At 46.9% G+C, this 128,757-nt stretch overlaps 3 protein-coding genes and 1 long non-coding RNA gene across 12 annotated transcripts; 3 read left to right on the top strand and 1 right to left on the bottom strand.

The window, feature by feature from the left end:
* Nucleotides 1–4,001: 4,001 nt before the first annotated feature.
* XG (Xg glycoprotein (Xg blood group)) lies at nt 4,002–24,350 on the top strand. Of its 5 annotated transcripts, XM_060138180.1 has the most exons (7): nt 4,002–4,289; nt 4,671–4,885; nt 12,778–12,819; nt 15,394–15,417; nt 16,536–16,598; nt 19,552–19,614; nt 22,015–24,350. In XM_060138180.1, exons 2-7 carry the CDS (start codon nt 4,825–4,827, stop codon nt 22,113–22,115), a joined length of 354 nt encoding a protein of 117 aa, XP_059994163.1. In that variant the 5' UTR covers nt 4,002–4,289; nt 4,671–4,824; the 3' UTR covers nt 22,116–24,350. The 5 variants fall into 5 exon arrangements, with proteins under 5 accessions (XP_059994163.1, XP_059994159.1, XP_059994160.1 ...); XM_060138176.1 differs by having other exon boundaries at nt 4,002–4,885; XM_060138177.1 differs by lacking the exon at nt 22,015–24,350 and having other exon boundaries at nt 4,002–4,885; nt 16,536–16,638; nt 19,552–19,617.
* A 14,670-nt stretch (nt 24,351–39,020) lies between these two features.
* GYG2 (glycogenin 2) lies at nt 39,021–74,727 on the top strand. Of its 3 annotated transcripts, XM_060138492.1 has the most exons (11): nt 39,021–39,183; nt 42,570–42,695; nt 46,237–46,378; nt 52,013–52,187; nt 53,883–54,045; nt 56,189–56,315; nt 57,830–58,052; nt 60,678–60,872; nt 69,640–69,744; nt 70,893–71,000; nt 73,003–74,727. In XM_060138492.1, the coding sequence occupies exons 1-11, from the start codon at nt 39,021–39,023 to the stop codon at nt 73,156–73,158; spliced, it is 1,683 nt and encodes a 560-aa protein (XP_059994475.1). In that variant the 3' UTR covers nt 73,159–74,727. The 3 variants fall into 3 exon arrangements, with proteins under 3 accessions (XP_059994475.1, XP_059994474.1, XP_059994473.1); XM_060138490.1 differs by lacking the exons at nt 39,021–39,183; nt 42,570–42,695 and adding an exon at nt 44,076–44,292; XM_060138491.1 differs by lacking the exons at nt 39,021–39,183; nt 42,570–42,695; nt 70,893–71,000 and adding an exon at nt 44,074–44,292.
* A 5,686-nt stretch (nt 74,728–80,413) lies between these two features.
* LOC132513877 (uncharacterized) lies at nt 80,414–90,062 on the top strand. Of its 2 annotated transcripts, none has more exons than XR_009538561.1 (3): nt 80,414–82,242; nt 88,077–88,229; nt 89,486–90,062. It is a non-coding gene; the product is annotated as an uncharacterized LOC132513877 (long non-coding RNA). The 2 variants fall into 2 exon arrangements; XR_009538560.1 differs by having other exon boundaries at nt 88,074–88,229.
* On the bottom strand, nt 85,720–108,385 carry ARSL (arylsulfatase L). 2 transcript variants are annotated; one of them, XM_060138488.1, is made up of 11 exons: nt 107,893–108,385; nt 103,306–103,350; nt 102,570–102,731; nt 101,224–101,345; nt 98,318–98,440; nt 96,304–96,727; nt 94,673–94,809; nt 93,445–93,579; nt 92,908–93,070; nt 90,557–90,678; nt 85,720–86,154 (listed from the first exon to the last, which is right to left on the bottom strand). In XM_060138488.1, the coding sequence occupies exons 2-11, from the start codon at nt 103,326–103,328 to the stop codon at nt 85,796–85,798; spliced, it is 1,770 nt and encodes a 589-aa protein (XP_059994471.1). In that variant the 5' UTR covers nt 103,329–103,350; nt 107,893–108,385; the 3' UTR covers nt 85,720–85,795. The 2 variants fall into 2 exon arrangements, with proteins under 2 accessions (XP_059994471.1, XP_059994472.1); XM_060138489.1 differs by lacking the exon at nt 102,570–102,731.
* Between the last annotated feature and the right edge of the window lie 20,372 nt (nt 108,386–128,757).

Here is a 128,757-nt window from a genome sequence, read left to right as displayed (position 1 = left end):
ATGCTTGCTTTTATACAGAAGGGCTTTGCGTGGACTTTTGTGTTCATCTCGGGAAGTGCAGAAGCCCTGGTGTTGCAGACGGGCTGGACCCCACCCGTAGACTACCCTCCGCGGAAATATTAGTTTCCAGGGGCACAGGCTTGCCTCGTCTAAAGCTCTTAGGATAGTAACCCAGAGCAGTGGCGGTTTCCTGGGAAGACTTCCTCTTGTCACGGATGACGGTGTAAAGAACTGTTGTGTGTTTCACATCAGCCTCTCCAGGTTCAAAGGTATGACGTTAAGCACACCTGCGGGGGCTGCCTCCACAAATCACCTAACCTGGGAGAGGGCTGCCGTGAAGTATCAGTCATGAATGCTGGGTCTTTCTCCCTTCTGAAGCTCAGAAACTCTGCCAGTAGTTTGAGGGGTAGGCATCTGCGCCGCCCCCTGCTGTTGAGGACTCAACCCCCCTCCACGCCCGTATCCTTTCTGTGACCTCTCCTCCCTGCGTTATCTAAAAGCGTTTGGAGTTTCTTTCTCGAGGTATTGCTGGAGACCGTCGTCTGGCTCTTTAACTTGTTCTGTCTTTGACACTATGATAACTTTAGAGTATATGAAATGGTGTAAAAAAAAAAAAAAAAGGATTGGGTATTTATCATATCCATTCATTGCTGCGTTCAACAAATACCTATGACCTGGTGTGCACAGTGGTGAACATGACATGCAGGATTCTCCAGGATGGAACACAAATAAATGACATCCATCCATGGATGGGGTCGGCCAGTTGTCAAGAGCTGAGGGCCAGGTTGGTCAATATGCTTGGCTTCCCTCGCTAACTGGCTCAGAGCCCCTGGGTACAAAGGTAGAGAGCGTCCATGTTCTGCCCAGTGAGTCATCACGGGTTGCCTTTGAGGTCAAGATTGTGCACACTGACTTGCTTCATAATAAGAAAAAACGCATACAGTCTTTTTGTAACTCTGAATAACATTGGCATTTTTATAAGCATTGCAATCATACTCTAAGCATAAATGCCTCATTAAAGAAGAGAAGAGTGAAAGGATGGGTATTTCTTTAAGGATATGAAATTATGACTCATTCATAAATAAGTATACATTTAAGAAATATGTCAACTAGGCTTTTCTTACGGATGGTGGATGTACATTGTTGTAGACTCGGTTTAATTTCATGTTCACATTAAAATAAACATGATTTTATCAAAGTTCTGTCTTTTGAAAAGTTGAATTTAAATTATGTGGCTTGGATCATTAAATACTTGGCATAACGATTGCTTTTTAAAATCATTTTGGAGCTCCCATATGAAGAAATCACAGTCCAACAGATTTTGAAATCAACAGAAAGATTTTATTTAAGGGCCAAAGGGAGACACTACCAGTGGAGGATTTGTTATAAGTCTGGGTCATAATGGGTTTGATTAACCCACTTAAGCTGTGACCAAGTTTTTGCTGTCAAGATGCTGCAGTGAATATCTCTGTAAGCACATTTTTGTGGCTGTGTGCAAGTGTGTGTGTTGCATTAGTGCCTGAAGTTGGCTTTGTGAGGAAAAAAAGCATGTGTATATTTAATTTTTATGGACACTGCCCAGTCATCCCCCATAGAGGTGCAAATTCATGATACCCCTCAGTGATGTCAGATCTGTTTCCTCACTGCCGTGCAAACTTTCTGATTGGTGCCAATCTGTAAGTTGAAAATGATATCAAATCAACTGTGTTTACATTGCATTTCTCTTAACACAAGTGAGATTGAGAATCTGTGTAGGGGGGACCCATTTGCATTCCATTTCTGGGGGAAATGAATGCATTTTGCCTATGTTTATATGTGTTATCGGCCCTATCCTTATTGATTTGTAGGAACTCTTTACATATTAAAGCTATGACTGTGAAGTAAGTAGCAAATACTCTTTTTCACTTTATCCTTCACCTTTTAACTCTGAAGTGATATTTTCCCCCATTCATTTTTATTATTTTTGCACAGTGAAGTTAGTTAATGGTTTCTGGGCTTGCTGTCATACTTCTAACACTTCTGTGGGGTTTTTTTACATTAAAATATTTGATCCCCTAGGAATGCGTTTCTGTAAAGGGAATGAGGAAGAGATTCCTTGGTATTTAGTTTTTTAAAAACCGCCATGGGATAATCCCATTATTCCCAAACCATTTATGGAATAATCCATGTTTTCCCACTGATTTGAAATGCAGTTTACATCATCCACTAAATTTCTGGACCTCCCAGGGCAGGAAGTATTTCTTTATTTTTTTCTGTCCTATGGGATCCTTTACAGAAAAAGGTTGGTAACACCTGCTTGAATACATAAAATACCCGTACTTCAAACTGCGTCTTGCAGGGGTCAGGTGTGGTGGAGCAGGTAGTGGCCAGTTATAATATGAAAAAACAGCTATAATAAAAACAGTAGAGTTTTAATTATTTTGCTGCCATAACAAAATACCACAGACTGGGTGGTTTAAAGAAGAGACATATATTCTCTCCGAGTCCTGGAGGCTGGAATCTGAGATCCAGGTGTGGGCAGGGCTGGTCCCTCCTGAGGCCTCTCCTCTGGGCATGTAGACGGCCGTCTCCTCCCTGTGTCCTCACTTGGTGGAGAGTTGTCTGGTGTCTCTTCTTACAAGGACGCTAATCCCATCATGGGGGCCCCACCCTCGTGGCCTTATCTAACCCTAATCACTCCCCAAAGACACCACCGTCTAACACCATCCCATTGGGGTTTATGGCTTCCACAGATGACATGTTGGAGGGACACAAGCATTTGGTCCACACCACTGGGCGATGTGCTCAGCACCCCCTAGAGGTGGTCCCACAGAAGCCCTGGGTCCCCCCTTTCTACCATGTGCCTTTACCCCCACCCCTTCCTCAGCCTCCACTCCCCATCCCTCCCCTCCCCTTCCTACCCAGCCTTTAAATTCAGTGTGAGGTAGGACTTCCCTGGCTGTCCAGTGGTTAGGGCAGGAGGCGCAGGTTCAATCCCTGGTCTGGGAACTAAGATCCTGTATGCTGGTATAAAATAAGAGAAGAGAAGAGAAAATCAAATCAAATCAGTGTGAGGCTACAACCCTCCCCAGAAGCCTCTAGGACACAAGCTGGGTGCAGAACCTCCCAGGAGCCCCCCAGCCTTGGTGTGCTCCCCCATATTACCGAACATTACACTGCAACCCTCTCCTCCTCTTTGTAAACAACTCTTCTTTCTCTGTCTCCACACAGCCGGCATCTAGCCTGCCTCTCTGGCTCAAAACAGCTGTGTGTCAAATGTTTGTTGAATGAATGCACGAGTTCATCTGCTGTCCCACACTGTGGAGCTGGAAACTCTGGAATTTATAAATCTGGTGCTTCCACAGCTGCATAGCACAGGGACATCAGCTTGGGGCTTTGTGACCACCTAGAGGGGTGGGATAGGGAGGGTGGGAGGGAGATGCAAGAGGGAGGAGATATGAGGATATACGTATATGTATAGCTGATTCACTCTGTTACACAGCAAAAACTAACACCATTGTAAAGCAATTATACTCCAGTAAAGATGTAAAAAAATTAAAAAATAAAAGAACCTACTGTATAGCACAGGGAACTCTACTCAATACTCTGTAATGGTCTATATGGGAAAGGAATCTTAAAAAAAAAAGAGTGGATATATGTATATGTATAACAGATTCACTTTGCTGTACACCTGAAACTAACACAACATTGTAAGTCTACTATACTCCAGTAAAAGTTTAAAAAATAAAATAACTCTGGTGCTTCCAACCCGTTCTTTTTTTCTTTTTTAAAATTTTACTGAAGTATCATTGATTTACAATGTTGTGTTTAATTTCTGCTGTACAGGAAAGTGACTCGGTTATACATGTATACATTCTTTTTCATATTCTTTTCTGTGACAGTGTATCACAGGGTATTGACTATAGTTCCGTGTGCTGTACAGTAGGACCTTGTTGTTGAACCATTCTATATATAATAGTTTGCATCAGATTGTACTATAATATATATACTGAGATGTATGTAAAATGTATACATTTATATATAAATAATATATATATCGCATATAATATAATTTCTATCTGAAAGGTGTAACTCAGGTGTATGCAATTGGAAACAAAATGCTTCCCTCCACACAGAGGGGTTATTTTCTAGAAGCCTCTATCCAACCACTTCTTACACAGCTCAGGTGGAAAACGCGGAGAGAGGGCCAGGTGAAATTCGCTTCTCTGGCCCCAGCATCCCCAGCCAGACTGACTGTCCCGGCCACCTACAAAGAAACTGAGGTCCACGGATGCAGCGCGACTCTAAAGGTACAGGGTCTTCAAGTCGTAGAAGCAGAGATTAAACATGAGTCTATACTCTGATCGTTGCCTTGGCGCTCTGCTGGGTCTGGCGTTGGCGTCGCCCTGCAGGAGGCTTCTGGGGAAGGACCCGAGGCAGGGCGTGTCCTGCCTGCACCCAGGGTTGGCGCCTTTGATGCTGGTGCATCTCCCATGCCCGCGGGAAGCAGACCCAGGACACCCATTGGTGCGGGGCAGCCACCTGTTTCCCCAGCATCCTGAGGCTGGTTGGCAGCGTAGCGCAGGGAGGCGGGCTCCCCGGGACGCCCTTCAGCATATACGGGCACACGCCTCGCGGGCTCCGGGCCGTGCCGTTTGGGACGGAACGCCCAGCCCTTCGGCTTCCGGCAGAGGCACTCCAGTTTGGTTCATCCTTTCTGCTTGGAGACATTGCCTGTTTCCCTTGCAAACTGGGAAGCAGAAGTCAGCACATCCGTCCAGCGAGGGTGGGGTGGCCGGATCGCCCAGCGCGCGCCCGGAAGGTTCACCTGAACGGAAACCGAGGATGGAGCCCTGGTGGGGCCTCTTCCACCTCACGTTCCTGTGTTCTCTGATGCACGTCCGAGGTAAGGGAGGGTTGGCTCTGGGGAGAGCCGCGTGGGTGTGCATTTCTATCTGGCTGCTTTAAAAAGAAAAAAAAACCTCCGCCCCAAACCACTTCCACTCAGGAAATGGCTCGAAGATGCCAGATAGTAGAAAAACAAAAAAAAACAGACCAAGTATGATGGCTTTGAGGGGAGCAAAAGGGGCCGGGTACCAATTCGGGGTCTGGGAATTGGATGCAGAAGTGTAGGGTGTGGACTCAGTACTTAGACGCGCACTGTTTTTGTGGTCTGCTTTTTTTTTGTGTGTGTGGTCTGCTTTTGATCTCTGTGTGTCACACACGGAAAAAAGTGACCCGTGTTCCTGGGGCGTGTTGGGATTTTTCAATTCCTTGTTTTCGATTTAAAATAATCAGGGCTGCGTTTCTGGATGGGGACAATGGAACTGAGACCCAGCTTGGTTCTGTGGGACTGATCACCCAAGATTGGGTTTGCTGGAAGGGCAGTCTCCGTTCAGGTGTTTAGACATTTCTCACCAATGTCACTCCTCCTGTTGCCAAATGAAAAGCATCTGAATTGTTGACGCCCCAAACTTCAGTACAGGTTCTTCTGGTGCTGCCAGGATTTTGGTTTGTCGGGGAGCAGAGGTGGGGAGGGACCTAGTTTGGGAACTATAATTTACCCATGACATGGAGGATTTAACCACAATTGGATAAGCTCCTTTGGTCCTCATTTGAATTTTAGGAGGTGGAAGCCCAGGCAGGATTTAAGAGTGAGAAGTGTTGTAGGTTAGGCATTGAAAGGATTTCATTTGGATGGCAGTCTTGTGACATTTCCTGTTTATCCTGTTTGAGGATGGTTGTTTAGGGGCAGATGTGGTTTTGTGAGACATCCTGGCACCCAGAGCCCAGGATCTTCCCCGAGACCCTTCCAGGAATCCTTGCTGTCTGCACATCGTGCCCCCCGGCACGTGGGTCACGCAGAAACGCAGTCCAGGCGCTTCTGTTTGCAGGGAGTCGTTAGTCCCTGAACTGACACCAGGGCTGAGAAGAGCAAGAGAGCAGAGCTCTGATTCTACACAGACCCGCCCAGAAACCGAGACAGCAAAACCTGTCCGAGCGTTTATTCCTGCTGCTGTGCACACGGTAGGAATGTGTGCTGTGCACACGGGCTCAGGCAACTCAGCCTCCTCCCAGGCACGGTCGGGTTGCTCCTTTGGGGATAATGGGATGTCAGATTCCTTCAGCGCATCACGTATGTGCTGGGGAAACGTGTTGTGGATTTAACCGCTGTTCTTCAGAAGAGAAAACAATGCAGGAGCCGGCCCTGGCTGACGTTAGCTGAGTGCTCCCGAGGATGCCCAGGTTACGTTCTTTTGATGAGGGCGTGACTTGCGACAGGCTCTGCGGGTGTTAATCGAGTTCATTCTCACACGGCCTTGGGCTGGGGCTGCGAGGCGTGGTGCACTTTTTCTGTCTTTCTTTCTTTTTAAATATGTTTCCTTTTTTGATCTAACACGGAACTTTCCTTTTTCTTTTTGAAGATGATATTATTTTATTTTATTGTTGGCCATGCCGCACAGCATGTGGGATCTTAGTTCCCTGACCAGGGATTGAACCCGTGTCCCCTGCATCCCTGCATTGGAAGCGCAGAGTCTTAACCACTGGACTGCCAGGGGAGTCCCTTGATGCCCTTTTTTTTTGACGCCCTCTTATAGATGGGTACACGGAGGCACAGAGGTGTTCCATCATTTGTCTGAGGTCACATTGCTGGGAACATGCACAGGCAGGAGAGGTGTGAGGAGGGACGGGAAAGGTAGTGAGGTCTGGATCAGGGTGCGTCGGTGTGAAGACGTTGTGCAGCTGGCCTGAGTCCTGGGTAGTTTGTTAAATGCACGGACCACCCCCTCACACCCCAAACCACCAGCAGCTGTCGGCGTGAGCGAGTTCACGAGGTCCCCAAACACTTCCTGCAAGGCTGTCAAGCTGCTTGTTACCAAGGCTCCGGAAGAGCAGGCTATCGCTATGGTGACCGTCACTTAACCGTTCTTATAATGACTAAACTGTGTGTATAAAATAAAATAAGAATTTGATTACAGTCCTGAGGCAGAGGGGTTTACAATGCGGCGGTGTCAGATTTCCAGTGTGTTGAATTACCTTTTGCTATCAAACCTGGATGCACTTGAAGGACCAGGAGATCAAGACAGGTCTTCGAAAAACTGATAGAAGCAGAGATGGAAACTCCAGGGGCTGCTTGTCGTGTTTGGTTTGTTGAGAAAAAAATCTATCTATCTACCTTTCTATCCACCTACCTACCTATCGATCTACCTACCTATCTATCTTCTGTCTATGTATCTATCTATCAACTATCTAATATCTATCAACTATCTACCTACCTACCTACCTACCTATCATCTACCTATCAACTATCTAACATCTATCAACTATCTATCTACTATCATCTATCTATCAACCATCTAACATCTATCAACTATCTATCTATCATCTAGCTAGCTAGCTATAAACAGGTATAACTCTAGATTTTGTGTATATATATATATATACATATATATATATTTCCTTATATTCCCTTTTTTCCTGTATATCTATTGTATCCTGGGTATACATTACCATTTTCCTGTATCTATATTATACAGTGGCTCTGAAATCCCCTTCTACATGTATTGTATCTTCTTCTCTTATCAGACAAGACTAAACATATGTGTGTGCTTAAACAGAGCTCCTTTTCTACCTACAGAGTAAAAAAGTACCGGCATCCCTTGGTATTTGAGGGGGATTAGTTCCAGGACCCCCTGGGATGCCAAAATCCACGGAAGCTCAAGTCCCTTATATAAAATAATGTCATATTTGCATATAACCCACGCACTTCCTCCCGTAGACTTTATTATTTTTAATTTTTATAAATTTATTTTATTTATTTAGTTTTGGCTGCGTTGGGTCTTCGTTGCTGCGTGCGGGCTTTTCCCTAGTTGAGGCGAGTGGGGGCTGCTCTTCATTGCGGTGCACGGGCTTCTCATTGCGGTGGCTTCTCTTCCTGCAGAGCACGGGCTCTAGGCGCGCAGGCTTCAGTAGTTGTGGCTCGAGGGCCCTAGAGCACAGGCTCCGTAGTTTGCGGCACGCAGGCTCTAGTTGAGGCGTGCGGGCTCGGTAGTTGCAGCGCGTGGGCTTTGCTGCCTCGCGGCACCGGGATCTTAGTTGCCAGGCCAGGGATCGAACCCACGTCCCCTGCACTGGATGGTGGATTCTTTACCACTGGACCACCAGGGAAGTCCCCTGAAGTAGAGTATTTTTAAAGACAATTGAGCCAGAGTCAAAAGGGGCACCTTAAATTTGCCTGAAGGAAGTCGGGCTTTGTTCCCTGGGAGTCCTGCTTCAGCTGGGTGAAATCCCTCAAGGACAAGAACGTCCTACCCATTTACGGCGTGCAAAGTGGCTTAACCTGTGACCGCTGGTTCCGGAAGGACTGGCTTCAATTAACCCACGCTTCCGATGAAGCCTGTAAATTCCTATGTAAGGAATGGAAAGCAATTGTCTTGAAGGGCAGCCGTTGGACACTGGACGGAATAATAAAATCTAAGATCCTGCCTGCCTGTGAGGGGTGAGATTCTTATCCCCTGATGGACCCACTCAAAGGTAATTAAATTCAGCACCTATAAATGCTGCTGCTAACGGCTGTAATTGGTGACAGGGCTTTAGTTAGTAATCAGTTTTCCCCCCTCTTCTCAGAGCTAGCCTGGGGCTGGTTTTCTCCTTCAGAGGGAATAATTCAGGGGTTAGTTAGTGGGAACTGGGACATGTGCCTCTATCGTGGTCGCCTCCGCCGTGGAGGCGTGGTGGGTTTTTTCTAGTGCATGGTGTCCTCCTCAGCGCCGTGTCATGATTATTCCAACAGCTCTGCCCTTTGCAAAAATTCCCTTTGTCCTGTAGGCTTGTGGGTCTGAGAAGTTCAGGGAAGCAAACTCTGATACAAAGCATCTTAGAATCTTGCTGGGGTAGAATTTGACTGGGGAGGGAGGGGATGGGTTACTAGAGATAACGAGAGAATTCCTCCAAGTGCCACTCAAGTGGTTTCGTCTCAAAATCCCTCCTAAATAGCTTTGTTTTTGGAGGGTAGGGGTTCTTGGGTATGGCGCTAAGACCTCCCACCCGGCAGCATGAGTCCTTTTCAACGCCCATCTCCAGGACGTCAGCAATGGGTGACCAGCCTTATGATCGCAGACCCCACGCGGCTCCTTTCCCCTCGGTGTTTACAGAGCCCAGAACATGTGGGATCGATTAGCAATGGCCGAGCCAGCTAAACTAAGCACATCAGAAACACGTCTTACGTTCCCAGCCCCGTCTTAGGCTCCGATTGAAAAAAAAAAAAAGCTAGTGGAAGTAGCTGCCCTGGGGAGCTGCATCCCCCCTGCCCCCCAGCTCCACCCAGGTTGAACCTCTGAATCAGCAGCATCCTCCTGAGTGATGTCCCTGGCAGGGCTGCACCCGGTGGGGCTACGATTTGAAGCACGTGGGGAGGGTCTGGGCTGCAGCCCCTCTGGGGCTAAACCACTGGCCTGCGGGACTGGATCGTCGCCAAGCCCAGGGTAGGGGAGCGCCTCATACTGGGTGCGGTCCGCCGGCTCTGTGCATGAGTCACGCCCACGGGCCTCCCAGCAGCGCCACAGCTAGGGACAGCTTCCTCCACGACCTCTCCTCGTCAGAAGCATCTCCACACGGAAGGAGGCTGCTGGAAAGAGAAGGGGACACAGAATGGGGTTAGGGCAGGGCGGAGGGACTTGGCTGTTCTCAGAGCCCCAGACGGCGCTCCCTGGCTTCCGGCCGTGAGAAGGCCAGCCGGCAAGGCTTACCACATCCCCAGAGACGACCCAAGGCCCTTTTGGAAAACAGCTCCCGCCCAGCCCCGTTGGTTGTGCGATGGATTTGGGAGAGGCCGGGAGGAGACAGATAACAGAGGCTTTGATCATCTCAGGTTGGAGGACACTGTGTAGGTGCTTCTTCACGGGACGCCTGGAACTCCTGGGAAGAGCCAGGTGAGAGTTACCTGTAAACTGCCAACTGGCGATTAGAATGCAAACTCCGGAGCTGCCCTTGTAGCTGAGGGGCACTGGGGGCCCTGCACCGGTATCTGTCCTTTCAAACTGGAGGGAGGGTCAGCCACAGCCCCACTGGCAGCCCTGGAAGGGATGTGTCTTCAGAGTCCCCAAGGCTGACGCTGATTCCTGTCACCCGGCCCCTGCACAATGACCCAGAGCAGAGAGTGGCCAGCTTGTCCCCAAAAGAGGACCTGGCAGAAGCTGGAGGGACACAGACCCTGGCCAAAGAGAGGGGCGCTGAGGACAGATGCGGGACCTCCCTGTGTTAGAGACGGCTCTCCGGGGTTTGGCCTCTAAACGCACCGAGCCCCGGCCTCCAGTCCGGACTGTGAGGCTGCCGGCGGATGCCCTCTGACCTCAGCTCCTCTGCCGTCCAGTTTCAATTATATTGAATTGTATAATCCGTGGATTCTGTCTCAACAGAGCTCTTTTCAAAAGCTCTTTTTTATCAGCCAAAGATGAGATACAAGTTGGTCAGGAGCTCAGAGGTTTTCTGATTGGGCTTCCCTAGTTTTAGAGGCGGCGGCGAAAGTGATGGGTGGGATGTGTGTGGGAAGAAGCCCTTAAACTGGCAGGAAAGGAACACTCAGCTCGTTAAAAATGTTTTGTGTGTTTTTTGGAGATAAAATTCACACGCATCAGAGTCACCCTGTGAACGCTTTGAAAGTGAATAGTGCAGACAGTTTTGTTTAGCGTGTTCACAATGTTGTGCGACCATCACCACCATCGAATGCCAGAATGTTATCACCCCCATAAGGAACCCCGTACCCGTGAGCAGTCGGTACCAGTCCCCCCGACTCACTTGTTATCCACCCAAGTTTCTCCGAGTTGAGCTTGTAAGAAAACTGAAATCCAGCCTCCGCTTCTCTCCAGACCCTAGACTTCCTCATAGTATTTTCAGCAAGTCTGAAACTCGCACGCCAACAAAATATCTGGACCCCTGAACACTGGGAGGGAGCCGGGGTTGAAATGTTTGGGAAATGCTTGCGGGGGTGTCACGGAGAGGCGAGGGCAGCGCGATTCTGGGCCTCAGTCCAAGATGCATTGTGTCTTAGCCATAAAGGAAGATATCCACAGTTCCAGCCACAGAGCCGCCACCGAACCGCATTTCCCGAAGGCATCCCCTGAGGTGTAAACTGGGGTCAGAGTGTCTCCCGGTGCGTAAACCACTATCTTCCACACGGCTCACATGTCACCTCCTCCAGGCAGACCTCCAGGTCGGCTCACACAAGACGTGCAATTGCCCCCGCTGCCTTGTGGTCCCCGCTACACCCTGTCCCCACCTTTAGGGATATGCACGGGTCTCTCTCCCCTAAAGAACCAGGAAGCAGGGCTACTGTCATGGAAGGTCCCGTCCCCATTGGGTGACAGTGTGCCTCGATCAGAGTCGCAGTTCGTAAATGTTTGCAGAATGCACGGGTTCTTTGGCTTTCCAAGACTCTATGTGTTTTGCTCGAGGCAGCTGAGATCCCAGGAGCATCTCCCTCCTGTTTAAGACGGGGATACCAGGAACTTCCCTGGTGGTGCAGTGGTTAAGAATCCGCCTGCCAATGCAGGGGACACGGGTTCGAGCCCTGGTCCGGGAAGATTCCACATGCCGCGGAGCAACGAAGCCCGTGCGCCACAACTACTGAGCCTGCGCTCCAGAGCCCGCGAGCCACAACTACTGAGCCCACGTGCCACAACTACTGAGCCCGCGTGCCTAGAGCCCATGCTCCGCAACAAGAGAAGCCACTGCAATGAGAAGCCCACACACCGCAGCAAAGAGTAGCCCCCGCTCGCTGCAGCTAGAGAAAAGTCTGCACGCAACAACAAAGACCCGGCACAGCCAAAAAAATAATTTAAAAAAATTTTTTTTTCCTTTTTTTTTTTTGTGGTATGCGGGCCTCTCACTGTTGTGGCCTCTCACGTTGCAGAGCACAGGCTCTGGACACGCAGGCTCAGCGGCCATGGCTCACGGGCCCAGCCGCTCCGCGGCATGTGGGATCCTCCCGGACCGGGGCACGAACCCGTGTCCCCTGCATCGGCAGGCGGACTCTCAACCACTGCGCCACCAGGGAAGCCCCTAAAAAAAATATTTTTAATTAAAAAAAAAGATGGGGATGCCATTGGCAGCAACATGGATGGATCTAGAAATGATCATACTAAGTGAAATAAGTCAGACAGAGAAAGACAAATACCATACGGTATCACTTATACATGGATTGTAAAAAATAATACAAATGAACTTGTTTACACAACAGAAACAGACTCACAGACATAGCAAACAAACCTATGGTTACCAAAGGGGAAAGCGGTGGGGGGGGGGAGAATAAATTAGGAGTTTGGAATTAGCAGATGTCAACTATTGTATATAAAATAGATAATTAGCAAGGACCTACTGTACAGCACAGGGAACTGCATTCAATATCTTGTAATAACCTATAAGGGAAAAGAATCTGAAAAGATATATATATGTATAACTGAATCACTTTCGCGTACAGCAGAAACTAACACTATATTGTAGCTTAACTATACTTCAATAAAAAAAAAGACGGGGTGCCGTCATCTTCCTTCGGAGGCGTCTTTGGTGAGGGGCACAGCCTGCCAGGAGAGCCAAGATGTTGGCTTGACAAACACACCACAGGGGAAGTGGAGAGAGAGAGGGGGACTTTGGTCTTCCGCTGACCTCACGGTGGGTGCTGGGCTTGACCTTTGCACCAGGGGGGATGTCTGGGCAGGTGGGGCCAAGGGGGTGGAGACAGGTGTCAGGGGGCCCTGACGGTCCCATCGCGGTGTGACCTAGTGCCGTGTCTCCCCACAGGTCAAGGTGACTTTGATTTGGCCGACGCTCTCGATGACCCCGGTAAGTGCCCGTCTTCCTCTAGGAGATGCTGTGCTTCGCAGCCCGTGTCAGCTCTGTGGTGCCTCGGGGCTGGGGGTGGCGGGGATTCCGAATTCCAGGCAGTGAGAGCTCTGTTTTTCACCTAAGACACAAGCCCCGGGAGATGGACCTTCACATCCGGCCTTAGCTGTGGGGCTCGGTCTTATGTCTTGGTAGGTCTGGGCTCCCCAAGCCAGCGGTCCGCGCATACCCTGGAGGGTTTTCCTTCTCTTAACTGTGGTTCACCTCTACTTGCGGGGCATCTATGACTTGGAAGACCCCCCCTACACCCCACCTGTGTGTGGCCACTACCCTTGAGGTCAGCTGGACCTTCTTGCCAGCAGAAAGGCTGACTGTACATCTCCTGGGCCCGGGAGGAAGGTCTGGATTAAGGCGCACAGTCAAGCTGGGTGGCAGGAGCGTTCAGACCTGGGGGCTTGGGGAGGAAGGTGGGAAGAAACATCAGTGCTTGTCTACTCAGAAAGATCAGCTTCTCCTGTCATCAGGAGAACCCCCGGTCCCTCATCGCACATCAATTACGGTGGATTTTCCGAGAAGTGAAGAAGGGACGTGATCACCAGACCCACTCAACTTAAAAAAGGATGACAACCAGGGCTTCCCTGGTGGCGCAGTGGTTGAGAGTCCGTCTGCCGACGCAGGGGACGCAGGTTCGTGCCCCGGTCCGGGAAGATCCCACATGCCGCAGAGCGGCTGGGCCCGTGAGCCATGGCCGCTGAGCCTGCGCGTCCAGAGCCTGTGCTCCGCAACGGGAGAGGCCACAGCAGTGAGAGGCCCGCGTACCGCAAAAAAAAAAGAAGCTTGAGAACCAGGGGACAGGGTGGCCTCCAATAGCGGCCTGTCACCACTTCTCCACTTACGAGCCGGGGAGCGACACTCAGCACTTCTGTACTCTCAAAGGAGCTGCTTTTTAAAATGAAAACACACCTTAGGAATCATAGAATTTTAACAATATTTCTTCTGTAGAGAATGGCATTTTGAAAGATATTCATTATCTAAGTTTTTACATTTCTGATATGTTGGAATTTTTACTACCTATTATTTTGTAATCAGAAAACTTGCAGACATGTAAGAAATAGAAAGAACAAAATAATGGAGGCAAGACCTGCTCCCTCCGCAGTTTTCCCCGCTGACGGAGGCTTTTGCTAGTGGTAACCGTGACAGAGCAGATGTGAGATTATTGTCAGAGCACCAGACAAGCGTAGTTATGCAGGTCAAAGCTGACACGCTGCTTCCCCCGTCTGACTGCAATGGTGAAGGGCTCAGTCCTTCCCAGAGTGGACGGGCTGTGAGGTCAGGGTTATAGGAGGGCCAGTGGTTGCAGCCACACTGCGGGGCATTGGGAGGTACCACCCCACATTCAGCCTGGGTGGTTGGCACAGGGTCTGGGATGTATAAAGAAGGAGCACGCCCAGGGTAGGGCACACGCAGCTGAGGGCTGTGGTGCAGAATCATCAGAGGCGTTTTATCAATTAAAAAACGTCATCAACCTGTGAACTGGCAATTCCCCTCCTAGGAAGAAAGGGAAGGATTGAAAGGAGAGACTCAGAGGCATACGTGTTTACAGCGGCGTAACTCCTCATCGCCAAAAGGCAGAAGCCACCCAAATGTCCATGGACGGATGGATGGAGAAACAGCCTGGGGTCCATGCACACAGTGGAATGTGACTCAGCGATGAGAAGGAGTGAAGCTCTGACCCAGGCCACCACGTGGATGGACCTTGAACCCACGATGCTCAGTGAGAGAGGGCTTTCTGCAGAGAGGAAGGACCCTGTCCACTGTGCACCCGGCAGTTCCAACCTCCCTCCCCCTTGTCAGGGGCCACCCCTCCGAGCACCTTCTCCCAACCTCTTCCTCCTGCCCCTGTCTGCCCACCCACACTGCACCCCCCAGCCTCACTGAGCCTGGCAGACAGGTACGCTGCAGCTGATGCCCCGTCCATGAGTGCTGACCTCAGGGAACCGAAACCACCTGGGAAGCTGTGGACCACCGCGTTTACACACCCCCTGCAACAACAGGCACTCCGCAAACTTTTGTCGCGTGAAGAAACACGTGCAAGAAAGTGAGAGAAGCATCGTCCCGGAATCGGGGGAAGCTTCTCTCCAGATCTGCCTTCAGCTGCCCTACCTCTGCTCTGCAGGCGTGTAGTCACCTTGCACGTTTGTGGGGCACCAGCTCTGCGCCCCCTGCCCTGCATGCTCTTTGCTCAGTCGGTCCTCCTGCTGGCGTCCCAAATCTCGCTACCTCACCTCCTACAAGGCTCGGATGAAACTTACTTACTAAGGAGCTTAGCTGACCACCCCAGGAAAGCTTTGCTCCCCCAGCGGGACCTCTGCACAGCTCCCGTGGAGACTGGTGGGTGTGGGTTTTAAAAATGCTTTTGTTCTCCCCCCACCCCCGAATACAGAGTGGAATTTGTGTTCATATCATGTCTGTGTTAGCGAAATGCTCATTGTTTATTAGGGCATTAACGATTCTTTCTTGGAGCTGCACGTAAATCCTCGGAGCGTACTGAATGTATGTCCTCTCTCTCCACAGAGCCCACCAAGAAGCCGAGCTCAGGTGAGGGACTACCTGGCTGCACAGAAATGAGGCTGCGCCCCTGAGATGAGGTTTTTGAAGGTGTTTCTAGGGACGTGGAGTGTGTGAAAGAGGGGCAGGTGTTTAAAGCAAAGCCTAGTCCTGGGGGAACTGGAAATCAAAATCACAGTGAGACATCATTCCTACTAGGACTGCTAGAATCAAAATATGGGCGATACCAAGTGTCGCTGAGGGTGTTGGAGACATTGGAGCCTTCGTGCGTTGCTGGTGGGGATAGAAAACGGTGCAGCCTCAGCGGAAAACAGTCTGGCAGCTGCTCAGAAAGCTACGTATAGAATTTCCCTATGACGCAACAGTTCTACTCTTGGGTATAGACCCAAATGAACTGAAAACAAGGATTTCAACAGAAACACGCACACTTAGGTTGATCGTGTATAATTCCTACGTTAGTCCAGGAGAGAAAAATAAAGAATAAAGTTGATGAAAAGAAGGATAAAGTTGATTGAATGAAGAATAAACTTGATTAACTAAATAGAGAAAAATGAAGAATCAGCTTGATTAAATGAAGAATAAAATAAACTTGATTGAATGAAGAATAAAGCAAACGATTAACTAAGTAGAGGTCCAGAAATTTGAAAAAAGAAAAGAAAGGGAAAAAAATAAAATAGTAGGAATAACGTAACGTTAATTACTGTAGATGTAAAATGATTTAATGACTATGTTAAAAGACAGGGCTTAAAGCACTTTTAAGTCGGTTATGTGCTATTAAACAAAGTGAAAGTAAATGTTTGCGTAAAGAGTTGGAGGCAGATACCGGAGGGAAGTGGCATCACGTAGCAAATGTCGCACAAAATAATCTTCAAGGAATAAACAGTTTTGGGGGGGTTTTGTTGGTTTTTTTTTTTGCGTACAATGTAAAGGCTAAACAGTTACTTTTGTAACTGTGTGTACGCAGTCTTTTCTTTAAGTTCTACGTTCCGAGGTTTTCCTTCTAGCGGCTAAGTGATTTTTAGCGGCTCGATGGTGATCTGTGAGCAGCAACTGTGACTCAAATACAAGATCTAGTTCTTATTTTATAGGCTGCTACTGACGGAAGGACATTCTTCTCTTCTAAACATGCAGTGTTGTCTTCCCCACAGATACCTACCCAAAGCCGACGCCTCCCCACCAGCCACAGCCCGGAAATCCCAACAACAGTGGAAGTAAGAAAGTTCATTCATTTCAAAGCACGTTTGATGAAAGGTGCCTCTTTTTTTTTTTCCTTTTTAACTACGAGTTTTCATCTGACTGCTTCTGAAGTAAGAACCAAGTCAGCTTTGCGGGGGGAGCAGTTTGCATTATTTTATTTCCTCGTTGCTCAGACACTTGGAGAATACTGAGCATTTGGGGACGTTGTGCATTACTGTGCTGGAATTTTAATCAGGCTGGAGGACGAGTCTTCTTCTAGCTGTTTCCGTGGTTCCTAATAAGTTCCCTTGCACTGTGCGTTTCAGGTAATTTATCTTCAGTTTCTCCTTTGTTTTAAAAGCTTGGCAGACACTGCGCCTATAGATCACTTTAAAAAAAAAAGGGGGGGGGCGGGAGGGGGGTAATATTAGCCAATAGCCCATAAAGTCCTCAGCAATTCAAAAACCCTAAAGACCTAAAAGCTGACCAGGCAGAGGTGACCAGTGACACTGGCCAAGTTGAGAGCTTGCGGAAGCTTCCTGGAAGCTTGGTGTGGCCTTGGGATGGGTGGAAATTCATCTCCTCGGCGGTGGTGATGGCCATGGTGAGGGAGATGTCATGAAAAGTAAGACGTAAGGTTCTACGAAGGTGTTACCTAATTGCAAAGCAGCCCAGGCCACTAACTGCGTTCGTTAATGGACGCTTACGTCACTACTTTGTCATCCTTGATACCGAAACTTGGCTTCTGTACACCGGTGCCAAATTGAATCTCAGAGACAGAGTTTCAGGTGAAGTAGAAAAGAATAGCTTCGTTGCTTTGCCCGGCAAAGGGGGACACAGCGGGCTCCTGCCCTCGTAACTGTGTCCCTGGGCTTCCCTGGTGGCGCAGCGGTTGAGAGTCCGCCTGCCGATGCAGGGGACGCGGGTTCGTGCCCCGGTCCGGGAGGATCCCACGTGCCGCGGAGCGGCTGGGCCCGTGAGCCATGGCCGCTGAGCCTGCGCGTCCGGAGCCTGTGCTCCGCAACGGGAGAGGCCGCAACAGGGAGAGGCCCGCGTACCGCAAAAAAAATAAAAGTGTCCCTACCTGGGGTGGGATTCGGTGGGGAGTTTTATAGCAATGGTGCAGAGGGTGGGGCTGCTGAGAAGGACCAGGGTGCTTGCAGGGCCTGCACTCCTTCAGTCCAGCCGTCACCTGGGCCCAGGTGCTCTCCTGATGGGCTTCTGTGCTTCCCAGAGGTTACCAAACTGTGGCCTTCTCTTTGGAATGAAGAAGGCCTTCTCAACTAGTTAACATCGTCCATTTGTTGGGGTTTTCAGTATCTGACAAACAGTATTGTGTATCCCTTGAGGGGAAACCAGGACCTGCCCCCAGGCTGCACTATTGTGTCTTCACTGCTCCTCCCTGGTCTCTGCATCCCCTCCCTTCCCTGATTGGCAACTGCGTGAATCTGCCCGTTGGAATTCAGGGAAGGTCATGGGGGCTGAAGGAAGCCTATGTCCTGTAATCAAGAAACGGGGGACACAGGAAGGCTTTTGTGCCCAGGAGCTCCACAGGGCCCTGCTCGGTTTCATCCCCTTTAGTTTTCTTTTTCCCCTCCAATTTTAACATCCCAGCTCCATCGATTCCTTTCTTGTAAAAATCCCTCGCAGCCTTTTCAACAAACTATTGTCCAGTGGAGCGCAGTTGTTCTACAAGGTGCGGATGGAAATCCCTCCTGGGGAGCGTTTCTTGCTACAGGCTATTTGGGGATCTCGGGTTAAACGTATTCCCATGGGCTTCCCTCCTACGGGGTCCAGAGAACGTTGGATGCTGGCCATCCTGTAAGATGAGTCACCGGGACCAGGGTGACTCACCCACCCCAGGGCGTGGGTAGCAAGCCTCACGCTTGGGAGGGGTCCCTCTGTGACTCAGGGTTCCAGCAGGTGACACATTCCAAAAGAGAGGAAGGTTGCTTTCTGGCCTTTGTTTTCAAGCTCTGCTAAAACCCATTGGGGAGATGCCTTTGAAATGGTACCCCCAAATAATGAATTTATATTTGATACGTGTTATATGGCTTTTGGTATCAGCCTGACTGTCCCTTAGAAGCTAGTTCTGCTGATGGTTTATTGTGTATTGGGGAACACGTCTTGATTAAGGGGTTTTGGAACACTGATGAGACTCAGTGAGTATACTTTCTGCCTAACCCGTTTGGAACGATTCATAATGAAATGATAGAACGTGTAGAAACAGGGACGCAGCAAACTCAACACACACAGCAAACGAAGAGGGGAAAGAACTTGATTAGAATTTAAGTGTGGAAACAGCGACACAGGAGTAGAAGCTCTCCTTAAATTTCACGCTTGCCCTCTGGCTCACCCAGGTCCTGTGTGTGTCTCTTGAGAAGAAAGGTGAGTCATTGAAGGCAGTGGTGAGCAGTCCCTTGAATACAGGGTGTTCTGGAACATTCTGCTGTGCAAGAAAGGCTCTGCAGGTGGAATGGGAGATCCTGGCAGAGACAGCGTTTTGTGCCAAGGCTCTGGGGCAGGAAGCTTGGGCTAAGTTTGAAGGGCAGATTAAGGGCATTTGTGACAAAAGTTAAGATTAACTCCGGTGAGGGAACGTACACACGCACAGCAGGAAGGGTAACACGTCATCAAAAACGTGAGATGCTTCTGTCCTGGTATTGATGACGGGCTTTTGCAAACACCGTGACGTTTGCGATAACGCTAAACACTGGAACATTCACAGGGCGGCGTCTGCCAGATTCTTTTCAGGAATCCGTGAACTTCTTGCTTTCAGAACCAAAGGAGGAGGTTCTGGGCGCCAAGGTCAACACGGTGTTTAAAGCTTTGGAGATGCTGAGTACCAGAGGCTCTGTGAAGGCGATAAACAGCAAATATAAATAAGCCGGAATGTCATGTTGTATTTCGGCCTTCTGTATTGTGTGAACGGTTCATTGCGGGAAGATGTCATTCTTTTCCTAACATCACCTTGGTGTTTTCCAACAGATATCTATCCAAGGCCAAAGCCACTGCCACGTCCCCAGCCTGGCAGCTCTGACAACAGTGCAGGTGAGTCCTGAGTACTGAGACGCCTTCTGGAAGCATTGGGAGGGATGCAATGGACCATCTTGGAATTCTGTCCTCGGGTGCGTTTGAAATATGCAGAGGTTCTTTAACAAGGAGTCCACCTGCTGTTACCAATCTCTCTGTTGACGGAGGATGCATTTTGTTTTGTTTTGTTTGGGGCTGAAAGAATGCGACGCGCCCCAAAGACATCTCACGTCACTATGGAGGAAGGGGATTCTCTGTGTCCTTGCTTGCCCTGTTTTGGGTGTTCCGTTGAGTTTTGCTTCCCTTGTCAAGAGCCGTTTGGGGCCACGTGGCCTGAGTTCCCACCATAGATCGAGTGACGTGTTGGGAATCCATGCACCTGGGGGAGGACCACTCGGGAAGGGATGCTGGCTCATGGTGGTGGGAGAATCGCAAGAATTCCACGGCTTGGCCAGACACGTGTGCCGACAGGTGGGTGCTGGGCAAAGCTCAGCTCTACGGGTATCCTCGTTTCCAGCTGGTTGGGCGATGGGGAGTTCCCCTGTTTCCGATTCTCTTGAGATATTATTCGAACGTTGAATTCCTAGGGTGCAAAACACCGTTGCTTACGCCCAGCCAGACAGCCTTCAGAGAGATCCAAGCATCCTTTCTCCCCTGCAGGTTTCAGCTTGGGGGGGGGGGAGGGCATGTCTGTCTCCAAGACCTGACCTCTAGATCCTGAACTGTGATCCTTTCTCTGCATCCCTTTGCACTGCAGCAGGAGATCATGTTATACTTTGTAACATGCAATGCCATGCAATTGTGGTTAATTTATTTCCTTGAGTTAGAATGAGAAGTACACGCACACACACACACGCACGCACGCACGCACGCAGGGATTTTTGCCTTTCCTCCACCGATGCATCCCCAGAGCCAGAAGCCAGACGTGGCACACAGTAGGTCCTGTAAAGATCAGTTGCATGAGAAATGCCTTAGCTAACTTCGGCGACGGAGGGCTCACCCCTGAACCCCTTCATCAGGACACATATACCCTCCACTGTGTGGTTGACTTGAAACGTCTAACGGCCCCGCCTCCAAAAGGCTGTGCTCTTTGACGGACAGCGTCCAGCAAGATGTTCCTAAGGGGTTCTCTCAAAGCTGTTCTCTGTTCCAAGATGTTTCAGGAGACACCCTTTTATCATTATCATTATTATTGTTAATTATTATTGACCACGCGTCACGTGGGATCTCATGGAAAATTGTATCCGAGCCAGATTATTGGGTGATCACCCAGGTAGAGCATCTCAGAAAAGTCTGAGAGCTCTTCCGCCCCGTTTGGAAGTCAAGGCCCACTTCTGTAAGTTTTTTGAGACAGAGGGCTGGACCTCGCAGCATGTACTAGTGACAGGTTACACAATCTAAGCGTCACTGTGGCCCCTTACAAGATGGAGAAGGAAGGTTACCTTGTTAGGAGTCGTCTTGCTGGCGCTGGGAGAATGCGGCCGTTTACGGTTGAGCGGATATTCCTACCGATGGGGGAGGTCCGACCAATGCCTAAGGCAGGTACAGATGCACAGCGAGGGGTGGAGAGAGGAGGCCAAAGGGAAGAGAAAATTTCTTAGGTTTAAATGTGTCTTGCCCGGCCATAAAACCTGAATTTTATTTCACATAAAGGATATGATAAACGACACAGATGAACGGGCAGACGAAGAGACACAGGGCGAGGGGGTCCCAAGTTAGGAGCTTCTGGAGTTGGGGTACACTGCCTTCCACCATGTAGATAAATTCACAAATTCACTCACTCGGAAGCTCTCCAAACCCCGTCTCCTGGGCTTTTACAGAGGCTCTGTCACGTCCGCCTGATGAACTCGGCCACAGGACAGGGGTGAGGCTGAAAGTCCCCACCCTCCCATCGCTGGTTGGTTGCCCCGTTTCCAAAAGTCACCTCATGCACATAAACTCAGGTGTGGTTCTGAATAACAAAAGACACCTTCATCTCTTTTGTCACTTCACAAAAGACCCCTTTATCATTCCTATCATTTAGGAAATTCCAAGGGGCTCTGTGCTTGGATTAGGGAGGAAAACCAAATACGTATATTTCTGATGAAAATCACAGTGTCCTGTCTGCATTCTCTTTGTAAATCTTGCTTGAGGCTAGGGGTGGAAGTAGCAGGTTGGGGTCCAGGCCCGCCCGGTGAGAGCCACGGCCCTTCCACCTCCACTGGTCCCGCTCCCCCCCCCCAGCTGTAACGCCTGCATCTCCCCTTCCTAGCTCTGTCTGTCCCCACCTGCCCGCTGGGAGGCCAGCTCCGTGAGAGCAGAGGTTTGGTCTGCTCTGCTCGTGGCCGTGTCCCTATCAATTTCATGGCGCTGGCAGCAGAAGGCAGCCCGACCAGCTCTTCCGAATAAATGAATGACCGTGTGCTTGTCCCCTTCTAGGTGGAGACGGCTCCCCCTCGTACGGCAACCCACAAGGTAACACACAGGGGCGGGGCAGCCCACCTTTCCAGGAGCGAGCTCTCCACATCGCTGTGGGATGAAGTGGGGTAGACGTGTAATGATTTCAACCTGAGGGTGTTCAGGGAGCGCCTACTGTTCCCATGCTCGTCTGGAAGCTCCTGAACACACACGTCTGTCCTTCAAGGAGGGGTCCATCCTGTGGGGGTCAGAGAAGGAGGGCGAGGACGGTCCTCAGGCTGCAAGATGCCTCGGAGCTCTGAGAGCAGGGCTGGGGTTCGTGGACCTGCCACTGGGCCACCAATGGCGTCCCTTTCATTGACCACTACTGACCGGTGGCCAACATGGAGAGGAGAGGGGAAGTCATGGCATTCAGCCTTGGAGAGCCCCCAGAGGGCACTGCCAGCCCCATCACAGGTCCAGAAATGGGGGCTGTTGTTGTGTGTCCCTGGGAGAATGGGGTCCAGTCTCTTGGTCATCTGGCATTTGGGTGGAGGGTGACAGTGAATCTGCCCAGCTGACCCCAAGGCTTTGGGAAGAAGAAAGGTATTGAGGTGTCTCTCCAACCTTCAGACCCTATCCCCATGCGGAGTCAGTGCTGCTCTTTGCTGGGTGTAGGGACATTCTGGGGAAGTCCGTGGATGCGTCTCTCCTCGTGGGCAGGAGGTGGGGCAGGAGGGGTGCATCTCAGGGCAAGAATCCAGGTCTGACACGTGGTTTGACGGGGTCCACGGCAGGACAGAGGGACTCATCCTAGCCTGGGGCAGAATGGAGGTGGGTAAGGATGCTCCTTGAGGGGCCCATCTCCAAGGCCGGGTCTAAAGGATGGGTGGGAGGCAGCCAGGACAGGAGAGGTAGGTGCTGTGCTAGGTCGGGCTGGGTACACCCCCGGGAATAACTGTGGTGTATGGGGCCAGGGTGTGGAGTGTGATGGGCAGGGGGCAACACTTGGGACTGGCCAGGCGACCCCATGGGCATGTCTGCACTTTCTACATGCTCCATGGGAAAAAGCCTGCCCCTGTTTATACCTATGTGACACATGGGTCAGAGGGCCAGTGATGGTCAGGGAGATCAGTGTTAAGACCCACTTAGTTCCCAGACTACAGAGGATGTTGTAGAGACAGTGGACATGGGGGTAAGAGGTCAGCCTGGAGGACCATTTGGTAGTCACCATTGATATCACGTGGTTGATTTGTATGGGATGGCAGAGAGGAAAGAGGTGTATCAGTTAGCAGTGCTATGTAACAAAAGAGCCCCAAATATAGTGATTTTAAACAACCACCATTGATTATGATTATGTGAGTCGCAATTGGGCTAAAACCAGACCACATCCATCCAAGAGGCCAGGCCAGGCTGGGCCACAAGCCAGACACAGTACCAGAGAATAAAGAGGAGCACCACAGCTTCACGTCTGCCGGTTCTACTGGCTGAAGACCCAATTCTGAGGATGATGACCTGGACCCCCCCCACCTCCCATGCCCCCAAGTCACATGGTAGAGGGTGTGCATGGGGGGTGGGGAGGCCTGGAGAGCGGGGTCCAGCAGGGGACAGGGTGAGACAGCAGCACAAGGGAGGGATAGATCCCTGGGCGCCGTGGTAACGCTCTTCCCAGCATCACGGGAGCCACATCCACGGCATGGCCACTCATCTGTCCCCTACGACACGCCGGGCACTTGCCTGGATCTGATGTAGGACATGGGTGGTTATTTTAGATGGAAGCAACAATTTGTTCTTCTGGGGAAGTGTTGATTTTTGTCCCATCAAGCTTCCATACCTTGGATTTTGTGCAGGAATACCTAAGCTTCCCTTAAAGCATTGATGTTTGCTCTATGGTTGTGTTCAGAGCCCCAGCGTGATTTGAGGATCGGGCTATCAGGCACTTTTTGGTTAAAAAAATTTTTTTGCATGCGTGAACATTCTATGTCCCCAAAGCTACAGATTCATCCAAATTCACAAATACATGAAAAAACATATCAAGCCTATCTTCTGCACAAAACTGTTGGATGCCCCAGTCCGGTAAGACTGGTTGATAAGCTCTCCTGAAAGCAGAATCACTTCCTCGGGCTTCTTGTGTGAATTCCATCATCTGCCCATGAATAGGAGGGTGGGGAGGGCCGCGGATGTGATTGCAGAGTTATTTACAACCAGCGGAGTTCCGGCTGGCTGTGTTTTTCACAGACCATCTTCCTTTTCTGGGTTCCTGCAGGCAACACGATAGCAAAAATCGTGTCTCCTATCCTGTGCGGGGTGCTGGTGACCCTGGTGGGGGCAACGGCCCGCTATTTCCAGTACAACAGGAGGTGGAATTGTTGCAGGACGAATGGCAAGTTTCCCTCCCAATTTTATCTTCCCTAAGTGTAAAGCCTGATAAGTATATGAATAAATGTAACAAAACAGAAGCAGACTCACAGATACAGAGAACAAACTAGCGGGTCCCAGTGGGGAGAGGGAAGGGGGGAGGGGCAAGATGGGGCAAAGAGATTAAGAGATACAAACTGCTGTGTATAAAATAAATAAGCAACAAGGATACGTTGTACAGCATAGGGAATAGAGCCAATATTTTATAATAACTTTAATGGAATACAATCTATAAAAATGTTGAATCGCTCTGTTGCATGCATGAAACGAATATAATATTGTACCTCGACTATATTTCACTTAAAAAATTACTTTAATAAAATAACAACCAAAACAACTTAGGTCCAATAGACACACTGACACGTCTTCCCACGAATCATCTGTATCTAGGAAATTTGTTCTTAAGATGAAAAATGTTTCATTTTATTTAGAATTTATTACTTTTCAAAAAGTCCTTGAAGTAGTTTTGTTTTGTTTTTTTAATATAGGCCTTTAGAGCTGATTTGAAACCACACCTAAATGATGGCTTTTAAGATCTCTTCTTGTTATACATTTTTTTAATTGAAGTATATTTGCTGTACAATATTATATGTTACAGGTGTACAATATAGTGTTTCACAAGTTTTAAGAGTTATACTCCATTTACAGGCATTACGGAATATTGGCTATATTATGTTATAAAATTCTTTGACAGATATACGTTACTTAATTTATTTAACTTAGGTAATGAAAGGCTAAATCCTTTTGAATACAATCTATCAAAAAAGTTCATGCAAAATGCATACTTTGATTCGTGAGTAAAAGGTTTTGTGTCTGCTTTTGTTTAACAAGGCAATGTGTTTAAAAATATTGCAAATAGAGTTGAAAGCAGTCACCCGCGATGCACCTGTGTGAGCTGTGTTCAAGTGTCACACTCAATAAGTGGTAACATATTTTGAATTAAAAAATTCTTTCTGGGGTCCTTCGCTGGTAATGTTATTTCTGATACAGTCCAGTGTAGAACCCCTTGCATAATGAAGGGATGTTAAAGCTGGGCCTTTATTACGGACCCACGGGGGACTTGAGAGATGCTTTTGAAAAGGTTTTCTCATCTGTAAGATTTGGTTTCACTGCCACAGACCTTACGTAAGTAACTTGCTTTTGTTTTCAGTGAACTTTCAATCACAAGGGAGTCGGCAAAGATATTTGGGTGGAGTCTGCAGTGTTTGGACCCTTCTCCCAAAAGAAAACCAAAGAAGGACTAAATTGCAAACCTTTCTGTCGAAACGTGCACAGACCCCAGGGAAATGGGTTGGGGCCAGGGCTGGGGGCGTGCTGGGACTTTCTGCTTCACCTTTGGGTCCAGGCTTCCGGGTTTGAAGAATTACACGCCCAGGGACGGGTGGGTAGCCGTCCTTGGGAGCAGAGATCCTGTCTGCTGAATCATGAAAGCCCTAAAGACATCGCTAAAGGGAAGATGGGCGGGGGGTGGGTGGAGAGGGGAATGCTTTATTGCAGAAACAACAGCCCAGATGTTAACTCGGGGTCTCCCAAGGTTTGGTTCTGAGACCAACCATGTCTGAATCTGTCTGTGTTTTGCCAGGGGGCCTCCACCTCCAGGAAGGAAGGAAGCTATGAAACAAAAGCCTGTTCCAGGAGTATTTTTTTAAGGATTTGGGCGAATTCAAAATCCCAAAACCTACCCTTGGCCTCCCTCTGCTGGTGGGTGGGTGGTACTGCGCAACCCCCTGGCCGGGGCGAGCCTTGGTGTACGTAACCCCGGACACTGAAAGTTTGCGGGGCGGGTGGGGAAACAGATTATGAAGAACAACGTTACTTTCTGGGCAACATGCCTTATCATTACAGAGACACTGCATTAATTTCGCTTGCATCTTCGGCCAAACTCTGTAAGCACTTGTGACCCCGGGAGCTCAGGGCTGAAAATGGGTAAGGAAAGGGAGGCATCCTCTCAGGCGCAAACGTAAGGGGGTGGAGGGAGCCCCAACGAGCGAAGTCACCAAGATCAATACTATTTTAGTGCCATGTTTTTTTAAAAAAATAACAAAATGGCAAACTACAGCCTGCCGGCTTGCTGCCTGTTTATGTCAGTAAAGTTTTACTGCAGCGAGAGGCAAGAGAGGCAAGACTGGAGCCCACGTTTATTTCACGTTTTGATACTATGCTCACGGTGGGCTTTTCTGGGCTTTCATTATGATTTTTTTAAAAAAAAACACTGCATTCAAGTATTACGACGTATCCTGGGTTTTTTGGCATCTGCTACAACTTCGCGGCCACTCGCCTCCCCCTATTTGAATTTCTGCAGCAGGGGCAGCTTTTGTTCTTTCTGGTTCATACCCTTCCCGTCTATACGAGGCGGAGGCCCTTTCTGGTTAAAGCAGTGTCCTGTCTTGAAGCTCTCTCCTGCCTTTTTCGGGACTGGATAAAATACACGTCCAGCTGATTTACTTTGCTGTACAGTAGAGACTAATACAACATATTATAAAGCAACTACACTCCAAAAAAAAAAATTCTGTCTGCTTCCTCAATTATCGTTTAATGCTAACTTCACCAGGTCCACGAAGGGACCGAACTTGGCTGCGGTTCTGTGAAAGTTAGCGAGCTCAGAGAGTCAAGACATGCTGTGACATCATTCGGGCACCCCTCCCACAGTGTGCAGGACCGATCCCTGCTGGGTGCAAAACCCGTAAACCGTCTAAGAAATATGGCAGCTTGACCTTCCCTCTGTGGTCCGGTGTTGATGCCCACCATGTGGCCAGGGAATGCCCACTCTCTCCCGAAGGATGGCGGGCACGTACACTGGCCAGCTCTGCAGGGGTTAGGAGCAACGCACGACCTGTGCGTCTGTATGCAGCCCAGTCCTGGAGCTTGTGCGTGTTGCAGGGACAGTGATGGGGATGGGGGCCTCTCACATGGCGACAGAGGTCCATGCACTCAAGGGGACCGTGTGAGCCTCACACTTTGCCTTTATTTCGTCAGATGGACGTAATAGTAACTCCCCGTTTAGAGGTTATGAAGACTAATTCAGCCGCATCCCCCAAAGGGGTTTCTACAACTAGGAGTGGTCACCCAAAAGATAGAGTTACTCGATTCACTTAAAATGTTCTAAACCCTGAACAGATAGAAAGCAGCAGAAAAGATAGCAGGGCTTTGAGATCAATCCGGAGAGGTTTTTTTCTTTTTTTTCCTGGCTATGACATCTTGCATCCAATCTTTCCTTACAGAACCAGAAAACATCTGAGGCCTTCAAAATCCACCCTTTGCTTTGAGATAAAACTCCACCCAGACAAGAACCACCCTCATCACTCCCGTGCCATGTTCCTTTCCTTCTGGCTTAAGCAGCTGCCCTGAAGGGTTTTCCCTCCTGTTTGCCATAGACGTGCTACCTAACCAAGAATGCCTAATTCCTCAGACACATCGATCATCATAAGGTAGACAGCTGGACCTTGGGTTGTAAAATGACTGCTTGATCTGTTGGTCCCATGGTGAATCCGGACAGAGAGTCCAGCTCTGCAATGAACTCCGAAACTACCTCCTGGTGTGACCTCAGGCCATCGACATGGTCACAAAGCACAGGGGCAGCAGGATAGCACCGGGGTCTTGGGCGGGAATGCCATCGGCTTCTGAAAGATGCAGACAGACTGCTGTTTGGGTTTCCAACAAGCTGGGGTGAGAAGATTGACTGATGCTGTAAGTTCCTTAGTTATGTCAGGAATCCAGACCTGTTCACCACCGCCCGTGAATCGGGAATGAGTGATTCCCGACACTAACGGCAGAATTTGAACGTTATTTCAGCTCCCAAGAGTATTGTCACCTGCAGATGATGAGGCTGGATTTGGGAAATTTAAGTGCAAAATCGCTGATGTGGAAACCGTCTCGGGGAAGTGATCATGGGGTGCTTTTTTCCTGTGAAATAGTCCAGTTTCTACATTTTTTTGGAGAACGTGGGGTAGAAATAGAGATTTGCAGATGTTGTGGCTTTTCGTATTATTTTTGGTCTTTGATCCTCCGTGGGTACCAGTTCTTAAGGCGACGGCAGTGCCTTCCTTGGTTTATACTTTTCTTTTTACTGGACTAGATGATCTTCTATCCTCAAATATCTAAAACGCATACTAGCTGTTTGGTTCTATTTTAGTAATGCTTTAGGGGAGAGGGAAAAGGATGGTTTGGGCAGATTAGTGTAGTTTGATTCAACTGAGATTAATGCTGATAGAATTGTAGAGTTTAAATATTAGAACCAAAGAGGAAGCCAGCCCGCTAGAGTCTGGATCTCATAAAGAGGACACGTTAACATTCCAAATATTTATGCCTTGAGCTCACCCTTAAGGATTGAGAGCTGGGTCTGCAAAGAGAAGTTGGAAGCAGAAGGCGTTTGCAAGAGCTTCCCCAAAATGGAAAAGAACTTAAAACTAAAGGTCCTGATGAGACGGCTCAGAATTGCATGCCTTCCCGTCCTGGATTTCCAAAGATTTGAGCCATTTGAATACTGTATTTCCTATTTCACGATGAATGTCCTAGGACTCTTCCCAAATCTTGTTAAGCTTCCCCATAAGTGAGGATGCCCGCTAAACACGTCCCACATATTTGAGTTTCAGCGGGGAGTTTAATTTAACTCTTGTTCAAAAGTGTGTGTATGTACACACACAGATTTACACACAGATGTACATAAATGGAAGTTAAGCATTTTGAAAGGTAACTCCATCCCTTTTCTGTAACTGTCATGGGCAACTTTTCATCATTTAAAATACATGTAAGAGAAAAACAAAATCGGCCTTGTTGGTTGTGTTCTCTTTTCTATATTTTGCACGTATAACCATGAGACAGCGGTGAAAGGGTCAAAAAGTCATGAAGCTACGTAGCTTTGCACGTATCCAGGAAAGCCCTTTCTACTCCGTTGTGCATCCTTTGGGCGCATGGCCTTGGAGGCTTATGGCTGAGATGGTCGCCCCCCGCCCCCGCCCCGCCACCAGCTCCGACGGACCCAGCAGTTGTTTGAGAACCAGAGGGGCATCTGTCACCTTCCAAAGGAAGAAATGGTGTCCTCAGTACCCTGTGGAAGAAGATGGATTACGAACACATAAAGAAACATACAGTTGGAGAACAGCGGAATAAACGTCACCCCGATGACAAGAGGAAGATACGGTTAGTGTTCAATGTCGTTTAAATTAAAGTACGTGAATAATGCTCTCTCGGGAAGCCTCTCTTTAAGGCTTTAAGTTCTGGGGATCGAATGTCCAGCATGGTGACTCCAGTTAACAATACTGTATTCTATACGTGAAAGTTTTTAAGAGAGTAGAGTTTAAGTATTCTAACCACAAAAAGAAATGGTAATTATGTGACAGGATGGAGGTGTTAGCTAAGGCTGGGATGGAAATCCTATTGCAGTGTATACACAATGTACACCTTATTGTATATATATTGTATATATCACAATGTACACCTTAAACTTCCGCAGTGCTACGTGTCAATTATTATCTCAATGAAGCTGGGGGGGAAAAAAAGCTCTTTCTGACATTTTCTTCCGGAAGCGTTTTTTGCTTGGATTCCGTAGGCATCCAGCACTTCGCGTGCACAGATGATCATTTCAGTGGCCTTGGCAAGATTTTCTTCTTTCTTTCCATGGCACATTCACTATAAATTTGATATTCTGTGATAGTTCATTTTCTACACACATATATGTATCTGGGGGAGTGCAGCTCACTCAGTGACCATATGTTTCTACCGACGTCATAGAATCTGACTTTCAAATGATGTTTACTCCCGACGGCGGCGAAGCTTGTTCATTTCTGAGACCGTTTCATAGGATCTGCGTGTGCATCTGTTCTTTTATCTTCTTTCGGATAATTTAGTGTAGATTTGGTGGCTTTTCCTTGCAGACATTTGGACGACTCCTTTATCTGAGCTCATCCATCAGTTTCTTCGAAACTCCTTGTGGTTCGCGTTCGAGAAGGTCTCCAACGTCTCACGCATTTCAAATGCAAGGAGGCATCATCTGTAGTAGAATCATTTCTACCTTCAGCAAATGTTTTCTAACATTTTGTTTGTTTATTGAATTCACTCTTTCTTTGCACCCTCTGGTTTCTTACGAAAGCAGATTTACGCCCCCCCAAAGGTGGACACATTCATCCAAACCCTCTGTTACTTTTCTGGCTGTGTTAACCTGAGATAGTCATTCTTAAATCCCACCCATCTTCCTTTTCATTCATTGACAAGTGTCACGTTGAAATGTCTCGTGACGCAGGTGACAGATTTCGGATCCCCATCTGTAAAACCGTGAGCCTGGGGCAGGTGCAGATGAGTTCTGCTGGTTTTCAATAGCTTTTCAGAACGCAAGTTCTAATAGCAGTAACCAACCATGTAATTCTCTCCTCGAATTCCTGCTCTGAACCCATCAACCTTTTCAGGACACGTTAATCCATGTTCACAGGGGGCTTGAATTTTTTTTTTTTTCCAATTAAGCCCACTCAGATAGTGAGAACCATAGTAAAGCAAGTCATCAGAAGCTAGTCACCAGCCTTAAAAAACCGACGGTTCAGCCACCGTTTCTGAGAAAATGATTCCTCTTTTCACTCGTAAACTCACGAGGGGACATTAGTTCTGGAAAGCTGCCTGCTTTGGTAGAAAGAGCACAAAGCTGTCTTCTGATCCTGTTTCTTACGATGACGATGAGGCTGAAACCAGGCAGAGGAAAGCCCTTGTGGTTCCTGAAACCCACCATTCTGATGGGGCAAACTTTTCTTTGGAGAGCCACCTTCTATGTTAGCAATGTATTTCTTGAATCTTCACATTTTGGGGACACACCCTTGGCGTACATCACATCTCTAACCCTGGCAGCTTTCACCTTGGCCCCCAAAGCAGGTGGTACTGTTACCAGTTAGGGTTCTTGGCCTCCTTAAGCAATAGAAATTGATCAGAGGCCAGACAAGAAATTCACGCCAGGCTTTATTGGGGCCCCTGCTGCAGCGGGGGGTGGGGGGAGTGAGAACAAATAACAAGTTCCCTTGTTTGCTCGCTCCCTGGCGGGGGCAAGCTTGTTCCTTAAGTGGGCTGAGGGTACGGGTGGGTCCAGGGGTCGGGCTGGAGGGGAGGCTTAGGTGGGCTGCCCACCCCTTAGGTGGTGGTGTGTGCAGGGGCATGCGCAGGACCCTGCTTTCGCTCCGGGCTCTTCAGAAGTGGCAGGTGCGCTTTTTGGTCTCTTTGTATCTTATTGTTCATCATTTGCCCCAACTGCGCATGCACGCGGTTATTTTTAGTCCCGTACATTTTCTCTGTGTGTTGCTGCTCTAAGAGATCTCTGTCCGGGCACAAGCCCTGCAGCAAAGGGTCCCGGGTCCCAGCCTGTCTCAGTACTTTAAAAGTATTATTATCTCTGCAAATGACTTTTTAAGCACTTTGCGTGTTTTATTCCCAGGAAATGGTTTTTGTTGCTTCTTGGGGTCCTCCAAACTCCCGTGGTTAGGAATTCTGTGGAGGGACCATCCATGAATCCAGGTCCGGTTGTTGTCCGGAGATCTGTTCTCTGCCTGTTGTGTAGGTGACCCGACACGCCGACAGTGCATCTACTCAGAGCTCATGCAGAAATGGCCCCTTTCCCATCTCTTGGCCTCTTGGTTCAAAACACAGGGTGGGTAGTTACCCTGCAGACGGGTAAAGTGAGAGGTTCTGCAGCTTTGCGAGGATTTGGGTCTAGGTGATCATTGCTTTTTGAGCCCATCAGAGGCTGCTGTCTTCCGGCCCATGAGAGAATTACATTTCACATTTTGCCCGGGCGGCCCCCTGAAAGTGTTCAGGGCTTTGTTCTGTGCAGAAGGGATACTGTATGGTGCATGGATTTTATTCCATGTGATAACGTTTCCATGCAGACGGGACCTTGGACCCCAGGAGAAAAGAATTAATGAGATGCAGAATTCCATGTGTTGTCTTGTGATTCTAATGACTTTTCTGTAAAGGGAGAAGATGTGTATATGTATTCTGTAAAAATAGAAATACGTTTTACTTAAAGGGAGTTAAGCCTTAGAGCTGCAGAAATTTCTTTTTTTTTCCAATATATTATTCTTAGGTCTATAGTCTTAAAAATCTTTTAAAACAACCTGCACAACAATTTCAAAATTCCGTAAACAAAAGAGGAAGTATTGGATATTAGTTTTCACTCAATTTACTAATGAAAATTTCCCAAAACAGTGGCGGTCCTCCAATTCATATAGCCCCAAGAATCTTATAAAGTCTCCTGACACTGCGAAAGCCCATAGTCATTTTATATTAATTCAGTTAAACCGAGTTCCATTGTGTTTATTTTTACAAATAAACATTTTCTATGACACAGATGAACTTAACTATGAACCAGAAAGAGACTCACAGACATAGAGAACAGACTTGTGGTTGCCAAGGGGGAGGGGGGGTGGGGGAGGGAAGGATTGGGAGTTTGGGATGAGCAGATACAAACTGTTATATATAGAGAATGGATAAACAGCAAGGTCCTACTGCAGAGCACAGGGAACTATATTCAAAATCCTGTGATAAACCATCATGGAAAAAAGTATGAAAAAGAATATTAAAAAAAGAAGAAATGACACAAAAACCTTAATTATATACCATTTTAAAAAATAAATCAATTGAAAGAAATAAACATTTTCAATTTGGCAGACAGAGAACGATTTATTAGATCATCAAGCCAATGTTAAATCTATCAAAGAGTAGCAATCTAGAAAGTGAAAAAAATAACTGATGTTCTGATTAGAAACACCAAGTACCAGTTTGAGTAATAGTAACGTCAATGACATATACATATGTTCTATTTTAGTAGGAAGACATGAGAAAAAACCAGACTTTTAAGATACATTAAATATTTTACACATGTACACATACACATGGGTGTCGTTGACAGTAAATTGTTAGTAAAGGTATAACGAGTTCCAAGGTTGACGGGGCAGGTATAGTGTATTGTAGTCCCCACCATGCACCCTCCAGGGTCAAAGTAGTGACTATAGAATTCAGGAGATTTACAAAAGAAGTCTCCCCCAGAGTGCTCAATTACTTGTCGAGCCATTGTAAATTTGTGAAATGGCTTTAAAATTAGTTTAACACTTTTAAAAATCACGGTTAAAAAAAATGGGTAATCATCAATACCTGGCACATTGCTACAGCTCACGCACACTAGGGAATCAGAGACTCCCAGTGGATGTCCCATGGAAAAGGTCACCATCTGCTGTGGTGTTTTTAATGTAAATGTTAGTCTTGGTGGGGTTATTCCTGCCTATTCTGCTTTCTTTAGAAATCCAACGTCTTCTAACACAGCTTCTGTCTGAGCCTGTTGGTGAAAGGCTCGTGAGATTTCCTGGGAAAGAAAGAAAGAGGGTCAAGGCGTTCATGGGCCAGCCCCATCCTGTGAACCCTTATTTGCAGGTCAGACCCATAAGGGATTAGAATTAGCTCGTCTGGTTTCCCACCACGTACTCTTCTGGTTCCTGACACTAAAGGGCTTCGGTGATGTGGGTTGGCCTCTGCCCGAGTCCCATCTTCCTAATGGAGGCATGTCCCCCGCAGTTCCAAATATAAATGCAGTGCACATCTGTGCCTTGCAGCTATCTCCCTCCGCATCGTGGCCACCCCTTCTCACACTGGCATGCGTCCAACATAACTGCTCCTCTATGAATAGCTGGGGATGGATAAATGGTCTGTGGAAGCACAGACGACGTTCCAAACTCCCCTCAACTGAAAATAAAAACAGCACTTGGACCTGACGAACATGGAACATTTTGCCCCTGGGGTGGAGGGCTGGGGGCAAAAACTGACACGCTCACCTTTGGCCGTAGACCAAAGGGGAGTTAGTTAGCGAGATGGGGCCATTGCAGTCCCAGCCCTTTCCCCGACCCTGCGCATTCCCTCACCCACCTCCTCTGCCCAAACTTTTGTTCTCTAATCTTGTATCCACTGCCCACATCTTATGCACTATAACTTTTTATTGTTTATTGCCCGGTTTTTCCCCTCCCCCCTGCCCCCAGGAGGTACATCTATAAAAGCATGGGTGTGTCCATAACTACTAGAGCGGTGACTGGCATGCAGTAGGTGCTCAATAACTATTTATTCAATCAACACTTGGAAGAATGAATGAATCTGTCTCAGCTCAGGCTCCCATAATAGAACACCACAGACTGCGGGGATTCAACAACAGACGTTTGTTTTTCACGGTTCTGGAGGCTGGGAGTCTGAGATCGCCGGGTGGGCAGATTAGTTCCCGGTGAGGCTCTCTTCCAGATTTATAGACGGCTGCCTTCTTACTGTGTCCTCACATGGTGGAGAGAGAGCTCTGGTGCCTCTTTTGCTTCTTCTAAGGACGCTAATGCCATCATGGGGGCCCCACCCCCATGACTTCATTCAAACCTGCCAGGGGCCCATCTCCTAACACATCCCATTGGGGGTCAGGGCTTCAACATGTAGATTTTGGGGGACACACACATTCAGTCCATAGCAGTATTTCTTTTTTTAAAACAAAATTATTTATTTTATTTTTGGCTGCATTGGGTCTTCATTGCGGTATGTGGGCTTTCTCTGGTTGCGGCGAGCGAGGGCTGCTCTTCATTGAGGTGCGTGGGCTTCTCACTGCAGTGGCTTCTCCTGTTGCAGAGCCGGGGCTCTAGGCTCACGGGCTTCAGTAGTTGCAGCATGCAGACTCAGTGGTTGTGGCTCGCAGGCTCTAGAGCACAGGCTCAGTAGTTGTGACGCACGGGCTTCGTTGCTCCGTGGCATGGGGGATCTTCCCGGGCCAGGGCTCGAACCCGTGTCCCCTGCATTGGCAGGCGGATTCTCAACCACTGCGCCACCAGGGAAGTTCAGAATTTCTTATTTAGGCCACAGACTTCACATTACAGAGGAGGTGTTTCCTCTTGTTATTTTAGCTAAAGACCTTTATGTGATGAGATTAATAGAGATATGAACAAATGTGAGGTTTTAAAATATATATTATGAAATAAAATGTACCAACATTTGGAACACCTCCAGATGACCCATGCATGATATTGCAAGATCCTAAGTGGATAAAGGATCCGTCTGAAGTTCAAGATAAAGCTGTGGATTCTAACTTTATAGAGTACAGAATTCATTGATTGGTATCCAGATTCCATGCTGAAATCATGGAACCTTAAAGAAACTACCAATTATCAAGTTTTGGTGTGGCATCAAAGAAGAATGTCAATTGTGTGAAAACCCTATTAAAATATTCCCCTCTTTTCTAACTACCCATCTGGGGGAGGCCAGATTTTCTTTACCCATTTCAACCTAAACTATTATTGCAACAGAACAAATGTAGAAGTAAATATGAGAAATTAGTCATCTTCTATTAAGCGAGATATGAAAGAGATGTACAAGTGTGTAAATTAATGCTACTCTTTCCCTCTCCCCCAGTTTTTGTTTGGGAAAATAAATTTATTTTTCTGTAAAAATATGTTATTTATACAAAATGGAATGGGTTTATTATTATCTTTAAACTTATTAAATGAATAAATATCAAATTTTTTCAGTTTTAGGGGCTTCCCTGGTGGCGCAGTGGTTGAGAACCCGCCTGCCGATGCAGGGGACGCGGGTTCGTGCCCCGGTCCGGGAGGATCCCACATGCCGCGGAGCGGCTGGGCCCGTGAGCCATGGCCGCTGGGCCTGCGCTTCTGGAGCCTGTGCTCCGCAACGGGAGAGGCCACAGCAGTGAGAGGCCCACGTACCGCAAAAAAAATTTCAGTTTTAATTTCTAATACAGAAAATATGGATACTTTAAATATGTAAAATTTTCAGTTTTAAATTTGAATATAAAAAACATATTTATAGATAAATATCTAACATTTTCAGTTTTAATTTCTAATACAGAAAATATGTTTCTTTAAAACCTACATAAGCAAAAGTTCTTTGGGTTTCGCACTAGTCTTTCAGAGTGTCGGGAATCCAGTGACCAAACTGCTTGAGGATTTCTGCCATGTGGTATAAATTAGGATGCTTTTATGCTGAAGTAGCAGAAAGTCCATCTCAAAATAGCTAACACTATAAAGACAGTATCTTGTAAGGGGACTTACTGAGGTTTAGGGCGTCTGGACTGGGGATAATTTGAGGATTTAATGGTGTTCTCTCATGCTTCACCGGGTATTAACCAGTTTCACTCCTGGCAGAAAATGGCTCTGTAGCTCCAGCCATCACAGCCCCACCCACTAATATCTGCAGGCCCAATTAAGGCCATTTCCTCTTTTGAGAGTGAAGACCTCTTTCCAGAAGCCAGCAGCTAACCCCGCCTCCTTCCTCACTCACACACTGTGGGCCACACAGCCCCTCGCTGAAATTGGGACGCATATATCCTGGATTTATGCGTCCCAATCCAGTTCTGTTAAAAACAAATAACAGAAAAATGAATGGCGGTTGAGTGGTTACCAGTAGCACGTGACGTAAATGCTTTGCTTCCTGTTTTCTTGCGGTTGTGGTCTTTTATATCTTGCTAGGTTCATGTGTACAGATAAAATACAGATATATAAGGACTTCCCTGGCAGTCCAGTGGTTAAGACTGCGCCCTTCCAATACAGGGGCCGTGGGTTCCATCCCTGGCTCGGGAACTAAGATCCCACAGGCCGCGTGGCCAAAACATTAAAAAAGAAACACAAACGGATCTATCATTGCGGCTGGGACGCACGCATACATGGACGTATACATACTGCAGACATCTTTTCTCTCCTTCTCTCACTTATCTTTCAAGGTAATTCACAGGATCTTTGTCACAAAAACGTGGCAGGTGACGCAGTTGGCTGGCATCTTCTTCTGGCTCCTGGGCTTGAACTATGTCCGCCGCAGCGCCCTGTAACTTTCCAACAATGTTGCAACCGACGTACCAACGAAAGGCTCAATTTCTCTGAATGGCTCCCGGGGAGAAGGCAGGGTCACCTTCGCCGCGGGCAAACCTCCTTCGTGCGGCACCCTGAGAAGAGACCGCCTTCCGCTGACGGCGCCCACGGCTCACCAGGTGCCCACCCTCCTGGCTTCCTGGAGACCCTCCCCCTCCCCCAGAGGCACCGGCAGCGCCCACGGCAGGATGCCTGCTCTGGGTTTCAAAACGGACCTAACCTTTGCCCAGGGATCTGGGAGGACTGCCTGTGGCTGACGGCCCTCTGCCCTGCTTTCCGGCCTCCAAGGCAGAGCTGGAAGGACCGGGTGGGCGAGTGTGGGGGCAGGGGCTGGGGGCGCGTCTACGGAACTGGGTGCTGGGAGGCGAGGCAGCCTGCTCGGGCGTCCTGAGCCTTCTCTTTAAACATCTCTGCAGTTCCCCCCAGCTCCTGTCCGGGTGCAACTTCCTTCCCACCCTCTCTAGCCCCTCAGGCTGCCGCCGGTCCCTCCCCACAAAGCCCAAATGTCGGCAATCAGAACCGCGGTTGTCAACCTTGAGGGTGGATGGGGCGGGGAAGGGGGGGCTTGTTAACACAGGGTACGTATGAGAGACTCAGTTTCCTGATGTTCGGGAGACCTGAGAACGCGCATTTCTCAGAATTTCTCAGGGGATGCTGATACCGCTGCCGGTCCAGGGCTGACCCAGGGAAGCAAAAGATGGGTGGGGGGGAGAGCTCGGAGTGAAACACAGCCTGGGGGGGACCAGCTTGGGTGGGTGGGTGGGTGGGTGGGAGGCGCTGCTAACTTCTCCCAAGTGTACCAACTGCCTGGCGTTATTTCCCGTCCTCCTGGGGCTTGGGTAGATTTCGGAATTCCTAGGATTCTTCACCAGCGGGAAAGCATCATGAGATGGTGCGTTCAGGGATGGGGTTGAAGGAATCCGCCTGCGCAGTGTCTGGGTTTCAACTTGGCCTTGAAGGTGCTCATTTTCTCCCCAACCCGGCAAGGACGTGCCGTGATCCACGCCCCCTCCCCCAACCTGGACTGTAGCTTGTTAACCCTCTCTTCCCCTCTGGGCCAAAGAAATCCCCTCCTTCTCTCAGCGGGCGTCAAAACAGAGACACACTTGTCAAGCTGTCACAAGTGGGGAGGGGGTGCTCCTGGCACCTGGCGGGTGGAGACCTGGGATGCTGCTTCACGCCCCACAGGGCACAGGACGCCTCACATCAGAGTCACCCAGCCCCGAATGTCAGTAGTGCTGAGGTTGAGAAACGCTGACTTAGCATCAGAGATTCTATCTTCTATTTACCAATCAACCTCTCGCTCTCTCTCTTATCTATATATTATAATTGTAATTAACCTACCTATCATCTATCATCTGTGTATCTATCCTGTCAGTCTATCCACGTGTCAGTCATCGATCATCTTCCATCATCTCTCTTTCTCCCTCTCTCTCTGGCTGTAGTTCGCAACCAGAGACACTTGGCGATGCCCAGGGACGCTTTTACCATCACAGCTGGGACGAGCTACTGGTATCTGATGGGTGGAGAGCAGGGAGGCTGCTCCGCCCCCCACAGGCACAGGATGCGCCCATGACAGCGAAGACTTTGGTCTTTGCTATCTGTCTATCTATCTATCTTTGGAGCTATCATCTACCTATCTATTATCTATTATAATTCTATTATCATTTACCTGCTAGATCTGTCATCTATGTATCTCTATCTATGATTTATCTATCTGTCTGTCTATCATGATCTGTCTGCGACTGTAGTTTGAAACCCTGCATGGCTCTCTCCCCAGGGGCACAGTTGGTGATGTGTGGAGTCGCTTTGTGGGGTGTGGGTACCAGGGATGCTGCTCCCCAACCCCAGTGCACAGGACACCCCACATCCGAGAGTCACCCACTTCTGAACGTCCCTGGTCCTGAGGTGGAAATCCTGCTGGCAGGTAACTTCTAACCCAGGGCAGAGGGAAAATTTTAGAATCTCACCACCCCGCAATGTGGACTGAAGGACGCAGACGCTGTCTAGGACGTTTCGAAGGGGACCTCTTGTTGTCAGAACGCTCCGGCGGGTCCTTTTCCCCATATCCCCAGTGTCACACAGGAGCACTGCACCCCTGGGGCAGAAAGAGGCCAGAATGGGACCAAAGGGAATGACCCTGTGGCACGGGTGAGTGGGGACACTTGGCAAACACTGGAGACAACAGTCAGACAAGCACAGAGGCTGGGAAACCGTCCCCTTCCTCTGGAAGCCAGGGGGCCGCTGGGGGCTGAGGAGACCTCGGGGCTCAGAACGGACCCTTCCTGAGACTGTCCGGCTGCGTCAGAAGCACCTGAGCCTCTTTCAGGTTGGCTGGCAGGGGACAGAAACCCAGCACTGTCATATTAAGTAAGTCAGAGAAAGACAAATATCATTTGACGTCACTTACATGTGGAATCTACAAAAATGATACAAATGAACTCGTGTACAAGACAGAAACAGTCACAGATGTAGAAAACAGACTTAGGGTTACCAAAGGGGAAAGGGATGGGGGAGGGATAAATTAGGAGTACGGGATTAACAGGTACAAACTACTGTACACAGAACAGATAAACAAGGACCTGCTGTATAGCACAAGGAACTATGTTCAGTATCTTGTTAGAACAAGATGGGAAATAAATGGAAGTAGATTCTTTGTATTAATCTTTTATGAAAAAGCAATAGATTCTTTTCTATAATGGAAAAGAATTTTGAAAAGAATATACATGTAACTGAATCACTTTGCTGTATACTAGAAAGTAACACAACATTGTAAATTAACTATACTTCAATTTTAAAAAATGGTTAAGGAAAAAAACAAAACCAAACCCAAACCAGCACTGACTGCAGGAAGAGTCTTCCCCTGGTTGTTACTCATATCCTGATGCTTCCACCAATGGTTCAGAAGCTGCAGGGATTTCAGGGAGACTTCCAGAGGCTCAGTAAGTCCCGCAGACATCTTGCAGCACCCCGATAATAAGTACGTGCACATAGTGCCCAGGGGGCGGGCAGAGAGGTCCGTGCCCTTTTCCTGCTTAGCGACATCAGCCACACTTTCATCGCATACGAGATCTGCATTCTGCAGACGGCGTGATGAGGTGGGGTCCTGCCCTAGCGTTTTCCAGCCGGCCTGGCCCAGCTCTGTCAGCTGGACGCGATTTCTGAGATAGCTCTGAGCCCAGCAGGTGCTGAAAACACCTGCGGCATCTGTCCCTCGAGGCCGATGGCTATCCATCCACGGTGCTGTGTCTGTGGACAGATGCCCTGAGGCTCTGGGCTCTTGCCTCATCTGTCTCCCCACATGGCACGGGGAATCCCCTTCTTATTCCAAGGCAAGTGAGCCCCGATGGCTTTTACGCCTGCAAAGCCCCTTGTTCCCCATGGGGCATGAACTCCAGCAAAAAGCCCAGACAGAGATCCCAGTCTGCTGGGCGCTGGGTGACATCCACGCCTTACTGCGTCGATCGCTGACGAGGTTTAGCATCGGCTATGTCCTCTCTTAAGATTTTTTCTGTCACTTCTTGAGCTTAAATTGTACCGGTTCCCAAAGTGTGAAGTGTGGAACCCTGAGGGGGCGGGTTCCCCGAGATCAGGACATCCGCGTGGGAAGAACTCCTTTGCCTTTGTTAAAACTATGTGGACGTTTGCACAGACGGTGGAGAAGCAACACGGGGCGGGGGGGCGGGGGGTGAGGCCTGCTGGGGCTATAGTTGGTGTAGTGGAGAGATGACCCCCCTCCCGGGATGCCTTCCACCCCCCCCCAGGTGACATTTTCAGAGCAGGAAGCCCCGTTACTCAGGAATGTCCATTCCTTCTGTCGATCCGTGTTCCCTGGACCCTTGATCCCGCAGGACATGACAACGTGCTGGATGGGCAAGGTTCAGCAGGTGGGAGAATTCCTGAGATACCGCCTGGTTTCTCGGGCCCCTGGTGCTTACGCGCTCCTATGGCCCCAGCCAGTGGCTGCACCCTCCCTGAGGACAGCATCTGGCCCACTCCTCTCTCCTTCTCTACAACCCGCCGTGGCTCACAGGGTTCAGATGGCGACTCATCCACTCATGCGGGCATGCACTCACACGTGCATTCATTCATTCCATTCGTCCACTCCTGCATTCACACATTCATTAATTCACTCACTCATGCGTGCATTCATTCATAAATGTATTCCCTCGTTTATCTACTCCATTCATTCACTCATAATTCTCTCCCTCCCTGACGCACGTATTCAGCAGCCGAGGTGCCCATCACTCCATCACTCACTCATTGATTTTCAGTTACTCTCTCCTGCGTACACGCACCGTGCACGCTTGCATGCCCCTTTCCTTTGCTCACTGAGCGTTCGTTCAGTAAGATCACGTTTCCAGCGTGGCCTCTGCCCGGGCAGCGCGCCGGCCTTGGGCCCGGCCCGGGAGGCCACTGCAAACGTTTACTTTGGGGCTGGCCGGTTAAAGGTGAGATGTCCGAGCGGAGACGCCTCAGACTCCTGGATTGGGCGGGGAGGGGTCGGGGGGCCAGGGCGGGGCGAGGATGCCCGGCGGCCGCTGCCCCCTCCGGCTCTCCTTCCGGGGCGCCAGGGGCCGGGCACGAGGCGGCGCCGGCCTGGCGCGGGGCTGCGGCGGTCGCGCGGACCAGCGCCCGGGGCTGCAGAGCGGGGGCGGGGGCGGGCTTCCGGAGCGCAGCCCAGCAGGCCGGGCCGAGGCGCTGGGGCGCCGGGGACGCGTGGTGGGCGCAGGGCAGGGGCGCCGGCCCGGGCAGAGGCTGCCGGAGCGCCGCAGGTGCCGGGGCGCAGGGGCCGGGCGGCGCGGAGGCGGCCTGGGCGCGGCGGGGACTTGGCGCTGCAGCTGCCCGAGCGCGGGGGAGGAGCGGGGCGGGGCGCAGGGGTGCGGAAGGCCGGGGGGCGGGGGAGGCGCCGGCGCCAGGCGGAAGCTTCGGGGGCGCAGTGGAGGTGCTGGGCCTGGGGAGGGGCGCGGAGGCGGCCTGGGCGCTCGGGGGGCCTGGGGGCGCGCGAGCTGCCCGAGCGCTGAGGAAGGGCGCGGGTGGGGGGCGCAGTGGTGGTCGCGGGGCGAAGAGTATTCTGCGGGGCGAGGGGCGCCGGGCCAGCCTGGGACACAGGCTGCCCGGGGCGCGGCGAGGTCGCTGGGGACACCCGGGCGGGCAGGGGCCGGGGGACGACGGGGGTGTGGGCAGAGGCAGCCCCGGAGCGCAGAGGGAATATGGGGAGGCCGGGGTGGGGAGGGGCTGACCCGGGGGAGGGGCTGTAGGGCGGTGCTGCAGCCCCGGGGGTCTGTCTGGAATGCCGAGCTGTCTCCGCAGGCCCGGAGCTCCGCGCGGGTCGCCTGGAGACGACGCCTCCGCCAGGCCCGGCTCGAGGCCGCCCCCGCGCCCAGGCGCACTTGGCCGCCCGGTGCCCACGGCGCGCTGGGCCTCAGACCATGCCGGGTGAGTCGGGAAGACCCCTCGTGCTCAGCCTCCCTGCTCTCCTGGCGCGGCTCAGATTGGCCCGCGCTGGGGGCACCCCCCGCTTTGCGCGCGCAAGGTCGCCCCCAACCCCTCAGCTCCCACGGTGCGCCTTCCCAGTGACCCCCGGGGCTGGAGAGCTTGGTGTCCCTGGGGCAGGTGGAGATGGGGGTCTCAGCAGCTGGGAGGCGGGCGAGGTTTAGTATGGTCAGGGGGCGCTGAGATTTGGTAATTTTCCTTCTGTATAAAAGTAGCCCTTGGAGATTAAATGGGCTGGTTTGTTGGCCAGCGTGGAAACGCGTGGGCGTCTCACGGACGCGGAGACCCGTGGGAGTTCGTGCCCCTATGGCTCTGGGAAGACAGAGCCTGTGGTTCCCCTCCCCCAGCCTCGCCCCTCGAGGTCAGACTGGAGGCAGAACTGGTTATTCCGGTAGAGATCCAGGGTTAATCCCGCAGCGGGGCAGCAGGCCGACCGTGGCCAGATGCTGGGACTTCGGCGAGCCCTGGCCCCCCCAGGGCTGCAATTCGGTCCTGTCTGCCTTCTCTTGGGTCTGGAGTGGACAGTAGACTTCCAAAGCGTAGAAACGTGATGATGGAGAAGTTCCCTGGGGATCCAGTGGTTGGGACTCCGTGCTTCTAATGCAGGGGTCACGGGTTCCATACCTGGTGGGAGAACTAAGATCCCACATGCTGCGACATGGCCAAAAAAAAAAAAAAGCTCCCAAGAAATGTGGTGATGAAACATAACCTCCACCCATGGGAAAGATGCCCGTCCCGTTTTTATCATGAAGACATCCCGTGCTTGCACCAGTCCGGGCCTGAACATGCATGAGGGCATTTTTCAGAAAAAAAAAATCCGGTTACTTTTTATTCAGAGGAGCGATTTGGTAATTCAGGGAGCGGTTTCCATGCTTCTGTACCTCCTCTGTGCCTTAGAGAGGAGAATTGTTGGGGCAGAAAAGGCAGATATCCTGCCGTGGGCTGCGGTGTGCTGTCAGATTCTTCGCAGAGAAGCAGAAAAGTCTGTGTGTTCCAGGCGGCGGTTTGGAGCTCTGCAGAGTGAAAAACACATTTTCTGCCAACCCGCTGGGGTCAATATAATGGTAGCATTCAGGAGGGTCGTTCGGACACATCGGCCACGGAATGTGCTAGAAAGAGCCCATCTGGGTATTCAGCACTTTGCAGGGAACAAAAAACACCATTGAGTATAAGAGGAGGGGCAGAGGAGGAAGTCGGGATGTTATTTCGGGGGAGGGTCCGGGGGTGGGTTGTAAGGGGGGTGGGGTAGAGGAAGGCGAGGAAGAGAAGTAAACATTTCTCCCAGACCTGTTATAAAACTGTCAGCCACCGCCGTCTTCAGGATGAACTCGGTTTTGCGGCATTTTTTCCCCCCCCAACCTGGGGCTGGAGGACAGCCACCCGTTCTATTTCTGTTTTCCCACCCTGCACGCATGCCAAAAGTCCCCTCCCCAGCGCCCTGCCTGGTGGAAACAAAGCCTTTCGATGCAGGAGGCTTGGATAATTGTGGCGTGTTTTTTTGATGCCACGCCCAAACCTGACAGATGGGAGTTTCTTAAAGGTAAGGTGGTGTTGGAATCTGCAGACTTGTCCATGAAGTTTTCAGCCTTTGTGACGTTAACATCCACTGGTCTGCCTTTGCACTTGAGACGGAGATTTTATCCAGCCATGATTTTGCACCATCGTGCCCCGGCCCCTGGGGGCTGGCCTTTGGAGTCATGTGTCTTTGACCTAGAACGTGACGTTGAGTCTTGGGGTCGCTGGAGAAAGGGGGGTCTTCTCTCCACTGGGGCTGTCTTGTCATCCTGTTAGCAGAAGCCATAATCCCTCCCCCTAGCAAAGGGAGAGTCCAGCAGTTCCGTAAAACCTACCCTGCAGACCCAGCCCTGTCTGTCTCCTCCCCGAGAATCGGAAGCTCTGGACAGTTGCCCGTCGCTGCTGCCTGGTCCCACTGTAGCCCACCTGCCCCATGCCTCAGCCACCCCAGAGACCTCCCAGATGATGTGGCTCTGTCTATAGGTAGAGATAGGTGATGGATATAGAGAAATAGATAGGTGATAGGTGAATGATAAACAGCTGGATAGACAGACGTTAGATAATGATAGATGGGTAGAAAAGTGGCTGGACGGGTGGATAGCTAGACAGATATCTTTTGGGCTGCTGACTTGAGTTCTGAGGTCTGCTGTCCTTAATACTCAGCCCACAGTGGAAATGCCAGGAATTCGCATTCCCTCTTAATACAGGATGATGTGTGGGCAGGAGCTGTTGGAACAGGCACACGTGGGCGTTTACCCCAATGGAATGTCAAGGGTACGATACCAGCTGCAGGCAACCCGGCCCCAGAGGCTTGGGTCCTGGTGTTCTGTTTGGCGTGACGGTGCCTTTGGGCCGTGCTCTGGGCAGGGCACGGTGGCTGGAGGGGAAGACCGTCTGGTCTTTGAGAACTGAGCTCTGTGTGCTCCAGCCGTGGGCTGTGAATTTTAATTTCTGTCGACAGCAGGGGAGCCAAGGCCTGGATTTCTGGATCCCTTTGTTTTTATCCTGGCAACCAGCCCCTGGGGGTCCCAGAGTCACGTTGCTTCAAAGTCCCCGTTAAAGTCAATGTCACGAGTTCCCACTTAGATTCAAAACTGCCATGAATCGGATTGGCCGTCCGAGTTTCCTCCTCTGCTGTGGAGACATTAGGAAACTGAGGGCCTTTTGGTTAATGAGACAATATATTTTCCCTTCTCCCATCTCCTCGGCCTCATATATCCTTGAGTTGAAGTCTTTCCAACAAGTGGGTTGTGTGGAATTTAATTAATGGCTTTGGCCATTCCTTCTGAGAGCCCAGTTCTTTTGAGCTGGGTGGGAGTCCTCACGGTGACTCAGAAAATCCAAAGCTCTGTTTCCACCTGTTGCTTTGTGTTCGCCCAAGACCCACATATTTTTGGTGAGTTTCTGAGACTTGAATGCAAAATCACATAAGGGGTCTGAGCTGTGCCCATTTGCCGTGTGGCAGCACCAGGAAGGTTTTTTTTAAATTGAAGTCTGGACGATTTACAACGTTGTGTTGATTTCAGGTGTACAGCAAAGTGATTCAGTTATACGTATATATCTATATTATTTCGACTCGTTTCCCTGATAAGTTATTACAAGATAATGAATATGGTTCCCTGTGCAATACAAGTAGGACCTCATGTTTATTTTATATACAGTAGTTTGTGTCTGTTAATCTGAACCAGGGAATTTTAATGATGCTCCTCTTGGCTTTGTCTCACTCGTGTTTAGGGTTTCCTCTTTTCCTGTGTGTTTTTTTTCTTTTTCTTGTTTTGAAGAAGAATTGTTTTGCTTTATTTTGAAACAAAAGGATGCATGTGAAATATCCTTGATGCGTATCTTAGAACAGCGAACAGTTATTGAGTTAGAGTTGTGAAGCTTGAGAGAATCGGAGGTGACCCTCAGCCCCGCCGTCCCATGAGACCCGTCGAAAACATAACCCTGTTGTTTTTGTCTGCGTCCACAGTGTCTGACCAAGCGTTTGTCACGCTGGCTACCAATGACGTCTACTGCCAGGGGGCCCTGGTGCTGGGGCAATCATTGCGGGACCACAGGGCCACCAGGAGGCTGGTGGTGCTGGTCACCCCTCAGGTGTCCAACCTGCTCAGGTAAGACTCAGACACACACCTGGTCCTTCCTCCTGAAGACGCAGGTCCCAGCCATGGTTCGTGGGCCCGGACCACCGGCTGTCCTGGGGGGCCTCAGACACTTGCACATTGCCCTCTGGTCGTTATTAAAGGAGGAGGCTCTGCCAGGGGTGTGGCCAATTTCAGGATCCTTGTAGACAACACGCTGTGTGGGTACCGTGTCTTGTCTCAACTACGGAAATTCAGATGCCAGTTATTTTGGGGGGGAGAGGGCAACTTTGAGAAGCAACTGTCCTAAGCTAAGTTAAAGATTTTTTTTTTTACGTTTTTATTGAAATATAGTTGAATTACAATGTTGTATTATTTTCAGGTGTACAGGAAAGTGATTCAGTTATATGTACATACATATATATTCTTTTTCAGATTGTTTTCCCTTATAGGTTATCACAGGATATTGAGTAGAGTTCCCTGTGCTCTACAGTAGGTCCTTGTTGGTTATCTATTTTATATATAGTAGTGTGTATCTCTTAATCCCCAATTCCCAATTTATCCCTCCCCCCTTTCTTCTTTGGTAACCATAAGTTTGTTCTCCATGTCTGTGAGTCTGTTTCTGTTTTGTAAATAAGTTCATTTGTATCATATTTTAGATTCCACGTACAAATGCTATCGTATGTTATATGTCTTTCTCTGACGTACTTCACTTAGTGTGACCATCTCTAGGTCCATCCATGTTGCTGCAAATGGCATCCTTTCATCCTTTGTTATGGCTGAGTAATATTCCATTGTATACATGTACCACATCTTCTTTATCCATTCATCTGTCCACGGACATTTAGGTAGCTTCCATGTCTTGACTGCTGTGAGCAGTGCTGCTGTGAACATTGGGGGGTGCATGTTTCTTTTTGAATTAGAGTTTTTTCCGGATATATGCCCAGGAGTAGGATTGCTGGATGATAAGGTAGCTCTGTTTTTAGTTTTGTAAGGAACCTCCACACTGTTTTCCACAGTGGCTGGATGCGACTTAAATTTTAAACTTAAATACTACGTAGAACACTTTGCTGATAAAATTGAAAGTAGGAAATACTTGAGCCTTCTAGGGAAATTCAGATGGTCCACATGACACCAGAAGAAGTGAAGCCCTTCTGCTGACCAGTAACAGTGGGAGAAATGGAGGATGTTATCAAAGGCTTATCTGGGGGAAGGACCTGGGCCTGGGCAATTGTAAGGGATGTTCTGTAAAACTGGGCACAATAAATTAATTTCCATGCAAAAAGAACTATCTGAGAGCCTAGGGGGGAAAAAATCAATGTGTTCCTTTATTTTAAGACACTGTGCTAACCTTGATACGGAAACTTGATTTACAGATTTGATTGTGTTTCCATATAGATGAGAAAAGCCCCCCAGTACAGATTATCAACAAGGCAACTCTAGGCCTGGAGTAAAGAAATAAATGATGCTGGATAAACAATAGGGTCCTACTGTATAGAACAGGGAACTATATTCAGTATCCTGTGATGAACCGTCATGGAAAAGAATATGAAAAAGAATGTATACGTATGTATAACTGTGTCACTGCTATACAGCAGAAACTAACACAACATTGTAAATCAACTGTACTTCGATAAAATAAAGAAGACAAAAAAAGAAAGAAATGATGCTTGCTGTAAGAAAGCAAGGATAGTTCATTGTATAAAAATCTATCATTGGGCTTCCCTGGTGGCGCAGTGGTTGAGAGTCCGCCTGCCGATGCAGGGGACACGGGTTCGTGCCCCGGTCCGGGAAGATCCCACATGCCGCGGAGCGGCTGGGCCCGTGAGCCATGGCCGCTGAGCCTGCGCGTCCGGAGCCTGTGCTCCGCAGCGGGAGAGGCCACAGCAGTGAGAGGCCTGTGTACCGCAAAAAAAAAAAAAGAAAAAAAATCTATCATTGTAATTCATCACATCGCTGTATCAGAGAAAGGCAATGATGTGATCCTTTTATATAAAAGTTGAACACATACCCACATGATTTCCAGGTAGATTTTGAAGATAAAGGTAAAATTTAAAGTGTAGGAAAATCTTAGAAGTCGAGATCTTGGCATGACTGACATCTGGGGCTGGATGACCCTCGGATGCGGGGCGTCCTGTGCCCTGTGGGGTGTGTAGCAGCCTCCCTGGTCTCCACCCACCAGGTGCCAGGAGCACCGCCCCCCCCCGCGCCAACCCTCCTTGCCTTTGTGATAACGAAAAACGTCTCCAGATACTGACATAGTTGACTGCTTCACGTGTCTGCCATTTTTAATTACACAAAACAAAGGGTACCAGAACTGCTGTTTGTCAGATGTATTTGTGTAAACGTAAAAGGTAAAACAAGCCAATTAGGGAGCCCATTTACAAAATTTATAACGAGGAGAGGGTGTTGTCCATAGAATAATGAAAGAACTCTTCCAATTGATAAGCAGAGATGGATGGATGGATACAACCAGGGTAGACGGTATGACCAAGGGATACGTACTCTGTCTTCACAGACATTGAAGTCCTGTCACATCAAACAGCTCAGTGATACGTATGACGCGTCAGGCTGGCAAATGTGTTTTTAAACGTCGGTGTTTTGGGAGGGGGGGCGTGCACAGACCTTAGTCATTGACATTAAGTGTTGTCATTAGTCTTTAACCAAATTGGCCGTCACCCATTCTCCCAATAGTGTTTCAGATGAATGGATGCTCGAGGTGTATTTCTTCTTGTCTAAGATGATTCCTGCAGGCCCCAAAGAGAAAGAAAAGAGAAGAAAATACATTTGTGTGCAGCGGACGTTTCCCTGTGCCCGGGCCGCTGGGTCTTCAGAGTCAGACCAAGGGCTGCAGTGGAACCAGCGTTGGGAATGGTGACCCTGGGGGTAGCCACGCATCCTTGGGGGGACCTCTTTGTGGTCCCATCATCATCTCCTGAATCATGGTGTGCGTGGAACAGTTACGTAGAACTGATAAAGCCAAAAAAAAAACAGACATGTCTGTTCTCTGCTAGATTCCTATCTCCTCAGCTGTCCAAAGCTGTCAGCACGTTTTTTCAGTCTTTCAGTCTACTCATGATGAACTGTAAAATATTCAGGGACAGTGTCACAGAAAGACTGGGAAAGGCTCACTGAGGCAGACCTAGTTGCACTGTTGTAGAACCAGTTATGTATTTTGCGGTCGTTGGTAGGGTTGAGGAACGGTGCTCTGTGATGCAGTCAGGGCAGTAGGACATAAACAGTGACCTGTGACTCCAAATGACCAGGGGGCGGTGTTCAAGAGACTGCCATCCCTCCAGGCTGTGTGGTACATCCATGGCTGGGGGAGTCTTTCTGCAGGGAAGGGGACCCAGTAGCATGTGCTTGTAGGTTCACACAAATTGCATTCTTGAAACTTAATTCTCCCTCCAGGAATTTAAGTTAAGGAGGCAAGGAGAACTGAACAAAAGCCTATAAGGACATAGGTGCTACTTGTAGTAACGTCGAATGACATTTCTTGGCCCTCTACCTCCCTCTTTATACAATCTTGAGGATGCCATAAATGCCATAAATAACTGGGTAAAAAGCAGGAGGAAATTGGTGATGGCGTGGTATTTTCTTAGAGAGTTACTTTGAATACTGTGCAACGTGAAAGCACAAATGTAGAGTAGAAGTGGAAAAGCTACTAAGGAATAGACAAGATAGACTCAGAAGCTCCAGCATCTGTCAAGACTGGGAGTTTCAGAAAGGACAGGAGTGGAGAGAAGGGATTCAAGGAACTATTTCAGCTCTGAGGAAGGATTTTAGATTGTGGGTGTTCCCTGAGCACTGAGCAGAATGAATGAAGGAAACCCAAGTGTTGATGATACAGAAGGTACCATTTCGGAGCACGAAGAAAGCAGAAAAAGTACTAAAGGCATTTCAGGTCTCAGCCTGGTTGAGACAGCTGATGCCTCAAAGCTCTTAGACTACCTAATTTTGAAATGAAATGTCTGTATTCAGCTAAATGCAGTTTGAAAGCAAAATCAAGATGTTTCAAATATGCAGAAGCTCAGCCGTTTTACCCCTCAACGACCTTTGAGAAAAAATTACTTGAGGATATACTCAAGCACAATGAAATGTGAATCCAAGAAAGAAGAAATAGAATGTAAGAAGCTGTGCAAAACAAATAAACGAGTAATATTGAGAGTTAATTGGGAATGTATTGGTGAATAATTACGAAAACCTGGAATTAACAGTCCCCATGGGAGGTGGTTGGGGGTTAAAAGAGGAGGGAGACAGGTGAACGTACGCTAATATTCCTGTCTTGTCTGGGGCGAAGTTATAGATGATAACTGTTGTTACATTTGATAGGAAATAGTAAGGTTAAATAGATGCGTTGAGGGTTTAAGGGTGGCAACCACCAGAGGACTAGAAAGGGTATAAACAAAAAACACAAGGGAGAGAAAAAAATCGAAACCAAGCAATGAAAAGTAGGAAAGAATTACAAAGAAGAAAGTACCTTCTTCAGTGCGTGATATTGTGGAGTGTGTGATGTCTTGGTACTGGTGACATTAACCTTGGTCTCCTTTGGGGTATCTCTACTGTAAAATCATTATTTTTGTCTTTGTAATTGATAAATATCTTGGGAGAGGTACTTTTAGACTATGAAAACATGCTGTTTGTCCTCAAAACCTTTACTCATTGCTTTTAGGGTTCATCCGTGAATTTTGTCTGCAACACTTACCACTGTGATGTTCATCTAATGGTGATTTTTCTCTTTCCATCATTCCTTCTACATTTATTACTTGGAATTCTTCTGGGAGGAAGAGCTACCCCTTTTACCCCATTTACTTATGTATTCACTTGTGATATCAGAATGAATCCGTGAATATTCATTTTATACTTTAGGTTTTGTTGTTGTTGTTTTTGCGGTACGCGGGCCTGTCACTGTTGCAGCCTTTCCCGTTGCGGAGCACAGGCTCCGGATGCGCAGGCTCAGCGGCCATGGCTCTCGGGCCCAGCCGCTCCGTGGCATGTGGGATCTTCCCGGGCCGGGGCACGAACCCGTGTCCCCTTCATCGGCAGGCGGACTCTCAACCACTGCGCCACTAGGGAAGCCCTAGGTTTGTTTTTGTTTTCTTGCCCAAATTGCATCAGCTTTGGCTCCTGGGACCTCCTCCTGATTGACTTACTGTATCCTTTTGACATGCCCCTATCCTTTTTCTAGCACCTTCTTAATTTTCTGTCATCGCAAATATTCCAGGCAATGATGAAGTAGAATTCAAGCAAAAAAATTTTTTAATGCAACAGAGGCACATTTCATTTTGATGAAATGTACATTCTTTCAAAATTTGAGTCTCAAACTTGTATGCAACGAGCGATGTAGGTTTTGAATATGTAAAGTAAAAACAGATGGAGATCTTCTGTTGGTTTCTACCTACTCAGCCTTCCCTTCTCACTGCCCATGCACTTTGGAAAGAGAAAGTACCTTCCTAAGAGATGACCCGAATCAGTCTGTGTTAAGACAGTTTAATATGTCTTGCTTTTCACGTTTGCCTAAGTTTTAAGCATGAATGGAACGTGGGCAAAGCCACGAGACCCACATGGGGAAAATAAAGCCTGGTATGAAGACTGCAGCAGCAAGGGACAGCATGTCTCATGTTAGATGGTGGGCTGTTCTCCTGGGATTTGGCATGTCTTTTCCAGGGTGATCCTCTCGAGGGTGTTTGATGAGGTCATCGAGGTGAACCTGATAGACAGTGTAGACTATATCCACCTGGCCTTTCTGAAGAGACCTGAGCTCGGAGTCACCCTCACCAAGCTTCACTGTTGGACACTCACCCATTATAGCAAGTGCGTCTTCCTGGATGCAGATACCCTGGTGAGTACAAGGGAGGGCAAGGACCAGACCCTCCACCTGTTGAGGAACCCCCAACAAAGACCATGCTGCTCCCTCCTTAAGCAAGCTGCTAGCTCCTGCCAGTGGATCCCCACCAGGTAACGTCCATCACTATCACCAACATCGTTTAGTCGATCAACATCAGATAGAACACACCTACTGCAGTGAACCCTGCTGCGTACACTGGGATGCTTGAAGGCATGTTCCTTCCTGAGGAGGGGTTTGTAATCACATTATTTTATCTACACAAGGTAAAATATTAGAGAAGTATTCTTTCTTGATTGTAAATTAGAGAGTCCTGAAGGGACTGGTACACCTGGCTTCTGAAGCTGTGGGGTAGTTATTGTCATTTGGGGTAGTTGCCTTTGGTGTAGGAGCCCAGGATGGGCACGTTCGTGAACAGCCATTGGAAACTTGAAATGTAAAACGAGGTTGGAGTGTCAGAGATACATGCGAGCTTGTCTTGGTTGTGCAAAAGCAGCTCTGTAGGAAAACGGGGGTGGAGAGGAAAATAAGAAGTGCGTAATCAGAGTAATTTCTTTCCCAGACAGCACAATTCAGAAAGCCGGTAGGTGTTGGAGAAAACTGCTGTTGGTGGTCAAGCTCTCGAAGACAGTGGATTATATGATATTGACTTGCAGACCTCTCTGTTTATGGATTTCCGGTCTTGTAGGTCACAGTTGCTAGAGGAAAGAGAATATATACAATTAAGAGCATTCCATGGAGGATCTTAAGAACCTTGAGGGGATCATTGCATTTCAGTGACGGTGTTACTTCAAACCCTTGAAATAAACCAGGGAGCAATCTTACACACACACTCTTCTCTTTTGAATATAAGTCTAAAAGAAGAGAGTCAGGGGCTTCCCTGGTGGTGCAGTGGATGAGAGTCCGCCTGCCGATGCAGGGGACGCGGCTTCGTGCCCCGGTCTGGGAAGATCCCATGTGCCGCGGAGCGGCTGGGCCCGTGAGCCATGGCTGCTGAGCCTGCGCGTCCGGAGCCTGTGCTCCACAACGGGAGAGGCCACAACGGTGAGAGGCCCGCGTACTGCAAAAAAATAAAAAAAAATAAGAGAGTCAGTCAAAAAATTGGGTATAAGTTTCCCATCACTGAACGTTGTCTGGCCCATTGTGAAGTTCCTGTTGCATTTCTCACTTGTGCCCCAGAGGTTAAGAGAAGCGTCGCTGTTCCTGAGTCCAAGCTTGTACTGCTCACCACACGAGACAGGCCAGTAAATTGAGAGACGAGGTGTTGGAGCAAGGAATAATGACTTTATTCAGAAAGCCAGCAGACCGGGAAGATGGCGGACTCGTGTCCCAAAGACCCATCTTCCCTGAGTTAGAATTCAAGCTGCTTTTATACTAAAAGGGGAGGGGCTGATGTCCTGCTACTGGTCAGAATTTCTTCCTTCTTGCAGCCATTCACAGGTGGGCCTGATGAGGCTTTCCTGTGAGCGCAACAGAGGTATTTTAGCTTAACACTCATTGCACCGGAGGCAGGGTTCCCAGAGCTGGGCCATTATGTATTGTTTAAGCTTATGGGCAACATCCCTTTGGTGATTAACTTGCAGCAAAAGCAGTAGAATACAAAGGTTAAACTAAGAGAAACAGGTCTAATGTGGAGTCAGATTGGTTCTTCCCTGTGAGATCGTACGGGTCCCCCATGCTCTGTTGCTCCAGGTGCTGTCCAATATCGATGAGCTGTTCAGTAGGAGAGAGCTTTCTGCGGCCCCGGATCCCGGATGGCCGGATTGCTTCAATAGCGGGGTGTTTGTCTTCCAACCTTCCCTGGAGACGCATGGCCTCTTGCTGCGGCATGCCACGGACCACGGCAGCTTTGACGGTAGGTGAAGGGCAGCTGGACACTTGTGGGAGAGAATGGGGCCTGAACACATCCCTCTGCCCCACCGACAGCTATAGTCCCCACCACCCCGTATCTGTGAGCGGCAAGTTAAAGTTGGGGATTGAAGAACAAGTGCAGGAAGAGATGAAGATATAAGTAAGTACACAGTAGAGAGGACCGTTGAAAATATCTTCGATGGGTAGAAGGGAGAACTCCTCAGTCCTGATCACATAGGATGTGTGGACAACCTTTCTTTAAAGGGCCCGATAGGCGACTTCCCTGGCGGTCCAGTGGTTAGGACTCCGCACTTCCACTTCAGGGGGCACGGGTTCCATCCCTGGTTGGGGAACTACGATCCCGCAGACCTCGCGGCGCAGCCAAAATAAAATAAAAAAGGACCAGGTGATTAATGTTTTCAGCATCGTGGGGCGTCTCATCTCTGTGACAGATATTCATCCCTGTAGTTGTAGGGTGAAATCAGCCATTGACAGGACTTAAATGAGCGTGGATGTGTTCCAATAAAACTTTATTTACAAAAATGGGTGCAAGCCTTTGTTGGCCAACCCCGATATAGAATAAAGGGGAGAATGAACTGAAACTAGACAGTTGCCTGAACAGGCGTTAGTACATGGGAAAAATACTAGGATTTTTGTAACGTGGAAGAAAATGGTAGACTGTTGAAAAATTGGAATGTAGATTGGTGCAGCCACTGTGGAAAACAGGATGGAGTTTCCTCAAAAAAGTAAAACGAGAACTGCCGTATGATCTAGCAATTCCACTTCTGGGCATATATCCAAAAAAAACCCCAGAAACGCTAATTTGTAAAGACACGTGCACCCCGGTGTTCATAGCAACACTATTTACAGTAGTCAAGCTATTGAAGCAACATCAGTGTCCACAGATGAGTAGATAAAAGAGATGTGGCATATACACAATGGAATATTACTCAGCCATGAAAAAGAATGAAATATTGCCATTTGCAGCAGCATGGATGGACTTGGAGGGCATGATGCTAAATGAAACAAGTCAGACAGAGAAAGACAAATGCTGTATGCTGTATGGTATCACTTATATGTGGATCTAAAAAATACAACAAACTAGTGAATATAACAGAAAAGAAGCAGACTCATAAATACAGAGAACAAATGAGTGTTTATCAGTGGTGATGGGGGGCAGAATAGGGATAGGGGATTAAGAGGTACAAACTATTAGGTATAAAATAAGCTACAGGGACATATTGTACAACACTGGGAACAGAGCCAAGATTTTATAATGTCTATAAATGGAGTATAATGTCTAAAAGATTGTGCTCACTGTATTATACACCTGTAACTTACATACTATTGTACAGCAGCTATACCTCAATAAAGACATAATAATAAACATTGATAGAAAAAAGAAAAGAAAAATTCCTTCTAGGTAAGGACGAGGTAACAAAGTTGGCAAAATTGATGGGAACAGCGATTGTCAATACCAGATAGAATTCCCTGGGGAGGGGTGGAGAATTTTGGAGACCGTGTGCGATTTTATTATTAATTGTTTGCACCATCGGTGGAGAATTCTGGAGAGACTATGCACTTTTTATTTTTATTTCATTTTATTTTCTTTGTTTGGCTGCTTTGGGTCTTAGTTGTGGCACGCAGGATCTTTGGTTGAGCTGTGGATTCTTCTTTGTGGCATGCGGGCTTCTCTCCAGTTGTGGCGTTCGTGTTTTTTTTTTTTCCTGTCTCTAATTGTGGTGTGCGGGGTCCAGAGCACATGAGCTCTGTAGTTTGCAGCACGTGGGCTCTCTCGTTGAGGTGTGCGAGCTCAGTAGTTGTAGCACGTGGGCTTAGTTGCCCCGTGGCATGTGGGATCTTGGTTCCCGGACAGGGATCATACCTGCATCCCCTGCATTGGAAGGCAGATTCTTTACTGCTGGACCACCCGGGAAGTCCTGAGACTATGCACTTTTTAAATGAATGGTGTGGGTTATCCGTCACTTTTGACACAACGACCATGTTTTAGTGGGTTGAGAGAGGAAATGTAATTTGTGCGCTGGGATACCCGTGTCTTTCCATGATGTCTTCAAACATGTCTTGCATTCTCCTGGTGCACTGTACCATTCTTTATTAACTTCTTTGTCTGTTTGTTAACTCTCTAGGGGCAGACCAAGGCTTGTTGAACAGTTTCTTCAGTAACTGGTCCACAGCAGACATCCAGAAACACTTGCCATTCATTTATAACTTGAGTAGCAACACGGCCTACACCTACAGCCCTGCTTTCAAACAGTGAGTTTCATGCCAAGCCCAATTCTTCTAGACCTGGTCAACCATCCTCTCTCAGAATCTAAGATCACCTTTTGGCATTTTGAAGGAAAAAAAAAAAAAAAACAGATCATCCTTCTGCTTGCTTATTTATTGCTTTACATGATAGGTCATCAAGGCAGCTAGGCTTAAGGAGAGTGGTTCCCAAAGTGTTGCCCAGGGAACCCCCAGGGGTTCCCCGCCCCTCTCTCAAGGGTCTTTGAAGTCAAAGCGACTTTTAAAAAATTAATTTTAACATGTCATTTTCATCTTTTCACTCTTGTTTTCTCATAATTGGACAGTGGGATTTTACAGAAACGCCATGACATGATGTGATAAAAAAGCATTGTACTGAATGCAGGTGCAGATATGAGAAACCAACCGTCTCCTCGTAAAACAGGCAGTGTCACTCGTTTTACAAATTTTTAAAAATATGGTTATATAGAGAGTTATATTTTATGAAAAGATACGAAAGATGTGGCATTTTACGCATTTTAAAAAATATATATAGTTATAGTTTATGAAGAGAGATGAAAGATGTCACTTTTTACACATTTAAAAGGTATATAGTAATATATAGTTATAGTTACACTTTATGAAAAAATATAAAAGTTATGTTAACATATAATGGGCCCACGGTTTTTTAATGAGTTGGTACACGGGTTTTCTAATTTCTCAGTTTTAACTTCTGTTGCGGTGAATATGGACAGATGGAATCCACGTGAACAAGCATTTTTTGTTCCTCTGTGATTTGTAAGAATGTCAAGAGGTCCTAGAACCAAATATGTGAGATCCACTGCTCTAGGGGACATTGTTATAAGTGAAAATGGGAAATCTGAGAAGATTTTGAGCGTGCTTTTTTAATAGGGGCTGCACTGCCCCCAAGGAGGCAGACACTGGTTTGTGGGGTGTAAAGCCATCATATCCTTTTTAATGTAAAAAGCACGGCTGTACCTACAGAATGTAGGTATACAAGGCAAATATGATATTAAAATTTCATAGGAAAGCAATTAAGAAAAAATTGTTTAAAAAGTTTCGAGGTTGGTGAGAGTGGTGATAATGAAAAAAAAAAAAAAGGTCGAGAGGGTAAACTTCACCATCTTGTACAAGAAGCCAGTTTCCTGGTCTGCAGCTTGCGTTATCTACTATAAAATCAACTTTTTAAAGTTTTTATCATTTTCAGGATAAGGTGATTTGGGCTACGGTACTGCCCATCTTTCTAAAAGACTCCTGATTTCTTCTTCCTGTTTTGGGGAACATCCCAAGTGAGTTATGATCATGTTTCTTGGTCTGTGGAAAATGAAAGGCTGCACACGTGGATTGATGAAGCAGTTATTTTTACTGCAAGTCTAGGCGGTCGTTAATGACAGGATCGTCCATAAGTCGTTGAGATGCGTCTTTACGTCCCGCTGTCTGTGATGAGTCCTGTGGTTGTCACAGGCTCTCTGTGTGTGGTCACTTCCAAGAGGAAGGCCGGATGCTTTGTGTTTCCTCCTCAGATTCGGCTCGAGCGCGAAGGTGGTCCACTTTTTGGGGTCCACGAAGCCTTGGAACTACAAGTACAATCCCCAGACGGGCTCCGTCTTGGAGGAGGGCTCTGGGTCTGTCAGCCAGCATCAGACGTCCTTCCTTAACCTCTGGTGGGGGATTTACCACCGCAGCATTCTGCCTCTTTATGAAAATATCCTGCACGAGGACGAACAGACATCTCCAGGACACACAGTAAGCACACAATACCCTTGACATCCAAGAGTTCAGACCGGGGATAAACTCTCCGTGATCCACACCTGTGGGTTTTCTTCAAATACACGTTCCTCCCTCTTTTTTTGGAGTCTCTTCTCATTTTTTTTAATAAGTGATTTTATTCTTTTTTAAAAATTAATTAAGTTATTTATTTTTGGCTGCGTTGGGTCTTCGTTGCTACACGCGGGCTTTCTCGAGTTGCGGCGAGTGGGGGCTACTCTTCACTGTGGTGCACGAGCTTCTCATTGCGGTGGCTTCTCTTGTTGCGGTGCACGGGCTCTAGGTGTGCGGGTTAAGCAGTTGTGGCTCGCGGGCTCTAGAGCACAGGCTCAGTAGTTGTGACGCACGGGCTTAGTTGCTCCGTGGCATGTGGGCTCTTCCCGGACCAGGGGTCGAACCCGTGTCCCCTGCGTTAGCAGGTGGATTCTTAACCTCTGTACCCGCAGGGAAGTCCCTCTTCTCATTTTTTATGTTTTAGGAAAGACAGATTTAGGATATCTTAAGCAATTATCAAGTTATATTTTTATTTATTTATTTTTAAAATGTCACTTTTTATTCCAAATTCTTTTTTTCTGGCTTACAGGATCTTAGTTCCCTGACCAGGGATTGAACCCACCCCCTCAGCAGTGAAAGTGCAGAGTCGTAACCTCTGGACCGCCAGGGAATTCCTCACCAAGTTACATATTTTAAAAAAATCTGTCAAGGCCTACATTAATGAAAGAAATAAGGTTTTTAAAAAGTTCAACGTTTATAGACATGTTCATTAAAAAAGGATGGAATTAGAAGATAGTAAATAATGTTGATACACACCAGGAAGGGCTCAGGCAAGGAAAGATACGTCATTTCGTCGCAAGAAAGAAAGACCATAGTTGGAAGTTAATGGCCAGCCAAACTTTAGGTCTTGTGCTAGTTTTCCTTCTGCGTCTACATCCTATATCTAATGCAGGAGGATGCTGAAAGAGGCAGGCAACATTTTTTTTTTTTTTTGGTGTAAAACCGTAAATGTTTCATGAGCAGAATTGCTGCTGTGATTTAACAGGGCTGATGCATAAAAATAATTATTTATGTTATGTTTTTTTTTTAATTTTATTTTTTATTTTTTTTTTAAATAATTATTTAAATTAGCCGCCTTCATCAGAGAAAGAGCCACTCACAGATTACGTGGCTAAAGATGATTGATTACAAATGTCATTGGAGGCGGCATTTTCCACTTTCCCTCCTCGATTGAAGTAGCATTCGGAGGTGGTTTCTTTTTTTATTTAATTTAATTTATTTTTATTTTTGGCCGCGTTGGGTCTTCATTGCTGTGTGCAAGCTTTCTCTAGTGGTGGCGAGCAGGGGCTACTCTTCGTTGCGGTGCGCGGGCTTCTCATTGCGGTGGCTTCTCTGGCTGCGGAGCACGGGCTCTAGGCGCCCGGGCTTCAGTAGTTGTGGCTCGCGGGCTGTAGAGCGCAGGCTCAGTAGTTGTGGCGCACGGGCTTGGTTGCTCCGCGGCATGTGGGATCTTCCCGGACCAGGGCTCGAACCCATGTTCACTGCATTGGCAGGCGGATTCTTAACCACTGCGCCACCAGGGAAGCCCCATTTGATTTTTTATAACTGTAACCCTACATGCTGTCCATAGTAGAGTTTCTGTAGTGAATTTTTTTGTTTTGTTTTTTGGCTGCAACTGGTCTTAGTTGTGGCCTGTGGGATCTTTAGTTGTGGCACTCGGACTTCTTAGTTGTGGCATGCATGCAGGATCTAGTTCCCCGACCAGGGATCGAAGCCGGGCCCCCTTCGTTGTGAGCGCGGAATCTTACCCACTGGACCACCAGGGAAGTCCCTCTGCAGTGGACTTAACAGGGAGGCACCTGCCTTGCCAAAGACCTTTTATTTTTTATTTTAAAAATTTATTTATTTATTTATTTTTGGTATACGGGCCTCTCACTGTTGTGGCCTCTCCCGTTGCGGGGCACAGGCTCCGGACACGCAGGCTCAGCAGCCATGGCTCACGGGCCCAGCCGCTCTGCGGCATGTGGGATCTTCCCGGACCGGGGCACGAACCCGTGTCCCCTGCATCGGCAGGCGGACTCTCAACCACTGCGCCACCAGGGAAGCCCCAAAGACCTTTTAAAATAAGGTCCCAGGAAATTTTATTTCCTGGTCAGTTTTTGACTAGTGCATGTATCGGTACAACGGAGTGCAGTGTCCGCAGGTGCTTGCGTTGGGATCTTGAAACGAGTTCACATTTTAGCGTTTTTACTATGGTTTCTGTTTGGTGCACCTGGGTGCTGCTTTTCAAGAGAACTAAAGCTTTCTCTGACCATGCGACACGAGTGAGTAGGAGTTTATTCAGATTCTTGATAGGAAGTTGCTGTTCTTTTCTGCAAAGCAGTATGTGAGGTACTGGGTTGGCTAGGAAGGAAAATAAGACCAAGTAAGGTAGTTCTAAGAGTAAAACGTAGAGATCCTGTGCCTGGGGGTCCTTCTCACCTGGAGCAGTACTGTGAATGCGGATGTCGGCACTGGAGACCACTGGCCACACAGGGGAGGGGATGGGCAGCGGGAGATTGGCAAAGATGTCAGGAGGACCTTGCTAAATGTGAATACCTTTTCTTGCAGGCTCACCTCGGGGGCGCTGGGGTGCCTTGTTCAAGTTCAGCGCCCACTGCTGAGGGGTCGTGTGCAAATGCTGTGCCCCGCTCCGGGGAGCCCTGTACCAATTGGGCGGAGGGGCCCCGCCAGCCTTGGCCTGAGAGCACCATGGTGGTGGTGGAGGAGACCCCCGCTTCGCCTGACGCATGCCCTGTGGAAGATGTAAGTATGTGCTCTTCGCACCGGTGCGATGGGGACACAGACGCTGGTTCCCCCGCGAGGTGAAGAAGAGAGGATGCTCCCCGGGGTCGCGGGGAGGGGCTGGGGGGACAGGAGGAACCTGTCTTCAGTTTGCTCTGTGGTATTAGGGCCTCCTGAGTTTCTTTAGAGAAAATGGCAAAATTCCACGTCACAGTAAAGCCAATGACCGCTACATCTAATCCCTGGAAGCTGGAAATGCTGCCTTATATGGAAACGGGTTCTTTGCAGGCGGGATTGAGTTCAGGACCTTGACGTGGGCACGTGGTCCTGGATTATCCGGGGAGGACACAGTGTCGTCACGAGGGTTCTCCTAAGAGGGAGGCGAAAGGAAGCTTGATGAGATGGGAGAGAAGCAGGAGTGAGACGGGGAGCGATGGGAAGATGTGAGCTTCTGGCTTTGAAGGTGTACGGGAGCCACAGGTGCCTCTATGAGCTGGAAGAGGCGAAGAAATGGGCCATTGGCTAGAACCTCCAGAAGGAGCTCGGCCTTGCCAAGGACACCTGCCCAGTGAGACCCAGCGCGGACGTCGGACCTCCAGAACTGTGAACGTCATCAGTCTGCATTGGTGTTTTTTGTTTTGCTTTTCACACTTCCTGAAGGTTGATTCTTTGCCAGGTGCAGCCCTAAGCACTGTACGGTATGCTGTTCCTGTTCAACGGCACCAGAGCACAATTCTTGTGTCCATTTTTTAAAACTAATTTTTTTTAGTGTATAGTTGCTTTACAATGTTGCGTGAGTTTCTGCTGTACAGCTAAGTGAATCAACCTACGTATACATATATCCCCTCTTTTTGGACTCCCTTCCCATTTAGGTCACCACAGAGCATTGAGTAGAGTTCCCTGTGCTCTACAGTAGGTTCTCATTAGTGATCTATTTTATATATAGTAGTATATGTATGTCCATCCCAATCTCCCAATTCATCCCACCCCGCCTTCCCTCCCCCCCGGTAACCATAAGTTTGTTCTCTACATCTGTGTCTCTGTTTCTGCTTTGCAAATAAGTTCATCTGTATCATTTTTCTAGATTCCACATAGAAGCGATATTACACGATATTTGATTTTCTTTTTCTGACTTACTTCACTCTGTATGAGTCTCTAGGTCCATCCATGTCTCTGCAAATGGCACTATTTCATTCTTTTTTATGCCTGAGTAATATTCCATTGTGTATATGTGCCACGTCTTCTTTACCCATTCCTCTGTTGATGGACATTTAGGTTGCTTCCATGTCCTGGCTACTGTAAACAGTGCTGCAGTGAACATAGGGGTGCATGTGGCTTTTCTAATTATGGTTTGCTCTGGGTTTATGCCCAGGAGTGGGCTTGCTGGGTCATATGGTAGCTCTACTGTTAGTATTTTGAGGAACGTCCATCCTGTTCCCCACACTGGCTGCACCAGTTGACATTCCTACCAACAGTGCTGGAGGGTTCCCTTTTCTCCGCATGCTTGCCAGTATTTATTGTTTGTACATTTTTTGATGATGGCATTGTTGTAAGCCAACTAGTTTGTGTCTCTAAAAATGAGAAGGTCATTGCCCTTCTATAAGGAAGGGGTGCTTTTTTGCGGGGTGTGTGTGTATATTTCATTATTTTGCACTCCCAGGCCATCTTTGCAATTAATTATGCAGCATTGCTGCCACCTACCGGCCATCCATTGAATGATTCACTCTGGGTTCTTTATTTTGGGGATTTGGAACCAGTCCAAAAAACCAAAAAAACGATTATTTTCATAAATTCCTGTAACTGCGGAAGAGCTGGGTGTCTGGATCTGGGATCCTTATTCCAAGTAGCAGCCTTTGTATGTATAGTCATGGCAGTGTCGAGGAGTAGGTCTCCGTTTTCAAAAGTTGAATATCTCGGGCTTCCCTGGTGGCGCAGCGGTTGAGAGTCCACCTGCCGATGCAGGGGACGCGGGTTCGTGCCCCGGTCCGGGAAGATCCCACATGCCGCGGAGCGCCTGGGCCCGTGAGCCATGGCCGCTGAACCTGCGCGTCCGGAGCCTGTGCTCCGCGACGGGAGAGGCCGCAGCAGTGAGAGGCCCGCGTACCGCAAAAAAAAAAAAAAAAAAGAAAGAAAAAAGTTGAATATCTCATTTATTTCCCATATAAAGGCATGTATTAGATAAATATTTTTGCAGTTTCTTATCTTCTCAGCCAAGTGTCCTGTCCTATAGCCTCTTGGGTTGGGAAATGCAGTTAGTGGAAAGATTAGGGATGCCTTTCCTTGTTTTCTTGAAGTTGTTGGCTGTTTTTGCTGTGGTTAATTTCTAAATGGTATCCTTGGATGAGAAGAAGTACCTAGTTTAGACCAATTTGTTAATGTTTCCTATATGAGGAGTGGGTTTTGTTTACCTTTTAGGAAATCTGTCTCTAAATCGGGGTCATAAAGCTAATCATCTCTGACGTCTTATGGATTTTTTATTCTTTTTACATTAAAGTATATAATTGATCTGGAATTGATGTTAGGTGATGAATGAGTTTGGGGTCCACATACATCACTGTTATGTGTGGATCTGTAATGAACTCAGCATGGTTTGCAGTCAAAACTGTTACGTCTCCACTGCTTTGTCATGTCTCCTTGGCCATCAGTCAGATACTCCCACGTTACTAGGTGGATCTGTTTTTGGAGTCGCTAATCCTATGGGTTCCCCCCCCTCCTTGGGAAATGGTATATATGTATATTTTTAAAATTGAAGTATAGTTGATTTACAGTGTTGTGTTGGTTTCAGGTGTACAACAAGGTGATTCAGTCATATACATATATACATATATATATATATACTTTTTCAGATTCATTTCCATTATAGGTTATTATAAGATAATGAATATAGCTTCCTGTGCTAAACAGTAGGTCCTTGTTTATCTATTTTATATATAGTAATGTGTGTCTGCTAATCCCAAACTCTTAATTTATCCCCCCCCCTTACCCTCTGGTAACTGTACGTTTGTTTTCTATGTCTGTGAGTCTGTTTCTGTTTTGTAAATAGGTTCATTTGTACCGTTTTTTTAGATTCTGCATATAAGTGATATCATATCGTATTTGTCTTTCTCTGTCTGACTTACTTCACTCAGTATGACAATCTCTACTTGCATCCATGTTGCTGCAAATGGCGTTATTTCATTCCTTTTTTATGGCTGAGTAATATTCCATCGTATACATGTACCACGTCTCATATATGTACACGTCTTCTTTATCCATTCATCTGTCGGTGGACAGTTAGGCTGCTTCCACGTCTTGTGAATAGTGCTGCTGTGAACATGGGGGTGCATGTGTCTTTTCAAATTAGAGTTTTCATCTTTTCTGGATACATGCCCAGGAGTGGAATTGCTGGATCATATGGTAACTCTGTTTTTAGTTTCTTAAGGAATCTCCATCCTCTTCTCCGTAGTGTCTGCACCAATTTATATTCCCACCAAGGGTATGGAATTCTTACTTGGCAATTCCCTTACAGTGACACTTGGAAGACTTTTCAAAATCATCTGACTTCCATTATTTCTCCAAGAATTCATCTCCCAGTCTTATGTTTATACATTTGAAGGTCATATGTCTTTTTGGTCTGCTTTTAACATCTTTCTCTTAGGCTCCGGTTTTTATCATAATGACTTTTTATTATCATTTGAATTTACCCTATTTGGGTTTGCAGCACTTATTGAAACTGTATTCCTTCTGCCCATTCTTTCTCTGTCTGTGTCTCTCTCTTCTTCCCACTTCCCTATCCTTCTGTGATTCCAATGACATCTACAGTAGGAATTTCATCGCGTCCCATGTGTCTGTGACACACTTCTCCCATCTGTCTTCCCATGCTTCCGTCTACTGGCCTGTTTTCCAGTTAACCAGTCTTCTCTTTGGCTGTGTCTAATCAGCTGTTAAACCCACATCCTGCACACTTTATTTCAACTATCGTGTTTTTAGTCCACATAAACGCCAAATGTTTACGAGGGGGTTTCAGTACTCCCTTGAAACTCTCCAACTTGTCCCATCATTTGAAGTATTTTCCACGTTCAGTTACAGTCTGTGTGCCGTCCACCATACATCTGCGTCTCACGTGGATCTGGTTTTGTGCTTTGATTTCATTTTCTCTTGATTTTCACGCCTTTGGTCTTGTCTCGCTGTGTGCTGGTTGATTTCTGATTGACTGCAAGACATTGTGTATGGAAAAATGGCAGGGATCCTCTGAGGCTCTGAATCACAGGATCACCCAGAGAGCATTTCTTTTTTTTTTTTTTTTTTGCAGTACTGCCCAGCAGCTTTCAGGATCTTGGTTCCCCGGCCAGGGATCGTACCCGGAGCCCCTGCATTAACGGCAGAGTCTTTTTTTTTTTTTTTTTTTTTGCGGTACGCGGGCCTCTCACTGCTGTGGCCTCTCCCGTTGCGGAGCACAGGCTCCGGACGCGCAGGCTCAGCGGCCATGGCTCACGGGCCCAGGCGCTCCGCGGCATGTGGGATCTTCCCGGACCGGGGAACGGACCCGTGTCCCCTGCATTGGCAGGCAGACTCAGAGAGCATTTCTTATGTGTTGTTTTTCTTTTTTCAGCAGGAAGTTTTCATAGAGATGGTTTGCCCACATGCTATTAGAGGTTGAGTTGGAGTGAAACTGGGTTTTGGTGTTTGTGAAGGTTGGTCTTTTGCTGGTTCTCTTTTCAGTGGCGTCCTAAATGAAAGCTTGTGTTTAGAGTGTCCCTCTTGGATACCTCATTATTTATGGGCTCCTCAGGGCTATAGCCTTTCAGTTGCCTCGAGGGGAAATAAAAGATGTGTGTGTGTGTGTGTATGTATATATATATATATATATATATATATTTTTTTTTTTTTTTGGTCTAGAATTTTAAGTTGCTTTTGGCAGGAGGTTTACTGGGAAACAAGTAGCTTCACCCATTGATGAAAGTGGGAAAATCCCTCTTCGGTTCTCTAATAGATTTGTATATTTACACTTTTTAGTTTTCACCACCTCTTACAGTCATAACGTTCACAAGATGATAGCCCATGATGCAGAGGAGTGTGTCTTCATCATGTGTCCTAAACTTATCTGCTCGGGCTGTGTATGTGAGCACTCTGTGTCTATCTGTTGGCGGTCCATTCCCTACACAGTCTGGCTTTACGATGCTCTCTTTCTGCTTTCATCTTTCTGGGCTTAGAGTCACTGGCTTCTCAAGCTACTTTCCATCCTTCAGCTGCTCTGTCTTCTTTGACCTGAGAATCCTCTGAACTGTTTCCAATCTGAGAGTCTCTCTTTTCAAGGTGACCCAAGCTTGCAGCAGCTAGTTAGGGGTATGGATCAGTGAAATACTGATCATCTCAGGAGAAAAATAAATGCAGAAGTCACATTTTACGTAGGTGTGTTCATAAGCCTGCCAACCATTGGCTGAAAGGCTGGCATTGCACCATCATATTATCAAATCCTTGTCTTGGAATTCTCTCCTGGCTTTCTGCACATGTGAAGAAAGACGTCCCTGTTTGTGGCTAGGAAGAGTAAGGGGAATATTTACTATTACGGTTTCAGTTTATATTTTAGTTGTTAATATTCATTGTTTTTTTTTCCTCTTTCTTTTATTGAAGTATAGTTGATTTACAATGTTGTGTTAGTTTCAAGTGTACAGCAATTAAACATATATATGTACATATATTTTTTTCATATTCTTTTCCATTATAGCTTATTACAAGATATTGAATATAGTTCCCTGTGCTATACAGTAAATCCTTGTTGTTCACCTATTTTATATATAGTAGTTTGCATCTGTGTCTAGGGGTCTTGTTCAGAAGTTTGTATCTACGTCTAGGGGTCTTGTTCAGAAATGTTAGCATGAGTTGACATAACTTCTTTTCCTGTTTAAATTTGTAAGAGCCTAACACATCTGCAGAAGACAAGTGGAAAAGTTGTATTATTAGTTCATCCTTTCTTATCAAATAAATAACCCTGAGTTAAATCTCTTCCAAGGAAGGATAAAGTTTCATGATGGCCCACGTGGAATTTATTTATGTGTTCTTTCTTGAGAGAAATTAAGCTGATAAAATTGACATTTTCCCTAATCCGGTTCAACTAATCTTTCTGAGATTACTCACATCTGTTGGCAATTAACCGTTTGCCAGGCCAACTGCTTCGTTTGTCCGTTACATGGAGTGTCCGTGCTGTGTATGATTAAAGAACTTGAGTTTCAGAGACAGTAAGTAATTTATCCAGTTTCTTTTTTTCAATGGGTGTTAGGATTCAAACTAGAAAATTCCACCACCCAACCCTGATTGGATGAGGAAATTATTTATTTTTATGGTATTTATTATTTGTAGATAGTGCAATTATCTCATTCGTCATTTTTTTTTTCCCTAAAGGTTGTTTTGGTGTTTTGTACACCAGGGAGACTTAGGATGCATTAATGATGTGGATTGAATAGGGCTTGTAGAGGGCTTGGTAGTCAGAGAGGTGTGAATTCAAATCCCCCCTCTCTCACTTGCTACGTCTGGCATGTTTAACAAGTATCTCTGTCTGAAAGTTCAACTTTTCCTCAGTAAGAGAAGGGATCAGACTCTCTACGTCATGGGGTTGTTGTGAGATTAAAAGGAATAATGCGTAACAAGTTTACGAGTTTAATTTAGGAACCAGTGTTGAACACCTAATGAAAAGGAGCTGTTATTATCCTGGCCTTTCATGTTTTGGATAAAGTTATCATTTTATTTTCTACTGTAATTATTAGAACTTAATTTTATTTTTGGCTTTCACGTACATAATCAAGATCAGGAAGAATGAGCCCATATTTTTTGTTTTTTTTTTTAATATTTTATTGAATTATAGTCGATTTCCAGTGTTGTGTTAATTTCTTCTGTACGGCGAAGTGGTTGTTATACATGTATCTGTTCTTTTTCATATTCTTTTCCATGTTGGTTTATCACAAGATATTGAACATAGTTCCCTGTGCTCTACAGTAGGACCTTGTCATTTATCCATCCTATATATAATAGTGTGCATCTGCTAATCCCAAACTCCTGATCAATCCCTCCCCCGCAACCTTGGCAACCACCGGTCTGTTCTCTGTATCTGTGAGCCTGTTTCTGTTTTATAGATAAGTTCATGAGTGTCATATTGTAGATTCCACATGTAAGTGATATCATGCGATATTTGTCTTTCTCTGTCTGACTTACTTCACTGAGTATGATCATCTCTAGGTCCATCCATGTTGCTGCAAACGGCATGATTTTGTTCCTTTGTATGAGCCCGTATTTTAATTGGCACTTTCAAGTTGATGAGATAGAAAAAGCAAAATTTAAAAAGAGCAACTTTATGAACACAGTGTTCTCTTCTACATTAAAAATGTTTTTACTGAATTTCACCAAAAATGTACTTTTGCGCACTTTTTACTGCCAACTTACTTCAGTTTCCTGATGTCCTCCTTTACCTCTGCCCCAGGACATTTGCACGTGCGTGCTGTCCTGCTTTTCTCACCGTTGTCTCTTTCTCACCACGTCTCCTGCTCATCTTTCAAACTTTGTTCCAGATGTTACTGCTTCAGGAGTCCTTACCCCTCCTGGCAAGGTCGATCTGACCTTGATAAACCTGCCCTTGGTTCTCTGTCAGTTCCCTTTGCAGAATTTTACAGGATTGTCATCTTATAGTTGTTATTGGTGGAACATTCATCTCTCTCCTTAGACAGTAAGCTGCATGAGGGTGGCCCACTCTTTGGTCTTCCTGCTTCACTCTCTGTGAATATCCTTTGGACGTATACATAGGTGCCTCCGTTAATACAGGGATGACCTGCCCTTTCTCCGAAACGGGAAAGCCGGTACCAGAGATTTGGGAGCTGGGAGTACGAGTTGCCAGCCTCCGCGTCAGGTCAACTCACTCAGAATCTCTGGGGCAGTGGCTGGGGAATCTGCCTTCCCCGCATGGAGGAAGCTCTGTCTGACCGCCACAGTCGGGGTCAGCCCAGCCCACGACACGATTCCTGCCGTGTGTTTGCCGTGAGGATGGGCAGCTGTGTCCGCGTTCTCTTCTCTGTAGTTACATTGCTGGAGCCTTTGGACTTGAATGGGCTCCAGCCTGGGGCACGGCCTCGGCCCCCAACCCTGAATTCATCGGGGTGGGCTAGCTACTGTAAGAAATAGCCCCCCCAATACATACAAGTGTATGTCTGGTGCGTGTCACACTCAGCCCAGGCGGTAAAGCTGTGCTGTGGTCCATGCGGTCTTGCGGGGATCCAGGATTCCTCCCCTTGGCCTCTGCTCCATCACCATCCAAGGAAGCCCTTGTCCACGGCGGCTCCTTAAGAAAGGGTTAGGCTCCCTTGAGGAAGCCATCCACCGCCTGTAATGCATTAAGTCGTGTCCTGTGCATCTGGGATGATCTTTGCTACATACCACCCTTGGGAGAGCCGAGAAACTAGTCGCTCAATGGTTTTCCGTAGGGTTTCGTTTTCCTGTGGAATTCCGGCTGAAATTGGAAGAGGTTGTCTGCCAAGGGACATTGCTCTTCACCTGACCTGTGGGAACAGAGGGTAGGAAACGGGTCCCCCACCTCAGCACCCAGTCTGGGGCGGACTCAGATCACATCTCCTCAACGCCGTGGGTGAGAATTCATCGCGTGGTCCTGCTTAGATGCAAGGAGCCCAAGACGAAGCAGCAGACACAGGCGTTGGCGAGCTCCTCTGAGCCATATTTGCCGTATTTGGAGGCCGAAAAGCATCGATTGGGTGTTTGTATTTGCACGAAGCGTTGTCCTAACTTGGCGTTTGCTCTTTTTTTTTAGATGATAGGTTGGCCGGAAATGGAGACTTCCGCTGGAGTGATGTGTGACCCGTTGTCACCACCCTCCACCCAATTCGCAGACTTCACAGGGACCCAAACCAATTCGGTATAACTCACTTCTGTTTCTTTCTAATTCTTTTTTTTTTTTTTCGGTACCGCACAGCATATGGGATCCTAGTTCCCTGACTAGGGATCGAATCTGCGCCCCCTGCCTTGGAAGTTCAGGGTCTTAACCACTGGACCTCCTGGGAATTCCCTGCTTCTACTTCTTAAGCATGGCCATGTCTCTGCATGCCTGCCATCGACCACCAGAGGAGATGCCCCATGGGCTTCTTCACCATCCCGTGACCTTTCTAAATGGTTTTTCCATTGTGTTGTGATGAGTCTCTTTATTTTCGAGGTGGATAGGAGACCTGGTTGTCTATTCAGATTTTGTTTCCCTCCTCCATCACTGAGTTTTGTGTTGGTCCTTTGGTCATTCTCTTATATCTTGCTTTAGGAAGACTCAGAAAAGAAAAAGATACAACATCAAAATGGCCTATATGTCTTCCTTAATTTTTGTTAAGTTTTCGGGACAACTTTGCACCCGTGTTTCACGTCACTATTCAAGGATTATGGCTTTCCCGTTTTTTCCCCCGCTGAATTTACCCGCATGAATCTGGGCTTTTGTTCCCAGACATCCTCAGAAGATTAAATCCAGACAGACTCTTAATCTCGCTGACAGACCATCTTAATCAAGTGCTTCCGTAGACATTTGGTCTAAACTAATTGCCCCTCTCTGAAAAGTATTTTTGTTGCTGTTTTAAAATTTTTACTAGAGTTGATTTACAATGTTGTGTTCGTTTCAGCTGTACAGCAAAGCAAATCTGTTAGACATACACATAGATCCACTCTTTTTTAGATTCTTTTCCCATATAGGTCATTACAGAGTATTGAGTAGAGTTCCCTGTGCTCTACGGTAGGTCCTTATTCGTGATCTAGTTTATATATAGCAGTGTGTATGTGTCAATCCCAGTCTCCTGATTTGAAACGTTAACCTTTACATCGCATGACAAATGTCAGCATCTCATCCTGTGCAAGAGAAAGCTGGGGAGAAGTTTAGAGTGGCAGAGCACACTCAATGACTTATTTATTTAGCACAACCCATTCGTTTGGTCTTATTTTCCCAGGAAAAAGAGTTCTCTGTCATTTTGGTTAAGACCGCGGTCCTGTGACGCCCCCTACAGACTAACGATGGAACGGTTATGTTTCTAGCAGCCCGTGGAGAGCGCGGAAGGTGGCCCGCCTGAGGAAGCCTTGGAGCCACGCCGGGAGCCCCCTGTGGATGTCACCAGGGACCCCAGTCTCCAGGATGCTTTGGAGGTGGTGTCCTCATTGTCTGCCTTGTCCAGCTCTCCTGATGGACGCTGTGCGCTAACTCAGGGGCCGGCTGCGTACACGCACTGGCGTTACCCCCATTTCGAGCCTCGCCTGTGGAGAGAAGAGTCCGCCTGCTTCTCCTGCTGCCTGAGACCCGTTTGTCTTGCGTTTGCCCGCGGTGGTCGGTCCACCCTCTTTCCTGTCCTCTGCTCTGATAATCACGCCCGTTCTCTCTTCAAAAGCTGTTCTGCAGAAGTTAATCGAAGTTATGGGGCTGTGCTGTGTTTTCCCGCAAAGTGAGCTTGGAAGTTCATGCACACTGTCTAAAAAGACGAGCATAAAAGCTGGGAAATTTGGCGGTGGGGGAACATTTCAATGCAAATCGAGCATGCGTTGATTTCTTCTTGAAGAAGGAAGTGAAAGATGCTTTCTTCCTGACTCTCCGTCTTACAGATGCTCTGGTCTCAAACTTCAGGCTCTGCGATGATGCTTTTAATGATGATGAAATGCTTTCATTTCTCTCTAATCATGATCTAGTAATAATACCTTTTGGTCTTTTAGAGCAAATACAGCTCTAGAGCTGAGTGTTGGGTGTAGGGTGAAAATTCGTATTGATTTTTTGGATTGTGTTTTTGTCTGTTGAGGCTGCGGTAACAGAAACACCATAGTCTGGTGGCTTATGAATAAGAAGAAATGGATTTCTTGGTGTCTGGTGAGAGCCCACTTCCTGGCTCACAGAGGGTGTCTTGTTGCTGGTTCCTCACATGGAGGAAGGGGTGAGGGAGCTCTCTGGGGTCTCTCTTGTTTTGAATTTATTTTTTAATTGAGATATAGTTGAATGTGTCCCATTCTTTCCAGAAAGTGTTCATTCCCGGGAACTCACGGAGCCCCAGTCCAAGCGCTCTTAGCGGGGAAACGTGCTGAGTTATCCTGGAAAAGATCTCGTTTTCACTCTTGCAGTTTCTTTGAGCAACACGTTGGCAATGTTTCAATAAACTGTGCGGGGATGAGTGTAGAAAGCAGAACCTTATATGTAAAAACTCTTTGAAAGCATCGTGGCAGATAAACAGTGGAGAAAGTGTTGCATGCCTAGTGGATAGAAACAGTAGCATAACTGTCTGGTGTCCAGTACTGTCCACCCCCCACCCCCCCTTTTGCTGATCTATTTGCGTGCCAACCAAAAGTCAGGGGTGGGGTGTGTGTGTGTGTGTGTGTGTGTGTGTGTATGTGTACACATTTGCGTATTTATAATTTTCCTCATACGTATCCTTTAAGAAGATGGAAACCCTGCCATGGCAAGAAAAAAAAAACGATTTAAATTAGTATTGAAGTGGTCTTGCCAGGCTGTCCAAAATGTCACACACTTTATTTATACAATATGAACCTTTTCTTCATTTCACGTAGTTTGGTTACACACAGGGATACAGAACGTGTTTTTTTTTTTTTTTTTTTAACTTTTAATTTTATTTTGGAGTAGAGTTGATTAACGATGTTGTGATAGTTTCAGGTATACAGCACACTGATTCCATCATACATAGATCGGTATCTATTCTTTTTTCAAATTCTTTTCCCATTTAGGTTGTGATATAATATTGAGCAGAGTTCCCTGTGCTCTACAGGAGGTCCTTGTTGGTTATCCATTTTAATTATAGCAGATACAGAACCTTTTTTTGGTGGGTGGAAAGATTAAGATGATCATAGAAGCGTGTGTGAAGGGGTTTAGTGGCTAGACATTAAAACAAGTCTTAGGAACAAGTGGACACAAGTACAATGATAAAGTATAAAATTTCAAAAAAGTCGGACCAACTAAGCATCTTCTTGTCAGAAGGTTGTATTAAATTCAGCGTGTGGTTTGTTCAGGAGCAAAGTGTCAGCACCGTCTCCCTGAGACGTGGTGAGGTTTGTCCGTGGAACCGATTGCTCAGCCAGGTGGATGCCCGGACCGGCTTTCACTCGCTGACGATGGTTTTTCTAACACCATCTCCTGTGGGCTTGTCTTCCCTAGGTGGACCTGGCCATCTCCGTCTCCGAGATTTCCATCGAAGAAAAGGCACTGAGTCCCAATGAGGAGCGGAGGAAGTGGGAGGAGGGACGCATCGATTACCTGGGGAAGGATGCGTTTGTCCGGATTCAGGAGAAGCTGGACCGCTTCCTGCAGTGATGGCGCCATGGCGTTGGGTGGTCCTGTTCCATGAACATCTCGAGTCCTTTCCGAGGGAAAGACTCTTCCACGATGTGCCTCTCTTTATGGTTGACCAGCTTGAGTGCCTCATGTCAGTCACATGGTCCATCCAAAACCCAGCTCAAAGGCCTGTGTGACCCCAGCTACCCATGCCTCCTGGGGGTTCCCCAGGAGGTTGCATCTCCTTTACACGTTGTCGGCAAAAGGGAACAGGAATAACCTTCTGGTCAACCCTGGGTCTCTGGTCTTGCTTGAAGGAGCTCAGGATTCTGTCCTGGGCAGGTCCTGCCGTGTCCGTCCTACGTAGGGTTAGATGTCACTGCAGAGTTTCTGTCCCAGTGCCCGTAACACGAGGAGAGGTATTGAGTGCCCTGGGAGCCTTTATTCAGTGCCTTGGGACTTTGCAGAATGAAAAGTCCTTCCTGTGAAGACGCAGCAAACGTTCGGATGCCTTGAGCGTGACGCCAGTGTGGACGTTCCCAAGCATGGCTGAGAAACACCACAGCTGTGGTTCCTCTTCGGCAAAAATACCCAAGAGGACTTGCAAGTGCATTGACAGATGCCCCGTGGAGATGTGTCAGAGATATTTGGAAGGAAGATTCCAGCTGGCTTGGGAGAGGTGACCGCTTCCAAACTGGTTGACCTACTGGTGCAGAAGAACCCAGGGTTTACGCTGAGGGGTGTCTGGTGGCCGTGCGCTCACGGTAGCTGGATTTGGTCGAGGCTGTTTCGAGGCAAACCTGTATGCGGCCCCGGACACCAGGCTGCCCTGTGCTGGGTCACACTACCTCACTTCACAGTATGGAGTCACTGTGCTCTCCAAGCCATGCCAACTCGGTTCTTTCGGGACAGTTCTCCGTTTGATGACACTAGACGCTTTATCCCATGAGAAAGCCTCACCTCCAGAAGCATCCGGAAATGAATGCGGTATGTTGGAGCTTCTCCCAGGGTCGTTGTTGGTTGCCACCGTAGGATAATTAAAGCCGGATGTCAGTCGCTGTACTGAAGAGAAGGAAATGTAGTTTTTAAATGTTTGAATGGTTTATCACACGTGTTCCATCGAAAATCATGAGTTCATTAGACACAGGTGTGGAAGAAGCTTGAGAGGGCTGTGTTCAAATCCATCTGAGATCTGGGTGGACTTCTGGGGTTCGTTGTGGCATTCACGTGTGTGAGGTGTGAGCTATGGAGGGGTTGTTTCTTATTATCTGTGGCTGAATGATTGGTCGTCTTGGTTGGTTTCACACAGATGATGCTTCAGGGGCTACTTGGAAATAGCCATAGGGACATAGTCCTTGGGTGGGTTGCACGGGGTGATCACCAACCATTAGAGTTATCCTGTAACTTTGTGTTGGGGAAGGAACGTCTGTGCTCTGAGCCATAGTGTTGGACTAGAAGAAACGGGAGCCTGAGTCTGGCATCCGTGAGAGGAGGGTTCCAGGAGATGAACATCTGAGTCCGGTCCAGCGTCTCTGGAGAAGAGGATTCTCCAGTGCCTGTGGTCGATCGCTCATTGGCTTAAAGTGTACGCTTAAAATGGACTTCTGCTGTGCATCCTAGGGTCAGTCCTCACTTTGGACAAAGGCTAGCACACTGCAATTAAAATTTTAAGACAGCAGTGGGGTCTCCTTCGGATGTGTGTTGGGGTGTGTTCTGAGCCATCGGGATAACACAGGCATGGGACGCCTTCGTCCTGCCTTAAACTTAAATAACCAAATGGGTTTTTTCAGAATGGATGGTAGCAGTAAAATGAGTAGAACTGTTTACTTCTTACCCTCGGAAATCTCATAAGTTCTCTCCAGGCATGCTGCCTACTCTTCTAGCGTCCATTTCACCCATCCATCCATCCATCCACCTATCCGTCATCCCTCTATCCATCCATCATCTATCCATCCTTTCATCCATCCATCCATCCATCATCCCTCTATCCATCCATCGTCTATCCATCCTTTCATCCATCCATCCATCCATCATCCATCTATCCACCCATCACATGGTTTTTTGAGTTCTCTCCAAATGGCAGGCACTCTGACACGTGCTCAATCAATACATGAGAACGTACAAGAACCTGTAAGAACATTTTAACGACGTCTAAGTAATAGCCACCCAAGAGGTGTACTACGAGGTTATTTCCTGAAGAATGCCAGTGCCAGGATTCGGGCTGTGTAATGTCAGGACTGCAGAGTGAACATAAGTTGAATCCTTGAGAGATGTGATTTGACCTATACTATCACTAATATTTTGGTACATAGGTGTTTTTTAAAAAAAAACACATTTACTTGTTCTAGAAATATCCAGTTATTTTGGGGCAGGATGAAATGGCAGGTGAAGGAAAAGCATTTCCAGATGTATTGACCTGGCCAGCTGGATTAAGGTGTGTAGATTTACAGGAACACAGCAAGTATTTTTGTTATTCAAGGGCACTTGGTCAAATCCTGGCGCTGAATGCACAGGAGTTATCCTCATGCTGCTGAGTTTCTGTGTGGAAATGCGAACAGCTTGAACTAAAATAGGGTTTCTTTTAGCCACCACACCTGAATTAGGAAAAGTAGACCAGTTCTCCTTCCCGATTTCATAGATCTCTGCCCTTTAGAGTACCATGCCATTTTTACCGTAGTGTCTTAAGGTAATGTCTTATATACCACTACTGTCTTAGTATTTTTTGTTGTTCGGGTTTTTTTTTTTTTGAAATTTATTTATTTTATACAGCAGGTTCTTATTCGTTATCTGTTTTATACATATTAGTGTGTACATGTCAATCCCAATCTCCCAATTCATCCCACCACCACCACCCACCCCCTGCTTTCCCCCCTTGGTGTCCGTACATTTGTTCTCTACATCTGTGTCTCTCTTTCTGCCCTGCAAACCGGTTCATCTGTACCATTTTTCTAGGTTCCACATATATGTGTTAGCATACGATATTTGTTTTTCTCTGACTTACTTCACTCTGTATCACAGTCTGTAGACAGCACCGATTGTTAACCAAGATAATGAGCAGAGAGAATCAGCAAGTTACTATAATAATCAAATTGTATGATTTAAAAAAGGGGAAAAAATGGGAAGGAAATCGCAAAAAGAGGTGGCATATGTATACATATAACTGCTTCACTTTGTTGTACAGCAGAAACTGACACAACATTGTAAATCAACTATATGCCAATTAAATTTTTTTTAAAGTTAAAAAAAAAAACCTAGCACTGGACTGTCGCCAGAACAAACCGCTAATGGGGGAGAGAAAGATGGGACTTGATGTCACGTAGACACTCACACAGCTTGGGGATGGGGACAGACATTCAGAACACGGAACAGGATGGGCTAGTGCACAGCACGTGATGAAAGCTGACGATACTGTATTACGAACTCGGAAGTCGCTAGGAGAGTAGATCTTAAAAGTTCTCATCAAAAAGAAAGGGCAACTGTGTGACCTGGTGGAGGTGTGAGCTCATGCTTGGTGGTGACCGTTTGGCAAGATTTATAAACATGAAATCAGGGCTTCCCTGGTGGCGCAGTGGTTGAGAGTCCGCCTGCCGATGCAGAGGTCGTGGGTTCGTGCCCCGGTCCAGGAAGATCCCACATGCCGCGGAGCGGCTGGGCCCGTGAGCCATGGCCGCTGAGCCTGCGCGTCCGGAGCCTGTGCTCCGCAACGGGAGAGGCCACAACAGTGAGAGGCCACAACAGTGAGAGGCCTGCAAAAAACCCCCCATGAAATCAGGACTTCCCTGCTGGTCCAGTGGTGAAGACCCCGAGCTTCCAATGCAGGGGGCGCAGGTTGGATCCCTGGTCAGGGAACTAGGGTCCCACATGCCATGCAGTGTGGCCTAAAAATAAATAAATGGATCACAGAATTTCAAAAGTAAATAAATGTATGAAATCGTTATGTTGCAACCTTCAACTTACACCATGTTTGCATGTCAATGATAATAGAGCTGGGGAAGAAAGAAAAAACAAATCACACGCATTGGTCTCTGGTGGTCCCCCACCATGTTTGGGCTTGACACCCCCAGTCTGCGTGATACACGCACGGATTTCCTGGTGGGGTTAGTTAACTCTGCCGGCTTGTTGCTGCTTGTTATGCGAAATAACTTTTCTAGAAGGCCACTCCTTGGTATCAACAAAACGCACAAAAATATTTCTCTGGCCAAGTGCTTTGTAGGAAATGTTGAAAGACATGCCCTTTTAGAGCAGTTTCTCAAGGACTTTTTTTTACCCCCTGCCTTTTCCCGTAAGTTCTTGGAATGAGTCCTTTACTAAGTCATCCAAGAACTATTTTTCGATTATTTACTGTTCAAGGAACCAGGAACCTCTACAAGAGATTTGTAAAAATATAACCTTGGCAATTTGGGAAAAGACAGTAGGAAAACAAGTTGGGAAGAAGCCCTTATACTGCTTCCTTTTCAAAGCAATCTGCTCTGGTAGGTGTCCTTCTAAGAGACAGAAGAGGAGAGACACAGACACAGAGGAGAAGCCCCAGGAAGACAGAGGCAGAGACGGGAGGGATGCGGCCACAAGCCCAGGGACGCCTGGAGCCCCCAGAAGCTGGAAGAGGCGGGAAGGACCCTCCCCTGGAGCCTCTGGAGGGAGCGCGGCCCTGAGACACCTTGACCTCAGACGTCTGGTCTCCAGGATGGGGGAGGATGGACTTATAGTGTTTAAAGCCTCTGGTTTGTGGTCATTTATTACAACCACCCCAGGAAACTAATACACACACTCTCTGTCAGCCTGTCTAGATCTCAGCTCTTCATCAAGACTGTGTCCTCCTCCAGAAAAGCTTTTCTAGACCTTCCAGGTTTCAGTAGTGGGCCAAGACCAGTATAGAAAGCGCCCAGTATTGGGGACCAGATGTGTACCAAGCATTTGATGTCCCTGATTATTTCATCTTCCAATACCCTGGGCATGGGCACCTACTATTTCCCCTAAGGGTCTGACCAAGTGCAAAGGCAATGCCTTAGAGAAAGGATGGTCTTTTCAACAAATGATGCTGAGACCACTGGACATCCATAGGCCCAATGATACAGCTTGATAGAGGACTCTTAGAACGCTTGGGTGGGTCTTCTTGAGCTGCCATAACAAAGCACCCCAGACCGGGTCCCTCAAACAACAGACATTTATTTCCCCCTGTCCTGGAGGCTGGAAGTCCGAGATCCAGGCGTGGGTAGGGTTGGTTCCTCCTGAGGCGTCTCTGTTGGGCGTGTAGATGGCCGTCTTCTCCCTGTGTCCTCACAAGCAAAAGTGAGGACATCTGAGCAAGACGGATGGATGGCATCCATGCCCGCATTCTGGTTACCGTGGTTACTCTATTACTAGAGCTGTATGGTTGAGGGGAAACAGGTAAAGGGCACATAGAAGCTCTGGTGTTATTTTTATTTCCTACAACTGCATGTGAATCTATAATTATCTCAATGTAAGAAAGTTTATAGAAAGAAAATAGACAGCTGTATGCATCTCATGCTATAGTGGCATCAACTGAACTTGAGTTTCAGGGATGAACCCAAAGACATCATGATGAAGAAACAGAACAAGAAATTTGCACCCAAGACTGCTTGCTTCCAAACTCATATTTTTAACCACGCTGGGGGGGAAAAAAAAAAAAACCCAGTGGATGAGGGTTCTGATTTCTCCATATTCTCACCAACACTTGTCTTTTTTTTTTTTATTCTAACCATCCAAATGGGCATGAAGTGGTCTCTCACTCTGATTCTGATTTGTAGTTCTCTAATAAGTAACGATGTTGAGCATCTTTTCATGTGCGTATTGGCCATTCCTGTCATCTTTGGTAAAATATCTGTTGACATCTTTTGCCCATTTATTAGATCATTTGTCTTATTTTTTAAAAATTTTTATTGGACTAGAGTTGATTTACAATGTTGTGTTAGTTTCAGGTGTACAGCAAAGTGAATCAGTTGTACATATACATATATCCACTCTTTTTTTCTTTTTTTCGTTTGTCTTATTATTGAGTTGCATTCGTTTGCGAATATTTTCTCCCAGTCTGCAGTATTTTTCATTTTCTTAACGAGTGCTTTGAAATTTGATAAACTCTAATCCACCCCGACAGATCAGGCTTCTGCTACCTTATCTAGAAAATTCCTTCCTAACCTAAGAGGACAAAGATTCTCTCCTAAGTTTTCTTTGGCAAGTTTTGTCGATTTGTCTCTTCTGTGTGGGTCTCTGGTGCATTTTGAGCTCATTTCTGTGCACGGTGTGATAAGGAGCTAAATTTGTCCTTTCGCATATTTTGAAAGTCCAATTATGTCAACACCGTCTGCTGAATCCTCCACTGCGTGTTTTAACAGGCTGCCAAAGCTCTGTGAAATTTCCCTAGTTTGGACATTTGAGTGGGTTCCCCAGACCCTGCAGAGCATACTCACACTCCTGCAAAGCTTTCCTTTAGAGGTATTGATGGGGGAAAAAAAGCACAACCTAAAAGTTGAGAATTATGCTTTATTCAGTGGACTTTGTGAGGATGGAAGCCCTGGACACAAGTTCTCAGATCGCTCTGAAGGACTGTTCCCAAGAGGTCCGGGAGGAGCCTGGATAGATAGGAAATTAAAAATAATAATAATAATAATAATAATAATCCCAGATAGCTGACCATGAAAAGATGACTGCTAATTAAAGAAAAACAGACATCTCAAGTGCGTGAATGTAGCGCTTTTCTGTGTGTGGGGAGATGCAAGACTCTGGGCTCACGGAAACCATCCTTCTGATGTGCACCGTAAGTCTCAGGCCAGGGTCCTGTTGTTCTCCACCCTGAATCCCCACCGTCGGGGGCGCTACAGAGGCTGAGGGCTGCAACATCCTTTGTTTCCTGAGAAGGCAGGTGACATTCTTTGCCCCCAGAGGCGGAGGAGACGGGGCAGGAAGACAAACGTGAAAGCCGGCCAGTAACGGGGGGGTCAGAAACAGCCCGTGCACAAGCGCCCCACTGCCCTGCCCGTGGACAGGGCTCTGAGAGCGAGTGAGCTTTCCAAGGGGCTCAGGCAGACCCTTGCTCGGGCTTCCCTGGTGGCGCAGTGGTTGAGAGTCCGCCTGCCGATGCAGGGGACGCGGGTTCGTGCCCCGGTCCGGGAAGATCCCACATGCCACGGAGCGGCTGGGCCCGTGAGCCATGGCCGCTGAGCCTGCGCGTCCGGAGCCTGTGCTCCGCAACGGGAGAGGCCACAGCAGTGAAAGGCCCGCGTACTGCAAAAAAAAAAAAAAGGTAAGGCCCAGAGACGGGCGGGATGCATGAGTGATCACACAGCTACCCCGAAGCAGGGCAGGGGTGGCCAGAGAGCTGGGGGTCTCGGGGCTCCGTCTCCTGTCCGGACTCCTGTCCCCCTGACCATTTGCGGGCTATAGGGTCACGTCCAGCATCACCTCACTTCTAGGCAAGGAGGGAGAGCCTGTGTCGCTATCACAAATCCAAATTGAGTCACCAGGCTCTCAAACCCTACCCTCGCCTGCAGACGAAAGCGCGAAGTGTTTAACCACAGCCAAAGAGGATACCTGTGGACCCACGTCGCCACGGAATCCTCCAGCTGTGCTCCCTCCGTGAGGGGTGCCTCACTGTCTGATGATTTAGGACAAAGGTCAGCAATTGATGGACAAATCTGACCCTGGGTCTATTTTTGTTAGTCCCTCTGGAGCGAAGAATGGTTTTCACGTTTTTTTCAAGAGTTGGACAAGATAAACAGAACAAAAAGGAGGATATGTAAGGCGGACCTTATGTGGTCCACGCAGCCGACCAGAGTCCCGTGTGGTCCCTCACGAAAAAGCACTGCTGATCTCGACCCCTGGATTTGGAACAAAAAGGTCTTCCAGCGTGTTTGGTATGTATTTCTGACACATACCTGGTTGCCAGAAAGAATTAGATGGGACTGCCTTACAAGAGGAGAATGGCTTACGCCGGAAGGGTGAAGGATTTCATAGCAAATCACTGAGAGGTGAAGTTAAGGATGGTGTCCTGGGCGTGGCGTCCTCCTGCCTTGAAACCAAAGGTAGTTTCTCCAAACCAGGTGAGTTGTACACCTGTCACCTTATGAGCTTGTGTTGGCAGAATGCCTAGACAGGGTGTGCCCTGCTTGCAGACGGGCTGGTGGGGCTGGTGGTGGATGGAGGACCAAGCGAGTCAGTAGGTTGTGGAAGAATGCCAACACACCTAGTGGACAATGCTCTAGCCCCACAGCTGGACGAGGCATGCAGCAACGCCCATGGCCAGTGGCCTCAGTGTTTTCCTCAACGAATCAATGACTTAAATGAAGACAATCCCAGGACTTCCCTGGCGGTCCAGTGGCTAGGACTCTGCACTTTCACTGCAGGGGACACAGGTTCGATCCCTGGTCGGGGAACTAAGACCCCACAAGCTGCACTGTGCGGCCAAAAAAATACCAAAACAAATTAAGAGAACCTCCTTGCTGGCTACAGGGCGCCCCCCGGACCCTGCTCCCAATGTGCCTGCATTTGGGGTAGAAAGAGACAAACTACAGACATAAAATCACAGAGGCTGTTTCTACAGGTGGTGCTGGGCAGTCAGACCCAACATCTTGGCGGTTTTCAAGGTCAATCCAAACCCACTGGCCACAGAGGGGTCGACTTGGATCTAAATTGTTGCTTGCTTTGGTCAAAAGCTAGGAGATGATGTTCCAACGGAAGGGTTTCCTTGATGTAAAACAAGATATTGGGACCCTAGGACCAGCCATTGTACTCCTGCTTTCTACCCAAGAGACATGAAACAAGCTGTGTCCACACAAAGATTTGTACAGGAAGGTTCGTAGCAGCATTATTGCTCAGAGTGAAAAAGTGGAAAGAATCCAAATGATCCATCAGCGCAGGAATAGATTCCTCAGTGTGTCGTTCCCATAGCAACCAAGATCCCCAGTGCCAAGATCATGTGCCATTGTCAGTAGAATATTCGGTTTAAACGCATTCGCTGCTTTGAATTCTCAAGTCCTCAGAAGCAAACACACAGTGAGTAGAACCGCCAAAGAATCCCTGGACAGAAAAGAAAAAACAAAAAACGCAGAAATAAACGTCTCTCCCTTGGAATGAAAAGTCGGCCTTTCAAACCAGGTTGCTGGGAAGGTGTGTGTATTTTTCCACTACTTTAGGATTTAACAAAGGACGGCCTCCAGCTTTCGAATTCTTTGGTCCCAAAGACTGCCTAATCCCACGCGCCGCAGGAAAGTTGAACGCGCTAGCTTTTGGTTTTGAAGGCCCTGGTCGGCCCAGATTCGGTTTATTTCACTGAATGCATGCAGGTCTCCACCTTCCCATCGCTGTGTAAGTAAATTCTCACTGCAGGACGGGCGCGCCTTTCCCGCGTCTCCGCTGCGCTCCGGGGACGGGTCGCGGCCGGACAGCTGGAGAGGGGAGGGGGCGCCCAGGGGCGGACGGCGCGTATCCTGGAGGGTTTGGGGAACACCGCCACCCTTCCGGGGGAGGCGGGGGGGGCTGTCCCAGTGCAGGAGGGGGTGCATCTTCGTTTTGGGGTGGAGGGGACACGCCGGCGCTCGGGATGGATGTGGGGGGTCGTGGCAAGAGAATACAGGAAGGAGGATGTGGTCGCGCTGGGGGGCCGCCTGGAGGAGGGAGCCTAGTGGGTGGCGCCCTAGTGAGTGTGGGAGGGGACAAGGCCGCGCCGGGGGGGCGGGGACCTGGGGGTTGGACCGGAAGTGTATGGAGAGCGGGGGGAGGGGAGAGGACCTGGGGGTTGGACCGGAAGTGTATGGAGAGCAGGGGAGGGGAGGGGCGGGGACCTGGGTTTGGACCGGAAGTGTATGGAGAGCGGGGGAGGGGCGGGGCGGGGACCTGGGGGTTGGACCGGAAGTGTATGGAGAGCGGGGGGAGGGGAGGGGAGGGGAGGGGAGGGGAGGGGAGGGGAGGGGAGGGGAGGGGAGGGGAGGGGAGGGGAGGGGAGGGGAGGGGAGGGGAGGGGAGGGGAGGGGAGGGGAGGGGAGGGGAGAGGAGAGGCTGGGCCCGCTGTCTGCCGGGGCGTGGCTCGCCAGGTCCCCTTCCTCTTCGCGGCCCGCCCTCTTTTGTTCCTTTCCCTTCCGGTCTCCTCGCCACCCCCAGCCCCCCGTTTCGTGGGGCGAGCACTGCCCGCCTGTCCCCACGCGCTTTCGTCCCGCGGCTGTGCAGGCCAGAGAGCCGGCCTCCAGCTGCCTTTTGGTGACTCCCGTGCCCCCAGCCCCAGGATCCAGTAGGCACCGGGGCGCAGGGTCCCGCGCACCTAGCGGTGGGCGCGGCGCGTCCCGTGTGCTCCGTGGGTCCCCTGGCCGAGCGCAGCCTGGAGCGCAGGACTTGGCCGCGAGCGCTCCGTGTCCCGGGCCCGCCCACGAGATCCGGGGTGTGGCGTCCTCTCCCTCCCTAATCCGCTTAAAGTCCTGGGGCCTCCGGGGAATTGCTCTGGTAAACAGGTTTTCCTGGGTGGCTTTCTCGGGGCGGGCACTCCCAGGAGACTGGGGCCAGGAAGGAGCTGATTAATCCTGGCCGGGGCTGGGCACGGTGAGCACACCCCATCCCCCCGCAGGCTGGCCTCCTGCAGGCTGGCCACCAGGATGTGAATCCAGACTCACGAGGGTCCAGGATGCCAGACTTCTACTCTATGGCCAAGGGGAGAGGCGTTTAAATGTGTTAGCCTCGTTGGCCCCTCAGCCGACTTTCTGTGTGTGCGTCTGCGGGCCCGTGGGAGTTTGCCTGGTGGTCAGTGTTTACCAGATGGGCATTGGAATTCCGTGTTAACCAAAAGCCTGGGGCGTAACGGGGTGTTGGAATTTACAGAAATGGGGCTGGAGGTTCTGTTTGGAGCAGAGACCTTTGCCTTTTCACGGGTAGATTTAGTTGGCTTGTTTTTGACGGGGTGATGGCTTTAGCTGGATTCATTCTTGGCCGTTGTTTATTGCTTCACTCTTTGTCCTGGGTTATTGATGATTCTACGGGCGCTTTTATCAGTGGAGGACTTCTGGGGAAATACCACACAGATTGAGGCCTGGAGGGAGGGGCAGGAAGCCAGGAGCCCAGGAGTAGCTTTGCATAGAATTTGGCAAGGGTGGAGACCAGATTTGATCCGTTGAAGAAATTCTGCACTGGAGGCAGTCAAGATTCCCCAAAACTGTGCAGAACAGGAGCCCTGGGGACACTTGGGCCAAGTACCCAAACAAAATACAGGGTGTCCTGAGGGTTTTGGAATGGGAAAGAGGGATGGGGGCCAGGGAGCTGCTGCCCCGAGAAGTACTATTTGGGGGAGGTTGCATAAGCAGGTAAGAAGGAACCAGGCATGGCTTTGTTGACATAAGAGAAGCCATTTTTGGCTGAAGCCGTCTTGGGATCTAGGCCTGGCCGCCATGCTTGCCCTTGAACAGGGCTTGGTAATTAATGATCTTAAGGGAACCAAAGAGCCAGCTGTTATCAGGCAAGAGAAGGAACAGTAGCAAAGATCACAAACCAGCGGTGACGCCTCCCAGTTCCGCTTCAGTGGGGATTAGTCTGAAGCCTCAACCACCAGATCCACTGGGACCTAAAGGAGGAGGAGGATACTGACCTTTTCTGACCCTGTGACTTCAGTCAACTAAAGCTTAGACTCTGTGGACCTCGGCCCCAGTGCAATGCTGAATTCTCCCCTGCTCCAGCCCCTTCATGAATATGCATGTGCCACCCAAGCCCCTTCATGAATATGCATGTACCACCCAAGCGTTTTCCCCACCCCCGCCATGAATATGCATGTACCCTGAGATTAAAGCTTCCCCAGTTTTGCGGTTCGGGAAACACTGCTTTGGGAAAGGGCCGCTGTGTTCTCCCTACTTGCTGCAGATGATAAATCCTTCTCCTGATTGTGGCTTGGTTGTGTCTTTGGCTGCACACCCACCAAGAGGCGACCCCAGTTTTCGGGTAACGGTCCTGGGGTCTGGCCTTGATCTTATGGGTCTGAGTTCACTTTAAGGAATGCAAAGACTCTAGTGGCTTCAAAGTATCAGGGACAAGGGTGTGGATGGGTCTGGGAGGGAGGTGACAGAGCACAGCTCCTATTAAGTGGCATGTGGGATCTTCCCGGACCGGGGCGCACTGTGTCCCCCGCATCGGCGGGCGGAATCTCAACCACTGCGCCACCAGGGAAGCCCTGATTCTTTTTTAAAAGTAACTTTATTTTTAAATTGGAGTATAGTTAATTTACAATGTGTTAGTTTCAGGTGTACAGCAAAGTGAGTCAGTTATACATATACATATATCCACCCTTTTCCAGATTCTTTTCCCATAGAGGTTATTACAGCGTATTGAGTAGAGTTCCCTGTGCTCTACAGCAGGTCCTTATTAGTTATCTATTTTATATATAGTCATGTGTATATGTTGATCCCAATCTCCCCATTTATCCCTCCACCCCCTTTGCCCGCTCGTAACAATAAGATTGTTTTTTATGTCTGTGACTCTATTTCTGTTTTGTACATAAGTTCGTTTGTACCAGTTTAGTATTGTATTCCTGAGCGGTGAGAAGCTGAACCTGAATTCGGTCACACTTTGTCTTTAGAGTTGGTGAAAGGATTCAGCCCCACACAAGCAGACAGCTTGTCTTCAGGCCATTTTATTTTGACCCCAACGGAGATCTCTAGGGAGCGGGGACCTAGTTTTCCCGGGCGGTCGGCTACTGTGGGTCAGCTTCCCGATCGCACCAGCAGAGGGGGAACCGACCACAGCAGGGCTGGAGCCATGGCTTCCAGAGGTTGTCCGGCATGTCCAGCTGCAGTGGAACCGGGCTGAGCGTCCGGCGATGGTCCTCCACGGCCTTTGTGATTCTCTCCATCACCTCATGGAATGAGGACTCCGTGTCTGGCGTGAGGGCGTGGGCCTCGGAAGGGTCTCTCGAGAGGTCAAACAGCAACGGTGGGTCATGATGGGCTACTTTGTCCCCAAAGCATGGGCAGACCCCTCTCCCGTAGCAGGCACTGGCTCCGTCTGGGTGGAACACTGGGGTCACGTAGTGGACTTTCCACACTGCCCCTCCTGGAGGAAGGGCAAGAATTGGGGAGGGTTGGCATGGAGACACAGGACACATTGCTGGAGAGCTGGGTGATTCACAAGTGCCAGGGGCTGGAAGCAGCCCAGGTGTCCATCAAGTGATGGATGGATACACAGCATGGGGGCCATCCACACAGTGGAATATCACACAGCCATGAAAAGGAGTGAAGCTCTGACACAGGCTGCCACGTGGATGGACCTTAAACACACGTTGCTCAGAGAAAGAAGCCAGACACAGAAGGACACACAGTGTGTGATCCGTTTATAGGAAGCGTCCAGAACAGGCAAATCCACAGACACAGAAAGTGGGTTCATGGTTACCAGGGGCTGGGGGAGGGGGATTGGGGAGTGACTATTTAATGGGTTTGGAGTTTCATTTTGGAGGTGATGATGAAAATGTTACAGAGCTAGATGACGGTGAGGTTTGCACCCACTGTGAAGTGCTAAATGTCACTCAATTTTTACATTCGAAAAGGGTGAATTTTATGGTGACGTGAATATCATGGACTGAATGTTTGTGTGTCCTCCACCCCTTCAACCCCAGATTCATTGTGGAAGCCTTGAGCTCCAACGTGATGGGATTAAGAGATAGAGCCTGGGGAGGTGATTAGGGTGAGACGATGTTGTGAAGGTGGGGCCCCCGGGATGGGATTTGTGTCCTTGTAAGAAGAGAAAGAGGCCAGAGCTCTCTCTCCCCAACATGAGGACACAGGGAGAAGGTGGCCGAATCTGACCCAGAAGAGAGTCCTCCCTAGAACCAGACCGTGCTGCCACCTTGATCTCATACTTCCAGCCTCTAGAACTGTGAGAAATAAGTGTGCATTATTTTAAGCTCCCTGCTCTGTGGTCTTTTGTTATGGCAGCCGGAGCTAAGATGGTGAGGGAGAGCGCCACAGAGCTGTTTACAAAAAAGAATGAATTACTTGTCTGGACGGTGGTTACCTAAGTGAATTCTCAGTGATGTTTTTCCTGAGCTTCTCTCTAGCTGTGAAGGTTCCACCAAGAAAAGGAGGGAAGGAAGGAAGGAAGGAGGGAAGGGAGGAAGGAGGGGAGGAGGGGAGGAAGGAGGGAAGGAAGGAAGAGACTGAGGCTGTCCTCACACCAGCACTGCCGCCCGCCGTGGGTCAGACCCAGGACTGCACAGCCTGAGCCCCGCGGCTCCCTGCTGCGTGGGGAAGGAGGCCCGCACCCTCCCTCTGGCATCCCCCCGGCATCCTCGCAGGGCAGCAAGTCTGGGGAAGCCACGCGTGTAGCCAGAGGGCAGCGAGCGGGACTCTGGTGGCCGCGCCTCTTCCAGGACCAGGCGGGAGGGCTCCCTTGGATCCTGGCGTAGGAGGACCAGGGAGGGAGACGGGGCAGGGCGGGGGCTGCTCCTGGGACCTGGACAGGAGAGTGAGGATGAGGCCAGGGGTCCCCATGCAGCCAGCAAGTGTGGGCAACCAAGACCCGTGGTCAGACGGGCATTCCGTTCCCTTCATCCCCACAGCCACCAGATTTCCCTGCGCGAGCCCTGGTTCCCAGGCTAGCACCACTGTGGTTTGGTGTTTTTACGGGAACACTGGCTTCTGTTCCCTTCAAAGCATTTATGGCGACCTGCTGTCTTTTTTGGGTTTTTTTTTTTTATATTTATTTACTTATTTTGCTGCGCTGGGTCTTAGCTGTGGCACGTGGGGTCTAGTTCCCTGACCAGGGATGGAACTCCGGGCCCCCTGCGTTGGGAGCGCGGAGCCTTAACCAAAGGACCCCCAGGGAAGCCCTGCGACCTGTTGTCTTAACAAGTGTCAGTTTTCTCACCTGTGAACTGGGGACAGGAATTGTCCCCTGCTGGGGTTTTCAGAGTAAAATAAGTTCATCGGCATCGGACGGACACTCATTCAATGTCTGTGATTGTTCTCATCGTTCAGCAGATGAGTACAGAGAGAAGACAGACAGAGTCGTAGGGAGGGGACTCAGGCCAGAGAGCGGTAAATAGACACCAGAAATGAGAAGACTGCCAAGAGTGCCGGATGCCTGGAAGAAAATACAAGCGGTCCAGGTGATGGAAGGCGGACGTGTGCAAGGTGCGGGGTGGGGTCATAGTGGATGCGGGACGTGAAGGTCAAGAACGGAGAACGGTCAGCCTCCTGAGCATGTTCTCGATGGCAGGGACGGGTCGTGCAAAGGCCCTGAGGCATTAACTGCAGGTTCTGGAATCACAGGGTGCAGCTTGGTGACCGGGGGCTCCTAGGGTCCGAGCTCTTGCCCCAGAGAAGGGGAGGGGCTGGCTCATGTCACAGGGAGGAATCGGTATGGTGGATGGTCCTGGAAAGGTTTTCATGGAGGGCTAAGTGGACAATGGGAGTGGGATGAAGAGTGGACCTGGGGAGGCCGGTGAGGGGGCCGTCGAAGAGACATGGCAAGTAGGAACAGGGGACTTCCCTGGCGGTCCAGTGGTTAGGGCTCCACAGTCCCAATTCAGGGGGCGTGGGTTCGATCCCTGGTTGGGGAACTAAGATCCCACATGACGCGTGGCACGGCCGAAAAACGAAAAGTTAAAAAAAAAAAAGAAAGTAAGAACACACTCCCTACCTACCTTGAAAAAAAAAATTGAGATGTTTGCCCAATAACTGAGAGAAGAGAGGTTCGGTAATGGGGCAGCCACGGGGTAAAGGAAAAGAGGATGAACGTTGATCCCAGGTATCGGTGCCACTCACAGCAGTGCTTGGAGGTTGGGCTATGGAACTGAAGGAAAGTTTTACAAAACCCTTAAAAAGGGAAATCTATAATATGTGACTTTAAAAAATCAAAAGCGTAGCAATAGAAATCATCCCTAAGCATAAATGCTGGTAGACCGAACTGTGCAATTGAATGAAAGTTTTCTAAAAAATCGTAAAAGGGGAAATCTATAGTATGTAAGTTTAAAAAAGCAAAAATGTAGCAATAAAAATTATCCGTAAGCATAAATAGTTGTAGATTGTGCTAGGTAATTGAATGAAAGGTTTTGTTTTTGTTTTTTTGTCACGCCCCATGGTATGCAGGATCTGAGTTCCCCAACCAGGGATTGAACCCGTCCCCCTCTGCAGTGGAAGCACGGAGTCTTAACCACTGGACTTCCAGGGAAGTCCCTGAGTGAAAGTTTTTTTTTTTTTAATTTTAAAAGAGGAAATCTATGTTATGAAATTCTTAAAAACCCAAAAATGTAGCAATAAAAATCATCCCAGATGATGATACTACTGGAAAGGATGGACAGGAAAAGGAGGGAGATTTTTTAAAAATCTATTGGTAACTTCCTCAAGTAAGGGGGATTCCAAAAGGTATTCTTTTATTCTTGTTTCAGACAACTGGACATGTCCAGAGAATGGTTTTGAGGCATAAAGAAAAAAGAGTGAGTTGAATTGCAAGAGGGCTATAGGCCTTTCCAAACCCTGGAAGAAAACCAAGTCCTTAGGGCAAATCCACAAAAAAGGGAGAAAATGTCAGGGCAAAATGCAGAATAATAGAGAGGGAAACAGAAATGAAGAAAAGAGAAGAAACTCAAATAGCTGAAAGTCTGTTACCACAGACCAAGGCAGAGGCAGAACTCAAGCAGTTAGAAAATTTAAAAATACAGTTGTTTAGTAAATCCAAGAGCTGGATTTAAAAAGATTCATAGAAACAGAAAACCTCAAGCAACTCCAGTCAGACGATGATGGAGAATCCAGCTATAAATATGGAAGCAATTAAAATACAATGAAATGACTTGGTAAGGGAGTAAAGTGCTTGGTAAGACGAATAGCTTTTCAATAAGAAGTGCGGAGACATAACATGCCTCAGTTTGGGAACGCTTGATATTGTAAAGATACCACTTTCCCCCCCAAAATCATTTATACGTTGAAGACAATGGATATTGATATTCCTGTGGGATTAAAACAAAATAGTTGCAAATGATTTTACAATTCTTTTGAAAGGACTGTTGGGCCACAACAGCCCAGAAAAGTTTGAGATGCAAAAATTATTCACTAAACATGTTACTGCTTGTTTTACAAAGTTATCGTTAATCTAATAGGTATGAGATGGTGTCATGAAGTTAAGACACGTGGAAAGCAAATATAGATTAAGAGGACAGACTGGAAATGTTAGAATCAGGTTGGAACACCTGTGTGTGTACAAGTGTGTGTGTGTGTGTGTGTGTGTGTGATGATAAAAGTTGCACCTCACCTCATGGGTCTGGGGGACGGGAAAGCCATAGACCAGAGAATTCCCTTCCGATCACCACAGGATGATCGACAGTGAAAGGACGTTGCCGGCATCAGAAGAAAACTACCGCCAAGAAGGAAATAAAGGAGCTCGCGTGGACATGCAAAAGCCACAAAGAAGCAGAAAATGCGAAGGGAGGCCAAGACATGACTCCTTCAGGCAGGCTACTCACTGTTCCGTTGGTGCCACCGGGCTGCGTGCAGGAAGCTCTCGCAGTAATGCATCAAGAACTCGTGCTCCGAGTGCTGGGCTGTCCCCAGGAGCAAGGGCAGCAGGTCCCGGCCGTCAATCACCCTACAGGCAGGAGCACAGGGACTCAGGGCGGGGCTGCTGGAAGGTGGGCGTGGCCTTAACAAGCCCAGGGCCGCCCCGGGGCAGTCAGCACCCCAGCCGCCTGCACACAGCGCCTTCGGCTAAAAGATGCTGGAGGGTCCAGCTTGCTTGGCTGAAGTAATGGTCCCCCCAGCCTTATTCTGAAGGCACAAATAGCTGAACAAAATGGAAACACCTGCTTGGTTCTATATGGACTTGAGCTTTAAGTCGTTATAGAACATGCGGCATTCTTCAACAAGACCTGGAATCATTTCATAAATATATATAATAAAAGAAATCTATATGCATATGTAGTGTATATACGCAATATACATCATTATATAAAAAAGTATACATTATATACACAATATATATCATTATATACAAATAGACATATATATACTATATATGCAATATATAATATATACACAATATATGTATTATATATTCAGTATATACACTATATATTATATATACTGTATATACAATATCTATACATATACACATACCACATACATATACCATAGAGATGTGATATATATACCCACCATATATACATAAAATATATGCATACCGCATGGATACACCATATATATATGGTGTATATATATATACATATATATATACACCATGAATATACACAATATATATCATTTCATTTCCAAACGTGTGTTCATATACACATACACACACGTTTACATATGTGTGTGTATAAATATATATAAATGTATATATAAATAAAACCAAGCAACAGTATATGGCTGAATTTTATCTTCCAGCAAAATACATTTGTAATACACATGATGGACAAATTTTTATTTTTAAAACAAATGAGATATTATAAATTAATGTTAAAAATCAGCAGCCAATTAGGAGGGAAAAAAATCAACCAGAGACATGATATTCAATGTAAGAGAAGAGAAAAGAGGAGAATGTAATATTCAACATCTCTGCTGATAAAGCAGTGGAAATGATAACACACATATATGTATATGTGCATACACACATACTGTATGTGTCGTTTATATATATAATAAATAAATTACATGTATAAATTAAATTGATTTTAGTTCTATTATTTTAAAAACAGATGCTCTCACATACAGCCAGTAGCAATTCCTAGGGAACAATCTGACAAAATGTATCAAGAGATTTAGTAAATGGGCACACACTTTGACCCAGGAATTCAACTTCCAGGGATTTTTACTAAGAAGGTAATTATGACAGGCAGTAAAATGACAAAGCCAGATTTTTTTTCGAAATGAACACGGCTGAAGTCCACCTGTAAGAGGTTAATTGAAAGAATACTGTAAAGCCATTAAAATTTTTGTCCATGCATAAAGTGTCTAAATATATATAGACATGTACATATATCTCTCTCTATATATACTGAATATTTTATACAAATATATAAAATATAAATATATAATATATCTAAATATATATAGTATATAGGTATCATATAACTTAATTATGTATTCATCTCTACGTTGTCAAGTTTACGAAATAATTTTATTTTCTTTCTATTCCTCCCAAATTTTCTATAATTTTTAAAGGAAGAAAAACTGGAATCGGGCTTCCCTGGTGGTGCAGTGGTTAAGAATCCACCTGCCAGTGCAGGGGCCACGGGTTCGAGCCCTGGTCCAGGAAGATCCCACATGCCGTGGAGCAACTAAGCCCACGAGCCACAACTACTGAGCCCGCGAGCCACAACTGCTGAGCCCACGTGCCTAGAGCCCGTGCTCCGCGACAAGAGAAGCCACCGCAATGAGAAGTCCGCGCACCACAATGAAGAGTAGCCCCCGCCGGCCACAACTAGAGAAAGCCCGCGTGCAGCAACGAAGACCCAACACAGCCAAAAATAAATAAATAAAATAATAAATAAATAAAAAAAATAAGAAAAACTGGGATCATGAAAAGTCCCTGCCACACTACATCAAAAGGAATCTCTTGTGATGAATCGTTAGTAAATTCATTGATGCGTTTCAGTGACAATCGTCCTTATTATCAAATGGCTTCACTTAAGACTGAGAAGAGAAGGACATTTTGTGCATAAAGTGAAGCAGACGTTGGATCCCAGCAGAGAATGATGAGCGTTCTTCCAGATACTGATCTCACGGATGTTTTATGCCAAACAAAAGTGACAGTGATGTTTGACATACATGTTGTCTCTACACAAAACACAACTACCTTCTTTGGGCTGCTCTGTACCTGTCATGGGGCACCTGGCCACCCCCCAGCTGGACCACGGTGGGGAAGACATCCATCAGGCTGGTGGGTTCGTGGATCAGGCGGCCAGCGGGCAGCACCCCGGGCCACCGGAGTATCCCTGGGACCCGGATCCCACCTTCCCAGCCGCCCATGCCTTTGCCACCTGTGTTTAAACATGAACAGGAAAGAATGTGATTGAAAATCCAAAGTGGTTGCTTACCTGGGTGATTTAACCTTTCCATCTGTTTTAAATCTCTCTTTCTCTCCCTCCCTCTTTAATTACATGATGACATTTAGTTCCTCCCTGGCAGAGCATAGATTTTGTTTTATTTATTATTCTGGGTGTTGGTTTTCCACCACACGGGGGTCAGGACATGGATATCTTTGGGGACATTATTCTGTTGACCACAACGATCATTTGGGCTCCTTTGGTTTTTGTGACTTTGCTTTGTAAACTCCCATTCCAGAGAAAGCGTTGGGAATTATTGGGAAGAGATGAAGACAGTACACATGGATGTGGGAATGTCTCACCCTTACCTTTATATATCCCATTCCAGCCACCATATTGATGGTTTCCAAACTGAGCCTCTAAGGATCCCCCATGATCCGACGTAAAATAAACGAGGGTACTGTTGGTCAAACCTTCCGTGTCCAAGGTATCAAGGATCTGCCCTGCAAGAATAGATGGGTTTGTACCAGTCAAAATAGAAGAAACTCTTACACCGGATTTTTGGAACGCTTCCTTTAAATGAGTCTTTAGTGTTAAAGCTTAATGGGAGTCAGCAGTAATATAATTGTGCTAGTCTAAGCATCTTTGATCTAAGATTGACATATGTCTTTGTATGTGCCCCATCCTGTTTCCAAAAAGTTTCAGGAAAGCTACAAGTGTACCTGCTGCATAGGACAACGTCGTGAACCCTTACAAATGAGGCAAAAGAAGATTACAGAGAAAAATAGGGAACAGGATGGTCTAGGAAGGACGGTGACAAAGGCATCTGTACATGGATGAAGAATAGTTTTCAGTGGCAGTTCTAAGTTTCTTAGAGTCACATAAAAAAATATCTGTACCCCCATGTTCATAGCAGCAGTATTTACGATAGCCGATACGTGGAAGCAACCCGAGTGTCCATCGATGGAGGAATGAATAAAGAAAATGTGTTGTATACATTCAACGGACTATTATCCAGCCTTGAGAAAGGAGGAAATCCTGCCACTTGCAGCGACATGCATGGACCCTGAGGGCATTATGCTCAGTGCAGTATGTGAGACAGAGAAAGACAAATACCGTGTGATCTCACTTATATGTGGGATCCAAAAAGCCACACCTACAGAAAGAGAAAACAGATTGGTGGTTACTGCACGTGAGGGTGAGGGGTGGGAAAAAATGGGGGAAGGTGGTTGGTTAAAAGTTACAGATTTTAAAAAACGAGTGTATTTCTTTGGTGTTTGGGTGTTGCTTTTTTATACAGTCTGACCAGGTCTGCATTTTTTTTTTTTTTTTTTTTTCAGTACGCGGGCCTCTCACTGTTGCGGAGCACAGGCTCCGGACGCGCAGGCTCAGCGGCCATGGTTCACTGGCCCAGCCGCTCCGCGGCATGCGGGATCTTCCCGGACCGGGACACGAACCTGTGTCCCCTGCATCGGCAGGCGGACTCTCAACCACCGCGCCACCAGGGAAGCCCTGGTCCTCTCATTCTTTACATCCTTCCCTCCTGCAGTTTCTGGACAAGGAACCATCACTTTCTCATCTGGAAAAGGTACCTACCCACCATCCAATCCATCTCTTCTGTGTTGTCCCCGTACAGCCCATGGGGACTCCTCCCTCGGAAGTTCTCGGTAGTGATGAGAGGGGTGTGGACATGTAGAAAGGACACGAAGAGGAGGAAAGGTCCTTGCTTGTTTCTGAAAGTAGATACAATGTGATGGGAGTTATTTTTTGGTCAACCTGAGATTGAGCTCCCACAGATGCTAAATACGAATCTTCATTGTCATGTCCTTACTCAGATACATGACTGTGCTGCTCTACCCACCAGCAGCAACTGCGGAGATCTGTTCCACGGCGCGATGTTCCTGTGTCTGAGAATCTTCAGTGTGATGACTTTCTTCCTTCTAAAGTCTTTTGAAAAGTCCACATGAATTTTTAAATTTTTTGGCCGTGCCACGGCATGTGGGATCTCAGCTTCCCGACCAGGTATCGAACCCGTGCCCCCTGCAGTGGAAGCACAGAGTCCTAACCACTGGACCACCAGGGAAGTCCCTCCACACCGATTTTATACGTCTTTTTTCTTCCTGATTATCGTTTTCTAACTCTATGGACTTCGGACGAATGAAAGTAAAATAGAATACCAGGATGCCATCTGGTCTGACTTTTATTTTATTGTTATTTCGGTATATTTTTCGATTTCCAACTTAGCTGAAAGAATAAGTGATTTGCACATTCAGTTTTCTTTACAACTTCTCTTATGCAATGAAGTTTAGGGTGTGGAATAGTCATGAAAAAACCCACTTTCAAAATGATGTATATGGGGTTATTAATCTCAAGTTGATTCTCCCCAATCTAGACAATTCCTCACCTTCCCCTGTCTTCACCTGATCTTTATGGTCTAATCTACACCCTTAAAGGACAGAAGCAAAGGTGAAGCTCTTAGACCTAATAAGGACACATCAGGTTAGTTTGTTCTAATTTGAAAGCCAAGTATTCGCTTCACACCTGACCCAGATTTGACAATTCCATCAAGAGCTCTCTAAGAATATTCCGGAACATGATCACCACCCAGGTAAGTTGGGGTTTCATGGAGTCACCCACTTTACTGGAACCCCTTTGGGGAGCACAAAGTGGCCTCCGTTTGGTGTAGCTTTTCATTGTGTCCCTCCTGGTCTGGCCTGGTAAGTCTCTTTGTCACTGTCACTCACATTTACATCCAGGCTGAAGTTAGCCACAGGACCGCTTGGTCCTGATGGTAGAGCTTTAAAAATACTTAGAATTTATTGCAAAACCTACAGGTGATTCAGTTTCATATGTTCATTAAATACCACCCCTGTGGTAACCAGGGGTGCTCAAAGAATTGGACTGGCTCTTTTTTTTTAGCCATGCCACGTGGCTTGCAGACCAGGGATAGAACCCGTGCCCCCTGCGGTGCGAGCTCAGAGTCCTAACCACTGGACCCCCAGGGAATTCCCTGGTCTGGCTCTAAAATAAGAAGGAACAGCAGCAAATTTCAACTGACTGGTCAGTGGTTTCAACGGATCCAGTTGAGTTCCAGGGAACATCATTTATGCCCCATTTTACCAAAAAAATGTCTTTCTGAGCTGGGACCGTCTCACCACGCCAGTACCCATTCCAGAAGAAGCAGATTCCGAATTCATTTTCATCCTGAAGCCACCTTTGATACTCACCTTTTGACAAAGGATGAGACCTCCTTGAGCATAAGAGCCGTCGTCCTTTGAAGGGACATGGGCTGCTCGGTGATGGCGTGATTTCGCATCAGAAAGCAGTCGGCGTGAACAATCAGGGCACCCATGAAATAGGAGGTCGTGAGGCACAGTAGGGCCACAATGGCTGAGCAGATGACCAGAGTCCAGGAGCCCGCTACCAGGCGAGTGAGTTTCCCAGCGGTGAGTGTAAAGGCGGCCAGCGCCATGACATGCGAGCAGACGTTGAGTTTATGCTCCAAGCCTGCGCGCTTTTCAGACATTTCCCCGGGCTCACAGTCTCCCATCATGGAAAACGGCATTCCGTAGAAATGGTCAAAGCCATGGCTGAGCGGGTGGTGGCAGTAATCATCGGAGGATTCACAGTTGAGACCCAGATGCCATTTTCCTGAAAAGCAAGAAGTACGCACACGTGACAACGGTCCGACCATCCCTGGGGGCGCCGGTATGGTGTGCTTGCCAAGTTCTAGGCTCTCTGCTGGGTGGTGGGATGAGGTGGGGATGTAGAGGAGGTGGGGGTAGTGTTTGCTGTTGTTTGTACCACAGCCTGGCCAGGTCACATCAAGGGAATGAGGACCTTGTGTAGCAGCATTTCCTGTGCTGCTGGAACAAAGTACCATAACTTGGTGGCTTGAAACAACAGGAATTTATGCTCTCACAGTTCTGGAGGGCAAGTCCAAAATCAAGGCACGTGGGCAGGGCCGTGCTTCCTCCAGAGGCTCCAGGGGAGGGTCCTTCCCGCCTCTTCCAGCTTCTGGGGGCTCCAGGCGTCCCCAGGCTCGTGGCCGCATCCCTCCCATCTCTGCCTCAATGGTCTCACTCACTCCTCTTTGTAGTCAGATATGTGTCTGTCTCCCTCTTGAAAGGACCCTTGTCCTTGTATATAAGGAAATCTGGATAATCCAGGATCATCTCCTCATGTCAAGACCCTTCACTGAATCACATCTGCAAAGACCCTTTTTCCCTAGGTAAGGTTATATTTGCAGGTTCCAGCAGTTAGGACCTGCTATCTTTGGTGACCCTTATTCAGTCGACTCCACCTGACTTTGTGACTGTCTACAGGAGAGCAATAATCAAGGCACACAGTGGTCACACGGCTCCAGAAAACTCCATCTGATGTGACCAGCATGAGCAAAAGATTTCCTGACTTTAGAATTCTCCGTCCCTTTTGCTAATTCATTATCATCACAGTCAGGGTGGTGGTGGGTGAGAGGTTTTGCAGACCCCACCTGTCGTGTTCAGTCAGTGGAAGGTGATTAGCTCCCCTGCTGTCACTGCTGGAGTGTTGATACGCTCTGTGTACCTTCTAGCAGCCCAATGGTGTCCATCACCCAGAAGACCTCATGTGATTTCCCGAGCGATATATCCACGAATCTATTGGATTCTATATTCAAAGAGCTAAAGAGTTAGCTTTGCTCTTTCTGATCGACAAAGGAGACTGTTAGCAAAACTTATTACTATAACATGATAATGACTCCTTGGGCCCCTTTCAAGAAACCGCCGTCCCTAATTTTCATTCATTCCACACATGACGTACGTGGTTTGTTGACGTATAGAAAGATAAGCCTGCTCTTCACGGAAGCAGACAGGAAGGTTCTAAGCTGTGTGGTCACATTTCTAGACAGGAAATGGGGAAAAACAGCATGATGAAAATTTTTGGTAATTTGGTAAAATTAGAAAAGAAATGAGAAATCCCACTGTGTCCCAACTATTTCACTTCCAAACTTCTTACTTGACTATAACCTCCCTATAAAAGTAATGTGCTCCAGGGAGATCAGCTCAGTGCTTTGTGATCACCTAGAGGGGTGGGATAGGGAGGGTGGGAGGGAGACACAAGAGGGAGGAGATATGGGGATATATGTATAGCTGATTCACTTTGTTATAGAGCAGAAACTAACACACCATTGTAAGGCAATTATACTCTAATAAAGATGTGAAAAAAAAAGTAATGTGCTTAATACTTAGAAAATGTCCATACCTATGAGTCCAGTGGCATAGCCTTTATCTTTCAATATTTTTGCAAAAGTTGTTTCATTTGGTGGAAGTCCTCCAGATACGCCCGTCCACTGAAGAACACGGTAACCATTACTGGACACCATACCTTTGATCAATCGTTTTCAAAGAAATGTTACAATCAGACATCAATTTGTATCATCATTATTATCACTTTAACTTAGAACATTCGGTGGAAATCTCCATTATTCAAAATTCAGTTGAAAATTTACTTCCGACGTGGGTTGGTCTCATGGGTTTTATTTTTGTCAGCAAAGGAGATGATTCATTAATCGAAAATGTTAGCGAGAAGACTTACGGTCCTGCTGTGTCAAGGTTGTAAGCCGAAAGAGAATTAAATGAAAAGGAAAACAGAATTAAAAATGATTATATGATTTCACCAAACTCTTGATAGAATCCAGTACTTCTCAAACTGGTCTGCACATTGGAATCATGGGAGGGGTTTCCAGAATATTCTGACACCTGGTTATCATATCACCCCAGAGACTGTGATATTAGTTGGTCTGGGGTGGAATCTGGAATGGTTAAAAGGTCCCCCCAAATGATTCTCATGTGCTGAAAAGGTAGGGAGCCACGGACATAATTCATCCTGACCCTGATAGATCCAGGACGTCTACCCAATCATTTAAAAATGTAGGTTCAATATTTTTATAAAGCTCTGCAGTGTGCAGTTGAGAACCCACGATTTAGAAGATGCTCTTTGCCTCCTAGACCTTTTCGATGACTGCAGCTCAGTCTGATCAGAGAGGATCCACTTGGTTCAAAGAGCGAATGAAGTTCTCAGTGATCATGCTTTGGAAATGTGGAGAATTCTGAGATTTTCCAAAACCTCAAGAATGCGTCTGGTTCAATGAAGGCTAGTGAAAACCAAATAGTTCTAGGTCAGGACAAAGAAAGTTGGGGTGTTTCAGCTTATGTTGTCGAGGATTTATTCTTCCCTGAGCAGGTTGCAGAGAACTATATATAGGAGGGTCTCTGTGGGTCACTTTGATGGGTCAACTTGACCAGGCTACGGTCCCCAGCCATGCAAACACTAGTCCATGGGTCTAGGTGTTGCTGTGAAAGTCTTGTGTAGATTTGGTTAACATCTGCAATCAATCGACTTCAACTAAAGGAGGTGACCCCCGTGCAGGTGGGTGGCCTCATCCAGTCCGTTGGAGGTCTCCAGGACAAAAGCTGAGGTTTCCAGACACAGAAGGGATTCTGCTTCAAGACTGCAACACCAGATCCCACCTGCGTCTCCAGCCTGCTGTCCTGCCCTGAGGATTCTGGACTTGCCAACCACACAGTCACACTAGCCAGTTCCTTAAAATAAATCTCTTTACAGAGTAGGAGACAGAGATGGTAGATCCTAAATAAACAGCTGATAGATTGATAGATGGTAGATGGATAGATAGGTAGACAGATGATAGATAGATAGATAGATGATAGATGGATATATAGATAGATAGATGATAGATGGATAGAGAGATGATAGATGAATAGATACATTAGAGATAGATAGATGACAGATAAATGATAGACAATAGATAGATGATAGATGGAAAGATAGATGATAGATAGTAGATAGATAGATACATGATAGATAGATGATAGATGATGATAGATAGATAGATAGATGATAGATAGATCTTGTTGGCTCTGTTTCTCTGGAGAACTCTGGCTGATATAGGGTCTGAAGTCTGTCCCTACTCCCAGGAGTCAGCTTCAGGGTCAAAGGGCAGAAGGACATTATACAGACTTTCAAACTTTTAGTCTAGTTTCTACCCAAATCCCCAGGGAGATAGAAGATTGGGAGAAAAAAACCCTCCAAACCTCTCTGAAAAACAAACCAAAAAAACCCCCCAAACCAAAAAGCCCCAAACCCCCCAAAAACAAACAACAAAAGAAAACAAAAAAGCCAAAAAAACAAAGAAACAAAAGAAAACACACCAAAAACCTCTCAAAAAACAAAACCAAAACCAAAACCAAAACCAACCAAACAAAAACCCCAGAACTTTATAACAAAAGATCTGCATGACTTTTAATGCAAGAGAGGATGATTTTGGAGCCCCTGAGGTGGAAGGGGAGGAATATTTTGTGGACGTATTTCCCTCTTTAAAATCATTCCGAGGTCTCAGATCTTTTTCTTGGGGCCACAGAGAGCAAAAGAAATTCCTTTTCCACGCGGCGGGCAGAGATTTGAAAACAATCTTCGGAGACCCCTATCTCTTCTTCTTCAGAATAAACATATTTGGTTACTTAAACTTTTGCACAACCAGAGTCATGATAATGCCTGTTAGGTCCCTTAATATCCCTCGGGGTAGATTATTATGTATGTTACACTAAGGGTTGAAAAGCTATGCCCCCTGGGGCAAACGTTGCCTACCACCTGATTGCATAACCCCTGCAGGTGGAGAATGGTTTTGTACGTTTTATTTAATGGTTGGGGAAAAAAATAAGAAGTAGTATGTTTCATAACATATGAAACTATATGAGATTTAAATTTCAGTGTTCATAAATAAAGTTTTATCAGAACACAGCCATGCTCATTTATGTATGTAAGGTCTGTAGCTGCTCTCAAGCTACCACAGTAGAGCTGTGTAGCTGTATCACAGGCTACATGGCCCACAAAGATGAAAATATTTAATATCTCGCCCTTTAGAGAAAGAGTTTGCCAACGCCTGCCTTATATGGTTATCCACATCACAGGAGACCATCAAATGCACCGGGTTCTACCGGTGTCACCTCATTATCTATAGCTCTTACGGACTCCAATCTGATGGGGGACTTAGAGCGTTCTCTTCCCACTGTACTGGAGAATCCGCACGTGATTAGTCAAAAAGAGCATGTTCCTGCCCACTGCGTGGTTAGACGGAAGGAAGGACAAACCTGATCGGAGAGGGTATCTGCCTGTTAGGAAAGCGGCTCTGCTTGGCGTGCACACGGAAGCCGCGGCGATGTGCTGGGTGAGCATCACGCCATCCGCGGCAAGGCGGTCAACGTTCGGAGTCCTGCAGACGGAGACGTTAACTGCTTTACTCCTTAGCGCACAAACACAGAGGCTTTTCCCGTAAGCATAGTGACATCCTACTTAATAGAAAACTTTCCAGTCACCAATTAACACATGCGTGCGTTCTTAGGAACGAACAAAAGACAACGGCTTTGCAGAGCTGGGGATGGACCTAGAGGCTGTGATACAGAGTGAAGCAAGCCAGACGAGAAAAACGAATACCGTATAATATCTTTTCCATGTGGCGTCTAGAAAAATGGTACAGATGAACTTCTTTGCAAAGCAGGAATAGAGACACAGACGTTGAGAACGAACATATGGATACTGGGCGGGTGGGATGAATTAGGAGAATGGGATGGACATAGACACACTACTATATATAAAATAGGTAACTAATGAGAACCTACTGTGTAGCACAGGGAACTCTACTCAGTGCTCTGCGGTGACCTACATGGGAAGGGAATCTAAAAAAGAGTGGCTGTATGTATACGTCTAACTGATTCACTTTGTTATACTGCAGAAACTAACACAGCATTGTGAAGCAACTATAGTCCAACGACAATTAGTAATTTTTAAAAAGGCAGTGGAAAAACTTCAAATGTCTTCTGAAACCTCAAAGAAGTATCCACTGCGTTATTATTTACCAAGTTTCCACAATATACGACTGGTGCCGAGGCAGATACGATAAGAGATCCAGCATTGAGAGTCCAGAGTGACTTCTCACTGAGGACACAGTCTTCTTTTTCTCTTTACTTTTTATTTTATATTAGCGTGGGGTTGATGAGCCGTGTTGCGTTAGTTTCAGGGGTGCGGCACAGTGACTCAGCTATCCACAGACGTGTATCTATGCTGTTTCAGATTCTTTTCCCATTTAGGTCGTTACAGAGGATTGAGCAGAGCCCCCTGTGCTCTACAGAGGTCCTTGTTGGTTACGCACTGTCGGTGGTACGTGAGGGTGGGACTCAGATGCAGCGTCAGGGTAGTGCCTGTGCTACCAGAGACTGTGCTGATGGAGATCATACTTAAGAGTGAAGCGATTATTCACACACAGGATGCGTGTGAGCTGGCGTTCGTGCAGGTGTGGGAAGAAGGCGGGATTAAGGGCGTTCAGAGAAATGATGTGTGTACAATTCTGTTATAGTTTGAACTGCACAGACCGAGGGTCAGATGCGATATCAGTGGCCTCTGCACCGGGGTGTCAGATGAGCAATTCTCTGGTCCTTGCCTTATGGTGTCGTTGCCATAGCAGCCGACATCTCCAATGCCGAGATCGTCTGCCATCAGGAGAAGGATATTCGGACGGGAACCAGATAGACTGCGGCAAGCTGAGGGCTTCAAATCCAGAAGCACACTGACTGTCAGAGCCAGCCAGCTCCTGAAAAACAAGCTACCCAACAAGGCTTCATGCTGCTTATTGACACTACTTCTGTAAGTGGGAAGTTGGGTTCCCTCTTTTAGGGGACTTTGATATTATCATCCCATTTCAGAAGAGTTTGAATACACCTCTTAGGCATTTGAATTTTTTCTCTCTCTTTCTTGCTTTTTTTTTTTTAAAGTTAAAAACAACTCATCCTTTCACGGATGCCACCCTGGGCACGCAAATAAACAGCAGGACAATGGTGTTCCAATCCCCAGCAGCGTCATGAAATAAAGATGGAAATCTGAATCTGATGGAATTTGTGTCGTGGGCTTCACGGAAAACCAGACACCGGCCCCATGGCAAGACTGGACGCACAGCTGCATCGGAAAGAGTGAGGTGGAATTCTTTCTGTAGCTGCCGGGGAGCGCCTCCCAGGAAAGGGTGCGTGGAACGTGTATATTAATCGTGAATTCTCAGGAGGGGAGGGATCAATTACTAATTTAGAAAGATCAGTTTACTATCAATGCATTCTGAGAAAGCGACATGAAGGAACACAGAGGCAGACCTAGAAGATGAACGAGTGCCCATCATCCTATCTTACCAAGAGTGTTCCAGATGTAACATGTCCTCTCTGTCCTTGTATTTCCTGGAAGAGATAAAGAGGTTGATATTAACACAGGCAGCAGAAAATGAACTAATGCAGGAAGTCAGACAGTAAGTCTGTAACGAGAAGGGAAACGTGGATTCTCTCTGATGCTATCAATAACATCTTAACTCCTAAAAACTCATCAAGGAATGAATGTTCTTCCCTACTCAGAAAGCTTTACGAATGCTGAACACTGTCTTTAGAACGGAGAACATGGCCTTTGTTAGCTCTAGCTTAGGTCAGAGTGTGATCGGTTTTGAGGCACTCTGTCAGAACAGAAACGTATCTCCCTGCAGGTGAAAGTTCCCGAGGTGTTCTAGATCCAGGAGTGGCTGCCAGGAACCATGTTTGGTCCAGATGGATCTTAAATCCCATACGCGGAGCAAGTAAGCAAAGCCACGTTTCTGCTGAAGGTTCTGGAATTCTAGGGCCTCACCAAGGTCGTGGTTCACGGCTCTCACTTGCACAAGCTCTGGACAAAGTGGGTGTTCCGCTCCAGTGGAACGTGTTTCAGCTTGAGGAAGCTGTGAACGCCCTTGAGATAGGCCCTTGGGTGAAACGGAGCCAATGTGCAAATAGCGTATCTGGGAGCAGAATGTGGGAGGTAGGCTGTGGGCAGAGCTGGAGTGGCTCCGTCCTGGTTGGAATTCTGCTCCAGCCTGACGAGCTGGGAAAACCAGCTGGTTGGGGGTGTCTGCCTTTGCGTTTGAGTCCTGATGTGACTTAAAAAAAAAAAAGAATGTGGGGAATTCCCTGGTGGTCCAGTGGTTTGGACTCCACACTTTCACTGCCGGGGCCGGGGTTCAATCCCTGGTCGGGGAACTAAGGTCCTGCAAGCCTCAAGGCGCGGCCAAAATAAAGAAGAATGTAGAACATGTGTTTATCAAGAGCCGATGGTACATATTTTGGGCTTTTCTGCCCAGATGGTCTTGTCGCTACTACTTCTCTCTGCCGTCATAGCATGGAAATGGCCACGGACAGCCCAGATGACTGGCCCTTGTTGTCCTCCAATTAAACTTGATTTCCAAAAACAGGCAGAGTTTGCCAAACAGACCAGAGATTCCTGATTCCCGATATAGAAGGCAGGAGTATAAAGGAAAATGCAAAATTAAGTGAGAAAATATTGATATGAAATGATCTCCAATTCATATTTAAAAAATTTTTTGATTGTGGTAAACACATTTAACAAAATTTCCCATCTTAACCTTTTTTTTTTTTTTTTTTTTTTGCGGTACGCGGGCCTCTCACTGCTGTGGCCTCTCCCGTTGCGGAGCACAGGCTCCGGACGCGCAGACTCAGCGGCCATGGCTCACGGGCCCAGCCGCTCCGCGGCATGTGGGATCTTCCCAGACCGGGGCACGAACCCGTGTCCCCTGCATCGGCAGGTGGACTCTCAACCACTGCACCACCAGGGAAGCCCTATCCAATATATTTTAAATGAAAAAAAAAAAGGGTCAAGAGAGTATGCTGCTGTCCCTACAAAACGATCATAGGAAAGGGGAAGAACACGTGTATTTACTTGTCTACAAAGCCGTCTGGTGACAACAGCTACTTTCTGCAGATAACTGGCAATCCTGTCCCTTGATGCGTGAGAATCAGACCTTGGGCTAACTTTCTAGCTCTGTTTCCCTGGAAACCCAATAAAGGAAGAATGACAATGGGTGACTGGGCAACATTATGTGTAATAAAAATGCTGGTCCCTGGCAGCCTGTTTGTGGCCATGAGGAGCCATGAAGACATGAGGGAAGCCAACTTGGGGCTTCTGGGGGTCAGTGGCCCTTGACCTGGCATGGCTTTTGCAGTGACCCAGAAGCTCTGCTCATGAGTTGTCTGAAGAGAAGTTGGCTCGCGTGGTGGGCGAGCTTCCGAGCTGGGGACATCCAGCCTTTCAGAGTGACACCCTCTCCATCTAAGCTGTCCCCTGGGAAGGTGCAGACTAGCTGCTGGCTGGCTGTGTGTGCAGAGGCGTGGATCACTGTACGCAGGGCCTTCTCCAAGGAGAAATGCCCCAGTGTGCTTCCACCCTTCTCCTTCTGAGCTAGCCTGACATTTCCTGGTGCTTCATGTTCTCTGGACATTAGCCCTTGCCTGCAAAACAGAGGTGGCTCCTTCCAAGCTCCGTTGCAGTTCAGGTGCTTTCTCACACCTCCCCAGGCTGCGTCCTCCTCAGCACAAGGACAGGGCAGTGCACCTGTGGTCAGCCGGATGACCATCGCATGCAACTGGGACAGGGCTTGGGCAGCGAGAAACCCCGCAGACAGGTTTCTCTGGATGGCTCTCTGTGGTCACTGCCTCTGTAGCAGGGAAGCTTTCAGTTGGGATCAAGGCTGAGGGTTCCCATCACTCCTGGTGAGACGTACCGTGACCCAGGCTGTTTATTTACCTCATTCCTTTCGAAGAAGGATCTTAGTGAGGTGTGAGCTACCCGGCTTGCTGCCTCTGTTTCGCGTCTGGTAGCTGGTGTACAGGTGGGGGACCCGCTGCAAGGTGATTGTCTGTTTGCTTTCTGTATCTTCCAAAGCACAGAGTTAGCTTTAGGCTTCTTTCTCGGTGCTATACATCCCATGGGTGGACAAGGTACAATGCCATGTACACCCCTCCCAGCCCATTAGAGTATCATATAGAGTAGTTCCACTGCCCTAAAAATCTTCTGTGCTTTGCCCGTTCATCCCTCTTCCCATCGTAACCCCTGGCAACCACTGATCCTTTTACTGCCTCCATAATTTTACCTTTTCCAGAATGTCATGGAGTTGGACTCATACAATACGTATGTTGTGGATGAAACGACTCCACTCTCTGATGGAAGGACAGAACACCAGGGACTTTGCCTACTAGACCTGTTTTAACATGTAGACAGTTTGGATGGCGTATCTCAAATTGAGCAGAGGGGGGAAGCTGGAAGTGCTTTCGTTTCATACCATCGGCATTCGCCGTACCCTTTCGTTTGTTCCATGTTGCAATTTTTGGCTACAAATCTTTACCTCTCAGGAGGTCTGTATGAACATTTTAATTTATATGTATTTATATATGAAATAAATACATTTATGTATATGTATGTATAGATACATGTATATATAAAATATATACTACACAATAATCATATATAAAATATGAAAATATATAATATAGTATAAAGTAGATATGATTGTTTTCTTTACATCTATTTTAATCTTTTTTTTCCCCCCAGAAAAAGCATATTATGGGCTTCTTCTGACTTTTCTAGGGAATGTGACTGGTTCTACTTGTTCTGCTGGTGGGTTAGAGTTGAGTGTATATACGCCGCTTGAGCACATGGTGGAAATGTCATACGAGGTTTAGTTTTATCAAATCTTTGGTTTACCTCTTCAGTGATAGGCTCTCTATACTTAGCTACACAGAAGGAGCGTATTCTTCTGTTCCAATGAACACAGCATCTTATCCCTTAGAACAATGCATGCTTTTTCTCCATGTTGGCTACCAGAGAAAACTTTCCATAAGAAAGAGACAAAGAAGGAGCAGAGGGTAGGGTGGTGGTTGCAGGGGGTGGGGTGGGTGGGAGAAATGGGAGGACGTTGAAGGATGCAAACTTGCAACATGTAGGTAAATACTTTCTGGAGAGCTGACCCACCCACAGTGATTACACTCAATGCTGCTGTAATGTTAAGTGTCAAAGTTGCTAAGAGACTAGATCTCAATTGTTTTCAACACAAAAAAGCAATGGCAACTACGGAGGTGATAGCAGTGTTAGCTAACGCTATTGTCGCAATCATATTGCAACATAGAAATGTTATCAAACTGACCCTTTGTATACAGCAAACTCTCACAATGTTATCTGCTAATTATATCTCAATAAGCACAAGGAGATCAACTGCATGCTTTGTGACGACCTAGAGGGGTGGGGTAGGGAAGGTGGGAGGGAGACGCAAGAGGGAGGGGATATGGGGATATATGCATACGTATAGCTGATGCACTTTGTTATACAGCAGCAACTAACACAACAATGTAAAGCAATTATACGCCGATAAAGATTTGAGAAAAAAAAAAGAATACTTACCAAAAACAAAAAAGTCGAATACTTTGACCATTTAAAAGAAAAAAGATACAGAAAAAGAGAAAGAAAGCCCGGCAATGAAGTATTACCCATAATGTAGCCTTTGATGCTCTTCCAGGGGAGAAAGAATTACAACCCCTGGTTCCCCGCTGTCCTCCAGACCCCAGGCAGCAAGTCTCATTTCTCCACTACACTTGAGCCCTGTTCCCAAACCCGGTTCCGTTTTGAATCTTAGCATCTCTTCAACGTCCAATCCACATGCTCCCAAATCTCTTAGCATCTCGCGTAGTTACATTCGCTCTCTCTCTGAACTAAATTCTGCATTCCTTGTAGACATCACCCAAGGCAAAAATCTGACATGCATATCTTTGCTTTCCATGTTTAAGAAAGTTGCCTCTAACATACGGCCAGATGCTGCCGTGTGCCTTGCAGCCACGCGTACTTAGGGGGCTGCCACGGGTCGCTGGCCGGGCTGGAGCGGCCTTGCTAGCGTCTCAAGAAAAGCTGGTTACCTGAAGGGCTGTCTCTGGGCCAGGCCAGCTGTAGGTAAGCGAACGGCTGCTTCTCCGGGGGGGACCAGCCCTCTGGGTCCTCTTGCCGGGAGACACGGTCTCAACTCTGAGTCAAGGGCCTCTCTTCGGTGCACGCATGTGCCGGCTGATTCACTCTTCAGAGCAACAAGGATCGTACGGAAACCAAGTTAGGTTGTCCAGAGAAGGGGCCGGGAAGTCCCTGGCGTCTGCTGTCTGCGCTTTTCGGGTTTCTACAGAAGCCCTTCTGTTCTCATTTACAAACTGTAACACTTGCAGAGGGATCTCTGACAACTCTTGCTGGAAACAGGGAGTCTTTCATTCACAAGTAGGTTGAACCCCGCCTGGCCTTTGGTCAATTCAGACGGGGCATTTGCTGGCTGTGTCTCAAAGCAGGGAAGCAGTTGCCTTGAACATCCCTCTGGAACAGTCCTGAAACGTCCTGTTTCTGCCGCCTCTGGCATCCGCCTTCAAAATAAACAGAAGACAGAAAGTAGCTCTGACTAAGCTGCAACTACCTCTAGATACAAATGATGTTTAATTACCTGATAACGTGACTCTCGGTGGAAACTCGTTTTGGGCTGCACGCCAATTTCTTTTTCTTTTCTATTCGCTAATGTAAACATTTGTTCTGTACATCTGTGTCTCTATTTCTGCTTTGCAGATAAGTTCATCTGTATCATTTTCCGGGATTCCACATCTATGTGTTAATATACGGTATTTGTTTTTCTCTGTCTGACTTCCTTCACTCTGTAAGACAGTCTCTAGGTCCACCCGCGTCTCTGCAAATGGTGCAGTTTCGTTCCTTTTTATGGCTGAGTAAGGTTCCATTTATAGATGTACCCGATGTATCTACAAGCAAACCAGTTACCCCCCAAAAGACCCCTCCGGGGAAGAAGCGGGTATTTGGAGGCAGGAGAAGACCTGACTCTAGCTCGCCTTGTCAATGTGACTATATCGCACCCCAAAGCTGGTGAAAACTGGGAAGAACAGGGATTGAAATTACTTATACCTGGTTGGTGGATTTTGGATGCAGCTTTCTGGGACAAAAAAAGACAACTTGGAAAACCTGCAGTCATGAGAACAGTGAACTTACTGTGAGTCACTCATGCACGTCCGATGCTAGGTCACCAGCACTTTCCTGAACTTTCCAGAAGGTGCGGGCAGAAAGTTTCTGCCCAGGTAGGTTGTGACTGCCACCTGGCTGCACAGTAAAATGCATCTCGAATTCAGAAATACTATCATGAGGGTGTTGCCAATAAAATTTCCTATGCTGCGGGCTGTCTCTTCACTCTCTTGGCCGTATGCGTTGACACACACCGGTTTTTAATTCTGAGGCAGTGAAATGTATCTATTTTTCCTTCTTTGATCGCTTGTACTTTTGGTGTCATAGCGAAGGAATCATTGCCAAGTCCGAGGTCATGAAGCTTTAACCCTGTATTTTCTGGTAAGAGCTTTGTATTTTTAAACCCCCTTTTTTAGGTCTTTGATCCATTTGGAGTTCATTTAGGGGTCTATCCACGCAGTGGCATATTACGGTCGTCAAAAGGATTGAAGCACGGACACAGGCTTCAACGTGATGAATCTCAAAAACGTGATGCTCAGTGAGAGAAGCCAGACACAGAAGGACACACAGTGTACGATTTCATTGATATAAATTGTCCAGGATAGGTAAAGCCATAGAGATTTGGGGCTGGACACGTTGAGTGGTCACCAGGGACTGGAGAGAGGGGATGATGAAGTGGGACTCTTACTGGGTAAGGGGTCTCCTTTCGGGACGATAAACATGCTTTGGAACTGGATAGAGGTGGTGCTCATACAACATTGTGGGTGTGCTAAACCCTCTGAATGGTAGAGTTCACAATGGTACGTTTTGTGTTATGTGTATTTTAGGACAATCAAAGAAACGAAAAAAGAACCTGGGGATAAAAATGTCTGCTGTAGAACAGATAAAAATAGAGTTTGTAACTTGCCCCAAATTCCATTTCTAGTAAGTTGTTTGATCCACGGCAGTGGTTGACCTGAACGTGTCCACTTAATTATCCTGCCACTTACCCTGAGAGAAAAGATGTTGAATTTGACCGCTTCCTTTAATAAGGACACGCTGGGTCCTGGGACCCTTTGTTGGGACCTGGGACCCTTTGAGGCAGTGCTGCAGTGCTTGCCCCTGGACACGCCTCTCCTTAAGCGACGAAATACAAAGAAACTCTATGGGACTAAAAATAACTGCATGCATGCGCAGTTGGGACAAATTCTGCACCCAAAAGATACAAAGAGACCAAAAACACACAACTGCCACTATTGAAGAGCGGGGAGCAAACACAGGTGTCGGGAGCAAAACCAGGGTACTACGCATGCCCCCTGCACACAGCACCGCCTAAGGGGTGGGCAGACCACCCAAGCCTCCCCTCCAGCCCGACCCCTGGACACACCCCTACCCTCACCTCATATAAGGAACAAGTTTGCCCCCCCTTGTTCCCAGCAAGCAAGGGAACCTGTTACTTTTGTGAACTTCAGAATTAGTCTTTTATTATTTTTTTTTGAGAGGGTATCTATTGTAATTCTCGAAGGGAGATGTGCAGCTCATATCATTGCAATGAATAAATTAACTCTAAGTATTAAAAATCTTTGGTTGACACAGAGCCTAACAATTTGCCAGAGACAAGGATTTTCTTAGGTCACATTTACCTCGTAATGGCTCTAATTTAAGTTTTTATTAGTAGAATTTTTCTTAGTGAAGAGCAAATGTAGAGGGATTGGGTCTGTCTCAGCCGATGCAAAAACTGGATTTATCTTAATTGTTAGGGAAAAAAAGAATGTTTTTAGTAACAGATGTATTTAAAATTTTCCATTTTGTTGAGTATTCTCTTTAATACTTTATAATACTAATGATTCAAGGGTCATCGAATAGCAGGTGGTTTGGAGGACCTTTGGAATTTATGTGAATCTCTTTAGAAATCTCTTGTATAATTGGGGGACCATATGGTAAAGACATCATCCAATCTGTTAAATTCCTTCCGGTGGGGAATTAGTAAAATAAAGCAACGAGGAAACTGCCTCCTCACTTTTCATTATTAATGTATTTAAATTAGAAAAAAAGAATAGAATCACAGAGCTTCTATTCTGAATCAATAACCCTTTGAATGCGAAAGTCAGAATCCTGCATCATTCATATTACCCAAAAAGATAATAGTAAATGGGGACATTTATGGCTGTGTCACTATTGGGGATGGAAGGGGGCTGCTGGTACGTGGCGGGTGGAGACCAGGGAAGCTGCTCCACAGCCCACAGTGCCCAGACGCCCCGCATCAGAGAGTCATCCAGCCCCAGATGTCAGTCGTGCTGAGGCTGAGACACCCTGACCGAGCATGGAGACCCCGTCTGTCTATATGTCTTTCTATCTATGTATCAATCATCTATTTATTATCTATCAACCATCTAATATCTATTTTTATTTTATTTCTTTTTTCTTCTTTCCTTCCTTCCTCCCTCCCTCCCTTTCTTTCTATTATCTATCATCTACTGAGTATGTATCTATCATCTATAATCATCTATTTATTTATCAGCTATTACTTATCTATCAACTATCTATCATCTATCTATCTATCTATCCAGCCATCCATCACCTCTATCTACCTATCTGTCTCTCTCTCTATCCATCCATCCATCTCATCTATGTCTCTATCTCTCTATCTAACTATCTATCTATCTCTCATCTAACTATTTATGTCTCTCTATCTATGGCAGTGATTTGCAACCAGAGACAATTCTACTTCCCTACAGACACTTGGTGATACCTAGGGACATTTTTTTTTTAATTATTTATTTATTTATTTATGGCTCTTCGTTTCTGTGCAAGGGCTTTCTCTAGTTGCGGCAAGCGGGGGCCACTCCTCATCACGGTGCGCAGGCCTCTCACCGTCACAGCCTCTCTTGTTGCGGGGCACAGGCTCCAGATGCACAGGCTCAGTAATTGTGGCTCACAGGGCCAGCCGCTCCGCGGCATGTGGGATCTTCCCAGACCAGGGCTCGAACCCGCGTCCCCTGCATTGGCAGGCAGATTCTCAACGACTGCGCCACCAGGGAAGCCCTGGGACATTTTTTATTGTCACAATTTTGGAGCTGGTCCTGGCACCTGGTGGGTGGAGACCAGGGAAGCTGCTCTGCACCCCACAGGGCCCAGCACGCCCCGAACCAGAGACTCATCCAGCCCCACATGCCAGTAGTGTTGAGATGGAGAAACAATGGTCTAGGACATTACCTGACTCTCCAGGTGTGCCTGTTCCCTTCATGTCACATCCACACATGAACTTTTAGCTCTTTATACATCACCGGGGAGTTTGGTTTATCCAAATTGACTCTCGCCCACCTCCAAGCTTTGGTTCTGCGCACAGAGCAGAAACAGAGGATGCAGAGGCTAAAATGGAGAGTAGCGTCAATCGTTCTTCTCCGCTTTGGTAGAAACTGCTGAGTTTGGCTGAATCGTGCCCGTAATCATGTAATTCTGGCTTAGCCTCACCGACTGTTCCCATCAGGATATCGTGGGGATCCCACTGGGCATCAAGCCATTTTTAGGGGTCCACTTTGCAGGTCGACTGTGGGTTTGGTAGATAATTACACATTTTCCAGGTGTGTTAGGGAAGGAGGGAAGGTGCTTCTCTTTCATTGGAAGAATACAGGCACTTCCGAGATGGGTGTCAGCTGGAATATTTTAGTTCGTGAGTATTAATAGAGGGAATTTCTAAAAATTAAAGTATATTTGATTTACAGTATCATGTTAGTTTCAGGTGTACAGTACAGCGATTCAGATGTATACATACTCTTTATATATATATTCTTTTCCAGATTCTTTTCCTTTATAGATTATTACAAATTATTGAGAAGAGTTCCCTGTGCGATACAGTAGGACCTTGTTGCTTATCTATTTTATACATAGTAATGTGTATATGTTAATCCCTAACTCCTAATTTAGGGATAAATTAGGAGGCAACATTTTAATTCGTGGAGGGTTGTGTTTAAATTTATTAGTTTGACCCTGAGTTGCACCCTGCTCCTGTAGCCCATTTCGTCAGTGGAAAATGGGATCAAGGATGTGATTACTGTCCTGCCTCATGGAGAAGTGGAAAAGCTTAGGGAGAGACCATGCCGGTGGCATTGCTATATCCTTGGATGAAATGTCCCGTAAAAGTAATTACTCTTTTCAGTTCAGCTACGATTGGGAAATGCTTATAGAATTACACAGCTTTACCATCAAAGAGACCCAGGAGATCAGGAGTACATCCTTCTTATTTTGAAGGAAGTTACATGGAATTCTCTAAGAATGAATGCATCCCAATTTATGTAGCCTTTCGTCTTCACAATACACATTTCAGGTGGTTTCAGTTTGACTCAATACAAAAGTAGTGTTGCAATTAACCTCCTTATGCCTGCTTGTTAACTGTCTGTTTCTCCAAGGTGATAGGTACAAATGCTCAGTTTCAGCTCACCATCATTAAAAAAAATTTTAAAAATATTTAGTGGCAACTTACGCTCATAAAAACTTTCATCAGTGCCAGGGGGGAAGGTAACGTTCTTTGAATCCTTGTGAAAACCACATACTTATCAAACTTGAAAAAATATTGGTGATTTGATAGTGAGGCATACTACCTTATGATTCTTAAAATTGACTTGTTTTCTCGTTGCTGAGGAAGCTAAGCTTATATTTATGTACTTATTGATCTTTTGTGTGTCTTCTATGAATTGCCTGTTGACACCCTATGTCTTACTTTTCTGTTGTACTTTGTTCCTTTTCTAATTTTTTTCATAGATATTATTGTAGATATTGTCTCCTTCTTTGAACATGCCATTTTTGCTTTGCTGTGTTTATCTCTTGTCACATGGACTTTTTTCTTAATTACTTGTATTTGTTTCCTGGGGCGGCTGTAACAACCCTAAATTTGGGGGCTGGCAACAATAGGAATCCATCCTCCCCCATCCCCGAGACCAGACGTCTGAGGTCAAGGTGTCCCAGGGCCGTGCTCCCTCCAGAGGCTCCAGGGGAGGGTCCTTCCTGCCTCTTCCAGCTTCCGGGAGCTCCAGGCGTCCCTGGGCTTGTGGCCGCCTCCCTCCCGTCTCTGCCTCCATCTTCACGTGGCTTCTCCTCTGTGTCTGGGTCTCTCCTCTTCTGTGTCTTACAAGGATCCTGTCTTTGGATTTAGGGCCACCTTCATCCAGGAGGACATCATCTCACATCCATCACTTCATCACGTCTGCAGAGACCCTATTTCCAAATACGGTCCCATTCACAGGAACCTCCATATAAGTCCCCACTGAGATATCCACGACTGATCCATGTTGCAATTTCTGAGTCATTGGGAGTTAACCACTAAAGACAAAAACATTAAAATCTGGAATATTTTTAAAACGTTTTTTCCAGCTTCATTGAGGCAGAATGGACGTATAACACTGTGTAAGTTGAAGCTGTGCGGGGTGATAATCTGTTACCTGTAAACATGGCAACGTGGTGACCATATCGAGGTTTGTTGACACATCCAACACCTCACATAGTTACAAGCTTTTCCCCTTGTTTGGAAGGTCCACTCCACCATCCAAAATACTGGGGGTTTGTGGCTCTCCCTCTCTCTCTGATGGAATATAGGACAAGCACATTTGCACAAGTGTTTTGCACACCAGCATTTCACCCATTCGCGGATGTAATTCTTGTGTTGGCTAATGTGTTTCCTCGTCTTTCTTAGGTGCAAACCATGAATAACACAGTCTTATCTAATAGTTTTTTGGGGGTGCTTCTAACGAAGTAGATGACTTTGGCCGCCTCTTTAAAGAGAGCTAAAAAATAACGCTAGTTTGTAAAATCGTATTTCTGTATGATGTGTCAGCCTCATGCGTTACTTACCTATCTTTCATCAAATTCTATGTTAAAATTTGAAAAAAATATAGGAGGCTACGGGGGATGGGGTGGGAGGACAGGCAGAAGTGAAGCAGCTTTTGGTAGAAAGGGCCTTCTTGATATTTCTTAAAATCTGGAATTGTTAAGTACAAAATTTTGAGGCAATAGGAGCTCCCTTATATCCTGAAGATAACTTTTATTTCTTTCTATTTCACAAATAACTTTTATTCCTTGCCAGTTAGAAAGAACTTTCCACTGGCGGCTAAGACCGCCGGTTGTGACTCTTACCCATGTGGACTGGAGAGGCACTTATCAAATTTGGGTGGGAACAGCAATGAACGGTGAATTTTAAAAAAAGCGGTTCTTGCCTCTCTCACCGAGCTCTTGGGAATCTCTTCATTCCTTGGGTGTGCACTTACTGAAATGCCATGTCATATGTTAAGCGGTGGGGTTGGGAAGATGAAAAAATATGGCTTTTCAATTTGCAGCAACATGGATGGACCTAGAGATGATCATACTGAACGAAGTAAGTCAGACAGAGAAAGACAAATACCATATGATGTCACTTATATATAGAATCTAAAATACGACGCAAATAAACTTACCTACAAAACAGAAACAGACTCACAGACACAGAGAACAGACTTGTGGTTGCCTAGGGGGAGGGGGTGGGGGAGGGATGGAATGGGAGTGTGGGGTGAGCAGATGCAAACTAGTGTATATAGAATGGGGACCAAACCTAAAGCACAAGTCTTGACCGGGGGCCGTGGGGCAGAGAGAATGGACCACCGGTCAAAGGCTGGGATGTGGGCTTCACCAATCACTCCCAGGTTGTCAGCCTCTAGAGATGTTACATTGTAACACCTCACTGGAGGTCAAAGACTAGAAGATGGCCCTGGGAATCGCACACACACACACACACACACACACACACGATTGAGTCAGAGACCTCATACGGCATCCCGGGTCTTCAATTTACCAGCCTTGTGAAAGTCATTTAAACTGTGGGATTCCCCAAGTCCCTGTCCCGTAAAACAGGACCACTAACATTAACCCTCGGAGGCAAGTCAAGTAAAGTATTTTGAGGACCCACAGGGATCCCGTGTTGTAGAAATGCCTTGGGGATGAGGAAGCCCTGTGAACCATTTGTCTGGGAGGCTTCACGGAATGTTCGTGACGAGGAAATCCAGACCCAACATTGTCCTCTTGATGGCGGACGACCTCGGGGTGGGAGACTTATGCTGCTACGGTAATAACTCAGGGATGTAAAGAAACCTCCAAGAAAGAAAGATAGAAAGAAAGAGAGAAAGGAAGGAAGGAAGGGGGGAAGAAAGAAAGAAAGAAGGAGGAAAGAAAGGAAGAAGGAGGAAAGAGAGAAAGGAAGGAAGAAGGAAAGAAAGAAAAAAGAAAGAGAGGAGGAAAGAAAGAAACGGCCTCGCCTGTAGCTTGTAGCTGTGGTGCTCTGCCAGCCACATCTCTGCCTTTGAGGAGGGCGGCTTGTGGGGAGCAGTTTCCACTGAGAACAGCAGAGGGGGCCCTATGAAAGGTGCAAAACATCAAGAGAGCATGTGGGATCCCGGTCACCTGAGTCTATACTTGTTGCTGTTTTTATTTCTGTGCTAAAATACACAGGACGCAAAATTCATCTTTTTAACCAATTTAAAGCTGCAATGCAGAAGCTTAGAGTAAATTCATGTTTTACAACCAACACCTCTGTCTAGTTCCAAAACATTTTCATCATCCCCAAAAGGCAACCCTGGACCCATTAAGAGTCACTCCCTCTTTTTTCCTCCTCCCAGCCACTCATCTCCTTTCTGTTTCTATGAATCTGCCCATTCTGGAAATTTTATGTGAATGGGATCATACAATGTATTAGATTGCTAAGGCTACTGTAACCAAGTACCACCGACGGGGGGAGAAGGGGTTAAATAACAAAACTTAATTTTTTTCACAGTTTTGGAGACTAGAGGTCCAAGATCAAGGTGTTGGCAAAATTGATTCCTTCTTTGATTTTGTACTGAATCTTGTTTTTCCCCTTCCCCACCGCCCCAGAATTGAGGTCTGAGGATCTGATTCAGAGTGAAATGCCCATTGACATTTGAATTTTGAATAATCAATGAATACATTTTTGGTACAAGTAATGACTCATGCGATATTGGGGATGTACCTATACTAAACAATTGTTTGTTCTTCATGTGAAATACCAATATGACTGGCCATCCTGGTGATCCTAGACTCCCAAAGGACATCTGCGTTTGACATATAGGAAGAGAATAACGAAGTACAGAAAGAAAAGGGACTACCTGGGAAAGACTGGAATCATGGGGGTGCCAGGGGAGAAATTTCCAGGATGTTGGGATGAATCCTGGGGTTGTCAGAGTCTCCTAGAGTCCACGGTTCAAGGTGTGGCAAGTTTTACTGCATAAATCCCTTACTTCAATGAACTCCAGTGGGAGACCCAAGAGTTTCCATCCAGCCAGATACCCATCCACACGCACGTTCATTGCATCCCCCATCATTAAAATCTACATTTGTGTATCTATCTATCTATCTATCTATCATCTATCTATCTACCCATCTATCATCTATGTCTGTCTATCTATATGTCTGTCTATCTATCATGTGTCTATCTACCATCCATCTATCTATCCTGTATCCTGTATCCATCTATCTATCTATCATCTATGTCTATCTTTCTATATGTCTATCTATTATCTATCTACATGTCTATCTGTCTATCATCATCTATATCTATCTATATGTCTATCTATCATATCTTTCTATCATATCTATTATCTATCATCTACGTCTATCTATAGCTATCTATGTGTCTATCCTAACAGATCCTGGGCGACCATCTGGGAAACGATCCATTGACAAAAAGATACGTTCACAAAAGGTGGAAGCATTTCTCTGCTGCTTCTTGTCCTAGGGGTTCCAGCACGTCCTTATTTTATCACCTTAGGAGAAGATGCCTTTTGGATTTAGGATGTGGTGGAACAGAGTCTTAGAAGTTTAGCCTAAGGAAGCTCTTCTGAGACCGTCTCACCTCTTGTTTGATGGGTGAAGGAAACAGGTTATATAAGCTTCTATTAAGACCACATCGTAGAGTGAATGGGACTCTGATTGTTTCTCTCTTCCTTTCTAGTTCCTCTGGTCACATGTTGAATAAATAGCTGCAGAAAAAGCAAGCCTTCCATTCGGCCTCATTCTCAAGTCCCCTCCGAGTACATACCTGTGAAGGCAACTGACTACACACCAGCCCCTTCACCCCCTTGTTTATACTTTATTTTTTACATGAAATGAACAGAGGGCTAAATATTCTAGCAACGTTCCCAGTCAGTCCTTGGGAGTCTTTTTTGTTTTTATTTTTTTAAATTTATTTATTTTTTGCGGTACGCAGGCCTCTCACCCTTGTGGCCTCTCCCGTTGCGGAGCACAGGCTCCGGACGCGCAGGCTCAGCGGCCATGGCTCACGGGCCCAGCCGCTCCGCGGCATGTGGGATCTTCCCGGACCGGGGCACGACCCCGCGTCCCCTGCATCGGCAGGCAGACTCTCAACCACTGCGCCACCAGGGAAGCCCAATAGGTGTTTTTAATCATTAGATTATTTAACCACTAGGGGGCACACTCATATAGCTGCGAACTTGTCTGACTCAAAATCCTGAAACAACTTTTTAAAATGTATACATTTCTTTCATTTCTATAAAGGTAGCTTAAGGTGTTTTTTTTTTCTTTTTATGGATCCTGACATGGATTCTGGGACTACCAGGGGCTTGCTGGGGTCACGCAGCTGACCATGACAAGTCAGTCAGTTTAAACTTCATTCCTAAAAAAGGAATTTGCAAGGGAGAGACACGCTTTTCAACTTTTCACCTTCAATTGGATCAAGAAGTTCACCCCCACCTGCCTTGTGTATCTTAAAGAATATCATTTATAGATGCCTCTCAAACCGGTAATAACTTTGGTGGGATAGGATGTATGATGTAAATGTTCCGATAGGAAGAGCAGAAAGCAAAAGTTACAGAAGAACAGACAGAGGGAATAATCGAAGTGCGTGACTTAATATCTGGATTTTTCTGAGTAATAATATATTGATGACAATGTATTTGACTCATTCATCCTGTCGCTGGAGAGCGTTAATTGCGCACTTAGTAGTAGTCCAGCCGCCTCTGGATGGAGCAATGGACATTTTCCATTTCCCTGCTGGCGGGTGTCAGCCCGCTGAATCTCTCCTGGAATGTGAAACGTGGCCTTGGACAAGCTTCGGTCCTTATCAAAAGCATCTCTGAAATTTTAGGTGGGGCTGGACGAGCACAGACCTGCTCCTAGACTTTTCATGGTTAAGGTAAGAGCTTTATTTTAGCTGAGCACTGAGGGACGGAACAGAACCAGCATTGCAAAGAGCCGGGAGTGGAGGAAAAGACGAGCAACTGGGGTTTATGGCCAGAGCGGTGGGGCGTCCAGCAACCCTGTGCTGGTCTTTGTAAAATGGGAGAATGATGGTGGAGGTCCCGAAGATGACGGTAAGCAGCTTATAGGATGTTCTAAATGGGAAGGGAAGACCTTGGTGGGTTATAAGGAAAGCATGGCTTTCCTGACACTCATTCTAGCTGCCATGTGGGGAGATGCAGAGAATGGGTGGTGGGAAGTAATACCCAGTAAATCGGGGACTGTAGGGGACATGCTGGCAACAGTAGGCTACGTGGGCGAGGATGGTAGACCTGCCTGGAGTAACAGCACAAGAAATGCCAAAGAACGCCATGACTGAGGAAGCCAGCTGGTGTGGGTGGGGGCAGTCTCCCATATATTTGAGACCCATATTGGCAATGGGAGTGACCAGACTTGCTGGTCATTGATTGTGGGCTGGGGTGCAGAAGAACGGACAGGATACTTATCACTGATGACTTCTTGTTTTCTTGTTTGAAACAAGAAAGGAGGGATGCTGGTGCCATTTGCAAAGATGGTGCTCGAGGGAAAAACCTACACACGGCAGGCTCTGAGTTCAAGATGCTCTCACCAAGAGACCCAAGTGGAAATGCCAAGGGAAGGCTGGATGTGAGGACCCTGTTGGTCTGGAGATGAGAAAGAAGCTGTTGGGGAGACTGGTTCCAGCCACCCCTGTTGGTTTCCTTGATCATGTCCTGTGCTAGTTCAAACTGGCTCTTGCCTTCTGAGGACATGAATTCAACAAGTTCACTCTTTATTTCTCCTCTGAGGCTCCAAGAACGCCAACCGACGCTCCTTTTAAGAACAGAGTAAATTCAACGCCATTTGCCGTCTGTGCCGATAAAGTTATTACCTAACTTTAGGTAGAGGTAAAGGGACTGATGCGTGACCAGGTGAAATCAGGGACTGACCATCTCTCTTGTTTTCCCCCAGAAAATCATTGCCAATTTAATTAAGAATATTTACTATTTTGGGTAAACTAATATAGTCACGGTACCCAAAGGACTCCTTCCTTAGTGTTACTGCGCTATGGACAAAATCTCATAAAAGCATTTCTGTAGAGCAGTTTTTGTTACCTTAGCAGAGCTGTGTCTGTAGCTAGATCGTGAGATGGCATTGTGACATGGAACTGAGCATTACGGCGATCTTAGATAAAATACTTTTCTAGGAGGGTCGTGAAGTGGTGGTTCCTGGTGGCATTTTAGGAGAAAAAATCAGAAGCTGTTTCTACATTTCAACTCTTAGAATATGACCACACCTCTTTTTTTTTTTTTTCCGATTGGCAATATGACATTTTTTTTCTTTTTTTCTTTTTCAGGTACTTCAAAGAACTTGCCATGATATTCGTGATAAAGAGGTCCTGTTAGTGCTACCAGAAAAAAACCCTTGTGAAAGAGGCAAGTAAATACAATTCAAAACAGACAACGACCTCCAAACCCAACTTCATTGCATGGAATTGAGATTCCAGAGGAGTAGAAAGTAACCAGAGGCAGAGAACCATTTCTTATGCGTGATTCCAGCTCTCAAGAGGATGAAAGAATTCTTATTTACACGACTTATGACCACATCTGTTTTGATGTCATTATTTTAGCTCATGAATTCAAGGCAGCTTGGAAGCCGATCTTTCACCTGTTTTATATATTCATTCAACAAACACTTAGGAGAGTGTGCTAAGGACTTGAACAGTTCCTACCTAATGAACGCTGGGAGAAGTGAGTTTCCATAGGATGCAAGGTGGATGGACATATAGTAACCCCCTCCTGGCTGTCAAGTGGGTTTTGGACTAATCAAGAGTGGGTCTTGAGGAGATGCCAATGAGAAAGGCATTGTAATCAGGAAAGTAAGAGATGATAAAACCTTCAATCTGGCCCCTGGCACCAGAGCTGGAAGGGTTTAGGGAAAGTGCCGATGAAGCCCAGACATACACAGTATCACTTCAAAACGGCCACACAGCCTCTTCCTCTTTTCCAGGAGAGGTTTCTGCATCAAGGGACCAAGGAGACGGGTGTAGCTAAAAACTTAAAAGGCAGGAGTTCCAAGAAAGTGTTTGTATGAATTTCCTGGGGCGGCTGTAACAAAAACGGCCACAAACCGTGAGCTTAAAACCACAGGCCTCCGTCCTCCCCCATCCTGGAGACCAGACATCTGAGGTCAGGGTGTCCCAGGGCCGCGCTCCCTCCAGAGGCTCCAGGGGAGGGTCCTTCCTGCCTCTTCCAGCTTCTGGGGGCTCCAGGCGTCCCTGGGCTTGTGGCCGCATCCCTCCCATCTCTGCTTCCGTCTTCCCGGGGCTTCTCCTCTGTGTCTGCGTCTCTCCTCTTCTGTCTCTTAGAAGGACCCTGTCATTGGATATAGGGCCACCCTCCTCTAGATGACCTCATTTCAAAATCCTTCACTTTATTCCATCTGCAAAAATCTTTTTTCCAAATAAAGTCACTTTCAAAAGTTCTGGGCTTAGAACCTGGACATATTTTTTTAGGAGTCACCATTCAAACCACTGCAGTTTCCATATTAGGTATTTGCCTGGCGGCCAGTGGATTAAGGTGGGTTTCTGTGTGTTTTTAAAGGTTGAACAGGCAGCAATAATAATAATGTTATTCCTGACATACCTCTTGGTATGTTAGCACAATAAAATTTCCCTAGATTTGCTTAATGAATCTTTACAATAAACAGCAAGGAATCGACTGTTCCCTGTTTGATTTGAGTCTTGGATGCAGTGAAGGGAAATCTTAAAAGTCATTAAAAATCTCACTACCTCCTGATGGCTCACCAGACACCTTTCGTGCTTCAGAAACAGCAAAAGAAATGTAATTTCCAAGAGAGAAAGCGAACAGAATTCCACGTCGACATCCACGTCAATGGAAAACGTAGCTCGGTAGACATGGCTAGGAAAACGAACAGAGAGTAATTTTCAAGATTTCCTTTCATTAAAAACAAAGCTTGCTGGTTCAGAGATAAAGGAAAGTAAAGTGCATTTTTTTTTTTTTTTTTTTTTTGGTAAAGGAAAGAATCCTAAGATTTGGAGTAAACTGCTTGATACTGGCAGGAAAAGCGTGGCTGGAAATATAAAAGTGCTATCTTAGTTCAAGGTGACTCTGCAATGGTTCTTTGAAATTCCTCTTATAGCCTATGTTAATCTGATTGATCTATGCAGTATAAGAGCACAGGAAAGCCATAGGGACCCATGCTTTACACGTCCATGTGGGATTCTGTGTATAAAAAATGTGTCTATCAATACAGGTTATTGGTAAAATTAAATAAACACTCTTGGTCATCATGCCTGTCTGGGTTTGCCAACGCTTGGTATACACCCAACTCCAATTCTAGAGGATGTATATTATCTCTCACATCATGGATCAGAGCAGATTTTCAAAAATCAAGCGGAAATTCCACTCCAATGAAAAAAAATTCTTCCATTTCAAACAGTATAAGCCCAACTGGTGCTTTTGAAACAACGGGATCAACTCAGAGTCTAAACTCTACAGTTCTCTAATCATCAGCTGTAGAGCTGAAATATTAACGGAAATTGCTAAAATGTTGGAAAAACTCTGAACAGATGGATATACCGTAAACCATAAGATGTCCATGACCTTTACCAAAAGCAGGGGAGAGTCATTTTAAAATTTGATAATGAAACGACAGCTAGATGTTTTTAAAAGGTCTATGACAAATTTTATTTATATCAGACAAATGTTAAGTTAATCATTGCCTCTAGTTAATGCATATCCCAGATCTTGTGACGTTGTGCATGAAATCTAGACTCACTCGCTGTTTTTGCAGAGTTACGTGGAATTGTTTATTGAGTCTAAACGGAATCACAGCTTAGCTGCCTTCCGTGCTGAAGGGCTCTGATCACTTCCTGAAGGGAAAAGAATGAGAACTCTTTGCAAAAGCATCCTACACAGCACATTCTCTAGGAAATGCAGTGGCTATTAGATTTTTCATGTTTGTGTCCATGTGGTCACTTGGAAATGTGATGAATTTCTACAGATAAATAGTTAGATGTGACATAGATAGAGGGCGATAGATAGATAGAGATAGGGATAGACATAGATAGATAGAGATAGATGACAGACAGATACATATGATAGATAAATGGCTGGACAAGTGGGATGGAAGAAGGGATGTATGAATAGGTAAATAGATGGGAGATACAGAGATGACAGATAGGTAGATAGATAGATAGATGGACGATAGGTAGCTAGAAGATGGACAATAGGTAGATGACAAATCACTTAATGATATTAGAAGATGGATAGATAGATAGATAGATAGATATAAATAGATAACACAAAACGTCTGACCAACAAGATAAAGGACAGAATAAGTATACTGAACCTAAGCTTTCCACATACCCCTGCGTCTGCTGGCCATCCGCTTTCTCAGGCGCAAGGGGTAGGCTCAGACTTTTCACACCCAGAGCCCTCACACCTGGCCGTTCTCTGCAGCGAGGTGCATATTTACAGCAGGAATAGCGGCACTTACGATGGGACCATAAAAGTAAATGCAGAAGCTGCCTTACGGTGGAGGGAGGGCAATGGGACTGGGTTTCAGCTACCGTAGCAACTGTCCTGTCTGTTTCTCTGCCCTGCGTGACCTCAGCCCTCGGCCAGGCAGTCCCCCTGACTCAGCTCTAGATGGGCCCCTGTTCTTTATGCCTCACAGGGACCCACAGGGAAATTCATAGAATATCCCATGAGTAACCGACATGGTATTTAGTAGCATCATTCATTCACAAGTCAATCAGATTGAAGTGAACACATTTGAATATGCTAAGCCCGTCGAACACAGAAATCCCTTCCGGTGAAGCAGAATTGCGTCATCGAACCAGTTACGGTGAGGAAAAAAAGTCATACAGTCAAAAAGTTAAGCTGCTTTTAAAAATATATGTGATTTTATTTAGAGTTTGTTTTACACATAGATGTAGGAAAGCACGGAGGACTTTCTTTTTCTAACTTTTTATTTTATATTGGAGTGTAGTTGATTTACAAAGCTGTGTTAGTTTCAGGGGTACAGCAAAGTGATTCAGTTATACATAGACATGCATCTATGCTGTTTCAAATTCCTTTCCGATTTAGGTTGTTGCATAGCACTGAGCAGAGTTCCCTGTGTTATAGGATAGGTCCTTAGGGCTTTCTGTTTTGTATGCCTTGCACGCAGAGTTCGTATCCCATAATAAACACCTAGGTCGAGTTTGTCAAATGAATCAACAAATATGCAAAATGACTGGTGTTGAGTCCCGGACCTCGCTTGGCATCGGGTACAACACAACGTTTTCCAATATACGTCAAAGTTTTCACAGATAATAAACTGTATTATTATTACTGTTAGTAGACTTTACTTTTTAGAGCAGTTTTATGTCCACAGAAAAATTGAGCAGAAAAGGGACTTCCCTGGAGGTCCAGTGGTTAAGACTCCATCTTCCAATGCAGGGGCGCGCGGGTTTGAGCCCTGGTCGGGGAGCTAGGATCCCACATGCCGCGTGCAGTGTGACCAAAAATTTTTTAAAAATTGAGCAGAAGATACAGAGATTTTCCATACATCCCTTACACCCCAGCACCCATGCACAATCTCCCCCACTATCAACATCCCCACCAGATGGTACATTCTTTATGAGTGATGAACCTACATGGACACGTCATCATCACCCAGAGGCCATGGTTTACCTTAAGTTTCACTCTTGGTGTTGTACATTCTGTGGGTTTGGACAGATGTGTAATGACATTACAGTGTCAGAGTATTCTCACTGCCCTAAAATTCCCCTGGGGTCCACCTATTCATCTCTCTTCCCTTCTTAACCCCTGGCAACCGCTGATAATTTTACTGTCTCCCTAGTTTTGCTTCTCCCAGAATGTCATAGAGTTGGAATCCTACAGTACATGGCTGATAATCAATTTTTGAAGTAATATACCAAATTCTTTTCTTGGAAAGGAAACGTTTCTTTCTTTGATCAAAGCAATGCTTGAACCGCCGCCATGTGTCCGACATTTTATTGACATTACCTCATTTAATTATTCCAACATCCTCGTGAATTAGGTCTTAACATCAGCGTAGCTCAGAGATTCCAAGTTCAGGCAGGATATGAGGGAGGGAGGGCTCTGAATTGCAACCCCTGTGTCATTCACTCCATCGTTGCTTAAGGACACCCTAGAGTCTGCTGTTGACTTTTAGGGTCAGTGACCTTACACTCACTCTATCCCTAGCCAATCATGTGTTCTGAGACCCCTTAACATCTCCTCGGAGCTGAGATTTCATAGAAGTTAAATGTCCTAAGGTGAGTGGTCTTATTTAGGAGACAAGAACAAGGCTACCTGAGTATACAATTCATGTTTTATCATTCTGCTTGATAGCATTTCCTACGTACAAGTGGGGAAGACCCAAATAATTTTGGACACACGCCTTGTGCAGACACAGCTATTAGAAAAATCAAAGGAGGCAGGGCCTCATTTAATAAGCAAAACGTTCTGCCTGGTTCTATGCATACACGGGAGAAGTCTTGAATTTTCATTTGGTAGCATAATTGGAAAGAATTCTTTCCTCTCTCTTGGGCATCATATATGGATTTTACCCTACCCTACAGTTTTGGGCAATCAAATAAAACACAAAAAGGTTATGGGTCTTGTCATATCCTGCCTAAATTAAACAAGAGAGCGATTCAGAAATTTCTGAGGGGCTCCGGGGGACTCATTGGGTCTGTCCCGAGTGTGTGAATTTGTATGGGAATCCCAGAGTTTCCTCTTTCTTCAGATCCCCTTCCCTTCAGTCCTCTGGGGCCCCTTCTCATAATTAGTAGCTTGCAAGTCCCTTCCTGCCCTTCCACTGAAGTCCCTATAACCTCACCGCATGCAAATAAAAAAGGGAATATGCGATGTCTACGTACAATAAAGGAGAATTAAAGGTGAACGAGCTCTGTTATCATTGGTATGTCCGCGTAAATGCTTGGGCGCGGGATTTCACCAAGCTTGTGTGAAAGTAACCACGTGCTTGGGTTAGCTCCTACTGAATAGATCTGAGTTTAAGAGACATAGGAAGGGAAAACGCCATTTGTATAAGATGGTGCACACATGAGGCAAACAACTGGAGGGATGGACACACAAATATCATCAAGGGGTAGGAAAATAAACACAGATGACAAATATTTGTGTAGGACAGTCCAACGGAACATCAGATGGACATAGCCACAGGCGGCCAAGAAAAAGCACAGATGGTGAAGAGATGTCAAAGAAAGCAGAGACTGTTTTCACCCTGGAAGCGCGCATGGTTCTACGTGTAGAATCCAGGTAGGTTCCCGTGTCTTGAGCGCGGAAGCAGGGATGCCGAGGTCAGCAGGAAGCAACCGCTTCCCCTGCCTTTGCTGCCCCACACTCTCGCGCTCAGGTGTTTGCGGACAATAAACGTGTCAACGTGCGTCTGTGATGTCCGCCCTGGGTTTTTCCCCAAAACAAAAGCAGGTCTGCTCTTGAGCGCTCAGATTCCATCAGTGGCGCACTGCCAAATGCTGAGCTGTGCAAACAGGGCAGGTCCTCCCTCCAAAGAGGGGAGAGAGGTCTCAACGTGTCTCAGAACCTTTCTGATTACATTGAGTCCATGGTGCTTTGGCTTCCAAGTTATTTTTCAAGCTGCTAGCTCATCCTAAAGTAAATACAGCTAATGTTCTGTATTCACTGCAAATGGATTCAGTACCCAGTACGGCGGTAGGATCCAATTGATCTTTGAATCCAATCAACATGATGTTGTCAAATCGTCCATAAAGATTGACGTCCAAAATGTTTTTAAACATCCAAAAGAGAGAAGTTTACTTCTGTCAAATGTTTTCTTTTTTTTTTTTGAGCCTCTCTGCATCTAACTCTTGTAAAGACAGAAGTAACCAGCGAGATTATTTATAAATAATGTAAGTATGACGATAAATCCTATGATAATTCCCGTAACTTGAACAAAAATGATTTCTTGTCTTCACAGCTTAGGAAGGATCTCATTGGACACTGTAGATAGACAGATAGATAGACAGATAGATAGATAGATAGAAAATGAATAGATGATTGATGCCTAGATGGATAGATAGATGACTGATGGATAGATAGGTAAATAGATATATGAATGATAGATAAACAGATGCTAGACAGTTAGATGCATACGAAGTTACTTGAATTTTACTATGTAATTGAATCAAGATTTATACAAACATGCCACATTGCGAACAAAATATCTGAAAACAATTTCATTTCGAGAGCTGTCTTGTTCCGTGGTGTATACGGATCTCTCCTTGGGTTTCTCTGGTGGCGCAGTGGTTGAGGGTCCGCCTGCCGATGCAGGGGTCACGGGTTCGTGCCCCGGTCCGGGAAGATCCCACGTGCCGCGGAGCGGCTGGGCCCGTGAGCCATGGCCGCTGAGTCTGCGCGGCCGGAGCCTGTGCTCCGCAACGGGAGAGGCCACAACAGTGAGAGGCCCGCGTACCGCCAAAAAAAAAAAGAATGTCTCCTTCATCAGAACGCTCTTAACTTCATCACTAACTGTGATAAGAACACTCTTTGATTTGTAGTTTTTTCCTAAGATTTTTTGGCCGTCACGTCCCGTCCATTTGAATCAGGCCATCGGTTGCTCACATGCCCAGCAGAACTTTTCGAAAGCTGGCTAACGGTCCATCTGTTTCCCGAAGGATTACGTGGGGGAAAAATATTTTATTGCCTTTAAGTAACCTCAAGGGTTTTAAATATTGGCAACCCTTTGTCTCTCTTGTCAACAATTTTTAATGTGACCTTTCCTCTTTGACTCTTTTATTCCTTATGAACCTCACATGTGTTCTCAGTCCATCGTCTTCTATTTGTATGAGAATTTGCTTCACGTGTAGAACCCGAGTGGGGTCCTAGCCTCCGATCACTCTGAAAGGTTTTTCTACACAAGCGTGTGACGCGCCACCTCTTAGCCGTCGTGCGGTAAGCGGTGGGTGGTTCCACATCACATGATAGGCCTGCTGTACCTCGTCTAGAGGACACTCCCCACAGATGACAGTCAGGTACTGAATCATTCTGAACACAGCAAACGGCTCCCCCAGATTTCCAGGTCTTCCTCAGGGAGACCTCATGCCAGCCCTCTTGAGAACCAGCGCTCTGAAGACTTTTAGGAGAGGGAAGAGGGTGGAAGGCATTCAGAAAGGACTCCTTGTAGACTCAGAATGTATACAAGTATCAAAATTAAACCTAAAGAGTGGGTGGAACGTAAATTTCCGCAGCCACTGTGGAAAACAGTATAGAGCTTTCTCCAAAAACGAAAAATAGAGCTACCGTATGATCCAGCAATCCCACTCGTGGGCATAAATCTGGAAAAGACAAAAAGTCTAATTCGAAAAAATACATGCACACCAGTGTTCATAGCAGCACTGTTTACAATATCCAAGACATGGAAGCAACCTAAGTGTCCACCGACAGATGAATGTATAAACAAGGTGTGGTACATGCATACAATGGAATATTACTCAGCCATGAAAAAGATGATGGACCTAGAGATGATCCTACTAA

The sequence above is a fragment of the Lagenorhynchus albirostris genome, chromosome X (genome assembly GCF_949774975.1).
Source record: "Lagenorhynchus albirostris chromosome X, mLagAlb1.1, whole genome shotgun sequence".
NCBI lineage: Eukaryota > Metazoa > Chordata > Mammalia > Artiodactyla > Delphinidae > Lagenorhynchus > Lagenorhynchus albirostris.
The sequence above is the reverse complement of the archived record's forward strand: the minus strand, read 5'-3'. Positions and strand labels throughout refer to the sequence as shown.

Bases quoted from the DNA above. Each gene is read 5' to 3' on its own strand.
- XG (XM_060138176.1), top strand. From the start codon at position 4,327: ATGAGTCTATACTCTGATCGTTGCCTTGGCGCTCTGCTGGGTCTGGCG. The intron at 15,418-16,535 runs GTGAGGGACTAC...TCTTCCCCACAG, and splicing joins CACCAAGAAGCCGAGCTCAG to ATACCTACCCAAAGCCGACG. The intron at 19,615-22,014 runs GTGAGTCCTGAG...GTCCCCTTCTAG, and splicing joins CAGCTCTGACAACAGTGCAG to GTGGAGACGGCTCCCCCTCG.
- ARSL (XM_060138488.1), bottom strand. From the start codon at position 103,328: ATGTTACATCTGGAACACTCTTG. The intron at 102,732-103,305 runs GTAAGATAGGAT...CTTGTTGGGTAG, and splicing joins TTACATCTGGAACACTCTTG to CTTGTTTTTCAGGAGCTGGC. The intron at 93,580-94,672 runs GTAGGTACCTTT...CTATTCTTGCAG, and splicing joins AGAGATGGATTGGATGGTGG to GGCAGATCCTTGATACCTTG.
- GYG2 (XM_060138492.1), top strand. From the start codon at position 39,021: ATGGCTCTCTCCCCAGGGGCACAGTTGGTGATGTGTGGAGTCGCTTTG. The intron at 52,188-53,882 runs GTGAGTACAAGG...CTGTTGCTCCAG, and splicing joins TCCTGGATGCAGATACCCTG to GTGCTGTCCAATATCGATGA. The intron at 54,046-56,188 runs GTAGGTGAAGGG...TTAACTCTCTAG, and splicing joins GGACCACGGCAGCTTTGACG to GGGCAGACCAAGGCTTGTTG.